Raw genomic sequence first — 144,179 nt, forward strand, 5'->3', positions numbered from 1 at the left:
CCATCGTCTTTCGGTTAGACTCGTGTCTGAGATAAAGTTTAACACAAAATTGCTCACTCATTAATTACCGGTGCTGAAGCGTACGAATCAATTTTTAGACGCAAGTGATTCATATTCTTTAATCTAATCTATTTACTGTTTGTTAATATTTGGTTTAAGATTCATAAAAGAAGGTTACCTGTGGAAGAGACCTGAAGAAAATAGAAGCTTCCAGATAGGTTATATTGCAAGTTATTACTTGCTATAATCATAAATACATGTCTGAACGAAGCTAAATGTTATTCTTTTTACATAGAGAAAAACATTATTTGGCAATAACCTTCAAATCATGTGTTACTCACATGAATCTTCTATATGATTTAGTGAACTTACTCATGGCACTTTTATTGCCTTATCCATATAATCACTTTGAGAAATCAAATTAATTAATTTAATAAGATTGAACCTTAAATTGCCGGTGTACCCACGTACCACCACAATAAAATGAAACAGTGAATAGTAGAGGGAGTATAAATGAGAATAGTGCCATATTTAAGTTCACAAAATTATGACAAACTTTATTAAACCCTTAGTAACTACTGCTTCCTGGAGAACGAACTAATAAATATTACACAAAAATGACAAACACGAATCTCTTAAGAAATGATGCTTGATAGGAAAAGCTTACATTGGGATTGAAGTTATAATAACTCTCCGCGGAATTAATTCCTTTTACAAGGCAATATGACTATGTTTACATGAATCCAATGTGAGGCCCAACTCTATTCACATGGTATCAACTATGACCAAGTATACCACAAACTATGGTTCACCTGAGAACAGGGAGCTGTAAACATCATTTAACAATTCTACGCCGGTCTAACAGTACTTTATCCTTTCAACTTGATTCAGAAAAAGATAAAGAAAACAAGTCTCACCCACTAGGAAAAAACGTGAAATTCTCCACCAAGGGAGGACCATAAGACGAAGTCCCCCGAAGAATCTCAACCGCTTTTCACCATGCCTTGGCACAGGAGACGAACTAGCAAAACGAAAACGCGCCCGCATTACACAAATCGATCAAACTTTGCTCTACTCATTGAATCTACCCTCTTGAGTTTCTGTTGACCTGGTAGCCAATCCATACACAGCACTGGGTTTCCCACGCTAGGGAGCAAGCCTCTCCTTTACGCATACTGAGAGGAGCCAATTACCTCCCCATTACCAAATAATTTCTGCATGGAGGGGAGTGTCACACTTCAATAATGAGGTTATAGCGACACAGAGCAGATGAAATTATGGCACTTTAACTAGATCTTCGAGAATGACATGCCGACCATGACAGATTTGCCAGCCAAGAACAAAAAAAATACCACGTTCTGTCTTGACCGCATTCAACCAGGAATCATAATACACACACTCACTGTTGCATGCCTGCAAGAGTCATGGGAATTGCTGGGCGGTTGAATTGTTTCTGTGGAGCCTCAGGTCTTTGACATAAACCCCAGACTCTAAATACAACGATTGAACACTTAAGAGGTCACGCAGACATTTAACTACCTATTCATACAGAAGCTGAGGTCAGAGATGAGTGGTTTTCCTAGTCACAATACAATATCGATCAACATCGAGCATTCTCTGCCTCAGACCAGTTCTTGCTCCACAGATACGACAGTACCTGTAAGCAGCTCCGTATGAATATCGACTGGTCAGTCACAGCTGGAACAGAATGACCGTGACCAATCTATTGTTGTCCAAACGAAATACAGTTACTGTGTAACGAGCCATCAGCATCATGGGTCAGCGTTAACAGAATACTCAGAAAATAAGTAATGCTAGATTGTCACATCCGTAGCTTGTGGTCTAACGGCTCTCGTCGCTGCTTCCAAATCGCTGGATTACAGATTCGATTCCTGGCTGGAACGGCGATTTCTTTCACTCGGTAACTGGGTGTTTGTGTCATCGTAATCATATCGTCTCATCTTCATTTGCGCACATGTTGCCAAAGTGGCGTCAGACACACTAAAAAAAATAAAAAAAATAAAGAAAAAGAAATGTAACACCAAGAAGAAGAAATTGATGCCCATGCTTTTACATCTGGATCATGACGTCTATTAATATTTCGCGCCTTTCGCATAGGGGTGGCGCTGAACGGTCGTGAGCGTTAGTTAACTTTGAGATTGGACGTGGTGAATTTTATATTAGTCAAAATGCCTTTAAGGCGACGAAGACACCATTATCAATCCCTCACTCAGTTTGAACGAGGTCATGTAACAGACAGCTGGGTGTTCCTTCAGAGATACTGCTGAAGGACTTGGGAGGAATGTAGCCACTGAACATTGCAGGCATAGTCTCGAGTACATACGGTCGCAAGAAGACTGTGCTCCGGACGGCCACGTTGCTCTACCGAGGCGGATTACCGTGGTGACGTCGTATGGCTGTGGAGCATCGTACTACATCTGCAGCAGCAATTTGAGCAGCAGCTTGCACCACGGTGACACTACGCACCACTATAAAAAGGTTACTTCAAGGACAGCTCCGAGTCAGACGCCCTGAAGCGTGCGTTCCACTGGTCCCAAACCATCGCGATCTGCGACTTCAGTGGTGTGAGGCGAGAGCCAGATTAGGGGCTGCAACAAATCTGTCTGCATATTAGATGGTTGAAATGGCTCTGAGCACTATGGGACTTAACATCTTAGGTCATCAGTCCCCTAGAACTTAGAACTACTTAAACCTAACTAACCTAAGGACATCACATACACCCATGCCCAAGGCAGGATTCGAACCTGCGACCGTAGCGGTCGCACGGTTCCGGACTGATGCGCCTAGAACCGCACGGCCACCGCGGCCGGCTTGCATACTAGACAGCTGGAGTTACACCTGGAGCTATGGTTTGGTATGTGTTTTAGTATGACAGCAGGAGCACTCTCTTGATTATCCCACACACCTTGACTGCAGATTTGTACCTCAGTCTGTCGATTCGACCTGCGTGTTGCCATTCGTGAACGACATTCCCGTGGGTGTTTTTCAACAGGATAACGTTCGCCCACATACAGCTATTGTAATCCAACATGCTCTACAGAGTGTCGACATGTTGGCTTGGTCTGCTCACCGAGCGAGGTGGCGCAGTGGTTGGCACACTGGACTCGCATTCGGGAGGACGACGGTTCAATCCCGGCCATCCTGATTTAGGTTTTCCGTGATTTCCCTAAATCGCTTCAGGCAAATGCCGGGATGGTTCCTTTGAAAGGGCACGGCCGATTTCCTTCTCCATCCTTCCCTCACCCGAGCTTGTGCTCCGTCTCTAATGACCTCGTTGTCGACGGGACGTTAAACAATTATCTCCTCCTCCTCGTTGGTCTGATCGATCACCAGTTCTGTCTCCAATAGAGCACGTATGGGATATCATCGGACGACAACTCCAGCGACATCCACATGCAGCATTAACCGACCCTGTATTGACAGACCAAGTGCAACAGGCACGGAACTCCAGCTGACATCTGGTCCCAGTATAACACAATGCACGAACGATTGTATGCTTGCATTCACCGTTCTGACATTTATGCCTGTTATTAATGTACCAGCATTTGACATTTTCAATGCGATGTCTCGCGCTTACATTAACCTGTGATCTTACAATGGCCGGCCGAAGTGGCCGTGCGGTTAAAGGCGCTGCAGTCTGGAACCGCAAGACCGCTACGGTCGCAGGTTCGAATCCTGCCTCGGGCATGGATGTTTGTGATGTCCTTAGGTTAGTTAGGTTTAACTAGTTCTAAGTTCTAGGGGACTAATGACCTCAGCAGTTGAGTCCCATAGTGCTCAGAGCCATTTGAACCATTTTTGATCTTACAATGTTAATCACGTAAATATGTTAGCTAGACAAATGGATTCGTGAAATTTCATTACTGTATATTAATTTTTTTTTCTTTTGTGTTGCGATTTTTTTCCATCAGTGTGTATTTGTACAGTTTGTTCCACCAATTACACCAACAACAGTGAAAAAAGTTGAACTATGCCATCACCGACAAAGTAATGCAACAACTGTTACACAAACACATCCACTTTTGTCATAGCGTGTAAGTCTGTTCTGCCAATGTACCGTACAGTACGTAAGAAACGCAGAACTCTTACCTTCTACCCTTGCAGGCGTTGTTTAAAATGTCAGCCACTATGACCATGGCCGACTGTACAATGATGTACCATCGAGTGTAGCACAAGTTAAAAATGCCAGGAATTTGCCATACTTTTTCTGTAAATGCGACAGTTCTTGTAAGCAGATAAGTATGATTATCGACTGGAGTGTCGCATTCTGCCATAAGAAGTCCGTCGCTTTCATGTCTTGCGACAGAGCTGAGGTTGGAAAGGGACAACTGTGACCAACCTATTGTTGACCAAAGGAAATAAGCTACTCTGTAATGAGCCGCCCTAGACCACGAGTCCCTTATATAAAAGTATTCAGAAAATATCCCTGACCAAACATCGAAATTTAGTCGTTGCACAAGTTCACCGTGTAGAGACTCGTTATTCGTCTTGAGGCCACAGGAAATACCAAATAACTGTTATATTGTCTAAAAATCGAACCCACGTCCGCAACTCGTAGTCTAACGGTTCTCGTCCCTGCCTCTGGATCGCAAGGTCCCAGGTTTGATTCCTGGCCGGATTGGGGACTTTCTTCCCTCGGGAACAGGGTGTTCGTGTCGTCATAATCATTTCGTCTCATATTCATTGACGAGCAAGTCGTCGAAGTGGTGTCAAAGATATCAAATAGATGGACTTGCACTATTCGGCCGAACAATCATAGGGTCTCGTGGCCAATAATGCAATACGATGATTTCATTTTAGTTCATTGAACCCACTTAAACAAAGAGCTGTTCTTCACGAATACCTAGCGGATGATCTCACTCCTCAGTTGTCAGTCGGGAAAGAAATGGTACCTCTGAGAAGATCCGAATCTACTGGTTGAGGGGAAGAGTTCAGTGTGTGGAGTGACAGGTTTCTGTGAAAGGTGATCGGGCCGTTTTCGCGGTACTTGTGTTTGTCCGGCAGTACTTGGGGAGGCTCTGCGAAGGGCGAGCGGCGAGCGCCGGAGGAGATGAGCCGGAGGGCGGCAATCAGGCGGCTGTTTGCGCAGCAGATGGGCCCCGAGTCAACAGCGCTCCAGTGTCGTGCCGTAAGTGAGCCGGCCCGGCTGGGCCGCGCTCAGCGCCGGGGTTCGCCGCCAGATAATGGCGATTGATTGCTTGCCGTCGCCGTCACCGACACGAGCCGCAGCCGCCGTGTATCGCCGGGCCGTCTCCCCGGTCTCCCAAAGAAGCGGCCGGCTTCGGTATCAGCCGAACCGAGATGCTACTGGCTGACGGAAGGACCGGAAAAGTTTTTTATCCTGGTCTGCATGGCCCAGCCCCTTACACGACTGCGATATACTGATCCTTAAAGGAAGTTGTTCCTTGGCAGAAGTGTCTCACTGCCCTAGTTAAGTTCCTAGTGAAACAAAATTATTGCTCTAATGGGTTGGAGGAATCTGCTTCTTCTACTCAGACCCGCTTTAATTTTTTATTCTTAGGGGATGGAAATTGTGGTATCAGATATCGACACCACTCCACGGGCGTAATAAATTTGGCAACAGAATTGGAAGTTTCCGTCGACGCCGATAGCGGTCGCGCAGGATCCGGTGGACTCAGTGCTGTCTGCCCTTCGACCACGCCTCCAGCGGCTCCGTACCACGGGTGCCCTCTAATGCCGCGATATACCACGGCCAGCGGCAGTCCCACAGCCCCACTCACTATGTGATGGTATTGATTAGATGGATTCTATTTCTTGCCGCATTATTTGTAGCAATTCTTAGTATACTTCTGTTGTGTATGAAGCCATAATACACAGCATAAACACAGTTTTATTGTTACTTATATGGTTGTTCCTATACCCCCCACCTCAATGACTGGTTTGATGGCCCTCTCCATGTTGCTCTATACTGTGCAAGCCTCTTCATCTCCCAACAACTGCTGAAACCGACAACCATCTGAATCTGTTTCCTGCATTCATCTTTTCGTCTCGCTCTACAATTTTTACCTCTCACATTTCCCTCCTAATATCAGTTGACAAAGCCTTAATGTCTCAGAATGTTTCCTAACAATTGTTCCCTTCTTCTAATCAAGTTTTACCACAGACTTTCTTTATTTCCCAGTTCTTTTCAGTGCCTTACTTATGTAATTCACCCATATAGTGTTCAACATTCTTCTGTAGCACCACATTTCAGAACTTTCTACTATCTTCTTGTTTGAACTCCTTATTGCCCACTCCCATTCAGGACTACACTACAGATAAAGATCTTCAAGAAAGACTTCCTTATACTTAAATATATTTTCGACGTTAATAAATTTTTCTTTCTCAGAAACGCTTTTCTTGCTACTGTCTGTCACTTCAGTCATCATCAGCTATTTTACTATCCAAATAGCAAAACTCACCAAATGCTTCGATTCTCTCATTTCCGAACCTAACTTTCAACATAAACCGATCGATAACATTCCATTACCCTTGTGATGCTTCTCTTGGAGTTCATCTTATATCCTTCTTTCAAGACACTATCCACTGAGTTCAAACTATTCTTCCAAGTCCTTTACTCTCTCTGTCAGAACTGAAATGTCATCGGCAGACCTCTTTATGTCTTCCCCCTGAACTTTGATCCCAACTCAAAAATTTCTTTACTTTCCTTTACTGCATGCTCACTGTACAGACTCAATAACATAGGGGACAACAACAACTTTGTCTTACTCACCCTTCTCAACCACAGCTTCCATTTCATGCCCCTAGACTCTTGTAACCACCGTCTGGTTTCTGCACAAGTTGTAAATAGCCATTCGCTCCCTGTATTTTACCCCTGCCAGCTCCATAATATCAAAGAGGGTATCTCAGTTTACATTCTCAAAAGCTCTCTCAAAGTCTACAAATGCTATAAACGTAACTACGTCTTCCATAAACCTATCTTCTAAGAGAAGTCGTAGCGTCAGTATTGCCTCTCGTGTTCCTACAAGCAGACCTTCCCCGTAGTCAGCTTCTGCCAGTTTTCCACTGTTCTGTAACGAATTCGTGTCACTGATTTGCTACTGCGGCTTTTTAAACTCAGAGTTCAGTAATGTTCACACTTGTCAAAACCTACTCTCTTTGCAGCTGAAATATAAGTAACCCCGGATTATGGCTACTTCTGATTGTAGAATTAATAAAAATATTAGTCCAATAATTAAAAATGAAATTAAATTTGTTGCTATAGATGGCTCTCTATTTCCTGTCTCGTACATCTTGAACACCAGGTGATACACACACATACATACATTGTAACACAGAGACAGTCCCTCTGATCGTTCAGAGATGTCACTAAACCCGCCCAAAAGATGTAAACAAACATGCATGAGCAGCACCTATTAGACGGAGGGAGTCCTACAGCCGATCAATTCCAGTCATTCCACCGGGAAGGAGGTACACGGCTCGTGTTGTTTATATTTCAACCGTGCCTAGACGGTCAATACCGCGGTTCGATCGCGACCGCATGTCACTTTGTGCCTGGAAGGGATCTCAACTAGGGAAGTGTCCAAGCGTCTCGGAGTGAACCAAAGCGATGTTGTTCAGACATGGAGGAAATACAGATTGACAGGAACTGTCAATGACATGCCCCGCTCAGGCCGCCCAAGGACTTCTACTGCAGTGGATGACCGCTACCTACGGATAATGGCTCGGAGGCACCCTGACAGCAACGCTACCATCTTGAATAATGCTTTTCGCGCAGCCACAGGACGTCGTGTTATGACTAAAACTGTGCGCAATAGGCTGCATGATGCGCAAATTCACTCCCGACGTCCATACCGAGGTCCATCTCTGCAACCACGACACCATGCAGTGCGGTACAAGTGGGCCTAAAACCATGCCGAATGGACCGCTCAGGATTGGAATCACGTTCTCCTCACCGATGAGTGTTGCATATGCCTTCAACCAGACAGTCGCCGGAGACGTGTTGGGAGGCAACCCGCTCAGGCTAAACACCTTAGACACGCTGTCCAGGGAGTGCAGCAAGGTGGAGGTTCCTTGCTGTTTTGGGGTGGCATTTGCGGGGCCGACGTACGCTACTGGTGGTCTTGGAATTTTTGAACGTGTGATACAGTTAAAAGCACATCACTATATGCTCTGCCTTGATTATAGTGGTCGACATTTTGAACAGTACCTTAAAAGTTTCTACGTATTAAAAATACTGGTAAGCTACGTCGTTTCCCTTACGCCGAGAATGTGCAATGCTCGTTGTTTTCTCAAAAAAAAAAAATCGTTTAGCCTTATTCTTGGCCACTATACAAAAAGACAGCAAAGTACAGCTTGATAGTATATCCCGGTTATGAACCACTTTTAAAATCGGTTACAGAACAATTTTAAAATCTTGAAATGGAAGCCAAGTCTATCTTTAAGATAGTGTAATTTACTTTTATGTTTCGCAAAAGTTAATCAGAAGTTCTCAGAGTAACTGGATTACAATTAGATTGATAAAAAAGTCACAAATACTGTGGAAGCTACCAACTGAAAGGAAGATTTCATGAATAATGTAGAACCAAGATATCCTTATTTGTGCGTCTTGCGGATACTAAATTATCGGCAAAATTAGAATGAAATCTGAAATAGAAGCTGCGTACCAGAAACATAAGAGGAATGAGCTGCTCGATTATGGATCGCACTACCACGGATAGAAACACTCAAGATCAGGAACGTGCGCCAAGCACCCTCAGGTGGCTATCAGCTTCCATCTTCTTTGACACTTCATCTCCCAATCTCTCCCAACTCTTCCACCATTCGTCCCTGAACGCTCAAAATATTTCTTCCTCTCATCCAACTTCCAACTTTTCAAAAATTCATTGTGGGCGAGACGACTTGAAGCTGTTGCCAATGTGACAGATAAGAAATGCAACAAAACTTACGAAAAATCGGGGAAAGGACAGCATATATCCCACTTTTCGTGCACAATGCCCACATTTTACTATCATGAGCTTGAAACTGGACTCAAGGAGTTATACTTTGACTTGTCAGCCTGCGTTCATCATGAGGCACGATGTGAAGAAGATGAAATTATCGTGTGGCATTGATGACCGGGAGGCCTCATCTAGGGAAATTCGGCAGCCGAGTTACAAATCTTATTTCATGTGGTGCCAGACTGGGCGACTTGTGTGTCGGTGGTGATGTAATGATGATGAGACAAGACAACACCCAGTCTACGAGCGGAGAAAATTTCTAACCCGGCCGAGAAACGAACCCGGGCCCGCTGCATGGTAGGCGAACACGTTAACCACTTTTTTTTAATCTTATTTTTTCGTTATAGTTCGTTGCAATTGTACATGGCGGACGACCCCGGCCGCCCGTTGAAGTTCATTATTGATCCATTCACTCAGTTGTTTTTATAATAGAGGGCAGCTAACCCTCTGACCGCTGAACTACCGTTCCGGCTTAAAAATGCAATTATTGTCAACTTTTGTAATCAGTATTAAGTGTAACGAATTAGTAAATGTGTGACTAGTGCCTCCCGTCGGGTGAACCGTTCACTGGGTGCAAGTCATTCGATTTGACTCCATTTCGGCGATTTGCGCGTCGATGGGGATGAAATGATGACGATTAGGAAAACGCAACACCCAGTCCATGAGTGGAGAAAATCTCCGACCAAGCCGGAAATCGAACCCGGGCCCTTAGGATTGACATTCTGTCTCGCTGACCACTCAGTTACCGGGGTCGGACCCACACAGCCAACCAGACGGACGTGACACGATGTAATCTAATCGGATAAACTAAATTTTTGGAGCGAAATGGAATCGATGCTACGACTCTCGCCGTAAACAGTAACGAGATGTCTGGACATTTGAAGTTGGCACAGAAAAACAAAAGTGCGTTGTGTTCATATTATCTCCAGCAGGTGGCAAGATAGGTGTCACTGTTCAGCATGCGGACCGCTGTCTGCCGTGTTCACACAATGCCGCCAGGGTGGTCCACAACTTTACTTTTGCGAAAATTGTTCAGCACACCAGGAGGCGTGCTTCGCGTAATTGGAATCACGGACTGCTGTCGACACAGGAAACTCGAAACCATACTAGGGCCCACCTGCACTGCTAGCAGGGTGTGAAGCTTTCTCTCTGAGTACACATTTCCATTGCCTACAAATGTGACTGAAAATAGTCGCCAAAGGAGAACTGATATGACATAGTGAAATGTGACAGTAGTGTCGCAACCTGGAGGGTAAGAGTTCTGCATTTGTTACGTGCAGTAATGCACACTGTGTAATTGAAGATAAACATTTCGGTGATTTCATTTTACAAGTATTTCCCGGTTGTGGAAATAATTGGGGTAACATATCTAATAAATCACAATTTCATTAGTACTGTGTAACGAGCTACTGGATATCATATTTCCCTAATATCAAATTACTCACAAGAAGTTCCTGAACGATTTCAGAAATTTTGTCAGTGGTCTTCGGCTTCATCCCGTCTACAGTCTAATGCTGAAGGAGGTAAGTAAGGAATATTAGGGTTTAATATATCGCCTTATTAATAAAGTAAATAGCCGGACGGTGTGGCCAAGCGGTTAAAGGCGCTTCAGTCTGGTACCGCGCCACCGCTACGGTCGCAGGTTCGAATCCTGCCTCGGGCATGGATGTGTGTGGCGTCCTTAGGTTAGTTAGGTTTAAGTAGTTCTAAGTCCTAGGGGACTGATGACCTCAGATGTTCAGTCCCATAGTGCTCAGAGCCATTTGAGCCCCAATAAAGTAAATAAATTGCTTGAATATAAATCCGCGATAATTCTGGATATTTTGAGAATAAAATCGTCTAGGTCGCTTAATGCATTACTTTTATGTAATGTCGTTTTTGTTACTTTCATCATCAGGCCAAAACTTGGAACTTGTAAAACCTGCAGTGTTGATGCCCATCATAGGTGACGGTTGTTTGTCAATGACACGGACCGTTGTTTCCCAAGCTTCAAGTTTTGATCTGATGATCACAGTAGCAAAACCGACCTTCAATAGAAGCGACCTAGATGATTTTATTCGCAAAATATTCAGAATGATCGTGTATTCGTTAAGGAAACTCAGTAGCCCAAACAATGTTAAAAAATAGAGACATATATCAAACCATCCAGACGACTTCATCCATAAAATACACTGGCCTACAACAAAATTGAAGCGCCCAGAAAGGGAGGACGAAACTAAATTAACTTCATCGGCTAAGAGGGTATGTGGTGTCATTTCAGAGGTTACAAACTGGAGTCCAGTGTAGGAAAACTAGGCAATATGAGCTCACTTATCAGCATGAAGTTGGAGCCCCCTCTGTGGTGGATGCATACATTGATTCAGTTGGGAATGCTGTCATAAAGCGTTGTGTCCTCTCCTGCAGCAGGCTGCCCCACAACTGTTGTACCTGGAGCCTGACGTTCTGGATACTGGCAGTGAGGTGAAAGTGACGTCTGACCTAGACCCAGACATGTAATACTGGAGAGAGAGAGATCACAGAGTCTAGCTGGTCACGCAGACAGTTCACACTGACACGAACCACGTCAGGACGAGCACTGTCCTGTTAACAAATTACACCACGATACAGTCGCATGAGAGGTAACATACGACGACACAAGATGTCGCTGACGTGCCACTGTGCCATGAAAGTTCAACACAAATGATAATGAAATCTGGCTTCGCAGGACAGAGCGGATCAGGTTGTGGAAAGGGACCCAAATCAGTTGCTGTTAGTTGTACAAACATACAAACTTTATTTTGCTATAACACTTAATCACACATTCCCTTAAAAGAATTTAGAAACAATACGACTGAAGGCCAGAACACAAGTTATTAAAATTGCCTTAAGGAATACATACGGCTGAAGGCCTTAATTACGAAATAGAAGAACTGAGGGCTTAAGGCCTGGATAACAAGATTTTAATTTAAGATGGCTGAAGGCCTTATCGTAAAATATTTCACATAAAGTTCGGCTGAAGGCCATATACTGAATATAGAACAACTCCAGTCTTAATGCCTGGATAACAAAATTAAGATAGAGAGGAAAATTTTCAAATTTTCAACTGATTTTTCAAATTTTAATTTAAGATGGCTCAAGGCCTTATCTTAAAATATTTCAAGTAGACGTTCGGCTGAAGGCCACACATTCAACATTAAAACAAACTAAATTAATACATAGCTGAAAGGCCTCGCACATTACCCGAGACTAAAAGAAAATCACAATCGAAAACAACAGAACAGTGGTGCTCAGAAGTGCACCAAGGGTCTGCCTGGGGAGGAAACTCTAACATAAGTTTAGGTGAGACAGGCAGCCAAGTGTAATACTAAGTAATTGGATGGCAGCACGACCTAGGGACGGCTGAAGAACCAACCAAAGTTTTGGCCAAGTTTCAAGTGGAGACAATCTTTCGACCTACCAAGAAAATTAGTGAAAGCTTAAGATCGGTGAAAGACGTACGACACCCCTTAGCTACCCCAGGAGTGTATAAAATTCCGTGTAGCTGTGGCATGGTTTATATTGGAACAACTGAAAGTAGTGTTAATACCAGCCTAACGGAACACAGAAAGGACTGTAGATTGGGTCAGATGGACAAATCAGCTGTAGCGGAACACGTTTTCAAAGACGGTGATCAGGAAATAAAATTTAGTGAGACAAACGTGATAGCTAGGACCTCACATTATTATACTCGCATGTATAGAGAAGCTATAGAGATCTACAAGCACGGAAATAATTTTAATAGAAAAGAAGAAGGATTAAAACTAGACAAGATATGGCGGTCGACTTTGCACCAAGGAAGTGACAATCGATTACCTGTAATCGAGAGAGATGGCACTAGCCAGAGATAGTTTTAAAGTCGAAAGCACGTGACGAGTGGTGGCGCCATCTAAGCGCTCCATATAAGCGGGACCACCAGCGCCTAGCAGTCAGTCGCCGACTCACCTCAGAAGATGTTGCCCGCAGTAGGCAACGAAACGTCAGGAAGGAGAAGAAGTTTTATATATGGACCACGGCAATTCAGCCCGGAAGTTTTAATTAATGAAGATGCCGGCCGTGAAAGCTTACATGTTATTAACCAACCAACACCTTATCAATTCCCTTCCAGCCAGTCAACAGCACGACAACCAAAAATATCAGAGAGGACGAAGATACCAGCAGCACTTCGTCTTGACAATTGGCATCTAAATACAGTCAAGGCACAATAACCATTAAAAAAAATGAACAACACCAAGGCTGTCAAACCACACGCTGTGCCGGACAGCATCAACACGGCAAGGAAAACACACTGCCGGATAACTCCTCTAACGACCAGGTCAGGTAACCGGAACATTAACGGCCACAGGGCAGAAGATACCGCTGGTGCACTTCACTAATAAGTTACAATCAATTCAATAGATAAACACCATACCGGAAGACGGCTGTAAAATTTTGCCGACTCCAGCACACCATATGTTGCTGATTGCGGGAACGGCCCGGGAAACAACAACCGCCAATGAACGAAGAGATGTCACAGCAGTTGAGCTTTCATCAGAGGTTAACTTATTACTCAACTCCAGTATGCAGGTTCGGCGGGTGACGAACTTTGCAGCTCTCGCAGCTAGTGCCTCACAAATCCAGCCGAGCGTGCACACTACCAGTGGTCCCGGCCTGACCGCGCGCCACGGAGACTTCCTCGCCGTTCTGTCGCAACCGACCGACTGCCTCACTCACACCACCACACGGAAGTATAACGGTCACACCGAAGATGGTACAGCAGTACTAGTATCCATAAGCGCTGCTGCTTCCACTGATGGAGGCAAGTCAGCAACTCATTATGGTAGTAACTCAGGGAGCAATATGACGCCACTCGATTGTGAGAAAATGCCAAAGAAGAAACGGCATCAACTCGAGCCAGCCACGGCTCAGATAAATGTCCATTCCTATTTCCCCTGTTCTCGTGTTGCAATGTATCTCATGATTTTTCGCGGATCCTCCACATTTACATCAACGAAACGTCGTAGGAGAGCTACAATCGATGTCAAGTTGGATAAATAACAATTCCAAATCGCCCTGCAACATGTAGCGCCGAAAGAAAACATATTTTTCAAACTTTCACCTACAATTATGAAACGAGAAACTACAGAATGCTTAGCTCTTCCATACATCGCCTAGAAGACGACTGATCACGTGGCAGTCCCATTGCTAGTGCAATCCCAAAAATTATTAGTGGAATATCATGAACTTATTGTAGAAGCATGAATCCGACAAAGATCAGTGATGCATGGGATAATGCTGACGAAAGGAAAAAAATGAGTTTATGAAATGACTAATTCATTTGTATATTTCACTCTACGTTGCTACAGTTAAGTTATTAAGTAAGTTACAGTTTGCTGCATGGAACTATTTGAACCATACACCTGATACGACCAAGACCAGATGAGAGCGCCAGTCTGGCTTCCAATTAACTGTGTGTGACACAACACAGTTGGTATTCAGAAAATCGAACTGGCTGTTGCATCGGTGACGTTTGTGGGATACACTGAGAGATTTATGACGACCAACTCTACGCAAGAGGGAACTCATTTTCCGGAATAATGTCATTGATCAGTCGGACCTCGACAATAACAAAATAAACTTTTGGTTACTTAGGATATTTTCTTCGTGCAACAGGACCATAAAGCAATACTTAAGTACTGTTACTGTGGAGCAAAAGGTGGTGGCTGGACAGGCAGTTATTAGAAAACTAGCAGAACTCCCACCGATGATGACAGTTCAGATGTAACTTGTCTCCCGGCGCACGTTGGCTTTTGCCACGTGACATCAAAACTATCATTGTAACGATCCCCGTAGAAGCTGTTAGCGACACCATTCATAAGCAGGCAGAATTGTGCCATTACATCATGTCATTAGAATGTAATAATAATTTCATAACACTTTGCACTACAAAACATTCAAAGGAAAGTACTTAGGGCACCAATCTGGACATAGTCGGCTGTAGAATTTGTCTGAAGGGTGTATCCTTATCAAACACAAGGAGCACACTAGATAAGAAACAGTTACAGAGACTGCAGATGTTGCTGTTACCAGCTGTTTCTTCTCCGTTATAGGATGACCCAATAAAGCGGAATAGAACATATCTTATCATGTTTGACTCCATGTGCAAACATATTTGCCCAGATGATGTATCTGCTTCAAGTCGTAAGGAGTACAGCAATCGTTTGCGATTGACCCGTTACCACTATAGCTGCCACGAAAAAAAAAAGCCGTCGCGCAGATAATTTGCAGTGTTTTCTCTGGATTACCAGCTTCAACCCTTTATATAGATCGTCCGCTTGACCATTGCTGTGACGCGGAACCTGTCAGCAGGGCGAGGGCTTACGAAACTTGCACTTCGTGGTAATAACTACGTGATTCATACAGACTATGTGGGTCTGTATGAAGCACCTAAACCGTTAATCCGAGTAATATATAGCAAGTGCGGCTTTGGGTACACTTTCTGTTTACGTCACATGAGATATTTCGCAGCAGCAGCTACAGTTTGTAACACAAGGGCATTTAGGCTATATACACTCCTGGAAATTGAAATAAGAACACCGTGAATTCATTGTCCCAGGAAGGGGAAACTTTATTGACACATTCCTGGGGTCAGATACATCACATGATCACACTGACAGAACCACAGGCACATAGACACAGGCAACAGAGCATGCACAATGTCGGCACTAGTACAGTGTATATCCACCTTTCGCAGCAATGCAGGCTGCTATTCTCCCATGGAGACGATCGTAGAGATGCTGGATGTAGTCCTGTGGAACGGCTTGCCATGCCATTTCCACCTGGTGCCTCAGTTGGACCAGCGTTCGTGCTGGACGTGCAGACTGCGTGAGACGACGCTTCATCCAGTCCCAAACATGCTCAATGGGGGACAGATCCGGAGATCTTGCTGGCCAGGGTAGTTGACTTACACCTTCTAGAGTACGTTGGGTGGCACGGGATACAAGCGGACGTGCATTGTCCTGTTGGAACAGCAAGTTCCCTTGCCGGTCTAGGAATGGTAGAACGATGGGTTCGATGACGGTTTGGATGTAACGTGCACTATTCAGTGTCCCCTCGACGATCACCAGTGGTGTACGGCCAGTGTAGGAGATCGCTCCCCACACCATGATGCCGGGTGTTGGCCCTGTGTGCCTCGGTCGTATGCAGTCCTGATTGGGGCGCTCACCTGCACGGCGCCAAACACGCATACGACCATCATTGGCACCAAGGCAGAAGCGACTCTCATCGCTGAAGACGACACGTCTCCATTCGTCCCTCCATTCACGCCTGTCGCGACACCACTGGAGGCGGGCTGCACGATGTTGGGGCGTGAGCGGAAGACGGCCTAACGGTGTGCGGGACCGTAGCCCAGCTTCATGGAGACGGTTGCGAATGGTCCTCGCCGATACCCCAGGAGCAACAGTGTCCCTAATTTGCTGGGAAGTGGCGGTGCGGTCCCCTACGGCACTGCGTAGGATCCTACGGTCTTGGCGTGCATCCGTGCGTCGCTGCGGTCCGGTCCCAGGTCGACGGGCACGTGCACCTTCCGCCGACCACTGGCGACAACATCGATGTACTGTGGAGACCTCACGCCCCACGTGTTGAGCAATTCGGCGGTACGTCCACCCGGCCTCCCGCATGCCCACTATACGCCCTCGCTCAAAGTCCGTCAACTGCACATACGGTTCACGTCCACGCTGTCGCGGCATGCTACCAGTGTTAAAGACTGCGATGGAGCTCCGTATGCCACGGCAAACTGGCTGACACTGACGGCGGCGGTGCACAAATGCTGCGCAGCTAGCGCCATTCGACGGCCAACACCGCGGTTCCTGGTGTGTCCGCTGTGCCGTGCGTGTGATCATTGCTTGTACAGCCCTCTCGCAGTGTCCGGAGCAAGTATGGTGGGTCTGACACACCGGTGTCAATGTGTTCTTTTTTCCATTTCCAGGAGTTCTCCCTTTTACCGAATGTGAGCACTTGTTGCTACGATGTCGCACAAAACCTCTTTACTACATTGTACCGTTTACACCATATGAAAGGACAACAGTCTGATGCTGCTAGAGCATGACTTGCATAGGATCATGGCAGCAGGAGATCTTGCCCTATCTCATAATATCATGACTTAACGTGTACGATTCGTATGGCAGTGTTACACGTAGCTGACGGCTATATTTGTACATAATTGATCATAAGTGAACGCACGTTGAGTGAATTAAAAAAAAGAACCAAGAAGGCAGATAAGCTGACATTAATTGTTCATATAGCATGGTCTATTAGGAAGTCTAGACACGATGCGTGCCTCAACTTCTCATACCGAATACTGTACATAGCTGGCCGCAACACAGGGACTTACTTCGCTAGCATGAGCTGAAACGCGCGTCGGTGAACTGGAAACATCCCGCGTCATTAGTGAAATATGTTTGGTAACAGAGTCACCATGGAAACTTGTCTACTGCATTGTAGCCTGAAGGATGAGCGGGAAATTCCGAATCATAACACTCTCAAGGGTGGCGGTCAGGATTCCTCCCTAGGGACTTGTTGCTCCTGCGGGACAAAAAGACGCATGAGACGTCGTGGTATTTTAAGTGAGAAGCTCTGGACCGTCGTCACCATAGGATCTTGCTCCAGATATCTTTCATTCGCAAGGTTGTATGAAATATTATCTTGTACGTAAATATTTTCCCGATTACTACTGATCTTTCAAAAGGAAAGTCGCAGGCTGATCCTGACAACAAACAAGGAATTGTACGCTTTTTGTTTAAGGGACTTATGAAATGACTCGGTGTTGAAAAATAAATGTAGTTTTCAAATCAGTCCTCTTATTCGTTAAAGTTATTTATGCTTGTTAATTTGTAGTTTGCATATGAACATGCTCTTGAATACTGATATAGGCCTCATTCAATACAAAAATTTTAGAAGACTAAAATCCTAATAACACTTTAACATAGGCAGCCTAAGATAATACGTCGCAATGGGAAAACATGTATTTCATTTACACATAGAATTTTAAAGACAGACAAGAAGAGTTCTAACTAAACAGTTCACGCAATATTTAAAGCGTAGGAGGTGCATTTACTGTATCAGATAACTGTATTATATCAGAGAATGATGTATGGGCTCCGAAACTGCCATTATTTATTACAACTGTTTTGTTCAGCTGACAAAGACTTGATTTGGTACATAGACTATCTCTCTCGCACCTACGCAGAAACATTTTACATCACCCTCAAATACAGGATGCAATATAATAAATAAAATATTCTAAAAAGAACAAACAAAATAAGTATTTACGCTAATAGCAATGAGAAACACAAATGACGTTAAAAGAAATATACAAGAACAAGAAGTATTTCGTCAGTTATAATAATGTTGAGATGACGAATACGAAGACATTCAGGCATTTGATTTGAAATACAAGGTCTATATTGTCATAACAAACTAAATAGCGCTGCCATAATTAAGAACAAAATAAAACACAGTCTTAATCGGATTAACGACACTTCCACTGATTTCAAAATCATAGATAACGTTGAGAAAACCAACAGCAGAAAATATAGTTGTAAATGAGAATATGAGACAGTTATTGAAAGATTATGAGTTTTCAAGTAGTTTAGATTAGATTAGATTAGATTAGATTAATACTTGTTCCATATATCATGAATACGACACTTCGTAATGATGTGGAACGTCTCAGGTTAATAAAAGGTTTCCATACAAGATATTACATTACACGAAATATTACATGACACTTAATATTTTTAATTTTCTTTTGTGGGGGTTGTGGAAATTACCCGCTTACTATATCCAAAAATTCATCTAATGAGTAGAAGGAGTTGCCATTAATTTCCTTGTAAATGCTTTATGGCTATCTGTCAGACTTTTGATGCTATGTTGTGATGTAAGTGACAAAAGACTTCTGTGGCAGCATAATTTACCCCCTTCTGAGCCAAAGCTAGATTTAACCGTGAGTAGTGAAGATCATCCTTTCTCCTAGTGTTGTAGCCATGTACACAGCTATTACTTTTGAATTCGTTCGGATTGTTAATAAAAAATTTCATAAGTGAATATAACTGGCCGCCCAGTGAAGATCTCTAGCTCTTTAAATAAGTGTCTGCAGGATGATCTTGGATGAGCTCCAGCAATTATTCTGATTACACGCCTTTGTGCAATGAACACTCTTTGATGAGTTATCCCAGCATATGATGCCATACGAAAGCAGAGAATGAAAATAGCCATGGTCAGCTAATTTATTGAGATGTATATCGCCAAAATTTGCAATGACCCTAATAGCATAAGTAGCTGAACTCAAACGTTTCAGAAGATCTTCAGTGTGGTTTTTTTTTTCCAGTTCAACCCCTCATCAATGTACACAGCTAGAAATTTTAAATATTCTACCTTAGCTACCGATTTCTGATCGAAGTCTATATTTATTAATGGTCTCATTCCATTTACTGTGTGCAACTGTATGTACTGTGTTTTGTCAAACTTTAATGAGAGCCCATTTGCAGGGAACCACTTAATGATTTTCTGAAAAACATCGTTTACAATTTCACCAGTTAATTCTTGTCTGTTGGGTGTGATCGGCAAAAAGTACCAACCTTGCATCTTGGTGAATATAGAATGGCAATTCATTAATATATATTAAGAACAGCAGAGGATCCAAGCCCGAACCTTGCGGCACCCCATTCTTGATTGTTACCCAGTTTGAGAAATCACCAGTTTTTTGCATATTATGTGAACTGCTTATTTCAACTTTCTGCACTCTTCCAGTTAAGTATGATTTAAACCATTCGAGCGCTGTCCCATTCATACCACAGTACTTGAGCTTATCTAGAAGTATTCCATGATTTACACAGTCAAAAGCCCTTGAGAGATCACAACAATCCCAATGGGTGACCTCCGGTTACTCAGAGCATTTAATATTTCGTTAGTAAAAGTCTATATAGGATTTTCCGTTGAAAAACTTTTCCGGGAACCAAACTGACATTTTGTTAAAACTTTATTTTTACAAAGGTGTGAAGCTACTCTTCAATACACTACTTTTCCAAGAAATTTGGATAAGGCAGTCAGAAGAGAGATTGATCGGTAGTTATTGACATCAGACGTATCCCCCTTTTTATGCAATGGTTTAACAATGGCATACTTCAGTCGATCTGGGAAAATTCCATATGAACTTTTATTCTTGAGAGAGTTTATTGTCTTCCTAATTTCAGAAGCAGAGGTGGGTGGCATTTCAATAGTATCAAATGGTGTGGGTAAGGCCTCTTCCATTAACTGCCTTGCTTCTTCTAATGAACATTTAGATCCTATTTTCTCTACAACATTTTAAAAAATGATTATTCAAAATGTTTTCGACTTCTGGCTTGTTGTTTGTCAAGTTTCCATTCGCTGTGATGGTAATGCCGTCATCCTGTACTCTTGGTTTCCCTGTCTCCCTTGTAATAATATTCGACATTGTTTTGATTTTGTTACCAGAGGTATTAATCTCAGACATGATGCACATGATTCTGGACTTTTTAATAACCTTTCTTAATGTAGCACAGTAGTTTTTATAATATTTGGCTGTTTCTGGGTCATTACTCTTTCTTGTTGTTAGATACAGCTCCCTTTTGTGGTTACAAGATATTTTTATTCCTTTAGTAAGCCAAGGTTTTTACATGGTTTCTTACAATTAGATATAACCACTTTCTTGGAGAAACAGTTTTCAAATTGTCTTAGAAGTCTATCAAGAAATAAGTTATATATTAAATTAGCATTGGGTTCCTTGTACACTTCATCCCAGTCTAACTGCTGAAGATTTTCTCTGAAATTTCTAATTGTTGAGTCATTAACTGAATGCACAACTTTGGAGGGTAGTTTTGAATTACTGAACGGAGCTATGTCACATACTGTAACTAGCAGAGCACCATGATCAGAAAGGCCATTCTCAACAGGACAAGAATTTATGTTTTTAAACTTGTCTTGCTCTATAAAAGTGTTATCTATCAATGTGCTGCTGTCCTTTAATACCCGAGTAGGAAAATTAATGACAGATGTCAAATTGAAAGAACTGAGCAAGATTTCCAGGTCGTTCTTCCTATTACCCTCTTTCAGTGAATCAACATTGAAGTCCCCACAAATGATAATTTGCTTTCCCCTATCTGACATATAGCACAACATGGCATCCAAGTTTTCAAGAAATAAATGAAAGTTTCCTGAAGGGGACTTATATACTGTTACAAAAATAAAAGAGCCCTCCTTCAGTTTAAGTTGACAGGCACATGATCCTATATGTTGCTCAAGCAAAATTTGTTTTGTATCTAAGCTTTTTACACAGTGATAACTTTTGACATATATGGCAACTCCTCCTCTCACCTTATTCTCTTTACTCATATGTGCAGCTAGTTTGCAACCACTAATATTTACCTTTTCCATATCAGACACAATGTGATGCTCAGACAGGCATAGTATATATATTACATTACCAGATTCAGTGTTATCTAAACAAACCAGGAGCTCATCTACTTTATTCTTCAATCCCGTAATATTTTGGTGAAAAATGGTAACATTTTTTACTTTACTTTTGTGAGAATCTACTTTTTTCTTTAATCCACCAATATTTTGATTAAATATGGTAACATTATTATTTAATTTCCTGTTGTGAGAATCTCGTGAGTTTTGGACTTCTTTAGCAGCTGCCTGCCTGAACTTCTTATTGGACACTAATACACTCCTGGAAATTGAAATAAGAACACCGTGAATTCATTGTCCCAGGAAGGGGAAACTTTATTGACACATTCCTGGGGTCAGATACATCACATGATCACACTGACAGAACCACACACACATAGACACAGGCAACAGAGCATGCACAATGTCGGCACTAGTACAGTGTATATCCACCTTTCGCAGCAATGCAGGCTGCTATTCTCCCATGGAGACGATCGTAGAGATGCTGGATGTCGTCCTGTGGAACGGCTTGCCATGCCATTTCCACCTGGCGCCTCAGTTGGACCAGCGTTCGTGCCGGACGTGCAGACCGCGTGAGACGACGCTTCATCCAGTCCCAAACATGCTCAATGGGGGACAGATCCGGAGATCTTGCTGGCCAGGGTAGTTGACTTACACCTTCTAGAGCACGTTGGGTGGCACGGGATACAAGCGGACGTGCATTGTCCTGTTGGAACAGCAAGTTCCCTTGCCGGTCTAGGAATGGTAGAACGATGGGTTCGATGACGGTTTGGATGTCCCCTCGACGATCACCAGTGGTGTACGGCCAGTGTAGGAGATCGCTCCCCACACCATGATGCCGGGTGTTGGCCCTGTGTGCCTCGGTCGTATGCAGTCCTGATTGTGGCGCTCACCTGCACGGCGCCAAACACGCATACGACCATCATTGGCACCAAGGCAGAAGCGACTCTCATCGCTGAAGACGACACGTCTCCATTCGTCCCTCCATTCACGCCTGTCGCGACACCACTGGAGGCGGGCTGCACGATGTTGGGGCGTGAGCGGAAGACGGCCTAACGGTGTGCGGGACCGTAGCCCAGCTTCATGGAGACGGTTGCGAATGGTCCTCGCCGATACCCCAGGAGCAACAGTGTCCCTAATTTGCTGGGAAGTGGCGGTGCGGTCCCCTACGGCACTGCGTAGGATCCTACGGTCTTGGCGTGCATCCGTGCGTCGCTGCGGTCCGGTCCCAGGTCGACGGGCACGTGCACCTTCCGCCGACCACTGGCGACAACATCGATGTACTGTGGAGACCTCACGCCCCACGTGTTGAGCAATTCGGCGGTACGTCCACCCGGCCTCCCGCATGCCCACTATACGCCCTCGCTCAAAGTCCGTCAACTGCACATACGGTTCACGTCCACGCTGTCGCGGCATGCTACCAGTGTTAAAGACTGCGATGGAGCTCCGTATGCCACGGCAAACTGGCTGACACTGACGGCGGCGGTGCACAAATGCTGCGCAGCTAGCGCCATTCGACGGCCAACACCGCGGTTCCTGGTGTGTCCGCTGTGCCGTGCGTGTGATCATTGCTTGTACAGCCCTCTCGCAGTGTCCGGAGCAAGTATGGTGGGTCTGACACACCGGTGTCAATGTGTTCTTTTTTCCATTTCCAGGAGTGTATTAGTCTAAAAAAGAGGTACTTCCATGAGTAATTATGTGTGATAATTATGTGTCTATTTAAATGAGTAGTCGCAATATTAAGAGGAACTGTGAAATCACGGCGTGACAACTGACATTCTGGAATAGATTAAATAACCGCGAATAGGGTTTTCTGTAATGGTACCATTGTTCTGTGGTGTGCTTTTGTCGTGCTTGAGTACTTCTACCGTTAATTCCTTTAGGATAGCGCGACCAATTACAATCTTTTATTGGGCATATAATGAAAATCGCTGTGTAATTGGAATGGAGTGAAATGTGTAATAAAAATTCTAATGTAAGTGACTAATTTATCAAGAAGAGGGTTCGTTCAGACAGGTATCATCGCACTTTAGAACGATTTCATCACCTAGTCGTGTGACGTGTTCAACAGAAGGCTATATCTGGATGTCTCCAAACGGTCGCGAACCTAAACATCAGCACACAGAGCTGAGGCATCCTCCAAGTGAGCTGTCACTTCAGGCAAATAATTCATCATATAAATTGCTCACAATTATAGTGAATTAATGTGTGTTGCCAGGAGTCCAGCATGAGCTGAAGGACAACGGCGCTCTCCAGAAGTGAAGAATATATTCTGTAAACTTCCCTCATCACCATTTGTGTTCATCATATCATTTTTTTTATCTTCAGTGAAACCCTTTTAAAGAGTCCTATCGCGTGAACTGTTCGTAATGCAATGCGTTCCCCCAAAAATGCTAACTGTTTTCATTGATGTAAAGTGTACCTCTCTACTTGATAAATTTGTCACTTACATCAGAATTTTTATCGCATATTTCATTCCATTCTGATCACATAGTAATTTTCATTATATGCCCAATGAAAGATATGCTTTTAACTGGTCGCGCGTTCCTATGGGAACTACCAAACTACTGAAGTATGTCAAAAAGCGTCACAGGCACACCACAGAATAATGCTACCATTACATTAAGCCCTATTTGCATTTATTTAATCTCTCTATTCCAGAGTGTCAGTTCTATCACAGTTCCTCATAATATTTCTATTGCGTACTTAAACCAGTTTCGAGTTAAATGCTAATTTTATTTTTTTTTATTTTCCGGTGTCGTAACAACGGGTTCAGTCCTGCTGAAAGCTTAGACCACACCTAGCAAAACAGTACTATCGTGCTGTAGCTTGTCTCACCTGTCATATGTTGTATGTTGCGGCTCTTAAAATAGTACTGTACTGGAGGGCAAGCTACTACGATAGATTAGTCTGTACGTCCAGTTCCAGTGATTAATCCTACCATAATCGCCGTTCAGTTGACGTTTACTGTTTTGTCAACAAGTACACACCTTTCGTTTAATCCCTGGATTGCCAGGCGGCGCACTGACAGTGACGGACCACCGGGTACCAGGCATCAGCAACAGGTCACTAGCCGCGCCGCAAAACCGCGCCTCCAACCGGTCACTAGAGACAAGGGAGCAGCATGCCTCTTCCTGAAGAGTGACTGAGCCAACACAGAGAACACTGTGGACAGTTCCCATCGGCGACAGCTGGCCGAGTCATGGGCCGATACCTCCAGTTCATCGTCAGTATGCCATCGGAGAAGAATGCGCCACCCCGGAAAGAATGCTAGTTTCTCCCGTTTTGGCTGAGGTTCCCGAGAGTTAGCTGGAGCCTATACCTTATAATTGTACTTAATTGGAACCGCTGAAGAAGCGGAGTTAATTTCTAGCTATATCTATTGTAACCATCAGCTTCTGTAAGCTAACAAAGAAGCCATCCGTAACATTTCCCGGGATCTAGTCAATTAGTAACAAAAAGTATCATTTTTAAGTGATGACGAGGATTTTTGAACTGTTCAAAAGTGTGTGTCATGTTCCAGGTAGAGCAGGAACAAGAGGCAGACGTTCCGCAAAACATGGACATTACGCATCTGGTACTGCTCTTACTTCAAAAGGGGCAGAAGGCAAATGAGATCCTAATCGAAAATATTCCCAACTTGAAACTGCCCAAACCAGTAACCACGGGGTTACGTCCCCAGCCCATCAGCGGTGTACACCTAGGTACATCAACCCTTTGACAGGAAATCATGGCTTGGACTTGCTACACACTCCGATTATAACAACACTTAGAAGTGTGCAATGTCTTCGACGATGAACAGCAGCGAGCATTCCAACAGGCGAATGCTGACCCGCAGTATACCAGCTTTATCAACAGTTAACAGTTACATCCCCAAGCGGGACAGCGTTTACTACTGTATGCTTCCTTAAATAATAGCTTACCTGACTACAGATACATACCGCAGGAGCGTTCTTTAACCTATAGGAAATGTTAACTGAATTTTCAGTCGGTGGCAAAATATGGTGATAGTTTTATTAAAAAGGAAAATACTTCCTAATGTTCTACAAAATTATATTTATTTGGTGACGAACTGACTTTCGGCTTCTCAAGCCATCTTCAAGTGACAACTGAATGTCGAAAACAGAAATAAACACTGTACAGAATATACAAAAATGATGAAATGTTTACACAGGAAAATATTAAATAATTTTCGTTGTGGTCTTCAGTCCGAACACTGGTTTGATGCAGCTCTCCATGCTACTTTGTCGTGCGCAAGCATCTTCATATCCGAATAACTACTGCATCCTACATCCCTCTAAATATGCTTACTGTATTCACCTCTTGATTTCCTTTTATGACTTTTACCCTCGCCGCCTCCCCACCCACCACGCTTCCCACCTGTACTAAACTGTTGATCCCTTGATGCCTCAAATCCCTTCTTCTAGCCATATTCTACCACAATTTTTTTTTCTCCTAATTCTATTCAGTACCTCCTCATTAACTACATAATTTACCCACCTACCTTCAGCATTCTTCTGTAGCAGCACATTTCAAAAGCTTCTATACTCTTCTTGTCTAAACTGTTTATCATCCATATTTCACTTCCATACATAGCTAAAGTCCATACAAATACTTCCAAAGACTTCCTCACACTTAAATCTATACTTGATGTTAACAAATTTCTCTTCTGCAGGAACCCTTTCCTTGCCAGTGCCAGTCTATAGCTTTTATTCTCTCTACTTCGACCATGATCAATTATTTTGTTGTCCAAATAACAAAACTCATCTACTACTTTATTTGTCTCATTTGCTAATCTAATTCTCTCAACATCGCCTGATTTAGTTCGACTACATCCCATTGTCTTCGTTTCGCTCTTGTTGATGTTCATCTTATGTCCTTCTTTCAAGATACTGTTTATTTCGATCAACTGCACTTACAAACTCTTTTCTGTCTCTGACGGAATTACAGTGTCATCTGCAAACCTCGAAACTTTTATTTCTTCTCCTTATACTTTAATTCCTACTCCAAACTTATCTTTTATTTCCTTTACTGCTTGCTTAACATACAAACTGAAGAACGTCGTGAATACACTACAACCCTGTTCACTCCCTTCTCAGCCACTGCTTCCCTTTTATGTCCCTCGACTCTTATAGTTGCTATCTGATTTCTGCACAAATCGTAAATAGCCTTTTCGCTCCCTGTTCTTTACCCTTGCTACCTTTAGAATTTGATAGAGAGTATTCCTGTCACCATTCTCTAGGTCTACAAATGCTATAAACGTAGGTTTGCCTTTCCTTAACCTATCTTCTAGAAATTATTAGTTCAGTATTGGCTCACTCGTTCCTATATTTCTCCGGAACCCAAACTGCTCTTTCTGAATTTCAGCTTCTACCAGTTTTTCCATTCTCCTGTAAGGAATTGATTTTAATATTTTGCAACGATGACTTATTAAACTGATAGTTCGGTAATTTTGATACCTGTCGGCAACTGCTTTCATTGGAATTGGAATTTTAATAGTCTTTTTGAAGTCTGAGGGTATTTCCCCTGTATCATACATCTCGCTCACGCTATTGAAGACTTTGACATGGCTGGCTCTCCAGAGGCTATCAGTAGTTCTAACGGAATGTTGTCTACTCCCAGGACATTGTTTCTGACTTAGGGCTTTCAGTGCTCAATCAAATTCTTCACGCAGTATCATATCTCCCATCTCATACTCATCTACGTCTTCTTCCATTTCCATTATACTGCTCTGAAGTACATCTCCCTTGTATAGACCCTCTACATACTCCTTCCACCTGTCTGCGTTCCCTTTTTTGCTTAGCACTGGTTTTACATCTGATCTCTTGACCTTCAGACAGGTGGTTTCCTTTTCTCTAAGGAACTATTTAATTTTCCTATAGGTGGCGTTTATCTTTCCGTTGACGACATATGCTTCTGAATCCTTACATTACAATTATATTAGCTAAAATGGGGTAAACAAAGGTTTCGGTGGAGATACATGTAACAAACGATGGGAAATGAAATGAATTAATAGTTTGAATCTAGTATTTGAAACTAAAACTTGATTTAACAAGAGGGAAAACGGAAACTAGGTTGGCATTCTCTGTCATGTGTTTGTTGACTTCAATTATTGTCAGTAGGGTCATCTTTCCGTTTTTTTTTTTTTGGTTTTTTTTTTTTTTTTTTTTTTTTTTTTGTCGGAATGTGAAACTTCACTTTCTGCATCATATGGATGGTTTTCTGGTAGAAGATGATCAGCAGAGACAGACTTTTTCTTCCTTAATGAAGTAATACACCACTGTACAAATACTTCACACCCGCTTTGCTGTTTGCATTGTGATCCAGGACACGAGGCACGTGCTGAAACAAAATGTCAAGCTGAGTGCAATTTAATCATCAACATACATACACATTACTGATTTCACGTTTATTTTTATATATTTATAGCGCCCACTCTAGTGAATAAATGCATATTTATTAATATTAAACATGAATTGAAATTTGGCAGGATGCAAATTTTTTAACATTATCATAAGTAATTAATGTAGCTCCATGTCATCATAATACATTTAAATATCTGTATCATTAAACAGTATGGATGAAACTGCTTATTCATAAATGACCGATGGGATGTAAAACTGTATGGATGCTGTACAGCTGTTACGTTGGATTGCCATTACCTGGCCGGTTCTAATAACCAACTACCTCCCACGAATGCACCCTTGAGCTCTTACAATCCTTGTTCAAATAAAGGAGTTTTTTTAAAGGTCATCCCATATTGGTGACCATCAGGAAGCACAATCTGAAAGACATTGCCTTAAGATGAACCAGTTTTTAAACTGTAAGGCATTTCTAGAGGCGGGTCTGGACTCCGATCACATATTATAGTTTATGAACTTCAAATTAAAACAGAAAAATTTCATAAAAGTTGGAAATGAATGAGATGGTACCTGGGTATATTGAAAGAATCAGAGGTTGTTGAGAGCTCAAGAGGAGTATTAGGCAATGTTGGACCAACAGGAGAAATGAATGCAATGGATCACGAATGGATAGCTTTGAGACATGAAGCAATGAAGGCAGCGGAGTGTCACATAGGTAAAAAGACATGGTCTAGTAGAAATCCCTGGATAACTGAGGAGATACTGAATTTCACTGACGAAAGTTAAACATATCAACTGCATACGAAGAAGCAGGGGAAAGGTAATACAGACATCTAAAAACTGAGATTGGCTGCAAGTGCAAAATGGCTAAGTAGAAGGAGCTAGAGGACAAATGCAAGCGTGCAGAAGCATATATGTCTATGGGAAAGATAGATACGGCTATAGCAAATGTAAAGAGATCTTTGGAGGAAAGAGACACAGTTGTATGACTATCAAGAGCTTAGATAGCAACCCGGCACTAAGAAAGAAAGGGAAGCTGAAAAGTGGAAGAAATATATAGAGGGTCTAACAAAGCGAAACAAGGTTAATGACAGTACTATAAAAACAGAATAGAAAGTAGGTGAGGGTGAGAAGTGAGATACGATGCTGCGGCAAGAAATTGACAGAGCACTGAAAGATCCAGGTGGAAATAGGGCCTTTGAAGTAGGTGGCATTCTTCAGAATTTTTGACCTCCTTGGGAAACTTGCAAACTTACTCCAGCTAATGTGAAAGAAATATGAGAGAGGCGAAACACCCTCAAGCTTCAGGAACAGAGTAATAATTCCAGTTTAAAAGAAGGCAGTTACTGACAGGGATGATCACTACCGAACCATCAGTTTAATAGATCATGACTGCAAAATATTGACAGTATTATTTACAGAAGAAAGGAAGCCGGTCTTGTGGACTAATAGTTTAGGTTTTGAAGAAATGTATGAACACTTGAGACAATACGGACCCTTACCACTTATCTTTTGTTAGCAGATAGATTGAAAAAAGGCACATCCACGTTTACTGCATTTGTAGACGCATATGAATTTTTGACAGTGTATAAAGGGCTACAATTTTAGATAATTTAAAGGTAGTGCGGATTGAATACAGGGAACAAAATGTTATTTAGAACTTATACAGAAATCAGACTGCAGTTATAAGAGTCTGAGGACATGAGAGGGAAGCTGTATTTCTGAAAGGAACGAGACGTTGTTGTAACCTATACACCAGATCTTGTTTACTCGTTACATTGAGCAAGCTGTCAAGGAAACCAAGAAGAAATCTGGAAAAGGAATTAAAGCAGAGGGCGACGAAATAAAACTCTGTGGTCTGCATATGACGTTGTAATTCTGTCAGAGACGCCAAAGAACGTGGAAGAACAGTTGAACAGAATTTATGGTGTGAATGTCAACAAAAGTAGAACAAGGATAATGGAATTAAGTCGAAAAATCCGACGATGCTGAGGAAATTAGTTTAGGAAACGAGACATTAGAAGTACCGGGCAGATACAATAAAAGTGCTGCTGCTCAAGAAGTTCGAAAGTGGGCAGTAATTATAGTGTGACATCAAAACTTGGTAGATATGTTAATCCGTTAATGCGGAATCACTTTACACGTGAAAAAAAAATTGGTTGCAAATTTAGCCAGCAGGTACTAATGTCGTACTGCGAATGTAAAAAATACGTACAGAAACGTTTCCATATGTAGTGTATAACGAACAGGACGGGAACAGGAAAGGCCAATCAGGTGAGAAAGGCATAATGTTTATTTTATTATTAACCATCTTGCATGAAAATACTGGTCTCCACACAGTTGCGCGCTTCCAAAGCGGGAATCACATGCCGTACGAGGAGGTCTCGATAACGTGCACATGTCACGGTACAGCTGACACGTTTTCTGGGTGTGTTCTCTTCGAAGAAGAACGGACCCAGATGTTTTGTGAATGCACAACGCACAGTCACATACGACGAGTGCAATGGCTCTTCGTACATAACACACGGTTTGACAGTAACCCAAATCCGGCAGTTATGTGTATTCGCTGCACCCTGCAGTGTAAAATGTGCTTCGTCACTCCATAGAATACTTCCCAGTCACATGTCGTCAACTTCGTTCCATGCCAGAAACTGATAAGCAAATTCAGAACTTTGCTGCGTATCATGAGGTTTCAGTTCGTGCACCGATCGTATCTTGTACGGATACCAGTGTAATACAGCTAGCAGAACTTACCCTACTGTTGACCATGGAATGGACAATTCACTCGTTACTGCACGAGCACTGCTAACACTACTGGGAGCACATGCTCCGTGGTCAGTTACAGCAGTGCCAACAACACCATCCGGTATACGCCGCTTTTGTCTTCCAAGTGCCACACCAAACAGAGCCGTGTTTTCGAACATCATTGTCATTTTCTTTAAACCATTTAGTGACATCGGGCCTCTTGTCAGACCTTTCAGTGCGCGATATATTTTCAATGCAGACTAGTCGTTCATGAAACAGTTTCAGTAACAGCTCACGGTCTCTCTTGTCGGTGGCCACTGTGATATCTCAGATTATGGCAAGTTGAATGATAGGGTGGATGTTACACGTCGTACAAACAGTGTACAGCGCCAGATTTGCATCTGGTTGTCAAAGTTGCAACTAACTTCTTCAAATGTAAATCGGTGCCACATTAAACTATTAGCATATCTACCAAGTTTCCACCCGAGCGAGGTGGCGCAGTGGATAGCAGCTGGACTCATTCGGGGGGGACGACGGGTCAAACCCGCGTCCGGCCATCCTATTTAGGTTCTCTGTGATTCCCCTAAATCACTCCAGGCAAATTCCGGGATGGTTCCTTTCAAAGGGTACGGCCGACTTCCTTCCTCATAGTTCCCTAATCCGATTGGACCGATGACGTGGCTGTTTAGTCCTCTCCCCTAAAACAAGTTTCACTGTCATACGATCATTATAGCCCACAACGGACCTTCGCGAGCAGCTGCACTTTAGTTATAACCACCCAGTAGCAAGTGAGGTGTGCTATTTGGGTAGCAAAATAACTGATGATGGCCGCAGCTTAAGGGTGCAAAACGCAGCATGACAATAACAAGAATATTTCCTGAAAATTGAATTTTTTAGCATCTTCTCCTTATTATTCTTCACCCTCTTTCTCTTCTACAGAAATCAGAATCACCCACTGTTGTTCTTGTCTGTACGTCTAGGCTAATCTTGAGAACTATAGTAGAGATTTTGATGCAGTGTTCTTTGATAGACACACTCATGAGGAACTTCTGTGAGCGCGGAAGATAGACGTATGGCTGCCTGACTGCTGTGCCAGGCCAGCACAAGCTGTCGGAACCGCGGAGGAAGCGAAGAAGATTTGGATTCATGTTCCTTCGACGTCGAGGGCATTAAAGACGGAGCACAAGCTCGTATTGTGTCTAGGATGGAGAAGGAAATCGGTCGAGCCCTTTCGAAGGAAACATCGCGTAGTTTGCCTGGAGCGATTTAGGGAAATCACGGAAAACGTAAGTCTGGATGACCAGACGGGGGATTGAACTGTCGTCCTCCCGAATGCGACTCCAGTGTGCTATACTCTGTGTCATCTCGCTCGCTCGCTACTAGGAGGCTGACTCAGTCTACTGCTAGTTTCCTAACAGACGTGCGATATAGGACGTGTCAGATATTACGCTGATGAACTGATTCCTTTCATATAGATTTAAGGTTTAAAGGGTGTGAAGATAAATGCGGGAAAACATCACACGGAAACTTTAGCTCGCACCGGTTTGTTATTGGAGTCTGGCGGTCGGGAAGTGGCTGTAGCTGGTGCTGCTGCAGTCGGGCAGGCCGAGCGCTGCGGTAGGTTCACCTGCCATCACTACCACTAAATGCCAGTTCAAACACCAGTTCCATATGAAACAGATAACATTCGTGCCTCTTGACAACATTCCTGGCGTGCGCTGCGTAGATCGTTTAAATTGTATCAAGTGAAGACATTCAATTACCTAAATATGTTCTCTGAATTCTAAACTCTACGCAGGGACCTATAAGCAGAAGTACTGCTCCCCCGGAAAAATCATTCATAGACACTTTGTGTTACCTGTGGAAACCGGGTTTGGTTACTAGTCTAATATCATTTTAAGTGTTAGGGAGTCTATTCTCAAGACATTTACATTGACGATGATTTACAGCCGTTCGAAATTAGATCGAAATAAATTCGATGAATGCGGATAATTTGGCGTCGGATGTATTAGTTACAGATGTTCTATCTGTTGGTCACATACGAAAACTTCTGCCGGACCGAGATTAGAACACCGATTTCCCGCTTATTGCGACCGGTCGCCTTACCGTCGGACTGACTCAGAATTCCGCACGTCACACTGTCTACATCCCTGCTCCGGAGTATCTTAATGTCCGCCCCCGGTAGCTGAGTGGTCAGCGCGACAGACTGTCAATCCAAAGGGCCCGGGTTCGATTCCCGGCTGGGTCGGAGATTTTCTCCGCTCAGGGACTGGGTGTTGTCCTAATCATCATCATTTCATCCCCATCGCCGCGCAAGTCGCCGAAGTGGCGTCAAATCGAAAGACTTGCACCAGGCGAACGGTCTACCCGACGGGAGGCCCTCGTCACACGACATTTCCATTTCCATTTCAACAGAGTCCGACGGCTTAGCTGGGTGCTCGCCTCCCATGCAAGAGGGCACGGGTTCGATTCCCAGCCGGATTGGAGACTTTCTCAGCTCGGCGACTGGGTGTTATTCTGTCCTCATCATCATTTCATCCTCGTCATCGACGCGCAAGTCGCCCAATGTGGCGTCGAGTGATATACGACTTCCACTTGGCGGCCGAACTTCCCCGAATGGGGGGGCCTCCCGGCCAACGATGCCATACGCTCATTTCCATTTCGACACTGAATTCTCGCAGCCAGCTTCCGTATTCTTGCATTAGTGAGAATAAGACTATGGGGAACCGAGACCTATGAATGATCATCTAGTGACCGCCTCGGTATGTAATATTCACATTGTTGATGATTGACAGCCGTTCGAAATTAGTACGAAACAAATGCACCAAATGTGAACAACTTTGCGGTACCTTCATTGGGTACATATAGACTAATGTTATGGTAACCGCTCGCGATAAACGGGAAACCTTGGTTCGAGTCCCTGTCCGGCAAAAATTTTCATGTGTCACCAATAGGTAGAACACTTGTGACTAATAAGCTACTTACATTCAGCGAATTTATTTCGATCCATTCGGAAGTATTTGCGTGGAGCGCAGCATTACATGAAATTGAAATTTGGATAAAGAGTTGAAACAAAAATTGAGCAGAAGCATTTGGAATGTGATGGTACAGAAGAATGCTGCAAATTCCGTGGGGTAGATCGATTAACGAATCAGGAAGCACTGTATCGAACTGGGGAAAAAATAAAAGAATTGGTTCATGGGACACATTCTGACATATCAACGACTTATGAGTTAGACACGGAATGAAGTGTTGGGGGTTAAACTCCTAAAGGCACACCAAGTTAAGAATACACCAAGCAGCCTCAAACGGTTGTAGGTCGTGGTTGTTATGCAGAGATGAAGAGGCTGGCACAGGATAGAGTAGTAAGGAGAGCTGCTTCAAAGAGCAAACCGCAACGACAACATTCCAGAATGAGATTTTCACTCTGCAGCGGAGTCTGACAACAACAATGTTATCACCGAAATATCTCAGACTTACTTTTATATACCTATTTAAATCTCTGACGGTTATCATAAAAGAATACAATGGAATGTATTTTATAGTCGTATTTACAAGTTTACTCTGTGTTGGTCACGAACAGCTGATATAAAACACGGGCGTATCCCACACCAGTTTTTCAGGTAGAATGCCTTACAAACAAACGTTCAGTGCCCTCGCAGCAGCGATCGCTAGACTCCCTTTTCCTAGCCTAAGCAGATAAGGGGGCGTTGAGAGAGTTTTTAACTGAATGCGTCATCACGGTCACTTTCGCTCGTCAATATGCTCATTCTTCAACACTTCAGTGGGAGTTCGTGTTAAGTCAGAGTGTCTATCAGTTGTCTTGCGATTTCTAATTTATGTTGTCTCAGTCAACGATTGTTGTTCTTCCTTTGCTCTCGTAACCTGCCACTAACTATTCGGCTTATTCTTTGGGTTAATAAATATCAAGCCATCTGTGGAACAGTTGGAAGAACTTTGGAAACAAAAACTAGAGAAGAAACACAAATGAAATTCTATAAAGTAATGGCTGTACCTACTGTTGTATATGATTTAGAAACATGGACAATAACAAAAGTAGAGAAATCGCGTATAGAAGCGACAGAGATGAAGTTCATGAGATATGTAAGCGGTTGCAATAAAATGGGTAAAATAAGGAAGGAAACAATAAGGTCAAATTTTAAAATATTTTCAGTTAATGATAAGAGAGCAGAGAATAGAATGAAATTGAAGGATCGTGATGGAATAACGTCAGAAAACAGATTGTCAAAAAATGATAATGACTTATCGGCAGGCTGGAGAGAGATAACTTTTTAGACCTCGTAAGAGATGGATAGATGGATGATAGAGACTAGAAAAGGCGATTACAACACCTAATCCTTGAAAGGAGATTATGATGTACAGGGTTATTACAAATGATTGAAGCGATTTCACAGCTCTACGATAACATTATTATTTGAGATATTTTCACAATGCTTTGCATACACATACAAAAACTCAAAAAGTTTTTTAGGCATTCACAAATGTTCGATATGTGCCTCTTTAGTGATTCGGCAGACATCAAGCCGATAATCAAGTTCCTTCCACACTCGGCGCAGCATGTCCCCATCAATGAGTTCGAAAGCATCGTTGATGCGAGCTCGCAGTTCTGGCAAGTTTCTTGGTAGAGGAGGTTTAAACACTGAATCTTTCACATAACCCCACAGAAAGAAATCGCATGGGGTTAAGTCGGGAGAGCGTGGAGGCCATGACATGAATTGCTGATCATGATCTCCACCGCGACCGATCCATCGGTTTTCCAATCTCCTGTTTAAGAAATGCCGAACATCATGATGGAAATGCGGTGGAGCACCATCCTGTTGAAAGATGAAGTCGGCGCTGTCGGTCTCCAGTTGTGGCATGAGCCAATTTTCCAGCATGTCCAGATCAGATACACGTGTCCTGTAACGTTTTTTTTCGCAGAAGAAAAAGGGGCCGTAAACTTTAAACTGTGAGATTGCACAAAACACGTTAACTTTTGGTGAATTGCGAATTTGCTGCACGAATGCGTGAGGATTCTCTACCGCCCAGATTTGCACATTGTGTCTGTTCACTTCACCATTAAGAAAAAATGTTGCTTCATCACTGAAAACAAGTTTCGCACTGAAAGCATCCTCTTCCATGAGCTGTTGCAACCGCGCCGAAAATTCAAAGCGTTTGACTTTGTCATCGGGTGTCAGGGCTTGTAGCAATTGTAAACGGTAAGGCTTCTGCTTTAGCCTTTTCCGTAAGGTTTTCCAAACCGTCGGCTGTGGTACGTTTAGCTCCCTGCTTGCTTTATTCGTCGACTTCCGCGGGCTACGTGTGAAACTTGCCCGCACGCGTTCAACCGTTTCTTCGCTCACTGAAGGCCGACCCGTTGATTTCCCCTTACAGAGGCATCCAGAAGCTTTAAACTGCGCATACCATCGCCGAATGGAGTTAGCAGTTGGTGGATCTTTGTTGAACTTCGTCCTGACGTGTCGTTGCACTGTTATGACTGACTGATGTGAGTGCATTTCAAGCACGACATACGCTTTCTCGGCTCCTGTCGCCATTTTGTCTCACTGCGCTCTCGAGAGCTCTGGTGGCAGAAACCTGAAGTGCGGCTTCAGCCGAACAAAACTTTATGAGTTTTTCTACGTATCTGTAGTGTGTCATGACCATATGTCAATGAATGGAGCTACAGTGAATTTATGAAATCACTTCAATCATTTGTAATAGCCCTGTATCTGCCACTCAGGAAATTGTTCTCGCACGAAAATTAGTACAATCTTACACGACAAAATATCACTATAGCGAGAGACGCACTATTTTGGGAGGTAAATAAGAGTTAGTGACGTGCCTTAAGTTGCTGAATGATTCTATTTCTGCAACCTAGTGTGTGACGAACCGCCTTCAAGACAGGACGGCATTGTTGTTGAGAACGCTACCTGAATCCAGTCTCCGCTTTCTCTAGACACCGCTCTACAATTTGAAATACTTAGCACGACTAAGGTTCGGTCAGCTCTTGAGCCTTCCCCTGCCTCTGGCAGAGTTTCACATACTCTGCTGCAGAATGAAAGCACAATTATGGAAGCATTCGTGGATAAGTTATAATCCAAGAAAGTTGACTATTAAAATATTTCAGTATTACTCGTAATATCATCTAGAGTTTTACAGATTGAAGATTTGAATCTTTATGACCACTGTCCACCGCCAAACTAAATTCGGCCTGGTGGCGTTGTGAGAACTTGACGCGGTAAGAAAAGTGTGCAAGCGGAGAAGTGACAAGTAGGGAACCACTCTAGTGTGGATACAGGTAGTAAATTCATAGTCATAAACGACTTTGAAAAAGGACAGATAGTAATGTTTCGGCACCTGATAACGAGAATTTCGGGAATGGCGAAACTGATCGGCTCTTCGCATGCTACTGGTTTAAGTACCGCGAGTAGACGCCAAGACGCTGGAGGTCCGTGACTCATCACTAAATGTGGACGCTGGAGGCCTACCCAATCTGTAAAGCTGGCTAGGAGGCAGACTGCGGCAAATCAGATGACATTACAGTACTGGCACAGGTGCAAGTGTTTTGCAGTGCGCAGTTCAGCGCACATTGTTTAACGTGGGGCTCTGCAGCACACCTGCCCCCACGTGACCCCATTTTGACTCAATGACATCGTCAATTACGATTGCACTGAGATGCGATATCTGAGATTGGATTGTGAGTCAATGGAAACGTGTTTCCTGATTGGATTAATACCGTTTCTTGTTACGGCATGTCGATGACAGAGTCCAAAAGCGACGTCATCTAAGCAGACGGTTGCTCTAAATATTAACGCAGGCCTGTGGGAGCAGTATTATGCTAACGGGCACATTCATCTAGGCTTCAATGGGATCTGTGGTGATAATTGGAGGTACCATGGCGCCTCTGGCTACGTTAAAATTATTGCGGACCACGTGCCCTCCATCGCCCCCTCCAGCACCATGGAAGTTAGTCCCAGACGTGTTACCACCCTGCCCTCCTGATTGACACTGTTTTCCCCATATGCTTTTCTCTCCGATTCTGCGGAGAACCTTCTCATTTCTTACGTAATCTGCCCTGCATTTCAACATCCTTCTATAGTACGCCATCTAAAATGCTTCGATTACTATCTTTCCTGTCTTACCCAGCCCATCATTCGCCACAATACAATGCTGTGCTCCAGAAGTACAATCTCATGCCATTTTTTTTCAATTTAAGGCCGATGTTTGATATTAGCAGAGGTCTCTGGGCCAGGAATGACCTTCTCGTCTGTTCTAGTATACTATTTATGTCTTCCTTTCTTCGCCCATCACATGATATTTCCAAGGTAGCAGAATCCTTATCTACTTCGTGGTCCCTGATATTAGTGTTAAGTTTATTAAATTATTTTCAACTTTCTTCCCCTTACTCCCAGTCGGTATTCCCAGCTCAGTAGACTTTTCATTTACGGAGTGAATGGGAGGGAGGTAAGACTACAGCCTTGTCTTACTTCCTTTTAAGTCTTGGTATTTCATTCTTATTTTTCTTGTTCTTGTTGTACTGTGTATTACATGTGTTGTTTTATAGCTTACACCTGAGTTTCTTAGAAATTTCGAACGTTTTGCCCCATTTCTGTCGAAAGTTTTTCTAGGTTGACAAATCTACATCTATACCTATACTCCGCGAGTCTGCTTACGGTGTCACTTCCCCCTTTCCAGTTCCAGTCATGTATAGTTTCTTCCTGTTCCAGTAGCGCACGGTTTGTGGGAAAAACGACCGCTGGTAAGCCTCCGTGTGGTCTCGAATATAACTTTATCTTCACAGTCTTTTCGCGAGATATACGTAGGAGGAATGAATATACTAGTTGACGCCTCTAGGAATGTACACTTTCAGGACTTTAAGATTAGATTGTAAAGGGATGCGGAACGCCTCTCTTGCAGCATCTGCCACTGGAGTTGGCTGAGCGCTTCTGCGCTTACTATGTGAACTGTAACGAAAGGTGCTGCTCTTCTTTGGACGTTCTCTGTTTAGACCATCAGTTCTACCTGATACGGATCCAGTACGTGACGAACAATCTTCTAGAATTGGTCGAATCTGTGTTGGCATCTGCCTCACTCGCGCTTAATTTTATGTGGTAGTTCCATACGCGAAGCAAGTGGTCCTGTAATTGCTCTGCAATTTTGAATTCATACAATGAACGGTCTTTCTGCCTACGTCTTAGCTGTTCGTTACATTCGTTTGTGTTGAGAGTAAATTGTCACTTCCTGCACGAAGCGTCGATCCTTTGCTGGTCTTTCAGGATTTCACTACAGTTTTATAGAGTCACGACATCTTGTTACTTCTTACTTCCTTTATCAAGTGTAAGGCCAGAATGGTGCTACAGTGGTTTGAGAAGCGTGATAATGAACTCGCTTTGACATCTTGGCCACCAAAATCACCTCATCTGTACCCAGTGGAACATATCTGGGACACTATCTGGTGCCAGCTCCGCCCACACAAATCATCGTCACGTAATTTACGGGAATTGCGTGGCCTTTGTGTAGATGGCCGGAGCCGAGACATCCAGAAATCTGCCTACGACTTTCCGAGTCCACGCCATGCAGAATCGCTCTGTTGTACTGCTTTGTAGAAATGGAGCAAAACACTGTTAAGCAGGTGGTCTCTCATGAGTCTAAATAACACTCTATTAAGGGAAAATCATAAAACCAAAAATTAATCGAAAAATATATCTGACGTAACGTAGTCGAAACACAGAAGACGTACTAAGGCTGAAGACTATATTCTTGAACCCTGAAATATTTCAATCGTAGGGCACGTCACTTCTGTGGAATACAAGTAACCTCAAATCGAAGCTAGACTACCTCGAACAATAGTGCTACAGCTTCAGTACCTTATGTGAATACAGTTCTGTTCGTGAAATCCAAGAGAAGAAGTTCTAGTAAAGTTGCTATCAGTGTCTGGGTAAGAAGACTACGAACAGCAGTTCCAGAGAATGTTCCTTAGGTATCGGGCTGGGAAATGAAATTAACTATGAAATGTGGTTAAAATATTTGTCCGCGAGTGTCTTAGGTGATTCGTCGATGACGCCCTTTGGGATGAAATATTCGCGTATTGGCCCAAATTAAGCGCGTACGTAAATTTAAGGGATTTAGGCGGTATAATGGAACGATATATGCATAAGTGTGTCCTGATTAACAGTTAATGCCCCAGGCAGTCATTCCTTCTCCCGAAGTTATTTCGTTCGCTAATGTTTGATAGATGATGCTGTGTTGGAGCTACTCAGAAATTATAAACCGGTTTTCTGTTATTTCACAAGCTAAGGAGTAACTCATCATTGGACAACATCCTCTCGTGCTGACGCTCGTCAATCAGCAGCAGTTAAGGAACACTGTAATTATTCTTCTGAAGACGTTGTACGCTTGACTGTCGTTGGGTGAACCTTCTGACTGTCGAATAGCAGTAATCCCGGTGTATGGACAGCAGAAAGACTATCTTTCAGCTATTCGATCCTCGTCGCTTAATACTGAACTGTCCCAGACCTGTCGTTGGTCTTCGTCGTATTTCTTGCAACAGGTAATGAACTAGTGTGCGTATACGACAGCAATAAATTTTGTTATTCCAGCGATGAAGTCACATCCTCACGGCATGACCTGCCGTCCTACTCGTTTGTTTTCTACTGACGAGGCTAAAAACTCTGCTAGTGTGCTGCAATACTACTGTAGTAACTCATACCCAACATTCATATAAATTATTTTATACATTTCCGAAATATTGCTTTTTCCTTTGCGATCTATCGAAAGGAGAGTAGTTTGATATTTTGCGGTGTTTATTCTCTTTGCTCCTATGTCTACTTCATTATCGAGAACATCTGAGTTTACGAGCGGTAGTTATGTGGTGTGCACGGAAATGAAGGAAGTGGGACAGATGCAAATAACGTCACGTACCTACGTTTGTGCATTGGGACCACATTATTTGACGTGTAACAGCTCCATTTACAGCCTGTCCTGTGGGTTACGCCGTACATTTCCATCTGCAGCTAATCCCTAATAAACTGGTCGTTCCGGAAAAGAGCTTTAATGTTTTATTTGCTTTAACGTCAAAAGCATGCCGTAGCTTTTGACCGAAGGTTGGTAGTAATGAACTTCATGATGGTGCGGTCTGCATCCCTGCTTCCCACCTCCCCTCCCCACCCACCTCCACCCCCTGTCTCTCTCTCTCTCTCGTCTAGTGTTATTACCCAGCCAGACGAACAGCATATGCGTGTTACACGACATGACTCTCTATGAATCCCCCGCACTGAAACTCTTCAACATAGCGTTTCGATGTACCATACCGCAGAGTTCAAACGTTTCACCACTTCCAACTCTCTCATGCAATCTCTTACTTCCTCGCGCTTTGACAGGAAAAAAAACTGACGTTCGGGTTAGCTTTATTTCTGTAAGAAAAGACTGGCAGAGCCACAAATATTTTGCAGTGTTGTACTCATATATATCCGCTCGGGACCCATTTATTCGCTGGGTATCAGTCATTTTAAAATAACATCGTTTTCAGCTACTGCAATGAAGTCGTCAGCATCTTGTCAAATAGGTTTCTCAAACACCCTTTCTTGAAAGCCATGAATTGTGTAACTGCAGAGAGTAACCGCTAGAAAGCAATCAGACCAGACAACTATATTTTTTCAGATCTCGTCACTGTGCCTTTATAACTAAGTTATCACTTATGTTAAGGGGACACTGTACGTGAAATTCGTTGAATATCTGACATTTTCTGTTTTCTACTCCATAATGTACTTTGGACTTTTCTGAACATTTTGGTATATAATACATCATAATAAGACAATTGTGAGACCGTCAAATAATATTTTGAATGTTGACGTGTGACTGTCAAATTTCATGAATTGCTTTTCTTTGTGCCTACTGCTACGTCTCAGAAGTCCTTTGTTTCTGATACTAGTTTTCGTTGAAAGTAGTGTTATTATCGGCTATTTTTGTAGTAAGCTAACTTCTATTGCTTTTTACACGTAAATGAAATGACTAAGTGTAAAAGTAACTTCAAGAAATGCAAATTTGCGGGTAACAGATATGTGAGACTTGCATTTTCTTCTGAAGTACTTGAAAAAAAAAATGGCTCTGAGCACTATGGGACTCAACTGCTGTGGTCATAAGTCCCCTAGAACTTAGAACTACTTAAACCTAACTAACCTAAGGACAGCACACAACACCCAGCCATCACGAGGCAGAGAAAATCCCTGGCCCCGCCGGGAATCGAACCCGGGAACCCGGGCGTGGGAAGCGAGAACGCTACCGCACGACCACGAGATGCGGGCGAAGTACTTGAAAACACGTGTGCTAGCAGTGAAGGAAGCCACGATAATGTTTCTGAAGTGATCACGCCCCCTAGTGCATCGAAAAGGAAAGTAACTATAGAAACGGGTGACAGTGGTAAAATGATGATATTATAGACAGCGTCATTATTAATCTGCAAATCCTGAGCTACTAAAGAAGTGTTTACATGGGAAGACCCACAATGTGAATGAGTCCTTCGATAATGTTGTGTGGTGGCTTGTGCCTAAAAATTGGCCTTATCACTCTAAAGTTAGCAGTGTCTAATGCTGTAGTAACTTTTAATGGTGGGAACTATGAAAGACTTAAGGTTCTGGAGAAGTGAGGAGTAAGATTTGGACAGATCACAGCTAAAGGACTGCGGGAACTGGATGAGCTTCGTGTACGTGAAGTAGAGTTAGCTGCTCAGCAAATGACAAAATAAGCAAAGAAGAAAAGGAGGAGGCAAGCACTGGGCTGTTGTGACACAGAAGAAGACACAGACTATTGGCCAGGGCAATTCTAGTGCATAAAAGACGCAGAAATGTAAGTTTGTATAAGAATTTGTAATAAAAAAGTTTAAAACTTCAATATCTCTGAACTACATTTTTTGCAATAAATGACTTGTTTTCTAAAAAATAGTCCTGATGGTAGAGAGGTGAAATTTTCACAGCATACGAAATGTGAGATTGAACACATATGGAACTAGAATAATTTAAATATCCTGCGTTGTTTTGCTTTTATGTTCATTTATTTACAAAATTCTGTAAAAAAATTGGGTGTGTAAAAAAAAGGAAAACATGCCACACAATACTATTTCAGTAATAATTGTAGTTTAGTGTATCTAGAAAGGTGCATTCAATATTTATGGAAAAATGTAAGTTGGTGTCTTAGAAAGTTTCCAAGATAATGGGTCACAAAATTCGACAATTTAACATTGGCGGCATAGGACATACCATGTCCCCTTAAGCAATTACTATTCTTATTTTACTCTTTTTTTACGAGATCAAGCCCAATGGCCGGCGCGCTGCAGTCGATTTCCTTCTCCATCGCTGCCACCTGCCATCCGTCGACATCTATAGCTGACTGCTGCAGTTCTTCATGGAGGTCACCCCTCCACCCCTCCCTTCGGTGGTCTGCTTCTTGTGGGGATGAATTACAGGTGCCTCTGTAGCCACCTGATGTCTTCCATTCGGGCCACATTGATTCTGATAATTCCTCTGCAAGAAAAGAATGATAAAATTCCGTAACAGTGGATGATCCACATTATCTCATTAATGTAGTCTATGAAATGAATAGAGAAGGACCATGAACATCCTAGAGTCATGCGTAAAATGTATGAAAACGAAGTAAATATGTGATGCACTCAATACTAGGTGAACGTATCAACACACTATACATAACAGAGGCGTGCAGTGATTAGAATAAAACATTGTCAAATAAATCAAAGTAGGCCGTGCTCTTAATTTATTAAGAGGAGCTTGAAATGTTGACAAAATTACTTTGTACCCAATGCCTACTTTGCTTTATTTGACAATGTTTTGCTCTAATCGCTGCACGCCTCTGTTATATATAGTGTGTTGATAAGTTCACCTAGTATTTACTTCGTTTTCATGCATTTTACGCATGATTCTAGTATGTTCATGTTCCTTCTCTATTCATTTCATAGACTACATTAATCAGATAATTTGGATCATCCACTGTTACGGAATTTTGTCATTCTTTTCGTGCAACGGAGTACCGCAGGGTATGAGGGGCCCTCTGCCGGTCACGTTCCTTCAACCACTTTCCGCCTATGCGGAATTCTAGCGTTAGCGCTAACAGAGGGCGCTGATTATGTGCAGCACTATGTTTTCTTTCATTTGTGATTTCTTTAGCGATTTGTTTTATGGTTTTTTATATTACCCAGTGTATTAATATTTATGCTGTTATCTAGAATACTGGCCCTAGAGCACATGTCAACCACTGGTTTTTTTAAGTCTTCCTCTTTTTAACAGTATTACTTTTGTCGTATTCTTATTTTTATTGCTTTTTTATTACTGTAATGCGTATTATACGTTATAAGCTTATTACAGACTTCAACTATTGTATCCCCCTTTATTTTCGCTGTTTCATTCAATTATTGAAAACTAGTGTATGCCGACATTAGCGACATCTGGTGAACTTACAACACAAACATCTTGTGGCTACTGTACGGCAGCTTGTTTTAAACAGTAGTACTACTGACAACATGACTCGTGCATGTGATGTTATTTATATTTATTGGACGATGCTGGTACTGATTCCGCATTTAACATTTGACGATGACACTATGGCTGCAGTACATTATGACTTTGTTTTTATGGAATAGGTATGCCTCTTCATATTTAAAGCGCACAAATGTAAATTTTGTCGGTACTACTTTTCATTATGGTCTATGTATTGTTCTTAAGCTGTATACAGTTTGCGAGTGTATTTATGTTTTTCCCCATTTTTGCTACAGATCTGATAATTGTCATTAAAGACCGAAACCGGTAATCTGTTAACTAAAAGTTTGTGACCATAGACGTAAATTAAAGGAAACCATGAAGTTTATGATAGCTTTGCTTTCTGATATTCCACATCTCATAACCATATAGTGCATCGGTTTCGGTCAGGGGTTTATACAACCGAATGTTGAACTAGCTCGGGGAACGTCTGGACCGAAACCGTTGATTTAGACAGTAGAAGTTTTCTGCCTTGATCCTGCCGTTGATCTCTACTTCGCATGACGAGTTGTCTCCCATACGTGGAAGTTTTTTAGGTCAACACGACTGGGTTTTGAATGCCAACTGGTTTCCCGGATAGTATTAGGAATCGTAATGTGTTGTGTTTTTGGCGTTACGACATTTTTGTCCACCCGCCGTAGTTTATCTTTTCCATGAGAACAAATACGTCTCGGAATATTCGACGCTTTTGTAAGAATTCTTTATAGAACAAAGTCTTAGCACTGTGGGGAGATAAATTTTCGATTTAACAAAGTCACTACCTTTGACAAGTTTGAAAGCAAGAAAAAGTTTAATGTCCCGTCAACGATAAATTCATAAGAGACAGAGCAGAAGTTCGGATTTGAAAAAAATGTGTAAAGAAATAGGCCATAGCCTTTCAAGGAAACCATCCAGGCGTCGTCTTAAGGGACGTCACACAAAACTTAAAACTACATAGCTGGATGGAGATTTCAACCGCAGTACTCCCGTTTGCGAGCTTATATTAGATTTAAGTTCTTTGTCGACGTCCTGTACAGTTAAGTGTTCCACGTACAGACAACTCCTAGACAAAAGAATACATTTGGTGTTCTAATAAGTACACATTTTATCTAATTTTAGGTGAATAACTCTCTAAAAAAGTTCGTGGTATGCGGAAATGAACGTGTTTCCCTCATTTTCGGAGACATTCCAGTGTCAGGGTCCACAGAACACAAGTAAGTATCTGACGCTCACTGGATGCTTTCCTTTCCCAGGGGATAAAATGTACAACTGGCTGTCGATCTTGGCTCTTCATAAGAGGTCAACGGGAATATGCGGATGTCCCAGTAAGCAAGTTTGTTGTTTACACATCACATACAAAAAACAATTTTACACCCGGTCGTCATGAATATGCAGAGTAACATCATTTACTTTTCAATTGTATGCTGGTGTCATTATAGTATTTTATTTTGGGTCTTAGTATATCTTCCTTAAGTCTATTTTTAATCATGGTCAGTTTGTTTATTCTGCGCATTGGCTGTAAACTGCTGGGCGTTCAGAAGGAGAACACTCTGAAATTAATGGACAAGTATTTTCTAGAGAAGATTTTGAACGTAGAAGCGTTTCAGTGGATAGTACTCGACAACTTGTAGATTTTTAGCGAAAACTGAATTGTGCCACCGTCAGCAGCTATGAAAACATATTATTGTTGCTACTTATTTCGATTAACTCAGAACATCATCAGTCACAGGAAGGTTTCCCATCACAGCACTTGCAAGGATAGGAAAATGACATTCAGCCACACTCTACGTAACAGCAAGAAGACAAACTGAATACAAGAACCTGATACATACAATCAAAAAGTTGTTTAAAAGATAGACTGCCAGTAATAAAACAGTGAAACATATCTAATTTCTGAAAACTAGTAAGGCTTAAAAGCACATCGCAGCTACACTTTGGCGTGCACGAAGGAACACAGACATTTTCCTTGCTTCATGTGTTACCGCATAAAAGTAAAACAAATTATTGTTCAAATGTGTGTGTGTGAATTCCTAAGGGACCAAACTGCTGAGGTCATCGGTCCCTAGACATAACACACTACTTAAACTAACTTAAACCAACTTACGCTAAGAACAACACACACACCCATGTCCGAGGGAGGACTCGAACCTCCAGCGGGAGGGTCCGCGCAATCCGTGACATGGCGCCCTAAACCGCTCGGCTACTCCACGCGGCCAAATTATTGTCTATACAGGATATGTCACTAAATGTGTTTGTCTCTACAAGCTACGAAGTAATAGGCGACGGAAATATTTATTGCGGTAGTTCACCATAAGAAACGTTACACTGTCTGAGGAGCTAAATGGTTCAAATGGCTGAAACCACTATGGGACTTAACATCTAAGGACATCAGTCCCCTAGACTTAGAACTACTTAAACCTAACTAACCTAAGGACATCACACACATCCATGTCCGAGGCAGGATTCGAACGTGTGACCGCAGGAGCAGCGTGGTTCCGGACTGCAGCGCCTAGAACCGCTCGACCACAGCGGCCGGCTCTGCGAAGCTATGAACATAGTTTATTGTGTTATTATCTAATGAGTTGCAGCAAAGAGATACAATTTTTAAATGGAACAATAGTTGTTTTTATATTGCACTGGAACCAGTAATACCAGCTGTGTATACATCAATTTAAATTACATTTCTGTCACTTTTAGTTTGGGAGGTACAACCCTACAAAGTTTCAGGGGCAGATACCACACACGCTGCGCATAACGCAAATGTGGTGCGGCCGAGTTGTAACATCGCCGGTGTCACGGAGCGAGAAGATTCCTAGATGCGCTGTTAGACTGCCGACTGTCGCCGCACACGGCCGTATACCCGACAGTTCGAGCCACACAAACAAACGGGGCTCAATATACCACAGTTACTGACATCGGATGAAGATGGCGTACACGAACAACGCGTACGTTGACATGTTGCTGATCCTCGGCGAGTGCGGACACGATGCCATTGAAGTAGCCATGGCGTACGCCGTGAGATATCCCAGGTGAAGAGCTCCAGCAACCATTACGTTCTTAAGTGCCGAACAACGACTTCGGGAGACAGGCAGCTTGGTAATGCGCCGCAGTAACAGACAAACAACTGCAAAAAGTGAGGAGACGGAGGTGATTGTTTTAGCTGCAGTACACCAGGATCCTCATGTCAAAAAAAAATGGCTCTGAGCACTATAGGACTTAACATCTGAGATCATCAGTCCCCTAGAACTTAGAACTACTTAAACCTAACTAACCTAAGGACATCACACACATCCATGCCCGAGGCAGGATTCGAACCTGCGACCGTAGCGGTCGCACGGTTCCAGACAGAAGCGCCTAGAACCGCTCGGCCACACTGGCCGGCGATCCTCATGTCAGCTTACGAGCCGTTGCTGTAGTCGCTGGTGTCAGTCTCACATCTGTGTGGCGTATAGTACACGGCCACAGGTTTCACCCGTACCGCCTGTCACTGACCCAGGAGCTGCATGGGAACGATTTCCGTGCGAGAGTTACATTCTGTGAAAAGGCCATGCGTAATTTCACCCTGGAGTCTTTACAAGGTGTTATGTTCTCTGATGAGTCCACGTTCACAAATTATGGTGCAGTGAATCGCCATAACGTGCACTACTAGGCTGCAGACAATCCTCGGTGGGTACGACCTGTCGACCGTCAATGTACGTTGTCTGTTAATGTATGGTGTGGAATCCTTGCCGATGAAATCATCGGTCCACACTACTTCCCAGGTACACTGACAGGTGAGTTATACCGCGCGTTTATAGTCGACAGTTTGGGTGGTCTCCTTGAACATGTGTGTCTACACACGAGAGTCCATATGTGGATGCAGCACGATGGTCACCCAGCCCATTCTGCGCTTGCTGTTGTGGAAGAACTAAACAACAAGTTTGCAGGAAGGTGTTTGGGGCGTCATGGTCCTCATTTATGGCCAGCAAGCTCGCCCGATTTAACACTATTAGTTTCCTTTTTGTTCGGATATCTAAAAGGTAGTGTTTATGTCACTGAGCCCACATCCCGAGATGATCTAAAACGGCGCGTCGAGGACGCATGTTGCTCGGCGAGACCGGCGATGTTACATCTCGTCCGCAGATCCCTTAGAAGGCGCACTGCATTGTGCATTCAGGAACATGGACACACATTTCAACATCTCATTTAAATCAACTTCCCACCACCAGAACATCATAAACACACCACACGGTCATGTATTATGTACAGCGTGTGGTATCTGCCCCTGAAACTTCGAAGGTTTGTAGCTCCCAAACTAAAAGTGATAGGAATTTAATTTAAATTGATGTATACACAATTGGTGTTACTGATTCCAGTGAATGATAGAAACAACTATTGTTATATTTAAAAAAATTGTATCTTTTCGCTGTAAATCATTGGATAATAGCACGATAAACTATGTTCATAGCTCCGCAGACAGTGTAACGTTTCTTATGGTGACCTACAGCAATAAATATTTCCGTCGTCTATTGCTTCGTAACTTCAAGAGGCAAAAACATTTAGTGAAACACCCTGTATATGTAGGTATATATAAGAAATACCCTTCTATAAATCTACTTTTTATCCTTGCAGCTTGTTTGGTAGCGCTTCAATCTTTAGCCGCATATTTGCAATTAAATGGTTAAGACCTTCTCGCCTGAAACAGAACTTGGTTTTGAATTAGCTGCCCGTTACTACTTAAGCACTCCAAGAACTGAAAGAAGGCAAAAGTACTACCAGCACAGAGCCGCACACTCACTACCAGCGAGAGAGGGCTGGCCGGCTGGGGTGGGCAGTTCAGTCGGTGTAAGAGCATCGCCTGAATAGCGAAGCGCGCCCGCTGGAGGCGGCTCTGTGCCGCGCCTTCCAGGACTCTGGAAAGCCCCTCCAGGTGCACGGCGACACTCAGCTTTCAGACACGTGAATGGAAATTCATAAAGAAAAGGCGCAGCCAGACCCGAGTAGCCGGGAGGAGTCTTCCTCATTAAAACGCCCTTAGCTCTCCCTTTGACATCTGCTTCGTGAGAGCGCCTTAGTGTTTAATGATATCGCAGCCATCTTCTGGCAAGATGTTTAACGTGGTCAGGGGGATATGCTCCGGAAGCAGAATTAATACCAGTAGCTGCCTGAGCTATCGGCAACGACAATACTGCCGTCGTTCGATTTCTCGCTTCCTGATGTCCTTGCAGTCGTGTGGACTCTTTGTCGTCATTCATGCAAATCTCATCACATGCATAGGGCAAACTATCGTAGATGAATTTATGCTACACGGAAGTACTATTCACGCCAGCCAGTGCAACAGAACACATAAGGCCCAGCTCTTCTCAGATACTGGGTGGCTCTAATTAAAATGCAGCTACTCGCAGAGATTCAATGTGGTTTGTAATTATCGTATGGCAGCGAAACTTGGTACTGCGTTAATGCAGAACCGATTTACACTAGAGAAAAGTAGTTCCAATTTTTGCCACCAGATGCAAATCTGGCGCTATGAATGCAAGTAAGTTGTAAATTAATATTTCCATATATAGTGGATTGGGGATGAGATGTGGGCAGAAAGGTCAAATAACTGAGAAGGGCATAATGTTGATTTTATTATTAGCCGCCACTTACAGAACTTGTTCAGTATGAACACCAGTGACGTAGACAAGATGCTGCATCCATGAAATGACGTGATCAACTGCTGTCGCAGAAGTTTCTCTGGAATCTGAGCAATTTGTCCCTGTGTACTGGCGTTCAGATCAGGTGGAGATCAAACGTCTCCCTGGTGTACTCGTTCTTTTACGTATTCCCAAAACTGAAAGTCACTTTGATACATATCGGCCGGCCGCGGTGGCCGTGCGGTTCTAGGCGCTGCAGTCCGGGACCGCGGGACTGCTACGGTCGCAGGTTCGAATCCTGCCTCGGGCATGGATGTGTGTGATGTCCTTAGGTTAGTTAGGTTTAAGTAGTTCTACGTTCTAGGGGACTGATGACCTAAGATGCTAACTAAGTCCCATAGATGTTAAGTCCCATAGTGCTCAGAGCCATTTGAACCATTTGATACATATCAAATGACGTTGCAGGCCCAACGTGTGGAAAACCTCCGGAGATAACTCGTTCGCGGAAGTTTCCATGCCGGCCACTGTGGCCGAGCGGTTCTAGGAGCTTCATTCCGAATCCGCGCTGCTGCTACGGTTGCAGATTCGAATCCTGCCTCGGGTATGGTTGTGTGTGATGTCGTTAGGTTAGTTCGGTATAAGTAGTTCTAAGTCTAGGGGACTTAGAGCCATTTTTGAAGGTTCCACTGAGCAGATGTTTGAATTGCCAAGCGACATGAGATGTTTCTCCGTCTTGCATGAAAATACGAGTAGTGGTTTCCACGCAACTGTGCTCTTCCAAGGCAGGAATCACGTGCTGTACAAGGGGATCTCGATAACGTGACGTCGCGGTACACATGGTAGGTGTATTCTCTTCAAAGAAGAACGAACCGAGAGTAAAGTTGCTTGTGATTCCACACTACGCAGTTACATACGGCGAGTGCAAAGACTTTTCGAGCACGACACACAGTACTGAAAATTCGGCACCTATGCATTAACTGCACCCTGTAGTGTCAAATGTGCCAAGTCTGTCCATACAGTATTGTCAGGTCACATATCAGCTTCGATCAGTGCCGGAAACCGAAGAGCAAATTGAGAACTTTGCAGCAGATTATGAGCTCAGAGAGTTGCTGTACCGCCTAGATCTTGTACGGGTAACAGTGTAATACAGACAGCAGAACTCTCCAAATTGTTGGCAATGGGATGGACAATTCTCGTGTCACTGCACGAGAGCTAGCACCACGTGGGGCACGTGCTGCATTGTCGGTTACAGCAACATCAATCTCGTGAATGACTTCTAACAGGATAGGAGCCACATGAACCTAAACTCTATTTACGACTTTCTTTATCATGTTCTTTAAACCACTTAATGAGATGAGACATCTCTTCAGCCCTTACAGACCCTCGATGCAGCACATTAATTATTACCGTTCACATAAAACACTTTAACTAACAGCGCACAAACTCTCTTCTTGGTAGCCATTCTGTCTACCACGTTACGGCTTGTCAAATGACAGCGTGGATGTCGTACCGTCATACAGCCGGCCGGTGTGACCGTGCGGTTCTAGGCGCTTCAGTCTGGAACCGCGTGACCGCTACGGTCGCAGGTTCGAATCCTGCCTCGGGCATAGATGTGTGTGATGTCCTTAGGTTAGTTAGCTTTAAGTAGTTCTAAGTTCTGGGTGACTGATGACCACAGGTGTTAAGTCTCATGGTGCTCAGAGCCATTTGAACCATTTTTTTTTGAACCGTCATACAAATAATGTACTGAGCCAGATTTCCACCTGGCAGCCAAAACTGGAATTAATTTTCTCCGGCGTAAACTGGTTCCACACTAGCACATTATCATATCTACCAAGTTTCGCTGCTGTACGACAGTTACAGTCCACAATGGGCTTCTGTGAGTAGCTGCGCTTTAATTATAACCACCGTTATTTCGTTATCCCCCCCACCCTCTCACTCTCTCTCTCTCTCTCTCTCTTTGATTGTGTGTGTGTATATGCGTATGTGCGCGTGTGTGTGTGTGTGTGTTGTACAAGGAGCTCTCGATAACGTACAGACGTCAAGGCGCACCTGACAAACACACACACACACACACACACACACACACACACACACACGCACGCACACACACTGTATAATTGATGATTCGTGACCATCTGGTTAATACAGTGTTGGTCCACCTTTGGCAGGAAATACAGCAGCGATATATATGGCATGGATTACAAAGATATGTGGCGCCGGATGTCTACGCGTAGGTCATGCAGTTCCCGTTAGTTTGGGGCCAGTGCTCTCTGGCTGCAGAGTTATCCTGCTGGAAGACGTAGGGAAGATGTCAAGCATAAAGCGACGCAAGTGGTGCACAACGTACTCTATGCACAAGGTACTCTATTTTACTTGTTTTATGTCTACCGTTAGATATCAGTTTAATTTTTTGTCAGAAGAAACCCAGAACGATGTTCTGAAATAGTGTCTTGTTTGTCCACTAGACAGTGCCACAAGTTCTTCCAAAAAAATCGTAAGACAACACACACACACAAATGTCATACTAACTAATGTAAATCCACCCGATGATAGAGGTTTAAACCTTTAAAACGCGTCGTGGAGGTAAATGAAACGTTGACTGGTAACAGTAGACTTGTTGTTTCATTTAATTAGAGCCTAACCTAAAATGGCGGTGAAGAGGCGATACTTATGCAATTAGATAAAACTGAAATTCAACCCAGCTCTCTTACTGAAATTAGAAAAATAATAAATTCACTCAAAATTAAAACCCACATGGAATTGATGGCATTTCCAACAGAGTAGTACAAGCTGGTCCCCAACAGATAAGTTGGATTCTCAGTCATATATGTAGTAGCTCACTGAAACAGGGAATTTTTCCAGACAGACTGAAATACACTATTATTAAACCATTGCATAAAAAAGAGGATAGGTCAGATGCTAACAACTACCGCCCAATCTCACTTCTGACAGTTTTATCCAAAATTCTTGAAAAAGAAATGTATTCAAGAGTAGCATCTCGCATTTGTAAAAACGAAGTACTAACAAAATGTCAGTTTGGTTTTCAGAAAGGCTTTTCAACAGAAAATGCTATATATGCTTTCACTGATCAAGTATTAAATGCACTGAATAACCGAACATCACTCATTGTAATATTTTGTGATCTCTCAAAGGCTTTTGACTGTGTGAATCATGAAATTCTTCTAGATAAACTTAAGTATTGTGGCATGAGTGGGACAGTGCACAGATGGTTTAATTCATATGTAACTGGAAGTACGCAGAGGGTTGAAATTAACAATATAGATAGTCTGCAAAAATCAGCAGAGTCCTCTAACTGGGGAGATATCAAGGTCCCACACGGTTCAGTCTTGGGTCTCTTATTGGTTGGTTGGTTGGTTTGGGGAAGGAGACCAGACAGCGTGGTCATCGGTCTCATCGGATTAGGGAAGGATGGGGAAGGAAGTCGGCCGTGCCCTTTCAGAGGAACCATCCCGGCATTTGCCTGGACTGATTTAGGGAAATCACGGAAAACCTAAATCAGGATGGCCGGACGCGGGATTGAACCGTCGTCCTCCCGAATGCGAGTCCAGTGTCTAACAGGTCTCTTATTGTTCTTAGTATATACGCATATCAAAAAAAGTTTTGCATCACCTCGGTTCCTAGATTTTCGGAAACTGTACAGAAAATTTGAATAGACGTCAACATAAACATCATTTCTGCCCTTTTTATTGCTCAACAATACCACACATTGCATGTTGTACCACCATACAGCGAGATCTTCAGAAGTGGTGGACCAGTTGCTGTGCACACCGGTTCCTCTAATACCCAGTAGCACGTCCTATTGCATTAGTACATGCCTATATTCGTCGTGGCATACCATCCACAAGTTCATCAAGACATTGTTGGTCCAGATTGTCCCACTGCTCAACGGCAATTCGGCGTAGATTCCTGAGAGTGGTTGGTGGGTTACGTCGTCCATAAACAGCCCGTTTAATCTCTCCCAGTCATGATCTATGGAATAAGGGTTGATGTATGTATGTATGTGTGTATGTATGTAAGTATGCATTGAATTTTCCCAGATACTTCCAATAAATCTACATCATTCATTTGTTTTGTATAATATTGTTTTTACGTGATCGTTTCTTAGTGTTACCCCTATTTAAAGTAAGATAACCAAAGTTACGGACCCACGATCTGAGTAATGGGATATAATCTTTCATTGCAAACAAGTATCCTTGTGACAGACTTCCATCCTGTTGGGATTTCGTCAGTTGGTAGTATGGAGAACAAGTACCATTTTGCTAGAAACGTTTACTTTTAGTTTGTATTGGTTTAAAACGACTAATGAAGTGATTACTATCCCATATTCACCAACGGGTGAAATATGTTCACGGATATGTTCATCCGCGCGCTTTCGTAAACGTGATAGCAAATCATACAAGAAGTACTGATACGTTTCCAGACACTACCAGGAAATGTGTAGGCAACACTGCGTCACAACGTAAGTTTCCACCTTATTCGACGTACAGCACACCTACTGTGAACAGTGAGTACCTCTACAACGCAAAATCGGCAATAGAAATTTACGTTGATAATCTTTTACCATATCTCTTCCATAAGCATTAAAACAGTGTAATGATCTCTGGTAATGATAAATAAGACTGGATGAACACGATCCAGATCAGAGATGGCGACAACAGCTCCATATATAATGCCCCAAAATAAATCAGTAAATAAATATAGTATATCGAAAGGAAAGTAGTAACTCTACCTTTCTTGAGCGAAGATAACAGTTAATCATAATCAAAAAGTTCAGGGAACACTTTGTAGAAGCACAGCTTTTCGGTGGAGTTCGTATCTGCTCTGTTTACAAGTGTATGAATAATACTTGGAGCAGCACTGGGTAGCCGCGCGTTCTGGGCATCTTGTCACAGTCCGCGCGGCTTCCCCCGTCGGAGGTTAGAGTCCTTCCTAGGGCATGTGTGTGTGTGTGTGTGTGTGTGTGTGTGTGTGTGTGTGTGTGTGTGTGTGTGTGTGTGTGTGCCGTCCTTAACGTAACTTAGTTTAAGTTAGATTAAGTATTGTATAGGCCTAGGGACCGATGACCTCAGCAGTTTGGCCCCATAAGACCTTACCACAAATTTCCAATACTTGAACTAACTTCAGTAGACGGCTTGTAGGGACCAAAGGGATTAAGAGATGTTTCCATGGTAACAAGTTAGACGAGTTTCTCTTTTAACCGGTAATCAGATCTAAGGATGGTTCATGCGGAACAAAAACCGGTTATTTAAAAAAAATTAAAGCAGTCTAAAACGACAATAAACGATTGCGAATTTCCTCAGAAGAATATAACATTGTTTCACGAGGTCACTGCTTGTGGAATACGTGGTAATTTTAATAGAGGTGGCTCTTCGTTCTTCAGAATCGTTTCTTTTTTCTTTTCTCTTTCTCCAATCGCATGATTCCCATAGTTGCTCCAACGACATACAATAAACTGCAATCAGATGACGAGGAAGCTCTTTCGCATAATCCCTGTAGAATTTCGCAATTATCTAATGCAGTCCGATGCCTTTCCACTTCTGGGCGATTTTAGTGAATTTTCTATTGTTCAATCACTTACTTTGAAGAAACTTTGACGTATTCTTCTTTTGCTGGTAAACCAAATACCAGGTTGGAATATGTGCAGAGCAAAGACACTAGTTGAACAAACACCTATTTATGGAAACTTTAATACATTTTTCAGCATATTTTGATTATAAGGGCATCGTAGGCTGCACAGAATAAATTTCCTGAAATAAGTGTATCCTGAAAGCAGGTATTTGTGACAACGAAGCTATGATTTATGGGAACTGGTTCCTAACAACAGGAACATATAGGCTGAGATACATTGTGAACTTCTTTTTTCAGAGTATAGTAGTGCATTGACAACGAGACGGGTGCGAACGAGCAAACATAACGGATTGCGCTGCTGACGATGTGGCGAAGTAAAGTGCTATGAGAAAAGCTTTGGAAACATCGTTTAGGCTAGTCATATGTGATTGTAAATCAAACATTCTCAGATGGAGTCCACAGTAGCTATATGAACTTCATATGACAGTTGTGCACTTATCATCTTTGATGAATCGGTACTACACGTTTTGAATTACTTTCTTCTCGGTCAAAGGGCCGAATTTGAGTTCGTGCTATCTCTTTCGGTCATTCGGAGGTAGGTTAAAACAAATGAACGTTGCATGTTTTCACTTAAAATCTAACTGGGTTGTATAAAAGCAATCATATATAGCGCGTTTATTACACTGTAGCATTCATTCGATGAATAAACATAGATTACTTTTGTCTGACACAGGAAAAGCGCCATGATTTCCCTAAAGCTGGGTCACATTTTTTCTTTCATTTGTATTGCAAATGCATGGGTAAATTCCAACGGCGTTACACAAGTAAATACCCGCAGTCTATTTACCAACGAAAAAAACTTTGGTTTACAGCACTGGCAAACAGGTAATTCAAAGCGTAAAGCAATATTTGTAAAGGTCAGTTTACAGTGTCACGTAACACACATCGGAAGGTCAGAGTGCAAATAAGCGTTACTTCCAATACCCTCTATATCTGACTTTGTTACAAAATCCAATCGTTAGAATTTTACACTAGGTTTAGTCGTGTATATTGGGTGCTATGTGCTTTGTTCACATTTGCGTTAAACGTAAAATTTTTTACAGCGTTTCTGTTCTTAGAATGTACTTTCTGCTCGTGATGTCTTTGAGATGATGACTGTGGTCCACAGTGAAAGCATCCTATAGCCTGGTAGTAATTCAGGAAATTCTGTTTGCGATAAATGTAAAATTTAAATATTACAGTAAGGCCAGTTGGATTTTTTCTTTGTTGTATTCTCCTGTGACAAACTGTGACATAGACTGTGGCTTGAATCAGTTCTGGAAGTTAGGAGAACAATTGTCTTGCCTTTAACCATAGAACAATAAAGGGGCAAAATGTTAAATTGATACTGAACCATAGTAAATTTTACTCCTTCAAATTTCATTCGAAGGAAGTCATAATTCATAGGTTACTTACAATTGTTAGATCTCTACTGGTACGTTACACAGTAAATTTGTATCAAATATATTATTTAATCTTTCTTTATTATTTGTGAAAAGAAAGATTAAATATAAAGAATATAATATAATACATTTATTGGTGCACAATAAACTCTCTGTTTTACACCCTACCGCAATCGCAAATTTTACGAGTGTTTATTAATCCAGGATTAATTATGTCAATTCTACGACGTTGTCTCTCATTAAGTTCAGATTATATTTTCTGACTTTTTTCCGTAATTCTCCTTCTATCGAATTATTCAATTTCTTTCGACGACAAAAGCTTCTTTGTAAATGTAGTAACACTGATTCACATTGCGAAAAATCAGCCGCATACCGGCACTGAAATAAATCAAGGCGGAAGTTATAAACTTGTGCCGGACCACCACTCTAACCCAGATGCCCCGCATTTCTGGGACCGTTGCCTTAACCGCCTTAGCCACCCGGACATGCTTCCCGTCCAGCCCAATTTCTCAATATCGATTCAGGCTCAGCCATCTTCAAAAGCGACTAACTTAAACATTTCCTTCTCTCTTACCTGGTCCCTTTAAATGAAGTCGACTGTCATATCCATTATAACTTTAAAACACATTAGTTTTTATTCTCTCGGGCTAATGGGTTTATTTCGTCTCTATTCTCTATCCCATGCTGACACAATCCATTATATCAGCATTAAACCTGCTAGGAAGATTACACGTTTATTACGTTATCCAAACATCGGTATTTAGTCCAATGCTACTCACACAGACTATAAAGAGACAAACGACAGTCATGTTAGTACAGACCATATGGACCGTACATAACAAATCTTAACCATATGCCTACAGTACTCATACATTGGAGTATGTACAGTTTGTGTTTTTTTGCATATCTTATTCACAAGTTTTATCTCTCAGTGACATTCCTGAGTCATTCCAGAATCGTCTCTATCGGTGTCACAGAGACTTGCTGGAATGCCATATGGCTGTGTTATCTCTCGCTAATGAGGAAGTCTCCGCACCGTCGGCCATTGTGGAGCCTAGGGACAAAGGAAGTGGACCCACTGTCGACTGAAGTGCTTTGGAGAGCGGCCAGTCCGTGTATTAACGTCACAGAGGTGCGACCACTGACTGACGAGGGGAGTTTGGAGCTACACGCAATGGGTCCAAGCTGCTTTCCTGCCACTTCTCGGTGTCGTGTACAGAGTGCAACGCCAGGATCGATGCTGCGAAACAGCAGGCAACGAGTGCAAGCTATCTGCGTGCTATTTCTCATTGCCATTTATGGAGTATGGTTCCCAGTTAGATCCCACAGAGTTACGGATAATGAATGCCTGCCACCTTCTCACTGCTGTGTACAGAGGACGCCACCCGTATGTATGATACGCCTTCTGATGACATTGGATGGAAAAGTTCCGGGATCATGATATTGTGGTGCTCAGCTACGGTTGCAAGAGGACAAATAACGGCCATATCACTCATTTCCGGTGTGAAGTTACTGTCTGTCTGTCGTGGTTCACCGTGTTCTGGTACAAGCTATTTAGCCGATTTTGCTCTTTACTGCTGGTTGTTGCTACAGTAGTGGGATGTGAACGTATAGTTTGATTCATCAGTGTTCGAGTGACGCTGTTTTTCAGTCATTGTCACTGATAAGTTTTGAGTGATGTAGTTTGGCAGTCGGTGTGGGGTGTCTTAAGTCGTCATTGTAGTTTATTTTGTTTCCTTTTAATTGAATTTTCTCCATCATTGTTAAGCCATGTTTTGTTTGGGCTCACGTCTTGTTAAACTGTGTATGTTACTGTATTTCTCTCTCTTGTATAAGTGAGGGCTTTGTTTTGGATGCCATGATGCTTCCTCATTCCTCCCTTGTGTAAAATTAGTATTGCATTTGGTTTTTACTGATTACATTTGTTGTAGCTGTGTGTCTTTTAATTAATGTAAAGCAATCTCACGTTCGGTTGGATGTTTAATTTATGAATTTTGGCACCATTTGCTTTCTTTGAAATATTTATTGCACTTGTATTGCAGAGATTGTGTTATAGGTAGAGGATTATGTTTGAGAACTTTTGATGGGCGATCGCCACCATTTAACTATGTTAATGTTTAGTGCGCTGCTGACACTAAGGCTACATGAAAGATTTAATATGTGTGAAGTCGACTGATATATTTTTGTTATGTGTGTTTTTAGAGTTGTGTGTCAAGGAGTGGTTTTAAAAAAGACGAGGTGTAAACGTTTGTAGTGATTTACAAGCTGAAAGATTTTTTATATGGCTAAGATGATTAAATGCAGGTGATTATTTAATTGTGATACGATCAACGATTGTGTAATTGCTCTTATCACAAGGTGTAACGGGCTGTTTGCCCGCTTACCAGTAAATGATGACTTCAAATTTATGTCTAGTAAAATCACCAGCACGCCCCCCCCCCCCCTCCCCTCCCCATGTCAACGCTCTTACCATACCATCCACATTCAAAAAACTGTTCTTACTATGCAAAAACAATGGTGTTTCTCAGCATTTCATTTTGCGTGTCAGTGACATACTATCATACAATTCCCCAGCTTCAACCACGTTTTTCAAGAGGTTTCCTTTGGTTACGAGGTGAATATTAGAACTGAAAGTTTCTTCCATTCACTCCCAATAATTGCTATTCTGAAATTGCAATGAAATGAATACCTCTAGTTGCATACAGGCATTGATATAAGTCAACGGGGACAGTTGAAAATGTTTGCCCCGACCGGAACTCGAGCCCGGGATCTCCTGCTTACTTGCCAGACGATCTAGCCATCTGAGCCACCGAGGACACAGAGGATAGTGCGAATGCAGGGATTTATCTCTGGAACGCCTCCCATGAGACCCACATTCCCAAATTATTGTCCCGCAATATACTCATAGTGCCCCTGCCCATTGTACTCATTACTCGCGGCATTTTGCCGATTCCTATAAGAGTTAGATCACTGTTTGTGCATCCGCACAGAAGAAGATGGTCAAATGGCCGGTGAGCCATTATATATAGTAACTGTTCTTTCGCACATGTTCGAAAGAACAAATACCAGGTTCATATATATAATTTTTATCCTGAGACTTGAGTTTCTCCTGGCGTATACAACTTTCAAATAACTTCCGGGAATTCAGCCAGGTAACACTTTCAGCAACCGCCGATATTTCGGCGGGAGAACACCCCGCCATTTTCAAGGCAAACTGCAACGGACAGGCGGCCTACATGCAAATTTAATACCTCGGTTCTCCGACAGAAGCAGGAAAGATAACACACACACACACACACACACACACACACACACTGAACACTAGTGCCACCAAAGATGACCAAAGTCAGAACTATCGATAGTGAGACTATGAATTCGCAGGTGAGGCTGCATTGACTCTGTTCCTCTGTTTTTTGACAAGGGAGAGAGCCGGATTCCAAACAGAGTTTAAACAGAAACCTCCATCCCTGTTAACGAGGTTACTCGCTAATTTAATCTCAACTGCCTCCCTAATGACACTGTCCCAATAGCTGGACGTGCATGCCAATATCTCGGTGTTATTATATAACATGGGGTGACCAGTATCCAAGCAATTTTCGGCAATAGCATATCTATTTGGCTGCTGTAATCGTGTGTGCCGTTTATGCTCAGTACACCTGTCCTCCACGGTCCTGATAGTTTGACCAATATATGCCATGCCGCAGCTACAAGGAATACGATATACACCCGCCTTACGCAGTCCAAGATCATCCTTAACGGAACTCAAAAGTGCTCTAATTTTAGATGGAGGTCGGAAAACACATTTCACATCGTATTTCCGTAAAATACGACCGATCTTATTGGACGTGTTTCCTACGTAAGGCAAAAAGGCAGTAGACTTAGGTGTTGACTCAGAATTATCATCAATCACCCGATGTACAGTTGGTCGATAGCGCAACGCACGTTCAATCTGTCTATCACTATAACCATTTTGACGAAATGTAACTTAAAGATGGGACAGCTCAGCTGGCAAAGTCTCAGCGTCAGAAACGACATGTGCCCTGTGTACCAAGGTACGAAGTACCCCTTCACGCTGAGCCGAATAGTGACAACTATTAGCTTGTAAGTACAAGTCGGTGTGAGTACGTTTCCTGTAGACTGCATGTCCCAATGACCCATCATCCTTCCTCCTAACCAACACGTCGAGAGAGGGAAGGCAACCATCCTCTTCCACCTCCATCGTAAAACGAATGTTCGGATGGATCGAGTTCAGATGTTGTAGAAAGACATTCAAATTCTCCCTACCTTGAGGCCAAACAACGAAGGTATCGTCAACGTATCTAAAGAAACAGGCGGGTTTTAAAGGCGCCGACTCCAATGCACGTTCCTCGAAGTCTTCCATAAATAAATTTGCGATTACAGGAGACAACGGACTACCCATCGCAACTCCATCTGTCTGCTCGCAATACTGGTCATTAAATAAAAAGTAAGTGGATGTCAACACATGCCTAAAGAGATTAGTTAAATCAGCAGCAAATCTGGTTTCAATTAACCGCAACGATTCAGACAGAGGAACACGAGTGAAGAGAGAGACCACATCGAAACTCACTAAAATATCAGAGTCATTCAGCCTCAGTCCCTCCAAACGACGTAAAAAATCAGCTGAGTTCCTGATATGATGTTCACACCGTCCTACTTGTGGACTCAACAGAGAAGCAAGATGCTTGGATACACGATATGTCGGAGCGCCGATTTTACTCACTATAGGACGGAAAGGAACCCCTTCCTTATGAACTTTTGGAAGGCCATATAACCTAGGGGGAACGGCACTATAGGTGTTAAGCCTCTTGATTGTGTCCTGCGACAAACCACTTTTCTTCAGGAGGCTGTTGGTCTTTCTCTCAACACTTTTCGTGGGGTCAGCTTTGCCCTCCTGAAGAAAAGTGGTTTGCCGCAGGACACAATCAAGAGGCTTAACACCTATAGTGCCGTTCCCCCTAGGTTATATGGTCTTCCAAAGGTTCATAAGGAAGGGGTTCCTTTCCGTCCTATAGTGAGTAAAATCGGCGCTCCGACATATCGTGTATCCAAGCATCTTGCTTCTCTGTTGAGTCCACAAGTAGGACGGTGTGAACATCATATCAGGAACTCAGCTGATTTTTTACGTCGTTTGGAGGGACTGAGGCTGAATGACTCTGATATTTTAGTGAGTTTCGATGTGGTCTCTCTCTTCACTCGTGTTCCTCTGACTGATTCGTTGTGGTTAATTGAAGCCAGGTTTGCTGCTGATTTAACTAATCTCTTTAGGCATGTGTTGACATCCACTTACTTTTTATTTAATGACCAGTATTACGAGCAGACAGATGGAGTTGCGATGGGTAGTCCGTTGTCTCCTGTGATCGCAAATTTATTTATGGAAGACTTCGAGGAACGTGCATTGGAGTCGGCGCCTTTATAACCCACCTGTTTCTTTAGATACGTTGACGATACCTTCGTTGTTTGGCCTCACGGTAGGGAGAATTTGAATGTCTTTCTACAACATCTGAACTCGATCCACCCGAACATTCGTTTTACGATGGAGGTGGAAGAGGATGGTTCCCTTCCCTTTCTCGGCGTGTTGGTTAGGAGGAAGGATGATGGATCATTGGGACATGCAGTCTACAGGAAACGTACTCACACCGACTTGTACTTACAAGCTAATAGTTGTCACTATTCGGCTCAGCGTGAAGGGGTACTTCGTACCTTGGTACACAGGGCACATGTCGTTTCTGACGCTGAGACTTTGCCAGCTGAGCTGTCCCATCTTGAAGTTACATTTCGTCAAAATGGTTATAGTGATAGACAGATTGAACGTGCGTTGCGCTATCGACCAACTGTACATCGGGTGATTGATGATAATTCTGAGTCAACACCTAAGTCTACTGCCTTTTTGCCTTACGTAGGAAACACGTCCAATAAGATCGGTCGTATTTTACGGAAATACGATGTGAAATGTGTTTTCCGACCTCCATCTAAAATTAGAGCACTTTTGAGTTCCGTTAAGGATGATCTTGGACTGCGTAAGGCGGGTGTATATCGTATTCCTTGTAGCTGCGGCATGGCATATATTGGTCAAACTATCAGGACCGTGGAGGACAGGTGTACTGAGCATAAACGGCACACACGATTACAGCAGCCAAATAGATATGCTATTGCCGAAAATTGCTTGGATACTGGTCACCCCATGTTATATAATAACACCGAGATATTGGCATGCACGTCCAGCTATTGGGACAGTGTCATTAGGGAGGCAGTGGAGATTAAATTAGCGAGCAACCTCGTTAACAGGGATGGAGGTTTCTGTTTAAACTCTGTTTGAAATCCGGCTCTCTCCCTTGTCAAAAAACAGAGGAACAGAGTCAATGCTGCCTCACCTGCGAATTCATAGTCTCACTATCGATAGTTCTGACTTTGGTCATCTTTGGTGGCACTAGTGTTCAGTGTGTGTGTGTGTGTGTGTGTGTGTGTGTGTGTGTGTGTGTGTGTTATCTTTCCTGCTTCTGTCGGAGAACCGAGGTATTAAATTTGCATGTACGCCGCCTGTCCGTTGCAGTTTGCCTTGAAAATGGCGGGGTGTTCTCCCGCCGAAATATCGACGGTTGCTGAAAGTGTTACCTGGCTGAATTCCCGGAAGTTATTTGAAAATTTTTATCCTGTCTCTCCCATTCCCAGTTTATTAGGACATCGGTTAAAAAGAACCATGACTATTTAAAGGGCAGGGTCTTAAACAGCCCGCTTTGCTCCTTGGAGTAGAGAATGAAATCGGGAACGAAAAATATTTGGCTGCGTGTGTTCATTTTAACTAAGACCTTGAAAAATCTCAAAAACTACACATCGGATCAAAAAAAGTTGTAATTCCACCCCGTGTGTGGATGGCGGGGGCTACTATGAGATCTTCAATGAAAAACACCGTTTACGTTTCAGATTGCGATTCTACGGCAAAATCTGCATGAAGCATTTTCTTCGTTTCGTCACAGGTGGTGCTGTAATCAGAGGACTAGAAATGGGTATACAATCGTAATTTATGACATGCTACTCAAAGGGCCTTGAATGTCCAATGGCATATGGTACCCAACCTTCATGCTGCGAAGGTAGGAAAGGCCAGTATTACATATTTTATTTACATATTTTATGATTGAAAACCCCATTCGCAACGTTGTACTTCTCCGATATATCGAACAGAGGACAACTCGACGCGCCACCGTGGCTGTGGCTCGTGAAGAACGCTACTCTTCCTTTGCTATTAGAGTGAGTGTTCAAACGTAGTACAGGCAACTTAAATACACTTACTTATCCGGTTTTCAAATGACCGTACACAGAACAGTAGTACATCTGCGGAAATAGCTGCACAGTCGTTTCTGATGCGGTCGATCATGTATTCACACACTGCTGGCATTTGCTGATACACCGTGTTTTTAAATGTCCTCAAGAAATTAATTCTGCCGACATCAAATTCGGCGACCTTTCGGGCCAACAGGGTCACCTCTGCCGATCCACCGACCAGTGTAAACACAGTCTAATACCCTCCCATGCTTCCAGCGCGTAACGCGCTGGGTCACCGCCATGCGACAACATATAAGTTGTCGAACGTCCAGGTCGACATCCTGCAATAGTACCGGTAGTTGCTGTTCCAAAAAAGTTCGATATTTGAGTCGATAAAATACGGAGCAATGAGTTTATTCCCCGTGATGCCACACGGCACATTAACCGACCAAGGACGATCATGATCGACTTGCTGAACCAGTGGGTATTGTCTCCAGTAACGCATATTATACCGGTTAACGCTATCAAGGTTTGTAAATGTAGACTCATCCGTAAATAGTACCTCGGCAAAGAAAGTGTGGGTCGTGTGGATTTGTTGATGTGCTCATTTGCAAAACACTACCCGGTTATGGACCGTGAAGTTCTTGATGCAGTGACACGTGTTATGGATGATGTGAAAACACTGCCTACGGACTTAAGGGAATAGCGGTGTAATTGCCGGGCCCTTATCCATGGGTTGTGATGCACACTAGATGCGGGTAAATTCAGCTGTTGCACCAGATTCTCCTGTAACAGGTTTGCTTCGTTTCCTTTTGCCGGTCTGTACAGAGTCGGCAGACATAAAGGCGTTCTTAAACTCTTAAAAGAACGAAGGAGAGGGAGCTTCCGCTGGGAAAACCTCGGCATACAAGGCAGCAGCAGCCTCAACATTTCTCCTACATTATTCGTAAATCAGGATCATTTCCGTTGTTTCTTCTGTGGTTGCAACATCCGTCGTCCATTTGCGCGACTGTTCTCCAAACGATAGGTGTGCAGACAATAAATACTGCGCAGATATTCTAATGTTTCGAGCCGCTATTTGCTGTTCGTCTGCACGATGCGTCGGCTCCGGTCGTAGTGTACTGCCTGTTACGAGTACGTCGTAGTTCGCTAGACAGCCACCGTGGCGCGTACTCCCCTGTTCGATATGTCGGAGAAATACAGCGTTGCGAATTGAGTTTCCAATTAGAAGTTACGAAATAATGGCCTGTCCTACCCTCGCAGCATGGCCCCACGTGCCACTGAATATTCAAGGGCCATTGAGCAGCATGTAGTAAATTACGATTGTGTACCCATTTCCATTCTTCCGATTACACTACCATCTGTGGCAAAATGCAGAAAATGCTTCAGACAAAATGTACGTAGATGTTGCCGTAAAATCGCAATCTGCAATAAAAACCGAGATTTGCTATTAAAGATTTCAAAGTGGCCCCCTCATCATCCACGCACGGGATGGGTGGTGGGCCCAATGTGGTATCGTTGGATGTGTCCCTCCGAGAGAAACAGATAGGAATTGTACCTTTTTCCGATCCTATGTACAGTTTTCGAGATATTTCAATGTCTTCAGTTAAAATGAACACCCTATACACATACAAGGTGAAGAAAAACTTGTGCACTCGGGCTTCGCAGAGCGATACCTCACATACTAGCAGTACAAAAACGTCTCTCACAAAACTTCGTCCTGCGCATATTTAGGGTTGGAAACGGACTTGAAAATAGGCAATCTGGCGACACTGTACTCAAGTGTACAGTAACTATTTCAGTTAGCAGACGTAGTGGTGCTGAGCAGTTGGTGCAAAGAATAGCGTTTTAAGTAGCATGCAGGAGGTCGAGGGTTCGAATCTGGGACGACGCTTATTTGTTTTTATTTGCTAAATGTAGCCTGTATGGTACCGTATCTGGCGTCTTAATCGTTTTACTGTGTGTCTTCTATAACACATTTGCAGTTACGTACTATGAACTCAGAAATGGAAATATGAGTTTTCATTGGTTTTTATGTGTGTATATGGACTGATTCATGTTTGGTATTTGCCGGTAAATTTCTTTTTCAATATTCTATTACTTTTACTAATTTTCGGCTGTGCAGTCATACCCCAACGACATTCTGCCACCGTATTTCGGTCCAGAGACGTCCGGCGATCTTCAGATGAGTAGACAACTATTGAAGAGCCCAGGTGCATTTTTGTTGAACCTCGCGCTTGCGAAATTTGCTGGCGTCTAAAAATGGCTCTGAGCACTATGGGACTCAACTGCTGAGGTTATTAGTCCCCTAGAACTTAGAACTAGTTAAACCTAACTAACCTAAGGACATCACAAACATCCATGCCCGAGGCAGGATTCGAACCTGCGACCGTAGCGGTCTCGCGGTTCCAGACTGCAGCGCCTTTAACCGCACGGCCACTTCGGCCGGCTTGCTGGCGTCTTTCGGCTCATGAGACAGGTGATGACATGAGCGGAACAGCCGAGTTGTGTGTGCTGCTCTCGGTGTTGGCAGTGAAAGATGGTCTGATCACTGAGTATCGCATGACCCCTCAATCCCGCTGTGACTGGATAGTTTTAATTATACAATTCTAATTTTTATTCAGTTGAAATCCCTTATCACGATATATAAGGTTAATGGCAAGGCGTATGTCCACAACTTCTTTGATTACTGAATCCCAAAATCTGCAAACTGGAGCTAAAATTTTTGTTTTACTGTATTCCATTGAGTCCCATGGAAATACAGTGTTGTGCGTGTACACAGATCGATATCTCCAAGCGTCTAGCTGGGATCGCCCCGCACAATCCGCCTGTGTTCTTAGTACCTTAACACATCGGGCTCACGTAATATCGGACGATGGTAATGTCCACGCAGAATTATAACACTTGGAGAAAGTTTTTACAGAGAATGGCTACACTTCACGCCAAATAAGGAACGCCATGCACAGCTGTAATAACAACGACTATAAATCAACTGTGATCCATCTATATGGGGGGAACGTGTCTTCTAAACTAGGCAGGTTGCTTAGGAAAAATAAAATCAACGTTATCTTCCGTCCACCAGAAAAGAACGTGGCCCTGATGGATTCGTTAAAAATGACTTACACTTGAAAAAAGCGGGTGTCTCAAAACTCTCAGTGAGTGCGGTGCTGCTTGTATAGGCCAGACGATACGAACTGTCCAGGAGCGTTGTACAGAATACGAAAAATACGCCAGTCTTCGACAAGCGTTAAAATCAGCAGTAGTAGAACACTGTATTTCCATGGGGCACTCAATGGAATACAATCTAACAAAAATTTTAGCTCCAGTTTCCAGTTTTTGGGAGTCAGTAATCAAAGAATCGGTGGAAATACCTCTTGTCGATAATCTTATAAATCGTAACAACGACTTCCAACTAGATAATAATTGGAATCTTATAATTAAAATTATCCAGTCACAGAAGAATCGATGGGGTCATTCGATACTGAATGATTACATCATCTCTCACTGCCACACCGAGAGCAGCACATACAACTCTGCTGTCCTGCGCATGTCACCACTTGAAGCATGCACCGAAAGACACCAGCACATTTCGCATCCGCGAGATTCGGCATAAATACTCTGAAGGCATCTGGGCTCTTCAATAGTTATCTACTCACTTTAAAATCGCCAGGCGTGGCAGAATGTCGACGGGATTCGTCTACACACCCGAAAACTATTAGAACAACAAACACGTCGGGAAACTTCAGAAATTACATCTTATTCATTGATGGTGAGCAGTTTCGAAAAAATCTTCTCTTCCTCTTAAATGAAATTACGAAACAAATCGAGATCTTGAAACATGTGTGATGAAGTACATTACTTCAGAGTGATGGTAGCCAACTCAACATTGAGAATATGGATATTATCCAAGCGTTAGCTGAATTTAGACGCTATATTTTAAATACATTCAATTTAAAACCGAAAATGAGTTGGAAATGCAATAGAATTAACGAACGGCTTCTCCTATTGTGTTCCTCAGACTGTTTTACAGCATTACGCAGTGTTACTCTACCAGCAAGTCGCTTTTCAAGCCATCGAGGACTCCAGAACCTTCTTAGCGATTTCTTCCGCTCTTCTTCGACGAGCATTAACAGAGTCAACGCTGCTATTTTACGAACGTTCATTAACGTAAACAGACTGTCTGACTAGTGCGCCAGATGCAGCCAATTTCCGCCGGAGACCGTTGCGGCTGGAAATCACGAGGAGGAGCACGTTCCGTGAGATATAGAAGATCGTTTCAGAGCGTGCTGCAACCTGGAGTGCTTCGCGATGGGGTACACGTCCCATGTGAGAACGGCTGAAACCACGCCGCACCAGGCATGTCTCTCACAGCTATGACTGAAACAGCACACAGGAAAGCGAGACGCTGACTCTTATGTATATTCTAATATCATCCAATTTTGTTTACCTTGGTACTTCCAACAATAATATGTAATATTCATATACTTTCAGAGGTGGTCATTTCCTATTACTGTCACAATAGTTTTCGTTAGCACCGTTTATGAAAATCTACGAACTAGCTTGGCATCGTAAATAAATTAATAAAGTTCCTCTGAAAATTTGACCCTTTCTTAGCAATTAACATATATTAATATATTTAATAGTTAATTTCACTGGTAACGTTCGTTCTCAAACCTTCGCCTTCGATTAGATCCCGCTCACCGTAGCCCACTCTGCCCCCATCTGCCACCCCCCCCCCCAGTTCATCTCTCAACCACCCCTCCTCCCCCGCTCCCGCCCCACATATGGATAACCAGTAGTTACTGTTCCGTATGCTGTTCTCTGGCATATGAAGACTAGCGGTGGTGTTGTGTTAACGAGTCATTTTAATCCTCTTTAATAAAGTTACATTCGCTATACATATGACGTCTCTTTCTAATTTTTAATCTAAAATTATGAATGCGATAAAGCGACTAGAAGACCGGAAGACAGCACTTTCTATGCTGTCGACATAGACATAGCTCTTGGGCTAGTTCCGACAAGCAGATTACAGAATCGCACTTTGAAATCACTAAATGAAATTTGTAATGGTTGGAAATTAACTCCAGTGATTGTCTTTGCTAAACGGTTAACTCTTTCGTTACGTGAGATTCCTTATTGGTTCAAAAAATGGTTCAAATGGCTCTGAGCACTATGGGACTTAACTTCTGAGGTCATCAGTCCCCTAGAACTTAGAACTACTTAAACCTAACTAACCTAAGGACATCACACACATCCATGCCCGAGGTAGGATTCGAACCTGCGCGGTCGCGCGGTTCCAGACTGTAGCGCCTAGAACCGCTCGGCCACACAGGCCGGCCCCTTATTGGTCTTTTATCCGTAACAGATAAGATTATACGTAAATTTTCTTATCTTCTATGATGACCTGCAATATTTTCTATACATAACTTTCAGGAGAGGATTTTTAAATTTCTTTAGTATTTGTGTGCACTAAAAAAGACTGTATTATGCAGTACATTGTCTTTTGATTTTCAGTAGCTACATTGTATAGAAAGAAATTCCTCAGTGGGGCGGATTATTTTGAATGCGCACAGATTGCCCGAACTCTTACGGGAATCGTCACCTTAGTCTGCGCGACTAACGAGTGGGTACATTACGTACGTAGATTGTGGACAGTTGGGAAAGTGGGTCTCACGGGAAGCGCGCAAGGGATAAGTCCCTATAGTCGCGCTATTCATCTATGTCCTTGGCGGCTCAGTTGGAGCCGGCACGGTATCTCAACGTATTCGGTCAGAGAGCTGCTTGGCCTCTGCAATAAAAAAACTAAGTGAAAGGATCAACAAACGAACTTGAAGGGATGTCATGTGACGTCCGCAACGACCAAACACAACGATCAACAACGAACAAAGGCAAAAAAAGATGGATGTTTTATCCATCTTTGCCATGTAAGCAGGAGATCCCGGGTTCGAGTCCCGGTCTGGGCACACATTTTCAGCTGTCGCCATCGAGGTATATAAACAACACCTTTCGGCAGCTGAGGGTTTCAGTTAATTATCATTTATTTTGAAAAGCATTATTTTATTCATAGTTTTTATTTTTAGGCACCTGCAGTACGTATTTCAGAACAAAATTCAGCCGTCACTTGCACAGATACTTTTGTTTTGCTTTTCGACTTTCATCAGATCAATTTGTCATCTTCGAAAGCAGAGTACTGGTTTAACAGATGTCAATATCTTCTTCACAAAAGCGTAATGGCATAATATATACGAAAATGTCAGACATGTGTGAGACTGGTTCTGCCCTCACTTCCCACCACAGTTGCGCACCCCCGTCGGAGGTTCGAGTCCTCCCTCGGGCATGAGTGTGTGTGTGTTATCCTTAGTGTAAGTTAGTTTAAGTTAGATTAAGCAGTGTGTAGGCTCAGGGACTGGTGACCTCAAATGTTTGGTCCCATAAGACCTTACCAAAAATTTCCAAATTTACTGTTGCACAAGGACCCTCTGTGACTGTTTAAGGAATCTCTGTTGAACCTATGGCCTGCAAGATAGGAAGGTAGCATCTCACGCATGCGGAGCTGAGGAGAGTGCAGCATAATGGATAGTGATATAAGCAGACAATGATATCAATGTCAGCTCCACTACACTACCTGTAAAGGAAATGTCATCGCTAACAGAAATCAGAGTACAGTTTCAGACGTAACTATATATCAGCAAAAATAAAAATCTTTGATTTTCGTTATTAATATTTATTTTTACTTTAAGTATTACTTCGGAATCATAATTACAATACATGCAGGATGGTAAAATATTGATATTGGGTTATTCACAACTGTGAAGAGAAGTTCGTACCTGTTGTAAGGCTCTTTAACTGTAAGACGGTTGATGACCATGTCTGGATGTCGATAAAATACAAACAAATTAAATACAATTGGGGCCAGAGATATCAATTAAGCTAAAATGCACAATTAAAATAACCAATTAATGGAATGGGGGTCGGTAAAGAGCAATCAGAAAGTAGTACACAATGACAACAATTCAGTAACTTAAGGGTATAAAGCACTCTACAATGGCTCATCAGTTCTTTTCATTAAATTGGTTATCTCACGTTTCTGCTGCAGTTAAGCCTAACAATCTCGAGTGTGTTTAACTACAGGTCATGGTTGAATGTACAAAACAAAATAGGAGAGACAGAGACGTGTCAATTGAATATCACTTGATGACGTAGTGCGAAGGCCCGTATTTATCTTTCATCGGTGGTGGCAGTGGCTGCTGTCAGCGCGAGGTGTGAACTTGAGAATCTATTGTAAATCTCTCTGTTAAACACGAGTCTGGTACATTTCCTACATCTTCGGTGGACCCAAGACTCATAGTTGTTCCCGAGCTAATTGGCATGGTACACGCTATTTGGGTGGAATAGTGTGTATGCCGTTGCTCTCAAATCGTTCGCAAGCACTGTCAGTGCTCGGTGCGATTCTCCATACTAGGAGACTTTGCCGTTTAACGACGTAAGAGTGTTCACATAATGACTCTCGCAATCATCTCAGCGCGGCGCGAGTTGCCTTGCTCAAACACTCGACGATATGCTGCAAGAGAAAGAGCGAATTTTTCTGTCAATAATTTACCTATATCAATGCTAGTGGTCACGCTTTTTTCTTTCTGGCCAATCAGAGGATTCGTACTTGTTATATCTCCACCAACTAGAGTTTCTGTAGCCTATCACAGGTATCGTTTCTTTCGTAGGGCAGAGTTTAACTTCTGCTATGTAATACTGAGATAAACAGCTTATTTACACGTGGGTTTTTACGCAGGTGGCCACAGTAAGTGACCAACGTTTTGAGTTGGATTTCTCTCGACATTTATCTGCTCTCTCCCACTGTGTTCCTGTAGAAAGGTTTTCCAAAGGATCGTCGTTAAAACCTGGGACAAGGGCGGCTATTTCCAGCGGCCTATGCAGTGGCTCCAGCGTCTCATTGTGTCCGCTAGATGTCCCGCTGTGAAGGTTTTGGCCTAACATAGGGACACGCGTTGCCATTGTAAAATTCTCTTTCCCTCAGAACTGCGTCTCGTAGCTCGGGTCTGGGAAATTACTTACGTGCAGTTAGTGTGAGTGCTGGTGGTTTATATTCATGAGATGCAGGTTTGTTTATTTACTTTGCCTATCAATAAAATTCGTACATTTTCATGTAACTATGTCGTGTGACATATCGAGTTAACTGCAGTTGTTTCAGGAATTTAGTGTAAGGTGTGTTATTTGTTTGAGACATTACAAATGTACATATTGTGAGTGATTATTGTAAACACAAATTGACAAACATATGTTCCTTGCTACTAACACAGCAGCTTGATATGAACATGGATGTGATTCACTTACTGTAAATTATCAGTCTGTAATCTCTATTTGCAATAATCACATACAATATGTACATTTTTGGACGATTATGCCGTTATGCTTCGGTGAAAAAGATACTGACATCTGCTAAGCCAATACTAAGCTTCTGAAACAAACTAATGTGGCGAAAAATAAAAATATCTGTGCGACTGTCAACCATATTTCATTATGAAATATTTTGAAAATTTCATTAGTATTGTTCTATTGTATCACTGTGTGTTATGATTACGTGTGTCATGATTATGTGGCACAGTCCAACCAATTCGGCAATTTGTGCCATGGATACTTGTCTCTTGTCACTGCGGCAGAAGCTGTGAAGGGAATCTGAGTGGCCGAGCACAGCGTGGCAGGGTGTCAACGAGCGGGCTAGCATCACAGCAGGAAGGAGTCGCGTGTGTGACAGCAGACCAGCCTGACCGTAAGCTAGCACTGCGACCGCGGCCATGAACGTAGTGTCGACACATTGTGTGCAGTGCTGGAAGCACAGAGGGTGCGTCTTTGGGTGTGTTTGTTCCAGAGTGGTTTCTTCTTGAGTTATTGACGCGCAGCAGAGCTGCCGAGTCTAGGAGAGATGCTTGGGGAGAAGATTTACGTTTGGAAGCTCAGAACGAAAGTGGGTGGTCCCGCGTGCGAGGAGCGTGCTCGGGCCAACAGGTGTTCTCTTATTGGTGTCTGGCAGTACACGAGGGAGCATCAGAACCGGGCAGTCTCGGAAGCTGCGGCTGGGAGACGAGTGGTGTTCGTCTGCTTGTAACTGTGATATTATTTTATAGGTCTTATTTTACGTTTTCAGCGTTAACCTGTTGACTATTCTCGGATTGAGTGTTTCGAATATTATTTGGTTAGGACTTCTTACGAATTGTGATACTTGTGCAGAGTGATTTAGTTTCTACTGTAAGTGAAATACTGGTGATGCTGTTTCTCTCGCTGAACGTTCTGTATTATTGTTTTGTGAATTATTATTATAATTATTATTATTATAATTATTATTATTTATTCAGTACCATCAAGGTTTCGCTTACATTACTGTGCTCTTTTCACATAGTAGTTTAGTGACTGTGTTCGATAGCACTGTCGTTAAAATGGTATGACTGCTACATTATCATTATGCCACAGTCTATGTTGCTGGTAATATCGGCCCCATCGCACCAGCTTCTTCTGTCTCAGAGACCTCTCTATTCAAAGTGTAATGGGTATAAGTGCAGATATTTTCGTATGTGCTACCTTCATATGTACTCACATTAGTGAATTGGTTGGTTTTTTTTTCTTGTCTGCATCGAACAGTCGTCGCACAAACACGCCACAAATTATACGACCTGATGTTTTCTGCCTGGTCGTACTGCACCACTAAGTGGACTACACCCATCAGTGTAGATTAAACATTTCGCATCCAGACATCCACGGCCGAACATCTGATCCGCTGCCTAGGAGAAAGTAAACATTATTAGGCTTGCTCTAGCCACGTGTACTTGAAGGTACTAATTGGTTCAAATGGTTCAAATGGCTCTGAGCACTATGGGACTCAACTGCTGAGGTCATTAGTCCCCTAGAACTTAGAACTAGTTAAACCTAACTAACCTAAGGACATCACAAACATCCATGCCCGAGGCAGGATTCGAACCTGCGACCGTAGCGGTCTTGCGGTTCCAGACTGCAGCGCCTTTAACCGCACGGCCACTTCGGCCGGCTACTAATTATTCTAAACATATATAACTGGTAATGGCTATAACTATTAGTCAGTACACCATCTTCAGTCACCAATAGAAATATCTGCACTTATATTCGTTGAACGCCATATATGGACTTGCTTGAGGCCGCATTTCCTTCTTATGTTGTTTGAGTGTACCTGAGAGAAGCTCCATCGACGGAGGCTTAATACATATACCTAAATGATCTTAACAGCATCAATAGCAATATTAATGGTATGAACATCACAGTCATATCAATGTATCAATTTATCCATCGGCATTCGTCGACTGCATGGGAGCAGGGAAAGCTGAGGAGGGGAAGTGGTAGAACGAGACTTAACATCTGTGTTTTATTGTTATCAAAATTAGAGCAACACTATGGACGTGTTACGGTATTTTTCTGAAACGGTATCGGCCGCATTCCTTGAGTGTCGCGCTTGCAGCTTTTGAAGTCCGTGTCTCCCAACTTGAGGATGTCTTTATAGACATACTGACCGCGAAGGCTGAAGTGGAACACGCCGTTTGAGCAACGTGGGGCGCGTGCGGCGTGGCAGGAGAGATACGTTAGTTTCCGAAATTAACCCGCAGCGGGCGGCGGTGTCACCAGCGGCGACAGCTCAATTAAACTCCGGCGCGTCTGGTTGCCTTCGGCGGCCGCTTCGCCCGCAGCTGTCTGCTCAGGTCCAGCCACCGAGCTACCCAAGCCACCAAGTGAACGGAGCTCCTCATCCGTAGTACTAGGGCCACTTCCGCTAGTACAAACAAGACAATCAGCTTATGTTGATAGCATTCGACAGTGAAGAAAAACTGACCACTCCACTGATGATGTGTACAACACTATACGCTATTACGACCAATGTTATTTCCAACGTCCTATCGATATGGTTCCCGTGGACGATCCATCACGGTTTTAATCCGCAGTCTCTCCAGGTAACATGCTTTCCAATAATTTCTTCCTAACCTCCATTTCCTCCTAATCTAAGAGATTTCTTAAAATTTATATTTTTGTTTGAAAAATCTTTTAACTGCCTAGATCGCTTACGTACGAGGTGATTATAACTAAACTTAAACTTTCAAACCGCTGTAGAAATAACTCCACTGGTCAGAATGACATCAAATTGCAACGCAGTATTATCAGAGAAGGGGGAAAACGTATGACAGAAGAAAAATAAATAGTTACAAAATGTAGCAATAGATGACTGTGTAAGCACCATAATTTAATAGTGGTCGACTACAAATGACAAATGAATCACACAACAATGCCTAAGGTGTACGTTTGACGCTAAACAAACTTGGTGTTGTGGTCTGCTGTCCGAAGATCTCCACGCTGGTAATTCCTGTGCAAATCTCATTATCTCCAATTAACTACTGCAGCCTACATCCATTTTAATCTACTTGCTGTACTCAAACATTTGTCTCCCTCTACAACTTCCCACCACCCTCCCCCTTCACTCCCCTCCACAACGAAAATGATAATTTCTTGGTGATTCAGGATGTGTCCTATCAACCGATCCCTTATTTTAGTCAGATTGTGCCACAGATACCTTTGCTCCCTAATTTGATTCACTACCTCCTCATCCACACATTTATTTTCCAGCATTCATCTGTAGCACCACATTTCAAAAGCTTCTATTCTCTTCTTGTTAAAACCGTCGATCGTCCATGTTTCCCATCAGTGCAAGTCTACGCTCGAAACAGCCTTCAGACTTCCCTACAGTTAAATTTATAAAATTTTTGACGCTTTTGTGGCCACCTGCTGAGGTATTTCGTGCGGTGTCTGTCTCGGGTTCTTTGGCCGATGTTTAACGGTTTTACTGACGTTTCGCCAGCACGTAAGGCAGGAGCCATCTTAAATTTACATTCGATGTTAAAAAATTCAGCTTTTTCAGAGATGTTTTTCTTGCTACTACTATTCTGCATTTTATATCGTTTCTAGTTCGGCCTTTATTATTTTGCTGCACAAATAGCAACACCCATCCATAATCATTCGTGTTTTATCTCCTAATCTACTTTCCTCAGTCCACCCGCTTTAATTCGACTACAGTGCATTATTCTTGTTTTACTTTTGTTGTTGGCTCAAATGGCTCTGAGCACTATGGGACTCAACTGCTGAGGTCATTAGTCCCCTAGAACTTAGAACTAGTTAAACCTAACTAACCTAAGGACATCACAAACATCCATGCCCGAGGCAGGATTCGAACCTGTGACCGTAGCGGTCTTGCGGTTCCAGACTGCAGCGCCTTTAACCGCATGGCCACTTCGGCCGGCACTTTTGTTTTTGTTCCCTAAGACGAAATCCATTCCGTCCATCTGCTCTTCCCCCTTGTTTGACAACTCTGAGAGGATTACAATGTCATCGGGGAACTTCGAAGTTATTTTCTTATCTCTGAACCTTAATTCCTTTTGCAATTTTCTCTTTTTGTTTTCCTTCACGTTTGGAGCACATCATTGTATGGTAGGGAATCAAGGATAGTGGCAACAACAGAACGGAAGCGAATCAAAGCGTTTCAGATTGGGTGGCGCAGAAGAATGTTGAAAATTTGGTAGACTAACAAGGCAAGGAATGAGGAGGCACTCCACAGAATCGGTGAAGAAAGGAACGTATTGAAAATACAGATAAGAAGAAGGAACGAGACGACCTGACATGAAATGACAGGACATAGAAAAATAAAAGACAGAATATAATTGAAGACCTAGGGTGCAAGAGCTACACTGAGATGAAGAAGTTATAGCGTGATAGGAATTGGTGGTGGCCGCATCAAGCAAGTCAAGAAGACTGACGACTCAGCATAAATAAATAAATAATAATTTAGGCAGTCTATGTCGGCACGCCTCTTGGCTGACCCCCATTCCCAACTAGCGCCACCTATCCGTCCATGTATTGAAATATTATGGGCAATATATTCGAAATTCAGTTGTTCACAATTGCGATTCTGATTACTCTTAACGTTCTTACGAGGGCTATTCAGAAACTAAGGTCCGATCGATCGCGGAATGGAAACCGCAGTGAAAATCCGATGAAGCTTTGCGTCGATCTTTTGGGCAGTATCTCTAGTACGACCATCGATCGGGTCACGTCACTCTTTTCAAACCGGAGCGCACAGTGAGCACTTAAAGAAGCCCGTGAAACGGTGTGTCCCGCCAAGTATGAGTGCCTGCGATAGATTTAGCCTGAATTCATCCAGCCCACACAACGTAAGTGTCATGCATTTCCTACTTCATGACAATCCTGGACCGCCAAGTGCAGGGGCATTGAGGATGCTCCTGCAGCGTTTTCGATGGAAAGCGTTTCGTCACCTACCATACATCCTGGACTTGGCTACCACAGAGTTCCCTCTCTGGTCACATGAACCTCTGGATATGAAGGCAGCGATTTCGCACAGACAACAAGCTGCAGATCGACGTAGAGAATTGGTAACAAGCGCAGGCGGCTGCCTTCTGTGACGAAGTTATTGGTAAGTGGGTTCAATGTGACGAAAAATGTGTAAGTCAGAGGGGCGAATGTGTAGAGAAGTAGTTGGAAGGTGTAGACAGCTGTTGCAAAAAAAACCATTTTTGATTTTCTCTGTGATTTCCTTTTCGTGACCAATCGGACCTTACTTTCCGAACAGCCCTCGTAAATTATTTTTAGGAGCCCATCAGTTTTCATTTACGTCTTGATAATGATGTAAAAACTTAATCTACTCCTCGAAAATGACAGTAAAAAATTATCAGAATATGCAATTATATTCTTTGCAGCAAAAACATCTTAATCACAATGCTATTTCACGTACTTTTGCCACACTCAAGTGCACATTTCGAATATCATTATCTTAATCATGTGTATAACATAGGCATCATAAATTACTACTTTGTTTACTATTATCCATCGTTCATGTCATTAATGACTAGCAGCTATTAGGTTATGTTATGCTTTACGTGAGAGATGTCTCTGAGCTTACCATGCGGCGCCGGGCGAAGTGGCCGAGCGGTTCTAGGCGCTTCAGTCAGGAACTGCGCGACCGCTACGGTCGCAGGTTCGAATCCTGCCTCGGGCATGGCTGTGTGTGATGTCCTTAGGTTAGTTAGGTTTAAGTAGTTCTATGTTCTAGGGGACTGATGACCTCAGCTGTTGAGTCCCTTAGTGCTCAGAGCCTTACCATGCGGCATATGGGTGAGGTGGAGAAAAGGCATCTGAGGATGACAGTAATTGGCTTGGTAGTGTCAATAAAAAGCCAGTTTTGATCTATAAAGGGCAGTATTTCTGAACATTTTATCATATACACTCCTGGAAATTGAAATAAGAACACCGTGAATTCATTGTCCCAGGAAGGGGAAACTTTATTGACACATTCCTGGGGTCAGATACATCACATGATCACACTGACAGAACCACAGGCACATAGACACAGGCAACAGAGCATGCACAATGTCGGCACTAGTACAGTGTATATCCACCTTTCGCAGCAATGCAGGCTGCTATTCTCCCATGGAGACGATCGTAGAGATGCTGGATGTAGTCCTGTGGAACGGCTTGCCATGCCATTTCCACCTGGCGCCTCAGTTGGACCAGCGTTCGTGCTGGACGTGCAGACCGCGTGAGACGACGCTTCATCCAGTCCCAAACATGCTCAATGGGGGACAGATCCGGAGATCTTGCTGGCCAGGGTAGTTGACTTACACCTTCTAGAGCACGTTGGGTGGCACGGGATACATGCGGACGTGCATTGTCCTGTTGGAACAGCAAGTTCCCTTGCCGGTCTAGGAATGGTAGAACGATGGGTTCGATGACGGTTTGGATGTACCGTGCACTATTCAGTGTCCCCTCGACGATCACCAGTGGTGTACGGCCAGTGTAGGAGATCGCTCCCCACACCATGATGCCGGGTGTTGGCCCTGTGTGCCTCGGTCGTATACAGTCCTGATTGTGGCGCTCACCTGCACGGCGCCAAACACGCATACGACCATCATTGGCACCAAGGCAGAAGCGACTCTCATCGCTGAAGACGACACGTCTCCATTCGTCCCTCCATTCACGCCTGTCGCGACACCACTGGAGGCGAGCTGCACGATGTTGGGGCGTGAGCGGAAGACGGCCTAACGGTGTGCGGGACCGTAGCCCAGCTTTAAGGAGACGGTTGCGAATGGTCCTCGCCAATACCCCAGGAGCAACAGTGTCCCTAATTTGCTGGGAAGTGGCGGTGCGGTCCCCTACGGCACTGCGTAGGATCCTACGGTCTTGGCGTGCATCCGTGCGTCGCTGCGGTCCGGTCCCAGGTCGACGGGCACGTGCACCTTCCGCCGACCACTGGCGACAACATCGATGTACTGTGGAGACCTCACGCCCCACGTGTTGAGCAATTCGGCGGTACGTCCACCCGGCCTCCCGCATGCCCACTATACGCCCTCGCTCAAAGTCCGTCAACTGCACATACGGTTCACTTCCACGCTGTCGCGGCATGCTACCAGTGTTAAAGACTGCGATGGAGCTCCGTATGCTACGGCAAACTGGCTGACACTGACGGCGGCGGTGCACAAATGCTGCGCAGCTAGCGCCATTTGACGGCCAACACTGCGGTTCCTGGTGTGTCCGCTGTGCCGTGCGCGTGATCATTGCTTGTACAGCCCTCTCGCAGTGTCCGGAGCAAGTATGGTGGGTCTGACACACCGGTGTCAATGTGTTCTTTTTTCCATTTCCAGGAGTGTATATTGCTTTTTCACGTCTCTGCTATTACTCAAACTAGACTTTTTTATTATCCTCTGGGACTTGTATGATAGCACGTACAGAATAGAAAATGCGTTGTATGTCAGCCCCTTAAATTGTTTCAAAATGCGGATAAGTCGCCTCAATGCGGGCGTTTGATATGAGCAACGAGCAGAAACAAACCGTGATGGTGTACAATAGCGGAGTCGACAGTGAGCAATGACCAATGTTCGTATGAACAATATCGGAAGTCCGTACGTGGTTATTAAGAGACAATCGCTTAATAAACAAGCAATATCCATATTACCGCTTTCGGCACCAAGTTGCCATCTTCAGATGTGATTAATCCTCTAAGGCGTCGTCAAGGCATATATCAGTTACAATGAGGCACTTTGACTATCATGAAGTCTAAAATACGTTATGAATTTACGTCATATCGTCGTACGGTAAAAGAAGGAAGCTCGCCCACTGTAACAAGAATTAAGTCATCAGATCTCAAGAGAGCTTCGTTGTCTCATAAAGCAACTGTATTTTTGTGTCTCCACTCGTTCAAGATGACCCTAATTGAACTGTGTGCATACCAGTGCAAAAGATACTTCCTTTGGTTTCATATCTAAGGTGTCGATGCTGAACAAGTAGCTAGAAAGCAGGATGCAGTACTTAAAAGTGAAATAAAAAAGAAGTGGAAGAAGAAGAACAACAGCAACAACACATGGACGAAAACTGACCTCATTGGTATCACCACTAGATACGTGGCTGAGTCAGCCACTGGTTTCATATTTCTTCACACTCCTATATTCATCGTGAATGCAGATGTTTCTGTAGTCGACAGCAGCGATGATCTTAAAGCAGCTCGTTCAGGTCACATTGCAGGTGCTCTCTTGTCCATTTGTTGTGTTGAGATCTTAATACACGTGTTCGTGTCGCACGTTAGACTGAATTGCCGCCGTGGGAGCAGTTTCCACGGTCGGTTTCGACAAACCACTCCCTGCTGCCTCCAAGAACGCATCGGCAATTTCCGTAGATGTCTCCCCGGGGTTTGTGTAAGCAATTATTCGCACCATAATGACGTCGATATGGAGTATGTCGATTATTCTGGCACTTACAACCAGTAGTACTGCTAGAACTACATCTTTTATACACCGCAACATAGAATATTAGAGAAAATTCGTACCAGTATTAACGATTTTCGAGCCTTTAACTGCAGGGTTATACATACTTCCGTGCGCGCCTTAACCTCTCTTTCCTTCCTGAGCGATGCACACGACAAAGGCAGCTACTGTTCCACGTTCTTCTTAGAATGCCTGTACTCAAAATTCCAGCGAACAGGGTTTACTGGGAATAATGACTCCTTCCAGACAATTCCACTACAGTTACCCGAGCACGTTCATTATACTATTTTATGGATATACAGACACATTAAGCTCCTAGCCGAGCGGCGAGTTAAGTAATTCGTTTAATATCTGCTATCACTCCAATTTGATAACCACTCCGGATGTTTAAAAATTACTGTAGAATAGTTAGCAATACCCGTATTGTCAGTGATTGCCTTAACAGAAGCACCACACATTCCTAGAAGTCTACAAACAAATATGAGTCTTCCATCAAGATCCACACTACTGTTTCCATTTGTTCATCCTATTTTTATCCCGTTTCTTAGTGTTACCTGTATGTACGTATGTAAACAGTGTGAAAAATTCCACCGATTTTGTAATCGCATAGTTTTTAAAGAAGTCCGATATGCGATGCACCAATTAGAAACACTGCTAAGTCCACCGTTAATGAGCAAACAGATAATTCTCCTGCGGGTAATCCTGACTGCGCGCAAACCCTATATTGTACCTGCTCTGGAAGCGGATCACCAGCGGGCGCGGTCGCCTTTCAAAGTAGGTAAATTGCACAGGGTGGTCAACATTTTAGTTGTGCTCCATTCACGATCCGACGATAACCCAACCGACCGACAGTCAGCGGACCTACCGATAAGATAACTTCCACTTCACCCGACCAGGACACAACAGGGAGTTCAACGGAACAACGTAGAAGATATTGGCGCCCACATGGAGCTGTCAAACTACACACCGTGCTGGACAGCAACAACACGACGAGGAAACTACACTGCCTGAAATTTACGTCAACGCTCAGGGCAGGTAACCGGATCGTTAACAGCCATAAGGCAGAAGTTCCCGCTAGCACACTTCAATTCAAATAACCAAATATAGTGAAACTCCACCGGAGGGTGGCTAGAAATTCCCAACTTGAAAACCTCGTTGTTACTCTCAGGAATATCCCAACAGCCGACAACGAACTCCAAACGACACAAAGTGAACCGTCTTGACTTGCTGGTAGGTTAAATCAAAACCCAACTTTCGTGTCCAGGGTCGGTGAGGCACGGACCTCGTAGCAATGGGAACAGCGCCACTCTCTCCGACACCGCGTAGAGACCACCAGCGGGCCCCGGCCAAAGTACGCCCCGCCGAGAATTCCTTACTGCTCCACGCCAACCAACCGACTCCTCAGAGCTAGTACGCCGACAACATTTAAAATAACTTGTCAATCAAGCCACACAAACTACACACAGTTTCACGTACACTTGCACGAAGAACCAGACAATGCTAACGACAGTGAGGGACTAATCACGAGTCTGCCCACACAACCAAACCATAAGCGATCGCCGGCCAAATACTCGTCGTCCGGCAAGACGACCGACCGACGACCAACGAAAATCATCCCCACTCCAGTCATGTGTGTCGGCAACCGTTGGGTGAGTCATGGCGCTCCGGACCTCACTGCTGCCGCTCCCCGACTGAACTTGGGCCGCGTGCCAACTCAAACACTGCCAGGTCCGAACTAACTGACAACGCACGACGACCAGGAAGTAATAGCAGTCCACAAAGATAACACGGCAGGGACGATATCGATAAGCGCTGCTGCTGTAGCTCACGGGCAGGCAAGGCAGCAACTCAGTGACACCAGTAATTGAAATTTAAGATAACAAGGTGGCATTACAGTAATAAAAACAAGATGTAAAATAAGAAATGGCACGAACACGAGCCACGTACGCCCGCATCTCGTGGTCGTGCGGTAGCGTTCTCGCTTCCCATGCCCGGGTTCCCGGGTTCGATTCCCGGTGGGGTCAGGGATTTTCTCTGCCTCGTGATGGCTGGGTGTTGTGTGCTGTCCTTAGGTTAGTTAGGTTTAAGTAGTTCTGAGTTCTAGGGGACTTATGACCACAGTAGTTGAGTCCCATAGTGCTCAGAGCCATTTGAACCATTTTTTTCGAGCCACGTACGGCTCAGCTACATTAAAGGTAAAATCGTTAATTAGAGGGGTTTTTTTTTACACTTAAAATCGATATTTCCTACAAAACGTTATGAACATCATTTAACGATTTCGATAATGGCAGTAAAATAGATCTACTGGCCACATAAATACCTTCTTTATGTTAGTAACATCTCCTGGAAATATCGAGTCCAGTGGAGACAACGTCTTTACGAAATAATTTAATAGTATCTTCTGGAAATATCAAGTTCATTGGAGGCAACTTCTTTACGGATCAGTTGTAAACGGTCTCTAGCTTAATTCAGTAAATTACAGTCTTCCGTTTTATACTTTTGGAAGTTGTTTGTCCGTTTAACTTGTCAATGGCGTCATGGTTAGAACTGACTTCATTAGTAAAATGAATATGAATTGAAAAATTGTTGCCGGCCGGTGTGGCCGAGCGGTTCTAGGCGCTTCAGTCTGGAACCGTGCGACCGCTACGGTCGCAGGTTCGAATCCTGATTCGGGAATGGATGTGTGTGATGTCCTTGGGTTAGTTAGGTTTAAGTAGTTCTAAGTTCTAGGGGACTTATGACCTCAGATGTTAAGTCCCATAGTTCTCAGAGCCATTTGAAACATTTTGAAAAACTGTTCAATAAATACGTGACTTACATGTTTCTACTGTGCACAGCCAAGCTACTCCACATTGTGTTGATCTATGTTTCCGAAATTTATACCTCCCAACAACGATCAACGTATGGCCTCCTTCATTTGCCATATGCTCTACGGGAAAGTTGGTATCCACTTCTAACTGACAAGAAACATACGAGGAGTAAGAACTGGAACACACAGGACAGCATTCGGAAAAAGTGACTGATGATAACAATGCTACCAACGGTTCAATGCAAATAAAACACTCTCGCTCATTCGACCTGTTTGCTGAGGTAATGCTGCAGCATCCGCTCTCGCGCAGCTGGGCAAATAGTAAACCATTCCGCATACAATCGGTACCCGTCCTTTAGCTGACGCTATTCTACAAACCGTAAATGACAATGAAAACTGCTCCTAAAAAAATGGAAGATTTTGCTCGAAGCATTTCGGGCATTTTTGTTAAGAGCTACCCCGATGTAACCGTTGGTCACATTTCCTCTATCCACACTCTACGCTCCACCCCTGCCTGTTGAACATTGCTTTCCAGTAGAGCACACAGTTTTATACTGATGAAATATTTCGCGAGCTACTCACATATTTGTAAACGTACTTCGCATGATTATATCGCATGAATCATTCGGTAGCGGATTACAATGTGCAACGCCTTATAACTAGTGCTCGCAAAGATAACCTGCGTCAAAAAACGCGAATCGCTTTTGACACGATTGGTTTTTCCTGCACCCTGACTGATTCTCTTCGAGGAGGTTCTATTCCCGCAGAAATGTAAAAACGTATGAACTTAGTCATTCGCCTATTATTCTGCTCATCCTTTCTTTTGCGGTCCTCTTAAACTGGTGTCGCCGCATACTTTTACAAACAGCTATTCACTGTGTGAAAAATTCTAACGTATATTCTAAATCGGTCATTTTACTGTTCAAATTGGAATACCGTCGGGGGCGTCGTCTTTGAAGAGTATTAACTGTCTTTAACACTATAATTGCTTGTGTCAACATAACTCATTAACGTGTTTTAGTACGGTAGTCTGATCCTCATGAACAAATATATTTTTAAATGCGTCATTCAGTATTTTGGTTTTTCTGTTTGCTGTCTTCAGTTTAATCACCGAAGAGATCAGCGAGAGACTGAATGGGAAGTTTGTTAGACTCATCTGCTTCATGTACGGTGTAAACCTCATAGAATATTCCGGAAGGTACTTTACCTGGAAATTGTTGCACGGTTCACATTGGATGCACGAGTTGCCACAACATTTCCTCTGTCTGTTACTAAATTCTCTTTGTATCGGATTTGATCATAATGCTCTGATTTCTTCTTTTAAGACGTACATACACAGATACTCTCTTAGATTACTTGAGGAAATTTTTGTCTTTGGTGAGCAGGCCGCTGTAGTATGTGAACATGGAATCGACCGTTCTAGGCACAATAGTTCGTTGATCAGAACATACACACTCACTTACAAGCACACGCACACCTTAATGATACTCATGAAACTCTGAACTTCACGTTGAGTGAACAGCTAATATATGAAATAAAAAATGGAAAACGCCCTAAATGTTAAGGGGTTACAGTGCTGTTGTATTCTCGGTACTCTCTTGCATGTTAGGAGATTCGACCCAGCTGCCAAACTATGCAGAAAGCTCTTCACACATGAGTTAGCAGATGGCACATGGTCTTTGTGCCAAGCTGTATTTCCGTCTAGTGTCCGAAAATTAAAAGCATTTGAGAAGTGTATTGTGTTGATTACATTTGTATCAGTTAAAAAATTAATGATGTATTTCTTTACTTGTATTACCACAGATAAAGCACAGTGCTTCAGTATTAGCCGCGCTTGGAACAAAAACTTTCTTTCTGCCATTTTATCGTAAATTATTTTTGAGACCGTCGCTGGCTACAAAATACAAGCTGATTCGTCCTAAGAAGAAAACAGCAACTAGGCACTGTTAATAATCTTTTTATCAACACAAATAACGTAGTTGTCGGTTGCGAACCGACAGGTTGAGCTTCAGACAACTCTCCACATCTGTATTACACTAGCGGAGAAACCAGTCGTTGTCCAGGTATTTATTTATTTATAGCTGTGCATCCAAGCCCATACCACGCAGCATCTTGTCTTGCGTTTAATGTCTATGACCTCATATATACTGAACTACGTGTCGTTCAGTGATATACAGAACCGGCCAATAAAATTGCTACACCACGAAGATGACGTCCTACAGACGCGAAATTTAACCGACAGGAAGGAGATGCTGTGATATGCAAATGATTAGCTTTTTAGAGCATTCACACAAGGCTGGCGCCGGTGGCGACACCCACAACGTGCTGACATGATTAAAGTTTCCAACCGATTTCTCATACACAAACAGCAGTTGACCGGCGTTGCCTGGTTAAACGTTGTGTAAGGAGGAGAAATGCGTACCATCACGTTTCCGACTTTGATGTCGGATTGTAGCCTATCGCGATTGCGGTTTATCTTATCCCGACTTTGCTGCTCGCGTTGTCGAGATGCAATGACTGTTACCAGAATATGGAATCGGTGCGTTCAGGAGGGTAATACGGAACGCCGTGCTGGAACCTAACGGCCTCGTATCACTAGCAATCGAGATGACAGGCATCTTATGCCTATGGCTGTAAGCGATCGTGCAGCCACGTGTCGATCTCTGAGTCAACAGATGGGTACGTTTGCAAGACAACAACCATCTGCATGAACAGTTCGACGGCGTTTGCAGCAGCATGGACTATCAGCTCGGAGGCCCTTGACGCTGCATCACAGACAGGAGCGCCTGCGATGATGTACTCAACGACGAATCTGGGTGCACGAATAGCAAAACGTCATTGTTTCAGATGAATCCAGGTTCTGTTTACAGCATCATGATGGTCGCATCCGTGTTTGGCGACATCGCGGTGAACGCACATTGGAATCATTGTATCTACACAAATAACGTAGTTGTTGGTTTCGAACCGACAGGTTCAGCTTCAGAGAACCCTCCACATCTGTATTACACATTTCAGATGTGTTACGACCAGTGGCTCTACTCTTCATTCGATCCCTGCGAAACCCTACATTTCAGCAGGCTAATGCACGACCGCATGTTGCAGATCGTGTACGGGCCTTTCTGGATACCGAAAATGTTCGACTGCTGCCCTGGCCAGCTCATTCTCCAGATCTCTCACCAATTGAAAACGTCTCGTGAATGGTCGCCGAGCAACTGGCTCGTCACAATACGCCAGTCACTACTATTGATGAACTGTGGTATCGTGTTGAAGTTGAATGGGCAGCTCTACCTGTACACACCATCCAAGATCTATTTGACTCAATGCCCAGGCGTATCAAGGCCGTTATTACTCCCAGAGGTGGTTGTTCTGGGTACTGATGTCTCAGTATCTATGCACCCAAATTGCGTGAAAATGTAATCAAATGTCAGTTCCAGTATAATATATTTGTCCAATGAATACCCGTTTATCATCTGCTTTTCTTCTTGGTGTAGCAATTTTAATGGCCAGTAGTGTAATTTTGTAGGTACATTCAGAGGAATATGTGGATACCATCTGCAAAACGTATTGCGAAAGGGATTTGTAGCAACGAAGTAATAAATGTAAACGTCATGTAAATGCGGTAATTTTTCGCGTATCTCATTGCTTATAACGTCTTATCTCCTGAACTAAGTATCGTACAGTGATAAAATTTTGCATACTGCCGGCAAATTTTCTCTCAGGTGCAGTTAGTAGTAAAGAAGTAATAAATTGTGACGTCATGCGTCATGCGGTACTCTTTCCTTTCATTTCTTATAGGGGTTGTCAACGAGCAACATTTTTTATAAAGGCTTGAAAATTGCGTAACATTTGTTGCAAGTCACTAAGTGCTCTCGTTCTCAAATACTGGATGAATAAAATCTGGTAAAGCGTGTGTCGCGGGATATGTTTCTTTTTAACCCTCACTCCTTTGACAGGTAGGTAGTTCTTACCCCAGAGCCGTTGTCGCCTGACAGTAAGGTATATGTGTACCAAGTTTGTTGAAGTCCAGTGGTTTAACAGGATATGCTCGACGTACACTTGCACACACACACACACACACACAAACACACACACACACACACACACACACACACACACACACACATACACACTGATGAGCTGAAGAGCCAAAGAAACTGGTATAGGCATGCATATTCAAGAACTGAGATAAGTGAAGAGGCAGAGTACGGCGCTGTGATAGGCAAAGCCTATATAAGACAACAAATGTCTGGCGCAGTTGTTAGATGGGTTATCGATGCTATAATAGCAGAGTATCAAGATTTAAGTGAGTTTGAATACGGCGTTATAGGCGACGCACGAGCGATTGCACACAGCATCTCCGGCGTAGCGATGAAGTGGGGATTTTCCCCTACGACCATTTCACGAGTGTACCCTCAATGTCAGGGATCCGGCAAAGCATCAAATCTCCGACATCGGTGCGGCCGGAAAAAGATGCTGCAAGAACGGGACCAATGATGACTGAAGAGAATCGTTTCACGTGACAGGAATGCAACCCTTCCGCAAATTAATGCAGATGTCAGTGCTGGGCCATCAAAAAATGTCAGCGTGCAAACCATTCAACGAAACGTCATCGATATGGGCTTTCGGAGCCGATGGCTCACTCGTGTACCCTTGATTACTGCTCGATACATAGCTTTACGCAACGCATGGGCCCGACAACACTGACATTGCACTGTTGATTCCTGGTCGGACGAGTCTTGTTTCAAATTGTATCGAGCGGATGGACGTGTACGCGTATGGAGACAACCTCATGAATCCATCGACCCTGCATGTCAGCAGCGGACTGTTCAAGCTAGTGGAGGCTCTCTTATGGTGTGGGGCGTGCGCAGTTGGAGTGATACGAGGCCTCTGATGCGTCTAGATACGGCTCTGACAGGTGACAAGTACGTTAAGCATTCTGTCCGACCACCTACACCCATTAATGTCCATTGTGCATTCCGACGGACGTGGGTAATCCAGGAGGACAATGCGACACCCCACATGTCCAGAATTGCTACAAAATGGCTCCAGGAACACTCTTCTGAGTTTAAGCACTTCCGCTGACCACCAAACTCCGCAGATGTGAACATTATTGAGCGTATCTGGGATGCCTTGCAACGTGCTGTTTAGAAGAGGTCTCCACCCCCTCGTAATCTTAAGGATTTACGGACAGTCCTGCAGGATTCATAATTAGTTGAACCATGGTATCTACATTCCTTGATAACAGGAACACCCCAGTGTGATAACGATCTCGTAGAAGGTAGATAATAATCACGTTGCAGTGTTATATATATACGTGCTCTACACGATATTATACAGGTGTGCGTAATGTTTGGAACGTTGTTCCTGGAAAACAGCGATCTATTAATATTACAATTTTTTTAGTAAACACAGTCATGACCGCATTTACGTTGTTAATATTTAGTTTTTAGGTGGCCCGTTTCTATCTTCTACGAGATCACCATGGTATCTAAATTCCTTGATAACAGGAACACCCCAGTGTGATAACGATCTCGTAGAAGGTAGATCATTATCACATTGCAGTGTTATATATATATATATATATATATATATATATATATATATATATATATATATATATATATATATATATATATATATATATACGTGTGTGTAAACAACAACAACAAATAACAAATCCATCTATATGTTTGGATTTCTTGTTGTTTACAATAGATGTTGAGACAGAAACAGCTAACGAGTAATTGAAACAAATGGAATTTATCGTATAACAATTTTTATTCACTTCTCTGTAATAGCCCACAAGTTTACTTTCACCACTAGGCTTAGAAATTAACAACGTAGGCTCCGCATATGGCGATTTAGCTGGGCGAATTACTCCTTTACATATCATCAGTCAGCTGTTTTAATATCTTCATTCTCGGTGGAGATAGTCCATTTGGAGTTTGCACTCTGAAATATCTTCAGTGACATCAATGGAATACTCTATTAGTGACGTAGATCTTAGTACGGTAGTTAACACATCCGGATGTTCTGGCAGATGGCTTTACTGTTTTACTTTACCTTAGCCTGTAGGTGATTAAGGGGCCACAGAATACAATTCGTCAATTCGTAAGTTCCATACGGGCTATTCAGTTACACGTTATATAAGAGAACGACTCAAGTCACCCGAGAACAAACAATATCAGCGTTGGCCCAAACAGGTTATAGTTCATATTCAGTTAACTTGCAACTGTAGCTATTAACTTCCTTCCAGGCTGTCCCAGATATGCGTGTTATAACCCAGTCCCATCTCGAGGTTACGAATGTACTAACAAATTCATGAACCATACTCCGTAAAACATTAATTACATACAAGAGAATATGCCTTAAAACAAAACTGATTCATATCAAGGCTCAATATGTAACAAGCGTATAAATTAAGTAACTTAAAATAGCACATTCTTATATTGCTATCATGCGGAGCCCCACTTCCATTTTAAACCGCTAGGGAACCAGCCAGATATAAAATAACTTACAAGATCAAGATGCTAACCACTAAAAGATACTTCTTAAAATATAGTACATAAAATATTTACATCACACTCCCTGGCCACCATTGCGGTCCAGAATATAGATGCAGCGTAATGCAGCAAGCACCAAGATAAAACTTACGTCAAGAAACCACTTACTAAAAGTGGGCCGCCCAACATTAACGCCCAACGTCCACTGTGATACACAATCTCACAAACACAAATCCCAAAGTCTGCGTCAAAATCAGCCACTACCAAGTCTGAGGCGTCACCTACGAGCTCCGAACAAATTTCCATATTTAAGCCGAACACGAGTTCGTGAAATCCGCAGTTTCGTAGAGGGAATACATTCGAACACAACCTCAATTTTGTTTGTTTGTTGCATGTCAGTTACGCACAAACAGAGGTACATAGTTTTTCCATGATCCTGACTAATATCAGATATGGCATTTAGAACGTTTTCCATTTTCGTTCTTCAAATGTTGTGCCTTTGGAACAATCGTAACTAATGCAGAGTACGTTGCGAAAGCAAAACAGTTAAGAAGAGGTAGTCAAGACAGTCGTACGCCTCCGCTTATGGGCTGGAAATTGTCTGCTAAAATATAGCGCTGAGTTATTTATGAAGCTAATGTCCACAGACTGTTTTGTGCGTTAAGGCAAACGTCTAACCCCATAGTTCGTATACTCATAAATGTGGAACGAAAACAGCCCGAAACCGGTTCTGGTCATAAAGCATCAGTGTCAACAGAAATAGTGAATTGAGAATACATTCCAAACTCAACAGTTAATCGAGTGTGCCAGAAGCAAAGGCCTACAAGTATCACTTCCCAGAGAAATGTGGTATATGCATTTAGAACACTGTAAAGCATGTAAAATTGTTGTGGCAGAGGATACAGATGATATCCCACCCTCCTTGGTGAAGATAATGTGAGTCAGCTGTTACCGTTTTTACTGCACTATATCATGTTTCAATAATTTACTATAAAGCTGTTGTGCACACAAAGTTTTCCAAGTATCAAGGTGATTGTTATTAACTCCAGTAATTCGAAAATTTTGGAGTGAACGATGAAAGAAGTAATTTTCGCTCCCTTCTTGTGTGATTATATCGATATCCTGCACATTATAGCTTATATAATATCAATAGTTATTAAATCATATAATTCTATGTTTTCTGTACTGGTTTGATTTATGTGTTGTTGTACGAAACTAATTCATCCAGGACTGCTGCAACATATTTAACTGGTTTCAAAATCGAACTGCTTGGATAACGCACGTTATGTTTAATAACTTGATTGTGCTCTCAGGTCCATCTGATGTTTTTGGGGAAGACAGTAATGAGGAACGCTGCCTCTGAAACATCCAATACTTCCACAGATGAAGACTCTTGAGTAAAGTGGAAGAGCAGAAAACGTCTAGGAAAAACAGAAACATGGAAAAAAACCTATAAAAACGTGTTGCAAGGAGACTGAAGGATGAAGGTAAGAAGTGTATTGGATATATTGGAGTGGGACATCGAGAGCGCTCATTTCAGCAATATAATCATCGATGTCGATACAATCCTAACGAACATTTCCCATATTCAACGATTATTGGAAGTTGAGTTCAAGGGATCTGCACACTGGTTTCTTAAATACATGTATTACAAGCCACATTCCAAAGAGAAAGACAATACATCCTACAACAAACTAATCTATACGTATCATCATTGCTATGTGGTAAAAGGATTTTTAAAACTTTTTTCTCGAAAACTCTTGATGTCAGTAACAAGAGATTCATGAATGTGGTACATAAAAAGACTGCAAATGGTGTATCACTGAGAGACATGTGAGGAAGATATGAGCCATAAAAAAATTCCCATCTAACAAACCAAATTTTTTAAACAATGTGTTTCCACGTTTTTGAAGTCAGTGTACCAGAACTCTCAATTCCAATGCACGTTACCTAACTTTAGAACTTACCTTGAAAAACTGTATAAATTATACACAGAGTGCTGCGAAAAGCATGGTAAATTACTTGTTAAATAACCTTATTACAAGCATGTTTTCAGCACTGTTGTAACCTTCGGCTTCATAAACCTTATGCCGATATTCGTATAAAATGCGATACCTTTGAGATTGCTGTGAGGGTAGGCGAACACGGAAACATAAAAAGCACTAGTGCAGAGAAAGACATACACATGAGCCAAGCAGAAGAGTCGAGAGCCAAACAAAAAGCAAAAGAACTGGCTCAGAATTCAGGGACTCGACATGCCATTTACTTTGATTTACAAAAGGCTTTACCAATTCCGGTTATAACTTGTACCAAAATATTTTATAGTCGTCAGTTACGTACTTAACAATCTCTCTGCACACAACCTTGCAACAAGAAACAGCTGTTTGTATGTTTGGCCTGTAAATGAAAGATCGAGAGGGTCCCAGATAACTGGGTCCTGTTTTATGAACTACGTAAAAGGATTGCCTCCCATTCTTAAACACATTGATGTGGGTGACAAAAAAAAAAAAAAAAAAAAAAAACAGAGTAAAGTTTTGGAGTAATGCTGTCAACCACACAAATATGAATACAATGGATCATTGATTTCTTGTTTACGATAACTTTTACGAGGTATCCGACCAAAATTTTGGGATAATTGAGAAAAGGAGAAAGAATACATCCTACAGCTTTGTTGCTATAAAGTGTATCAATCCAGTCACTAAAGCAAGATGCAAGTTTACCATAACTCCAATGAGAAAGTATGATTTTCTTGAGTATTCAATGAATGAGTTGAGTTGAAGATATACGAAAAGATGGTAAGGTTCCATTTTTAAAAGGATTCGCTATATATCCTCTTCTACAAACCATTGTTCAATGACGAGCGTGAGTACCTCAAAAGTGAACTAACGAAACTTGACAGAAAAGACAAAACTATCACGAATGTCATCTTACGACCCGCATACAATCGATAAACGAAGATTTATCTTCATAAATACAAACATCTTCTGGATTTGCTTCCATTTATTCCTCCCGTCCATCATGGTTTCTTCCACTCGCTTCCATATAAGGAAGGATATCCAAGAAGGACAATTAGGGATGGCCCACTTGACGGACTTCTGGAAAAGACTTTCTCGAATCTGATTATGAATAGACTCTTTCTTACCTAGCAGCATTATTTTAAGCCAGCATCAACAAAGAGGTTTATACAATTACGTGGGGCTATACTTATTTTTGTATGTTGTATGTTATTTAAATAACCTTGTTGTGAACACGAGAGGGGGGAAGTGATCCAGGTGGTGCGAAACATTTTCAATAATGAGCTAGTGCGTTAAACAGTACTTTTTCTTATTTTGTTTCACCGCTATAAGCCACAAAAGGCACAGTGTTCCTGTAGCATTACATAAATGTTTTGTTGTAGCTCTAAATATTAATTTTATGATAACTGAACTGATAACAGTCAATAATAAAGCTTTATAAATGACGTTCTTCTTAATTCACAATATTCTGGAAGCAGAGTGATGCAAATGCAAGACAGACGTTTAGGAATTGTAATATAAAACTCATCATTTACATTGACCTGTTATTCCAACAGTCAAACGGAAAATTCTACAAAGAATTTTCAAGTCTAGATATACAAAAAAAACTGAAGTTCCATTTTGCTATCTCAAAACAATTCTGAAACTTTGAGAATTAAATTATAAGAGATGTATTTCTATCCTTTACTTCTGAACCCCCCCCCCCCCCTCAATTATTGTTTCTCTTGCCGAGATAAGGTCCCACTACGAACCAAACGAATAATGTGGATTTTTTAAGTTCTACATAGTGCTCTTTTTGTACTTAACCAGTACCTACCTGCATAGGGGAAATGTTACAGCCTTCATCTCTACTAACGTACTCTCTTGGTAGAGTTATACATGAAAATATACATGCAAACGTCAAATACACACATAGTAGAGTGTATGGCTTCTGGGCACTGGAAATTCAATATAATTCTCCTGTTCCTTTGAGGTTTCTTTTTTATAGCTCGTCTATATTTAATTTCTTTTCGGTGCGTCCAATTTAAATATAAAAATTATTTTTAATGCAATAGAGCCGTGTAAATAATCCCCAGATCCCGAGGCGAGAAGCGGCGTGTGTCACTGTGTACCGAAATGCCACTGGATTCTGAACAACTCGTTGATCTAATTATGCTGTTGGAGAAGAATATTTCAATAAAACGCGAGTGGGAGTTCGCGCCATCTCTATTCCAGTTACAAAATTAAATTAAAATCGATCTCTGACATGTTTTGGTAACAGAGCTTCAATATTGACGACTTCGAGTAGATGGGTAATACAAAAAAAAAAAATTCAGTGCCGAATAAATATGTAGTTTCCGATGCTTTAAGCATTATGAGACGAATCGAACGTTACAGTCCCGGTTTAACAATACGTTGGTGGCCAAATACCATTGTTATCGAGAATTCTTCTTTGTACTATGTTTTAGGGATTGTTTAACTTTGTAGCAAGGCTCGCTCCTTGATCCGCTGGTCAAAGCCAGGTGTTCGCATAATATATTTCACATATTTTCCACTAAACAAGGACAAGTTGTACAGATATACTATAACATCATGTAACTTTGCAAGCAGGTGACAGCTACGACCTTCGAAAGTATTTTTAATGCTCCGACGTAGTTGAGATCCCAAGTGTTTTTCATTAACATTTATCGTACAGTGCAAGATAATATTCTAATGGATGACCTAGCGAGGTGATGCAGTGGTTAGCACACTGGACGACGGTTCAAACCCGCGTCCAGCCATCCTGATTTAGGTTTTCCGTGATTTCACTAAATCTCTTCAGGAAAATGCCGGAATGGTTCCTTTGAAAGGGCACGGCCGATTTCCATCCCCATGCTTCCCTATTCGAAGCATGTGTTCCGTTTCTAATGATCTCGTTGTCGACGGGACGTTAAACACTAGTGTCCTTCGCTAATGGATGATAATCGGTAGCCTACAGCATCTACGAGAACGCATTTTGCAACTGCCAGCGACACTTTTTTACTTAACAAACAGTAGTTCCCACCACACAGAAATTCTGAAAATCTTCATAGTATCTGGAATAATTAGACACTGGCTTATTTTCTACGACACACAGTTAAGTACTCGTACTGCAGCCGACAATTTTCTGTCTATAATTCGAGTCCTGAGCTGCCCTATGGAATTCTGATGTTTCAAGGTTTTCAGAGACCAAGATACTAAGAGTCCCTTTTGTTAATGGATAAAGCACTGAAAGGATCATGTGGTGCGGTATGTGCAGGGAATCAGCATGAGACTCATACCAGACAAGCAGCCACAGCATTTGCTGCAGTTGATACAAATTATCAATATACAACTCAGATTTACCGATAAGGAGGCATATAATAGGGTTGAGTAATATGGCGAAGTATCTGAGGGCAAACTATCAAGATCTCGGGCACCGGAACGCTTATTATGAAGGAGTTGATAACCACTTAAAACTTCCTTCTCCGATCCCGCACCTCTCACAGCAGTTGACGTTCATATAGTCATAACAGCCGATCCATTCACCGCCACCGCCTACCATCATGGTAAGAGGTCGGAAGATGGTCAAAAACTGACCGAAATGTTTTTTTTTTTTTTTGCAGTCGAGACTGTTTGTGTTCTTTTTAAATTACGTTTTGCAAACCGCTGTTCAAAAATTACTATTTCTGTTTAATTTTAGCACGCCCTCTAATAGGACATTTCGTCTAGAGACTATCTTAAAGCTAAATCAAAGCGACAATGGATCACAGGAAAACTGGCAGTTTTTGCACTGTCCTTGTACAGCACAGTCTTTGTATCTCGACATTTTTGTTCAGTCTTTGGACACAAACATTTCATTCTATGGTGTGTAGGAATCGGAATAGAATTTTATCTAGAGAACTGCAGAGAAGGGCAGAGTCCCTAAAGTACAAGCAGTAAAGCACACCAGTTTGTGACTTTCCGGCCTCGGCGTGCCACATTTTAACAGAGTGTGTTTTATTTTGCGACAAGAGCGGAGCCGCGAATTTAAGTGGAGGGGACCGGCACCCAGTTTTAGCTGATGACGTGGCGGGTGTGCTGCGCGCTTTAATATTCCGCGCGCTGCTTCTCCCGCCCGGGCTTTTAGTGCGGAGCCTTTAAAACGCTTACAGGGAGACTGTTCTTTCATTTTTAGTGTACTGATCACCTGGCTAGAATCAGTTACTATATACTAGTTGCTTCACTTACTTTTTATTCTGTATTTTAGTACCCTTCTAGCTTATTTTTAGACTATGTGTGTATATATGAACCGCTTATTGCCACAGAGATAAAAAAACGGAATAAAACCGGTTTAATGTAGTTTATCTCCTGACATGTACTTTTTTGTTTCGTGAGGTAGGTATACTTGCTTATTATGTACATGTAAAAGTCAGTTATGACACGGACGTGTTCCCTATCTGCAGTACACAGGTTTCTCATATTTATTTTAGGGTTGAGTTACTTGTTTTAAAATAGAACTCTATATATATACACGTCTCTTATTGCAATAAACACGGTTTCTTACATATTTCTGAATAATGTTTGCCTTCAGCTGTCATGCTCTTTGTCTCATGTATGATTGTACAATTTCAGCGTTAGTCCATTTTAAGATACCTAAAACGGAGGCGTTATACACTGAAGAGGCAAAGAAACTGATACACCTGCCTAATATCGTATACGGCCCCGGCACGCACGCGAAGTGGAGCATCACGACGTGGCCTGGACTCGAATAATGTCTGAAGTAATGCTGGAGGGAAGTGACACCATGAATCCTGCAGGGCTGTCCACAAATCCGTAAGAGCACGAGGGGGCGGAGGTCTCTTCTGGACAGCATGTTACAAGGCATCCCAGACATGCTAAATCTCTGCCTCGTGATGACTGGGGGTTGTGTGCTGGCCTTAGGTTAGTTAGGTTTAAATAGTTCTAAGTTTTAGGGGCTGATGACCATAGATGTTAAGTCCCATAGTGCTCAGAGCCATTTTGAACATGGTAAATCATGTTGACGTCTGGGGAGTTTGGTGGCCAGAGGAAGTGTTTAAACTCAGAGGAGTGTTCCTGGAGGTACTCTGTAGCAATTCTAGAAGTGCTGGAATTGCCCAAGTCCATTGGAATGCACAATTCACATGAATGGCTGCCGGTGATCAGACAGGGTGCTTACGTACGTTTCATCTATCAGAGTCGTATCTGGAAGTACCAGGGGTCCCATATCACCAGCTGCATACGTCCCACACCATTAGAGAGCCTCCACTAGCTTGAAAAGTCCCCTGTTGACATGCAGAGGCCATGGATTCCATACCAGTACACGTCCACCCACTCGATACATTTGAAACGAGACTCGTCCGACCAGGCAACAGTCCACTGTCGGTGTCCAAGGGCAAAGCGAGGCGTAAAGCTTTGTATCGTGCAGTCATCAAGGGTACACGAGTGGGCCTTCGGCTCCGAAAACTCATATCATGATGTTTCGTTGAATGGTTCGTACGCTGACAGTTCTTGATGGCACAGTATTGAAATCTGCAGCAATTTGCGGAAGGGTTGCGTTTCTGTAACGTCTCTTTAGTCGTCATTGGTCCCATTCTTGCAGGGTCTTTTTCCGGCTGCAGCGATGTCAGATTTGATGTTTTACCGGATTTCTGATATTCAAGGTACATTCGTGAAATGGCCGTACGGAAAATCCCCACTTAATCGCTACCTTGGAGATCCCGTGTCCCACTGCTGGTGCGCCGACTTTAACACCACCTTCAAACTCACTTGACACTTGATAATCTGCCATTGTAGCAGCAGTAACCTATCTAAACCCGCCCGGTTGGTTGGCCGTGCGGTCTAACGCACGGCTTTCCGGGCGGGAAGGAGCGCCGGTCCCCGGCACGAATCCGCCCGGCGGATTTGTGTCGAGGTCCGGTGAGCTGGTCACTCTGTGAATGGTTTTGAGGCAGTTTTCCATCTGCCTCGGCAAATGCGGGCTGGTTCCCCTCATTCCGCCTCAGCTACACTATGTCGGCGATTGCTGCGCAAACAAGTTCTCCACGTACGCGTACACCACCATTACTCTACCACGCAAACATAGGGGTTACAGTAGCCTGGTGTGAGACGTTCCCTGGGGGGTCCACCGGGGGCCGAACCGCACAATAACCATGGGTTCGGTGTGGGGCGGCGGAGGGGTGAAGTGGACTGCGGTAGTCGTCGTGGGGTTGTGGACCACTGCGGCTGCGGCGGGGACGGAGCCACTGCGTCGTTTCTAGGTCCCCGGTTAACATACCATAACATAACCTATCTAACAAATGCGCCAGACACTTGTCTTATGTAGTTGTTGCCGACCGCAGCACCGTATTCTTCCTGTTTACACATCTCTGTATTTGAATACGTATGCCTATACCAATTTCTTTGCCGCTTCAGCGTACATTAGATGCATTTGCACCACTAATAATTTTAACAAAGGATTAATTCAAAACTGAAGATATACTAGACAGATTGTAACTTACTTTATGGAGGACTCTTTAATGGTATGTTATGCAATGTGGATCCTTGTTCCTATGAATACATGTAATTGTCGCAAATTAAATTAAAAATAGTTTTTGGATATTTTAGGAGCGTGTTACTTATGAGGAGTTGTTGCAAAGCTCTTATACTTATATGGTCTACCTTTTTAACGTACTTACACTAGGAAGGTTACTTTACAGAAATTTGTTAATTAAGCTCTATTTGTCTTTGTTCTCACTTATATTTAATTATAGTTACTCACTGGTGTAAATATAACTGCATGTATTTTCTTTAAAATAATTTATATGTTCTCCTACTGGGGAAAACGTCATTTTTTAATAGATCTTACATAAAATCGATCCAGTTACTCTAATGAAAACTGTAAGAATCGAGTAAAACCTGCTTTATTGGTGCGTGATGTTTCGAATTACAGCCATATTTATTGATGAGTCAAACGATAATTATTTGTTCTATAATGGTTCTATAATGGTTCTATAATGCTTCGCAGTAGAACTCGTAAAATGTTGTTCGGGAAGTTTCCATTTTGCACTTTTCGTTCTATTAAAATTCTATCTGATTTATCTTTTAGATGGATGTAAATTTCAATATTTTCCATCACATCTGTGATTTTACCTTTCTGCAACTTAATCGTATGTAATATTTGCAGTGACTCATCTATATTACATATTTTGTGGTCGGTGTTTTATGTGTACAGCAAAGGTGGGTGGGCTAGTGTCCCTTTTTCTCATGTGTTCTTTAAATCGTGTTATAACTTTCCTTCCTGTTCGTCCAATATAGTATTCGACATGTTGCATGGTTGCAGTACTCAGTTGTCTTCACCTACATTACGAGACGCCCTTGTTGACGGGCCTTGATGTAACTGAATTCCAAAACAGTATCTTACCTTGAAGGATATAGACCAACGATTTCTTGATGTTATCCCCTTTTTTTGTTAGTTATTGGCTTTCATTGAAGGGAGTTAGAAAGGTAGTTTGGCTTTGAGCTGAAAAGATCACCTATAATATTCTGGAATAGTGAGAACTCGTTTCAAGTGTCTGGGAACATACAAATCATCGATCAGGCTTGTTCTTTTGGGTAATGTACATCACCAGGAATTGCAGTCCACAGTTCTTTCGTTTTCTTGTTTTTTTTTTCTTTTTTGAGGAAAGTTTTACAAGTTCAACAACGTCATCCACTGTATAGTATATTTCCTCCTTCCACCAAAATTTCCCCGTCCATTTCCCTATTGTAAGGTTACGCGTATTTATGGGAGCTAATCGGCCACCCAGTATTGGTACAAGGTAAGATGAATTAGTGGTATGGGTGAACGGTAGCGGGCCCTGGTCTTAGGGCGCGCCGTGGCAGTCCTGGCTTCCGGCTAGGTGACCGGTACGAGCGAGTACGGGTAGAAAGGCTAGCAGTAGAGTACCGGATGTGGTTAAATCCCAGTACAGGGGATTTTGGCAACGGACAATCGCTTAGGAGGACAGACAATGCGCCAAGAAATGGCAGAGTGTCATATAATCTTAAAGTTTGATACAGCTCTCTCAGCTTCGACAGTAAATCACAGTGACATATTAAAGTGCATCTGAATACATCTGCGATCTCAAAAAAATGGAGCACATCCAATGGCATGACAATACCTTTAAAACTATAGAAGTTATAAACTTTGGATTTCAATAAACATTTGCACAATGGATCTCGAACTAACAACATTTAATCAAAAAAAAAATGGTTCAAATGGCTCTGAGCACTATGGGACTTAACTGCAGTGGTCATCAGTCCCTTAGAACTTAGAACTTAGAACTACTTAAACCTAACTAACCTAAGGACATCACACACATCCATGCCCGAGGAAGGATTCGAACCTGCGACCTTATCGGTGGCGCGGTTCCAGACTGTAGCGTCTAGAACCCCTCGGCCACTTCGGCCGGCAACATTTAATCGCTTCATGCAATTTCAATAAAAGATGTCTCAAATGATAGCATTGCACTGTGGCTATCACCCCTGAAAGCTACCTATCTGTTTTATTTAGTGATTTACGAAGTCTTTTAAACCTTTTCCTTTATACAAATGTTTCTCAGAATCTCATAGTGTAGTGGCGTAGCAAGACAGCCAAGCCACTCGGAGGTAGCCGAAAGGCACGCGTTAAGCTCACGCAGATTGGCGTGAGGTCTGGAACAAGGTAAAGTAATTATCCTATAAAGAAAAGAACGTAGTTCTTGGAATACGTAACTTTAATCCACAATTGGAGAACATCGCTCTTGTTTAGACATTATTACCCTGAATATAAACTGGTAATGGCGCCTTGCTAGGTCGTAGCAAATGACGTAGCTGAAGGCTAAGCTAACTATCGTCTCGGCAAATGAGAGCGTATTGGTCAGTGCAGCTTCGCTAGCAAAGTCGGCTGTACAACTGGGGCGAGTGTTAGTAAGTCTCTCTAGACCTTCCGTGTGGCGGCGCTCGGTCTGCGATCACTGACAGTGGCGACACGCGGGTCCGACGTACACTAATGGACCGCGGCCGATTTAAAGGCTACCACCTAGCAAGTGTGGTGTCTGGCGGTGACACCACACATAGTCTCCACATTTACACAGCTAATGAATACAGCAAGAATGTCTCACACAAAGTCATACTTGTGTAGTTATTTAATGAACAGTTTACTATCTTGCCAGTAACTTCATTTAAACGTTGATTCCTACTACTATTAAGTAGTCAGTCGCACGTGTTAGCGGACTCAACAATTAAAAACAGAACCAAAAGACGCCTCTATCAAGAAAACATAAATAATTGTTTAAATAATATACAGCTACAATTTTTTGTCATTTATCATGGGCACACCACCACAAGAATGCTGTCTTATTTATTTATAGACAAACCACGAAAATATGTTGTCATTTATCGTGAGCGACCCTGCGCAAGAATACTGGCTTACTTATCTATGGGCAAACCTTTATTTATAATTGTTGCAAATTATCTGAGTGTGTCAGAATGGTTATAGGATTCCTTTATTTAAATATTGTTGAAGTATATTAATTTACTGCGGGAAAGTGGTCAAGATGAATCAAATCGGAACTGAGAAAAGACAGAGCACGAGTTACTATGCTTTACATCGCATATATTAAATTGTGAATCGTCATATTAAACTCTGAACTATTTCGAGCTGGTGAATATTTCGTGTATTGTGACTGCGAATTGGACTCAGTTTTCACTTGTCTTTTATGATTGTTTAGTTTGGGGATTTTGCTGCCATTTTCGTAACGGTCTCAAAGTAACTTTACTACATCTGATAACGGTAATTTCTGCCTGCATTTTAATTGAACATCGCAGGACCACTCCCGTTTATTTGACATGTCCTTTCTCGAAGAAACGTGATTCTCTACATCAATTATAGACGTTAGAATAGAACCCTTATTATGAAATTGTTCATTCCTCTTTTATATTACATTTCTGTGTATTTTATTAATTCGCAATTCTAGCCAGCGTATGGACTATTTGATTGCAGGATCACAGCTACAGATTATTATCTGCAGCGAGTTAGCTGCGGGGATGGAATTCATATGTACGTGGTTCGACCCTATGACTCCATTGAACAATTCTTTTTAAACAGAGCCATACATAGCGCAAGCTCGTAAAGTACGAGTAACCACAGGTAAAGATGCAACTGGTTTGCTCGTATGGGATGCTGTATGGAGGATCAATTACTTTGCAGTAACCACCATCTAACGTCGCACTATATACAGTAACAGAAAATTGACGTCATTGTGCTACCCGTCATACAGTACAAAACGTTTTCCTTTCTGCGGTAAACAATGCAGAACCATAATCGTCTATAAAAGGAAATTTGTTAATTTTGGGCTAGATGCCTTTCTGCATTAAGCGGTTCACATGTTCTATCAGTAAAGTAGTTAGGTTTCGCTAGACGTCTCCATTTCACTTCGTAAAAGCAACGAATACTTCTTGGAGGAGACAGTGGAGGCGATACGAGGTATGACACAAAACGCTGAAATAAAGATCGCGCGCCGAGACGGTTGTCCGTGCGACACTCCAGTTCCCACAGGAGCGATACGAGCAGCAATATTCAGCAGGAGTAGCCTCGCGTGTGGCACGTCGCTGCCCGCCTCATCACGGACAACTTGCAAATATTTTACGTATTTACTCAACATCGGAAAGAGTTATGTCTGTCCCTCCAGCCTTAAAAGTAATTTCGATGTGTTAGCTGCATTCGACAATGTAGAATGATGCAACATGTTCGAAATTCTGAGAGGAATAGGAGTTAGCTATAAGGAGAAACGGGTAATTTAGAAGAGACGAATTGCGATAATAAGAGTGGGCGACTGAGAACGAAGCGCTCGGATTATTAAGAGCGTAAAACAGGAGTATAGTGTTTCGTCCCCTACTGTTCAGTCTGTACATTAAATGAGCAATGGTGGAAGTACAAGACAGGTTCAGGAGCGGAATTAAAATTCAAGGTGAAAGGATGTACGATTCGCTGATAATATTGCTATCTTGGGTGAAAGTGAAGAGGAATTGCAGGATATGTAATTGTTGAATGGATGACCATTCTATGGGTATAGAATATGGCTTTGAGTGCATATCGAAGAAAGACGAAAGTAATGAGAAATGGCAGAAATGAGACCAACAAGAAACTTAACATCAGGATTGATGATCACGAAGTAGATGAAGAAATTTTGTTACCTAGACAGCAAAACAACCAAAGACGGACGGAGCAAGGAGGACATCAAAAGCAGAGGGGCACTTGCGAAAAGCGCATTCCTGGCCAAGAGAAGTCTACTAGTATCAAACACAGGCCTTGAACTGAGGAAGTAATTTCTTAGAATGTACGTTTAGAGCAGAGAATTGTATGGTGGTGAAAAATGGAATGTGGGAAAATCGGAACAAAAGAGAATCGAAGCATTTCAGGTGTGATGCTACAAGCGAATGTTGAAAATTTGGTGGACTGATAAAGTGAGGAATGAGGAGGTTCTGCGAAGAATCGGAGAGCAAAGGAATATGCGGAAAACACTGACAAGGAGAAGGATAATGGGATATCTGCTATCAGGGAATAACTTCCACGGTACTAGAGGGAGCTGTAGAGGGCAAAAACTGTAGAGGAAGACCGAGATTGGAATACACCCAGCAAATAATTGAGGACTTAGGTTGCAAGTGCTGCTCTGATTTGAAGAGGTTGGCATAGGAGAGGAATTCGTGGCGGGCTGCATCAAACCAGCCATAAGACTGACGACTCAAAAAAAATTGCATTTGGCACAGAGCAATGTATGACCTGAAATGCATCAAACGTAAATTGATGAGCGACTATATATTGTTAAGTGCAATCTTTTCAATATGTGTGCTATGCTTTATTTAATTTGGAAGTGCCACAATAAGTATGGGCAATAGCGACAAAGAAAACCAGTTCACTACTATGCTGTGAAATCAGACTATAAGATGCAAAATATCTTTTTTTAATTCTTTTTTTTTTCGGAATACCATCCTCAAAATCGAAAGAGAAGGATTTAATAATGGAGGAGACGCACAAATTGCAAAACAGAGATTTTCGATTTCTACTCGAAAAGTAAAAGCATAACTGAGAAACTAGTTACAGAAGTGGATGTCGCACTGCTTTATGTTCACAGAACAGTCATTACAGGCACATAGGTTGAGGTGAAATTTCTAACCTCGGGCATCATACTGCCTGAGGTAACCAGCACTCCGTGTTGAGCCGGGAGAGATGACAGACGATCATATCTTTCTTGTGTCACTGTTACCAGTGTGAACCATGTAAGTCGGTCCAGCTATGTTTCTAAGTGCTCCACCAATTCGGGTTGCTTCTATGTTTTGTCGCAAGTCGCAATGTCCATCATCGAACATCATACCGCCAAAGAGAGAATCACGCCTACGAAATTTTTACTGTCACAGGCATATCTGTCTTCTAGCATTTCTTCTGCAATATGAGATCCGTGTTTTCGTGATTTGGCAAAAGTTATTTTGGTTATCTTTGTAGCCGAATGTTCAGTCTGTCCCCACTGTCGTCAATTAATGTAAGGCAATGAGGTGGGTGCGCTACCTGTGAGTCGTTTGACTTTTGTTCTGTGTATTATCATATCCCATCTACGCTCGTCGGCGTCGTTCGGGCCTAGTGTCTACTGTGATGGCATGGGATGCACTCACGACGGTGTGGTTCGCTGGACTCCATCTGCAAGGTCTCTGTAAAGTTATCTTTCAACAGGATAACGCAAGACTGCATGTTACAAGTGCTGTAACGATATACCTTGGCACAGAGGGTGTTCGACTGCTAATCTGGCAGCTAGTTCTCCGTGTTTCTCAGCAATGGAAAGTACCCAGTCACAGATTGCCGGAGTGCTGGCACGCCACCTCCTACAAGCCACTACAATTGCTGAACTCGGCTGTATATAAGGGGGAGTCAAATGGAAATTGGACACCTGCCACAAGTGGATGATGGAATGGTTCCATTCAAAAGTAACCACCACGTACACTAGGACATTTACCCCACTGGCAGACGATACGACCAATTCCTGTTTCGTAGAATTCGGTCGGCTGCTGACGGATCCACAACCGCGCCCATTCTTGCACTTCTTCATCCATCTGATACAGACGTTCTGTATGTCTTTCTTCAGGTTGCGAAAGGTGTGAAAATAACATGGTGAAAGATCCGGGCAGTACGGAGGATACGGCAGTGTTTCTCAACCAAATCATTGAAGCGTTGCCTTCGTCCAATTGGCAGTGTCGGGGCGTGAATTATCCTTCGACAGGATCATTCCGTTAGACATCACTCCGACAGCCCAAGGGAAAACGTAAAGCCAACAGTGGAAACATCCCATATTTATCCCGTCAAAGCTGTTCACATAAGTTCCGGTAAGGTCATAATGACCTTACTTATTCTTCGATTGCAGGAGCCCTCTGTGTGGAATCGTAATCAACGGGCAGCGCTGTGAAGACACTTTGCAGAAACTACGACAAGCCACAAAGTCACAACGCCCAGGAATGTTGTAGGAAGGAATTATCCTGATGCTGGGTAGCGCCCTGCCCCACACTGCCAATCAGACGAAAGCTACGCTTCCTGGCAGATTAAAACTGTGCACCAGCACTCGAACCCGGGACCTATGGCTTTTGCTCACTACTGCTGTACTAACTGAACTACAAGAGCGTAACCCACGATCCGTTTCCACAGCTTTACTTTCGCCAGTGGCTCATTTCTTCCCAGACATCAGGGAACGTCTGAGACAGCCATATCAATCGTAGCTGGGGTATGGTTTACTTTCTGACAGGTCACGACGCTTATCCTGCACACTTACGTAGGACGCAGACAGAGTGGTACTTGAATACGTGTGGAATAAGAGACAAAGACGAATTGGAGGTAATAAATTAAATCACTGACGGTAACTCAAGGACATTACATGACGAATACAGAAAGACACGGACGTATAACAGAAAATTGGAACACACACGAAGCACGTAATAAAGAAGTTCCAGCTCACACACCCACACAGACAGCAGTACTGATACACACACTCAGTCAAACAGCGAACACTTTCACCAACACATACCGCAGACAACCTTACACAACATCTAGACTAACGTAGTAGAATAAACAGCGTAGTGCAACCAACCCCGTAAACCTGTTCTAAAGTATAAACAACAGGCGTATCCGTCCCGCGGTCATTATAGCACTGTTGGGATATAACACTTGTAACTGAACACTTAATATACAGGGTGGAGAAAAAGTGTGTCACCAAATTTTAATCCTGGATAGCTGATGGCAGAAGGAACCAAAATTACTAATGTTGTGCTGGTCGACAGCGCACAATTCTTAAACTAAGGAAACGTGGCGCCACGCGCACCGGTTGGCCGTGCGATTGCCCTGTTGCCGTTCGCCGGTTGACTGGCAGCGATATGGCTGTCGGTTTTCACATACAAACGTCCCTTGCCCTGTCACTGCCCAAACGTGATGCGCACACATGTCGAATAGGTCTTGCTGTTTGTCTCCACCGCACGTCAGAGGCATTCACACGTAAGCTTCCCTTCGGGCACACACATACACACACACACACACACAAGTCAAATGCGATTTATTCATACCGTAAGCCTGGCGACACAGTATTCGTTTGAAGAACAACGAGATACAGGTTTTGTTTATGGACTTGCAGACGGTAACGCGCATGAAGCTCGACGGTTGTATGAGGAACGCCACCCACACCCGAAAACGTTTACAGCAATTCACAGGCGACTTGGCGAAACAAGTTCGTTAGCGGGTTATCATGGTGATGCTAAAAGACGTGGAACACGACGGGATGCTGCAGTTGATAAGACTGTTCTCGAGCGCTTCGAGGAAGCACCTACGACAAGAACTCTAGCGGTTGCACACGACATGGAGGTGACTCATCGGTTAGTCTAGGAGGTTTTGAGGGATGACTTAAATCCTGTGGCTGACTATGAACACAGGCTTGCGTTTAGCCGGCAGTTTCTGCGACGTGTTGTACGAGATACCGACTTCCCCGCCATTGTGTTGTTTACCGACGAGTGCAAAAAATGGTTCAAATGGCTCTGAGCACTATGGGACTCAACTGCTGAGTTCATCAGTCCCCTAGAACTTAGAACTACTTAAACCTAACTAACCTAAGGACATCACACACATCCATGCCCGAGACAGGATTCTAATCTGCGACCGTAGCGGTGGCGCGGTTCCAGACTGTAGCGCCTAGAACCGCTCGGCCACTCCGGCCGGCCCGAAGAGTGCACCTTCCATCGGTATGGCCTTTACATCACTCGAAACGTTTATTACTGGCCAAGGGTACATCTTCACGTCACGGACATCATGAACCGTTTTGGCTCAACATTTGGGCAGGCATTGTGAGTGACCACCTGACTGGGCCGGTCCGTCTACCTCCTCGACTTACCGGGGCAAATTTTTGCAAGAAACTCTACCTGGTCTACTGGAAGATGTTCCTCTGGACCGACAGCTGCGCACGTGGTTGCAGCATGATGGGGCGCCCGCACATAACAGTCGTTCTGTGCTCGGACAGCCGGCCGGGGTGGCCGAGCGGTTCTAGGCACTACAGCCTGGAACCGCGCGACTGCTAAGGTCGCAGGTTCGAATCCTGCCTCGGGCATGGGTGTGTGTGATGTCCTTAGGTTAGTTAGGTTTAAGTAGTTCTAAGTTCTAGGGGACTGATTACCTTAAAAGTTAAGTCCCATAGTGCTCGGAGCCATTTGAATAATTTTACATTCCTGTAAGGAAAAATATTGTTGAGACGTGGTTTAGCCGTAGGCGGGGGAGATTGCTTACAGAAAGAATTTTCACTTTGCAGTGGAGTTTGTGCTGATATGAAACTTCCTGCCTGATTAAAAACGTGTGCCGGACCGAGACTCTAATCCAGGAGCACTTATGTGAAGTTTGGAAGGTAGGAAATGAGGTACTAGCGGGGGTAAAGCTGTGAAGACTGGTAGCTCGGTTGGAGAGCACTTGACTGCGAAAGGCAAACTCCGGGTTTGGAGTCCCGGTCCAGAACACAGTTTTAATCTGAACACAAAGTTTCAACTTTAACTATGTTTCCTTCCTATTACGCTGTATACGCACAATAAGTAAAGTTTCGTTATATGTTTTCCTTCTCGGTGTTGCAGTTCTGACATCCAGCAGTGTACATTGCGAGTGGATGCCACGGGCATCCTGCGCAGTATTTTAAATTTACCAGACTCTACGCATAGAGAATGTGCGTGCACTGCTAGTGGACACAGGCAGCACAGCGGTCGTTAGTCAAGGCCGGGCCATATTAATGCCGTGGCGTCATGTCCACCGTCGCAGTAATAAATAACATTTTTGCTCCCGTGTCGGCCGGCCACGCGTATATCTGGGGTCCGATACCGTCGCTACTCGTATATTTACATTTTTCGAAAGCCATTAATGAAATAATAAACGCCATTAGTAGTATAGTCCCTCTAAATTATCGTCCCGCCTGCTGTGATTCATGAAAATTATCCCTTACCGACTATAATTTTGCGATTATGTGATAGCTGCCGCTACATAATTCACCAGGTGGCCACGCCTGGTCTCAGCTGTCTAAGAGGACACATTTCTCTTTCCTGTTGACCACCGTCCGCACATGTGGCGCGGGTCGCCCTTCACTGTTTCTGGCGAATATGTGCACTACATCCCCAACTGGAAATCCGCCAAACCACTGCACGCCCGTTAAGACTACTTTGATTTATATTGCGAATGCCTGAGGATGAATCATAGCACTCCCCGTCGTAGAACGACTCATTTCCGAGCACGATTCGATCTGTAATTCCGAAACATCTAAATGGAAGTACGAGAAAAGACAGGAAGAGTAGGATTTAACGTGCCGTCTGCGACGGATCATGGGACACGCGTGTGGAATAATAGGAAATAAAGTCACCAAACAGAATCGGTCTTCAATATAGACACCATGAGGCTAGGCATACAATAGCCAAAAGGGCTCAGGAGTTTATCAAATTGTAATGATTGCCAATGCCTCTACATCGGCCAGACGGGGCGTAATTTCAACATCCTTCAACATTCGATTCAATGAACATCAGTACCTTATTAAATCTAAGTTTACGTTACCTAGAGTGACTAGGGCCTCCCGTCGGGTAGACCGTTCGCCGTTTGCAAGTCTTTCGATTTGACGCCACTTCGGCAACTTGCGCGTCGATGGGGATGAAATGTTAATTAGGACAACACAACGCCCAGTCCCCGAGCGGAGAAAATCTCCGACCCAGCCGGGCATTGAACCCCGGCCCTTAGGACTGACATTCTGTCGCGCTGACCACTCAGCCACCGGAGGCGGACACTTCACCTAGTTATCTGAAAGCTAAGGAGCACTGTCAGTGACATAAACATCAATCTGAGTACCCTTCATGGCCACCGTAAAGGCCTCGTTCTTAATTTTTTGAAGGAAACCCTTGAACTACCCTTAAGGAGCAAACCACGTTGAAATACGTGTACGATACTTTCCTTTCTGAAATAGCGCTGAGACCTCAGCAGTATTCCCCTCAGAATTGCGTCTCAAAGAAATTGCATTTTTCTTTTCATTCTTTAATTTTAGTGGCCTTTGGAATGCTTTGTTACGTTTATTTTACGTTAGTCCAACTTCCCAATGTTGGCTCCTCTATGGATTTTATATCAATTCTCTCGCCGCGTTCTCGCGGGCAGTTTCAAGTGCACTGCTGAAACTGGCGAGATAATATTGCTGCGAGCTCGTTACGATAAACTACTGGCGTGCATCGAGCCTAAAAGTACCGCGCTCATAGCACTTGAAGGTAAGGAAGGCAATAGATTTCGCAATTGAGATTTTCTCTCTCCATCCTTCTCCAAACTTGTTATCCGTCACTAGTGATCAAGGAACATGCTGGGCTCCCATTCGGGAGGACAGCGATTCGATTTTCGTTGTTCACGTCTAGATTTGGTCTCATCAACGTGTAAATTTATATAAATGGCTCTGAGCACTATGGGACTCAACTGCTGTGGTCATAAGTCCCCTAGAACTTAGAACTACTTAAACCTAACTAACCTAAGGACAGCACACAACACCCAGCCATCACGAGGCAGAGAAAATCCCTGACCCCGCTGGGAATCGAACCCGGGAACCCGGGCGTGGGAAGCGAGAACGCTACCGCACGACCACGAGATGCGACCACGAGAGCGCGGTACTTTTAGGCTCGATGCACGCCAGTAGTTTATCGTAACGAGCTCGCAGCAATATTATCTCGCCAGTTTCAGCAGTGCACTTGAAACTGCCCGCGAGAACGCGGCGAGAGAGTCTTGCTCACCAGCCGATGCTGAGTGGCACCGACCTCGCAGACAGCCGCGCAGCAGTAGTCGCTGAGGTGAATGAGGCGGTGCGCGCGCATTCGCAACGCATTCGCATTCCCAGCAACAGCTGCAGTCAGCTTACTACGGATGCAGCCGTTTTCGACGCGTATTTGTTGATAGGAGGGGAGGAAAAAAATACCCTGAAATATGAGACACATCCCTCTAAGACCTGTCATGATAGGTAATCTATGAGAGTATTTCTCGTGGAGAACAAAGGTCTGTCAAAACGTACTTTAAAAATGGACACACATAGTCTCGACGGTAAAAAATATTTATTTTTCCAAACCCACACAAAACTTTACGCACATCTGAAACCAGGCGGTTCTATTCTTAACCCCATCATGATATTTTGAAAACGTACACAAATAGTCTCGACGGTAAAAACAATTACTTTGATAGTAACCCAGTTAGATCAGGTTCTGACTATCCTCGGACCCTCTTGGTATGAGACTCTGAGGACAGTCAGAAATTGACCGAAACGAGTTACTGTAAGAAGTAATCATGGTATGAGACTCTGAGGACAGAAACTGACTGAAACGGGTTAGTATCAAAGCAAATGCTTTTATGGTCGAGGCTATTCGTGTACATTTTTAAAAGATCATGATGGGGTTAAGAACAAAGCTGCGTGGTTTCAGATGTGCGCAAAGTTTTGTGTGGGTTTGGCTGCGAAGCTGAATCAGAAGAGAGATGATATATCGAAAAATTACGGTTAAATTGTTTTGTGTTCGTGTTCTACAGGTGGATTTTTGCTCGAATTTGGCCATTTAAAGCCCGAAATAGCTTTAGCATCAAATGCTTTGCTCGCTGTGGAGAGCCCTTTCATCCTCAGTTAACAACAACAGTTTAAAATAAATTGTTACCTCAGACGGTTGAATGTAATCAACGCTTTATTGTACTGCAGCCAGAAAATACGTAACTGTACTGATTTAAATAGTGATATACACTGTGTTAAGCCAAACCATATACGAAGTAATTAAGCTGGACCGTCGTAAGACTGCACTACACTGGCACTGATGTTGACGTAGCAACAGGTCGTGTATTATTTGATTTATTTTGACAAGTTTTACTCGTCAGATACTACGATCCCTAGATATCCACTGCCCTAGCGTCAGTAGGTCAAGGGTAGTTATTTATGGACATTCCTGAACTAGCATAATTTATACAACTATAGACCATCTCCAACATCTGTTACAGATTCGATTTGTCTCATAAAGTGTACGTGCAATTCGCGAGTATTATCACGAGTGATGGAGGATGTAATTTATGCTAACTAAGCAACTGTTAAGAGATATCTGGTCTAAACACCAACTCGAACGCTAATAATCAGCTGGAGCAGTTTATGGCATAATAGAAACGTCTTGGTCAGATGGTACAAGTTGAATAAACTTTGTTATTTCAACGGAAACCAGATTGCCTTGTCTCTCATAGCCCCTTGCAATGACCCAAGTAATTTTCTTCTTCACAAAATATCAAATCAAAATTCTTTTGAGTAAAAGTTTTATTTAGTTTTTACGTCACAGTTATGGAGGGCAGCAAAAATTAATCATTCAACCATAACCACATTTAGCAATTCTGTGGGTCCCCAGCATGTCTGAAATACCGTTCTTTTCAAAAAGTATTTTCAACCTTATATTACTTACTTAACTCGACAGTACGTCAGAGAGAGGATTTTTCATTTAATTACAGTAAAAATTCTACGTATTTCTTAATTAAAAATATTGTTTACTTCCTCACAGAATATAATACTATTTCTTATACTGCGCTCACTCTGCGAAACCGCCATTGCGTCGTTGTTAACGATACCCAGGGACTCAGTCGCAGCCTGTGGTCAAACTCATTATGAAAGGGAGTTTGCAACCCCCATTAATGAAAATTTTTCGCCTTCCGAGAACTGCGAAATGCTGCGGAATTCTAAAGTTAGGCAGAAGGCTGACTGGAGACAATACGGGCACAACATTCAACACACTGTCTTGCGAAAACATGCATACTATGGAAACCAAACTGACTTCCTGCTCGTACCTTCTTGCTATAGTCCCACTAATTTTCTTCTCGTAAGGGAAGTGTTTATGTGACCTTGAATACTCAGAGCCACATGAAAATGTGGTTAGAATATAAATCGCTCATCTCAAAAACGTAGGTATGGACCATTCGCATCCAAAACTGCGCATCTTACCATGAGAGACGTTTACTTCACAAGGTCTTGGTAGTGTGAAGAAACAAGATATCGATGTAATAGGATAAAAAAAACGGAATACAAAGTACTGCCGACCTCTCGGCGGGTTTTTCTTACGGTAATATAATCTCTACACGAAATTTATATTGATTTTGTGAGATTATATTGTGAAAAAGCACAAGTGATTTCATACTATCCTCATTTCATCATCAGAATTCACTCTGTGCTATACAGTCACAATTTTCTACACTGAAGTACAAGCCTATGCCACAATACACTTGGCAAAAGGCAGGTTATTACACTGACATAACAATATCACCGTTTAAAAATGAAATTAGAGCGGTACTTGATATTGGATTACTCGACTGCAGAAGTGAGATTGAATTTGAAAAAGTGGCTTTAATCAGACATGCATACTGTTTCTTTTTTTCCTCTTCATGAAATACTCTCGTGCACTGTGTAGATTGAATGGTTGTGCAAAATATCAGGTAATTAGGAAACCTTTGTTGGTCGGATAGTGTAATTACAAGAGGGAAAAATAGCAAAAAGTCACGACAATGAAATATGTTACATGCATGCATGGTGCCTGTTCTTTCGGACATGTCCTCGATGGACAATGAATCCACGACCTTCAGTGAGGATGTAAATTTACGTTCGACCTCCAGCGGTTGCCGGCCGTTGCGGCCGAGCCGTTCTGGGGTCTTCAGTCCGGAACCGCGCTGCTGCTACGGCCGCAGGTTCGAATCCTGCCTCGGGCATGGATGTGTGTGATGTCCTTATGTTAGTTAGAATTTAGTAGTTCTAAGTCTAGGGGACTAATGACCTCGGATGTTAAGTCTCTTAGTGCTCAGAGCCATCTGAACCAATCGACCTCCACCGGGAAACTGAAATTAGCGAGCTTGAAGGACATGGAGACAGACTGCGGCTATTTGCTCCTAGTTCGGAGTATGAGTCGGCCGGGAGCGTGTCCAGATAGTCCACACATTTGCAATAAACACTGTGTCCGAGTGGTGCAGAGGTTACAGCAACTGCCTAGGAAGCAAGAGATCCTAGATTCGAGTCCCAGACAGGTGCACTTTTTCACTAGTCGCCGCTGATTTCGCAAGAAGTTCTGATGCAGCTTATACCGCTAGTTCCTTCCCTTTCATTTCCTGTCTCCCTCCAATTTACATGAAATATGTGTTCGTTTGTTCCTATATCGATGTTTTGTTTCTTCGCTTTGGCAAAGTTCCTCTCCTAGGCAATGAGCAGATGATCATTCGAATGTCTCTGTTGTGGTAATAGCGCAGTTTTGTATGCGAATGGCTCGCCATACTGTTTTTGGGACGAGCGATTTATATTCTAAACATATTTTCATGAGGTTCTGAGCATTCCAGGTCACACACCACCCTTGGCAGAACAAGATAATTTAGTGAGACACAAGCAGGTATTTTATTTTCCGGTCTAGTGACGGCACCTGCATGATTTTGTAGCAGTAGCAACCATAGTACGTATTTCAGGAGTCGTGTTAATAGAACAGGGGATGGAACTATTTACCCTCGTCCCACTGGTCAAAGCGAAGCTGGCGGTCTTTCTACAGACATGCTCACAGGCAGCAAGTTGATCCGGCTTCCTCGACTAATTAATGTTTCCTTCACCAAAAGCGGCGTAATTACACCGCTTAGCTAGCTTCAGGGATTCGGCCAGAGCCTAGAGCGGTATCAGACGGCTGTAGCAGACGGTCCCTTTCTCAAGTGAAAAAAAGGAACACTTCAGCTTCGGACTGAGAGAGGAAAAAGAGGTTATTCGACATGTTGGCAGAGTTCTGAAGCATTTTATTACATCTACATTCCTCTGTGACAGTCCTCGTCCGTTCACTGAGGACTGCTTTATACCCACACTATTGTTCTGTAACTATCTAGTAAAAAAACATATAGCAAGAAAAAATGCTAGATAAGGCAAATGATAAACTACCGTCTGTTTGCGAAACATATGCTTCCATCACACGCATACTTGTACGAGATGTACCATAATATGGTTCAAATGCGTGGTATACAACTCAGATTCCAGTAAAAAGGGACATAGAATGAATGCAAACGAGAGAAACAACTTTTTATAACTGTTTGATGGTAGTCATAAATATTGTTAAATTTGAAGTGCGCAGTCTTTCATGAAAATCCACTTCGAGCATGCGTTTTCAGGCGGAGACTAAGTCCCTATTTATCGCTTGCGTGTGGACCGTGCAGAAAAAATGACTCATAAAGATTCCACTCTCTCTGCACTCATTTGGTTCGTACTCCATTGCACTCTGTTTCTTGCAGGGATCTGAAGACGTGTTGCGTGTTTATGTATTCTAAGTTTATCAGTTTGCTTGATAGGAGTGAATCTGAACAGCATCTCCAACTCTTGTAGTCCTCCGTTCCCAGTTACGTATAGTATTGTGATATGTTAGTAAGTTTTGCTTTGTGGCCGGATAATCACAACTGAATGAAACATAATTCTTGTGCCATAAGCGTTACGTCTTTATTCTTTGCTGTACATCTTCAGTGGCCTGAAATATGTACATATTTTTCTTTATACTATTTCGTTTACATTAAACGCGTTTTATATATAAATTGTAAAGAGTTACGGCTCTTTTTGCTTACCTACGATGTAGTTATAATTGAAAGTTCTACATCCACGAAATCTGTAAGTAGAAGTTTAAATTAATAGCCTACCACATAACAGAGAGCCGGCCGCTGTGGTCGAGCGGTTCTAGGCGCTTCAGTCCGGAACCACGCTGCTCCTGCGGTCGCAGGTTCGAATCCTGCCTCGGACATGGATGTGTGTGTTGTCCTTAGGTTAGTTATGTATAAGTAGTTCTAAGTCTAGGGGACTGATGTCCTTAGATGTTAAGTCCCATAGTGCTCAGAGCCATTTCAACCATTTGAACATCACAGAGAACCAAAAAGTGGCAGAATTGCTTATAACCTACATACACAACGTCCTAAATGTAAACTAAATAGTATAAAAATATATACATATTTCAGGCCACTGAAAATGCCTTACAAAGAATAAAGGTGAAACGCGTGTGGCATAAGAATGTTACTTCATCCAGCTGTCAAATGGCTGTATTTGCATTGGCTATCCTGCTCCGAAGAGAAACATTAACTGCCTCATAGAACGGATGCTTATACGAATGCACATTGATATACGAATTCAAAACTCTACGATGATGGGGAGATTGACAGGCGCATCATCAAATTTATGCCATTTCACGTTATTTAATCTTTACTCACGCAGTCAGTAACTGTGCAAAACAATACTATGAAATGCATTACATAACCTTTAAGTACTTGTAATTCTGAAATCAAGTGTCCTAAATCGTGCAGATGCCTCTTGAACAAAACTGATATCGTCACACTTTTCACTGCTAATAAAAATCGTTACGAATGAATCAAGCAAATACTCGTTAAGTATAAACTGATGCTAAAATGTACAAATGCGCATACGTTTCAGTCTGCAGGGACATACGTTTTTATATATTTTTTATCTGATGTGATGCATTGCCTAGCGGCGATTATATGGCCACTCAGTTTACTGTGACATTTGCGGACAATTTATTTCTCTCAGAAGGGCATTAAATACCGACTTTCCACAAAGATTATCTGCACTGTTGAGTACAAAATGTGGTTTATTTTGACAACAGAGATTTATGCGCAAGATTAGAGAGAATGGATTTTGAAAACAATATTGGAAATGTTCATCAACTTTCTGGGGTATACACAATGAAGATATAAATCATACGAAATATGTGTGAAGCTCTAATTTCTATATTAAGGTTTACCAGAACAAAAGAGCATGAGATATTGTATAATTTGTTTCTTGTTAAGTAATGGAAAGAATTATTCTGGCTGTGTGAAGGTCTTCTAATGACATATAATAATATTGTTCTGCTCTTATAATTCACTGCTTCAGACAACGTGACAGTAATAATCCTTAATCATGTACAGATCGATAGAAATATTTATTGTCTTTAACTGCAACATCGCGGGCATAATAGACGAGAGAAGTCTGCAAGTGCGCTGAACTTATATGCTCAGAGACCTGCGTTCTAGACCCAGGTAGTACAGAGACTACTGATAAAGGTATACAAGGTGTTTCAGTTGCCCCTAACGATAGGTTTTATGCAGCCCACAATGTCTGCAACAACCATGTGTGAGATTTTCAAATTCTTTCGTTCTCTGCATGCAAGCAATAGGCCTACAGAAAAAAAATGATCAGGACACTTTTGTAGGAAATTTCATGTAATTAGATTTTGTACTGGGATACGTTTTCGCTGGAGGCCAACGTTTTCGGTTCTTTTTTTCTGTAGGACAAATAGTTTGCATATAGCGAGCGAGAGAAAACGAAAACTTCGCGTATGGTATTTGAAGGTGTTGCAGACTGCATAACACCAATGGGCAGGTTCAGCTAAATCACTCTATGTATTAAGTACAGTAGGTATCTTTGGGTGCACAATTTCTTCCAATATATTTTAATGGCAACAGGTCTGTGAAATGTTGCCAACTCTCTGCATTCAACTTGTGCTAACACACTTCCGTTGGCGCTCAGAAATAAAAGAAGTTGGAATAGGTAACTTTTGAATAAACCGAAAAACTTCGATACCACGAAATTCGATGGGTGCAGCGGGAAATCCATCGAGGCAGCGACTAACCATTGAAATGAGGCCCATCACAACGCCAGGGACAACTGCAAAGCACCAAATTAACGGAAACTTAAATCGACGATGTCCCATTAATGAGATACATTGAGTTCTACCGTATGACTTGAATGTCGACAAGGGATTTCATGCTGAAAAATTCTCTTTCCAGCCATGTAACAGTATTTCTGCAGGTAATGCAAGTATGCGTCAGAGGTTGATGCTATGGGATTCAATCGAGAGCTTTGCTCGAAGCTGCCCGAAGATAGTTCTTGCACACACGTATTGTATGAACTCATTTCTTGGAGCAATGAGATTCTCAGTCTCAAGTCTTGACACGTTCCGGGCGCAACGATCCGTCGTAAACGTCCTCCTTTCGCAATACTGGCGTAAATTCATTGTTCACCGTTGCTGCTTCTAATGTTACACATCCACACCCACATCTACATGGCTACTCTGCAGTCGGCCGCGGTGGCCGTGCGGTTCTAGGCGCTCCAGTCCGGAGCCGCGCTGCTGCTACGGTCGCAGGTTCGAATCCTGCCTCGGGTATGGGTGTGTGTGATGTCCTTAGGTTAGTTAGGTTTAAGTAGTTCTAAGTTCTAGGGGACTGATGACCACACATCCATGCCCGAGGCAGGATTCGAACCTGCGACCGTAGGGGTGGCGCGGCCCCAGACTGTAGCGCGTAGAACCGCCCGGCCACTCTGGCCGGCTTCGCACCACCTTCGCAATAATTCTCTATTATTCAATCTCGAACAGCGCGTGGGAAAATCGAACACCTGTGTCTTTCCGTTCGAGATCTGATTTCCCTTATTTTATTATGACGATCGTTTCTCCCCATGTAGGTCAGCGTCAACAAAATATTTTCGCACTGGAGGAAGAAATTTTGTGAGAAGATTTCGCCGCAACCAAAAACGCCTCTATTTTAATGATGTTAATTCCAAATCCTCTATCATGTCAGTGACACTCTCTCCCCTACTTCTCAGTAACACAAAACATGCTGCTCTTCTTTGAATTTTCTCGATGTACTCCGTTAATCCTGTCTAGTAACGATCCCATGCCACGCAGGACTGACAAGCGTAGCGTAAGCAGTCTCGTTAGTAGATCTGTTGTATCTTCTAAGAGTTCTGCCAATAAATCACAGTCCTTATATCACCTTCCCCACAATATTTCCTATGTGTTCTTTCCAATTTATGTTGTTCGTAATTGTAATTCCTCTGTAAGTGCGCCACCGGTAGCTGAATGGTAGTTGGCCTTTGGCTGTGCTGCGGTGAGGACGCGCTGTTTGTGTTCCTGCCGCGGAGCGAGCGCTCGTGTTGTTTACGTCGTACTCGGCCGTTTCGCGCGTGCCGTACTCAGCATATAGATCACTATTGCGCACCAATACAGAAAATCGACGCTCAAATTTACGTCCCGCAACGAATTTGCATGGCCTAAAGCACTCGAAGTCGAACGATTTCTACGAGAAGAAGTTAAAATCCCGGCGACCGACATTCTCGGCATTCACTTGTCCATTGTGAGTAGTATCGTATATGTCAAGATCATCAACGACGAAACATGTGAACGGATCCTTCGGGACACGAAACAGGGCCTCCATTTCTGCCATGCTGATGGCAATGTGGGGACTGTGCACGTCGATTATTCTTGCATGGGACTTCGCACGATCAGAATTTTCGAACATCCTTTCGAACTACCGGCGGAGGACGTCGTGACAGCGCTGCGCGCCTACGGCACGGTCCATGATCATATTGCGGAAAAATGGACGCAATTCCACACATATCCTGTGCTGAACGGAGTCCGCCAGGTCCGAATAGAACTTAAAAGACATGTACCTTCATATCTGAATATCGGTGGCTGCCGTGCCATCGTCATCTACGATGGGCAATCGAAGACCTACTCTGGTTGTGGGAAGGAGGGGCACCTCAGATCAGAATGTATACAACGTCGAATCACTCAACTGCCGCCGGCTGACGCGGACCCGCCATCGCAGCCGACGCTGCTTCCCGTGACTTATGCAGCAGCCCTCACGACAGCTACCACTTCACCACGACAGCCGACATCCACTGTTGGGTCGCGGCTCCATCCTCCAATACAGGGCGATGACGACACACCCGTTCCACAAGCTACGGATTCAACTCCGATGCCGCCGTCCCCGTCGACGGATAACAACATACATGACGACAGCATGGCCGTAGACTCGCTTATTGTGCCTACGTCTGCCTTTGTGCCGGAACGTCGTGAATCTTTGCCATCGTCTGACAAAGAAGGACACACCAGGAAGCAACGCTCTCCGAAGCGACGGAAGCGGAGGCGTAGAGCAACAGCCTCCAGAGGACGACGACTCCACCTTCAATGACGACGCTACCACAGAGACAGCCGCCATTTGCTGCAGTGTGGCACCACCGAACGGAACTGAGGACAAACCATATATATCTACAGTGGCAAAATCGGATGCCGATATGCAGGACAGATGCTGTCCACCACCTTCTGGAGTGCAAGCACCCATGCCGTGTCCTAAGGAAGCTAGGGAAGCCGATCTTGCTTTGAGTTCCCCGACGTGGGCGGATGACCACGACGACGACGGACCCATGCAAGTTACGCCAACAGAGCCCACGCCATTGGCGCCGGCTCTCTAGAAAGGACTGAAGGTGAGGTTTGGGGGGATGCGGAGGTGTCAATACAGTCAGAATCGTCATAGGTAATTCCAGTCTTAATGGATAACTTAACACCTGCGGTTCGGCAACAAGCTTATCGTATCGCCACGCTTAACCTCAACACGATACGAACGGCAGTGAAGATCCAGTTGCTGCGTGAAATGCTTCGTTCTTCGGGTGTTGACATTTCCCTGTTGCAAGGAGTGTATATAGCGGCCCTCCCCGTTTTCTGCGGTTACGTGACGTATGTGTCACCGGCGGACCGGAATGGCAGCGGTACGGCAATACTAGTGCGCGAAGGAATTGCCATCGAAGAAGTGACTTACCTTCCGTCAGGAAGGGGGCTGGCGATCACAGCACTGGGCACGCGCATCATTAACATTTACGCTCCATCAGGAACTGACCAACGCCGCGAACGATCGCTGTTCTACTCGGAGGATATCGCCCCCCTCTTTATCAGTCGCTTCGGTCAATATATCTTCGGCGGAGACTTTAACTGTGTGCTCCACCCCAAATACCAAGTCCCACATTTCTCGACTTGTCAAGAACTTCGGCTCCTGGTTCGAGAGCTGCTTCTCACCGACACGTGGGAGACAGTGCACGGTGACCGTCCCGGGCCGACATACCTTACTAGTCACTCAGCCAGTCGCCTAGACCGCATTTATGTCTCACGAGCTTTAGCGCCTGGAGTGTTGGATGCCGAACGTTGGCCACTTGCCTTCTCCGATCATAGCGCTTTCATATGCACACTCACTCTACAACAGCAGCGGATATGGCGCAGCCGAGGACCCCGGAATGCCGTCCGATTATCGCCAACACCTAGCCCGATTGCGAACGTCGTCTTCCCCGATACCCTTCGACTCTAGCATGGTGGGTGGACTGTGCCAAACCAGCGTTTCGGCGTGTGCTAACACAATTCGGAAAAGATATCGCAGCTTGGCATCTTCACACATTGGACTTTTGTTACACGATGCTTCGCGAACTCGACAGCCAACCACCATCTCCAAACCGACAAATTGAAAGCCGCCGAATTAAAGGTAAAATATTGTCTCTTACGAGGAAACGTTCGGAGGGGGTCGTAGTGCGATCGTGACGTCAAGACCGAGCGGAAGGAAAAAACCCGTCTATGCATCACATCGTGCTCGACAGCCGCCGACGCCGACAGCAGCTGATCACGGACCTCGTATTGCCAGGTGGTAGGGTCGTAATGACTCAGGCGGCGGTTACAGAAGCCTTTGCAGATCACTATCGCCGGTTTTACAACGAGGTGAATACAGAGGACGAGGAAGCGGACGATCACGACATACTGCAGCACGTGTCGCACACACTCGACAATGCAGCAGCGCCGACGCTGTTAGGTGTAATTACACGGGACGACATCGAGGACGCGCTTAACAAAGGAGCACTCAACAAATCTCCCGGGCCAGACGGACTGCCGCTCGAGTTTTATCGGACTTTCCGCGATCTAATGATGCCCCGATGGATCATCATGTACCAAGAACTGATGACCCCCGGCTCCCACGTGCCACCTGCATTTGTGGAACGTCTCCTTATACCGATACACAAGCCTTCCAGAGGTCGGACGGTCGAGGACTAGAGGCCAATTACAATGCTCAACTCGGACTATAAAACCTTCACCCGACTATTCGCCAGTCGCATAAAAAAGGTTCTGCCCCTACTCCTCTCAATGGAGCAAACGACACAGTGCGGAGTGACCAACATGCAAACGGCAACCAGGGAATGCAGGGATTTAATAGCCATCGCCACATCCTCTCCCCTTCGAGCTGTTCTGATCTCCAATGATTTCGACCACGCCTTCGACCACCACAAGTTCCTTCTGTCCGTTATGGCCCGCATGGGCTTCCCGCCTGACTTTCTCGACATCTTTCAGCACCTTTTCCGTGGAGCTGCATCCCGTGTACTGGTGAATGGACGGATTGCGGGTCCCTTTCCGATTCGACGGTCAGTTCGTCAAGGATGCCCACTCTCCATGATCCTTTACGCGATCGCACTCGAACCACTTGTCGGAGGTTTGAAAAACAGGCTCTCGAGCATGTCATTGAGGGATCACACCTTTCACTGCAGGATATATGGTGATGACCTTCTGTTACTTGTTCGATCTGGTGACGAGATACGCTCGGTGATACAATGGATCAATCGCTATGGATTGGCAGCGGGCAGCCTCATGAATGTGGCCAAGTCGGCAGCGATGCCCATTGGGAGAGGTCTACAGGAGGACGCTTTAGCCCCACTCCCACTAGTTAACAAGATCCGGTTCTTGGGCATAACATTTACACAGGATGTGCGCCCGCCGCACGGCTGCCATGAACTATGCACGATTACTACAGGCAATACGCACAGAAGTTCGCCTGAACTTCCTTCGACGGATGGACCTCCTACAGCGTGTGGAATACCTCAACCTTCACGTGGCGACTAAGATGATCCACATGGCCCAGGTCCTACCGATATCGACAGCGATGGCACACAGACTGCAAGCAGCGTTTGGATATTACCTTACCGCCGGACACCTATTCAAAGTCCGCTACGATACACTCACCCTCCCTCCGCGTGATGGCGGACTGGGACTTATAAATGTACGAGCGAGAGCCACAGCGTTATACTTGTGCACAATGATGAAATTGTGGACCCACAAAGATGCTTCCCTTACGGGACGTCTGTTAGAGGAATTGCCGCCGGCGTCTCTTCTGCCACCGGTCACGGTTGCGCACATTACACCCTCACTCTCGCACCTCTCGGCATTTATTCTTGAGTATAGTTACGTGCACCCAGATCTTCCCAACACTCGCACTCCTAAGGCGAGAGACGTTTACAGACTGCTGCTAAGGTGCATCCCTCGCAATGTGATTGAGAGGAAGAGCCCTACGACCCTATGGCCTGCAGTGTGGAGAGCGGTCCAGCAGCCGTTCCTCCCCACGCGGGTACGAGCCGCGTGGTACCAGGTGGTGAACGGGAAGGTTGTAACACGACAAAGGCTGCACGCTATTGGGATGACGGATTCTCCCCTTTGCCCACGTTGCCACCTCGTGGATACTGACGAACACCGTTTAATATGTGGATCGTCGTTCGAGGTATGGCAGCTAGTGCAGAAGATCCTCGCCTGCCACCTACGTATCGCGCCTCGCACAATTGAGCCACGGCTCCTCCTTTGTCCAGAGGATACTTATTTCCCACCTGCGAAGACTCACGCTCTCACATGGTTTAAAGGCATGTCCGTATACTACCTCTTTCGAGATAATGAGAAGATGGTGCTCGATTACTGGCAATTTCTCCAGGACAGTCATAGCACACTTGAGTGTACACCTCGATACCGACAACTATTTGCGAATTATTTGCGCAGTGTCTTTGATAACCCCCCTCAGAGTTGGGGAGTACCGGGCAGAGGATGACCGCCTTCATTGGGCTCCACACGCTGCGAAATGTTGTACCCATTTGGAACATGGAATCTGTAAGCAGATGGGCCATGCACATGGAATGGCGTGCGGGATTTGGTTACATTTTTCTTTCTTTATTATCTATCATCACACTATTAGTTTCAAATTCTATTTCATAGTTTAGAAGGAACTCTTGTTCTGTTGTTGCTACGGATGTACGTTCTAATTTTGTTTGTCGTAACTGAAAGACGCCTTTTTCCACACACACACACACACACACACACACACATACATATATATATATATATATATATATATATATATATATATATATATATATATATATATATAAAGAGGTTGGCAGAGATAATAATTTACAATTAAAAAATTAAGAAACAAAAAAATAAAAAAAATAAAAAACACAAAAAACACAAAAAAGTTGGTAGAGCACTTGCCCGCAAAGAAAAGAAAATAAATTTTAAAAAATGGTCAGCGTGACGGATTGTCAATCTTCTGGGCCCGTGTTCGATTCCTGGCTGGGTCGGGAATTTTCACCGTCCAGGGACTGGGTGTTGTGCTGTCCTCATCATCATTCTATCATCCTCATCGACTGCAGGTCGCCGAAGTGGCGTCAAATTGAAAGATCAGTAACCGGTGAATGGTCTGCCGGATGGGGAGCCCTAGCGATACGCTTAAATAAATAAAATTCCTATGTATGTAGTTGAATTTACGGCCTTTGGATTTGACTAATTTATCGTGTAACCGAAGTTTAACGGATTCCTTTTAGCACTCCTGTGGATGACGTCACAATTTTCATTATTTAGCGTCAACTAAAAATTTTCGCACCATATCAGATATCTTCTCTAAATCGTTTCGCAAATTTTTTTTATCGTATGATGACTTTACTAGACGATAAACGAGACCATCATCTGCGTACAACCTGTAAGACAGGTCGCTGCGACAGATGTGCGAAACCCGACACGCGTTCCACATGATGACCTTTGGGCAATCATACATTCAATATTACTAAGTGACTATACCGAAACCCGGGATGAGCTGCAGGTTGCCTATCTAACGCCTCCCAGGGGGAAAAGATTTATTTTTCGATATTTCGCGTGACTATTGATTTAATTTAAAAATTTTAAATGCTTTAATAATCTAATTATTAAGAAGCATAATCTTAGTAAACGTATCTCCATCTTGCAGTTAATCTTATTTGCGAATTTAACACAATAAGACAAGTATTACAGTTAAAAACTGGGTGTTCATCTTGAGGCGGCGCAACAGATGGTCTGCCAATACCTAGACTTCATTCACCAGGATCTGAAGAAAAGTGAGAGCACTTAGCGACTTCCGACTAACTTTACGCTTAATTTCAAACTTTAAGAAACTTTTTCTCGCTGTTATCCCTCCCCTTCCTCCTCCTCCCCCCCCTCTCTCCCATACACACACACAAACACACTGCCTTCTCGTGGTGTTCCCTGGAAACGACACAAAATCAGCAAAATTTACAAAATGATAAAGACTGACAACACTGTCTCAAAGTACAAGCATTTTCTAGGAAATAACCGCAGCATTCGCCTTCAGAGATTCATAGAGCCACCGATTAAGAAATCTTTCCAGCGAAAAATCAGGCAAATGACATGTAATTAGATCCATAATTTCTCCTTCCGTTAGAAGATGAGCAAACATGAAACTGATAAATACAAAATAAATTATCATAAAAAAATTACTGGTCGCACTTTTGCAACCTTTCAACACATGATAAAACTAATTTGTAGTAACACACGTCGAAGACTACAGCAGGACTGTTACGTTACGTAGCTCAGCACTGCCGACTGGTGAGGCAGAAGTGGGAACAACATGCAGCCTACATACGGAAGACAATAATTAGGTTCGGCGTAGCCCTAGATATACACAGACAGTATATATGGCGTAATGCTTAAGGGGGGACCCCATCAAAAAGCTAACTTTTCATCTACTTTAGAGATAGCAACTAAATTTACAGCAGTACCCAAGTTCTGAGGTACATAAATTCATTGGTTTTAAGGTTTTGAATTTGTAATATTGTTTGGAAACCAACTTTTGACACTCCCACCACAATTTTCACTTGCGACATTTTGTAGGTACATTCACAAGACATACCTGTATTCAACTGTTCTGTGCATTCACTTCGTTATAAATATTAATAATGTCTTTTCAGCCATAAATTTTCTTTCATTATCGGTATGTAAATGTGATGATAAAATAAACAAGCTACATTTTCGATCCGGCCGCAGTGGCCGTGCGGTTCTAGGCGCTTCAGTTTGGAACCGCGTGACCGCTACGGTCGGAGATTCGAATCCTGCCTCGGGCATGGATGTGTGTGATGTCCTTAGGTTAGTTAGGTTTAAGTAGTTCTAAGTTCTAGGGGACTGATGACCTCAAATGTTAAGTCCCATGGTGCTCAGAGCCATTTGAGCCATACATTTTCGATAAATGTAGTACATAGAATATGCAAACATTTGCACCATCACATAGAATAAACATCGTGCCCTGAAACGTTGATGTTGATCTGTCTGACCGTTTCGAAGCTCCTAACAAAAATTTCGTTCAGGTTGGTTAACATTTATGATAAAAAGTTGGCACTGAACTTATAAAAACAAATTTACAAAAAATGGCTCTGAGCACTATGGGACTTAACTTCTGAGGTCATCAGTCTCCTAGAACTTAGAACTACTTAAGCCTAACTAACCTAAGGACATCACACACATCCATGCCCGAGGCAGGATTCGAACCTGAACCAATTTACAGCAAAATGGATTTTAAAATTTTATCGAGAAATGAATGTTATTACGAGATACTTATTAAAATTCAGCGGCATCATAACGTTTTCGCTTCCTGTTTGTATGGGGTTTCTTCCTTGGATTTTCGAAATAAAAATCTACTCCTAGACTTCTTGAGGAGGTGCAATGATTAGGGATATCTGATTCTAAGCCACTGCTTACTTCCTTGGAGCTTGTTGATTGTACTGAATTTATATCTACACAGTCAACAGGCAAAGGAATTCATTTCCAACGACTGGCTGCCAACTGTTTCACCTCAGTTTTTCTGGGAATTTTCCATCTTGTTTTTCCAAATTTGAGTTTATTCCAAGTTCGGAGTGGAAACGGTTGGTTCTGTGTAATGGTGATAAAAATCAAAAATTATCTTTGCAGTCGTTCAGTGTGCCACAGTTCCTCAAGCAGTACGTATTTCAAATATTTCTTTGACGTATATGCAATTCGAATACAGCCCAATCGGTTTGGAATCTAAGAGCAAACACTCCAAAGATGTAAAACAGGAATTAGATTTTTTCTGAAAAAATAATATCCACTTAAAATGGAGAGTAGCTGATTTTAAAGGGATGGAAAGTAGCGTGATTGTCGGGTTACACATTTCAAAGCGGTCAGACACATCAGCGGCAAAGTATCAGTGCAGGCCGCCTAGTCTCAATGTATATTGCATACGATGGGGTTTGATACCGTTAGTCTCCCATTAATGTGCTTCAGAACTTTGAACACAACGAAAAAATTCAGTTTACGACAACATTACAGTGGTTTCATTGCATACGATTATGGACATTGGGAAGGCGAACAGTGAGAAGCCGGTGAGCAAATATTAAAAGAAAACCGCATGGAACTTTGCAGTAAACTTTGCAACGTTTGGTCCGAATAATGGAGTCGCATGTCAAGCAGATATTTTTTTTTCTTGAATTTAATTTTGTTATCTTCCTGGAAGAAAATTTGAATGGTCTGAGAAATGGCTCCAGTTGAGTACAGTTCTACTTCTTACAATATTATTGCTTTTTTCCTGTACTTTTACTATCACAAATAAAACGCATACCCTCAGTATTAATGGCACTATAAACAAACACTTTTTTATGGAAATATGTTACAGATTAGATTATAAAAGTCAACATCTTGGTCACATAATATTTTATTATAAGTTTCGAATTTGGAGCCATCATTTGATCCAAAAAGATTTAGCAGTATCATGTAGACGTCGTATTTAGTGAACACTGACTAGGCATCTAACTGATGCTACTGAATTTTATTAGATCTGATAATGGCTGCAAAGTCGAAATCAACCAAGACGTTGACTTTCATGATTTAATATCATAAAAATGTCAAGTGTCTCAGCAGCTACTAACTGCCTCGTTTCGCAAATAATGTTGTTGTTGTTGTGGTCTTCATTGCTGAGACTGGTTTGATGCAGCTCTCCATGCTTCTCTATCCTGTGCAAGCTTCTTCATCTCCCAGTACCTACTTCAAGCTACATCCCTCTGAATCTGCTCTTCACCTCTTGGTCTCCCTCTACGATTTGTATCTTCCACGCTGCCCTCTAATACTAAATTTGTGAACCCTTGGTGCCTCAGAATATGTCCTACCAACCGGTCCCTTTTTCTTGTCAAGTTGTGCCACAAACTCCTGTTCTCCCCAATTCTTTTCAATACCTCCTCATTAGTTATATGATCTACCCATCTAATCTTCAGCATTCTTCTGTAGCACCACATTTCGAAAGCTTCTATGGCTACACTCCATACAAATACTTTCAGAAACGGGTTCCTGACACTTAAATCTATACTTGATGTTAACAAATTTCTCTTCTTTATAAACGCTTTCCTTGCCATTGCCAGTCTACATTTTATATCCTCTCTACTTCGACCATCATCAGTTATTTCGCTCCCAAAATAGCAAAACTCCTTTACTATTTTAAGTGTCTCATCTCCTAATCTAACTCCCTCAGCATCACCCGACTTAATTCGACTACATTCCATTATCCTCGTTTTGCTTTTGTTGATGTTCATCTTATATCCTCCTTTCAAGACACTGTCGATTCCGTTCAACTGCTCTTCCAAGTCCTTTGCTGTCTCTGACAGAATTACAATGTCATCGGCGAACCTCAAAGTTTTTACTTCTTCTCCATGAATTTTAATACCTACTCCGAATTTTTCTTTTGTTTCCTTTACTGCTTGCTCAATATACAGATTGAATAACATCGGGGAGAGGCTACAACCCTTTCTCACTCCTTTCCCAACCACTGCTTCCCTTTCATGCCCCTCAACTCTTATAAGTGCCATTTGGTTTCTATACAAATTGTAAATAGCCTTTTGGTCCCTATATTTTACCCCTGCCACCTTCAGAATTTGAAAGAGAGTATTTCAGCCAACATTGTCAAAAGCTTTCTCTAAGTCTACAAATGCTAGAAACGTAGGTTTGCCTTTCCTTAATCTAGCTTCTAAGATAACTCGTAGGGTCAGTATTGTCTCACGTGTTCAAATATTTCTACGGAATCCAAACTGATCTTCCCCGAGGTCGGCTTCTACTAGTTTTTAGAAAAAATATTTTCTTAGTGTCCTGATAAAAGTGAGGCTAGGCACTTAGAACATTTGTCGTTTCCGCTCTGCAATTGGTCCGCTGCTTTTCCTGTGAATAGTAGTCGACTACGAGCTGTCACTATCAGCTTTTACCATTGGCGGTTCCAGTGAAATAGCACTTCTACAGTCTCCGAAACAGACGGGCTTTGCGCTGTACGAATAGGTATCCAGGTCGCACCCTTTGTTCACTACGCAGCTGCACCCTGCTTCACACGGTCCGCCACCTCAAAGCGAGTTAATTTGCTCCTATTTCCGACAGCCCATTTAGTCTGTACGCAATGTCTGTCGCACAGTAGCGCGGCGGTGGAGCCGGCTGCGCTTCTACTCGTCTCGCGTTGTGGAGGGCCGGCCGACGTGCTCCGGAATGACGCTGGAGGCGGCAACAGGTGCGGGATCGATGCAGCCGCCGCGCCGGGTCTGCCGTGCTCTGGGGCTGCGACCTGCGTCAGCCGCCGGCGCGTCGCCCACGCAGCCACGCTGCGGACGGCAGCGTCTGCTCGCTACTCCCTACGCCTACACGGCAGCCAGGCGCGGCCCACACAAGACACTGTTAAAAATCCCGAGAGACCTTTCGTTCCCCAAGTCATTCCCGATGTTGTTCAATCTGTACATTGAGCAAGCAGTTAACGATTTAAAAAAATAGTAGGAACTAAAGGTCAGGCAGAAGAAAACAAAAACTTTGAGGTTCGACGATGATATTGTAATTCTGTCACAGACAGCAAAAGACTGGAAGAGCAGTTCAACGGAATGGACAGTGTCAACAAAAAACGACAAGGAAAATCGAATGTAGCCGACTTAAATCAGGTGATGTTGAGGCAATTAGATTAGGTTGGTTGGTTGATTTGGGGGGAAGAGACCAGACAGCAAGGTCATCGGTCCCAACGGATTAGGGAAGGATGGGGAAGGAAGTCGGACGTGCCTTTCAAACGAACCGTCCCGGCATTTGCCTGAGGTGATTTAGGGAAATCACGTAAAATCTAAATCAGGATGACCGGACGAGGGTTTATACGCGAGTCAAGCGTACTAACCACTGCGCTTCCTCGCTCGGTAATTAGATTAGGAAACGAGATATTTAAACTAGTACATGAACTTCTCTGTTTGAGCAGCAAAATAACTGATGATGGCCAAAATAGAGAGGATATAAAACGTAGATTGTCAATGGCAAGTAACGATATTCTGAAGAACAGAAATTTGTTATCATCTAGTATAGATTCGTCAGATTGTCTTTTCCAAAAGTTCAAAAATGGTTCAAATGGCCCTGAGCACTGTGGGACTTAACATCTAAGGTCATCGGTTCCCTATAACTTAGAACTACTTAAACCTAACTAACCTAAGAACATCACACACATCCATGCCCGAGGCAGGATTCGAACCTACGACCGTATCAGTCGCGCATTCCTGACTGAATCGCCTAGATCCGCTCGGCCACCGCGGCCGTCTTTCCGAAAGTATTTGCAACGAGTGTAGCCATGTATCGAAGTTAAACATGAACGATAAACAATTTAGAAGCTTTTGAAATGTGGGTGCTACAGAAGAATGGAAAATTGGATGTGCAGATCAAGTACCTAATGAGGAGGAAGTGAATAGAATTGAGGAGACAAAACAAAACAAAGGGATAAGTTGGTAGGACACATCCTCAGCCATCAAGGGATCATCATTTTAGTATTGGAGGCAAACGTGGGGAATAAAAATTCTAGAGGGAGACAAAGGCATGAATACAGTAAGCAGATTCAGAAAGATGTAGGTTGCAGTAGTTATTCGGTGATGGAAAGACTTGCACAGTATAGAGTAGCATGGAGAGCTGCATCAAACCAGTCTTTGGACTGAATACCACAACAACAAACAGATCTAGACTACCAAAGAGGGGGAATGTTACATTGCTACCAAACCTTCGTAAAGATTCCTACTCCACATTTTATTCAAAGTAAGTGTTAAGTCACGGATCTCCATTGATATATACAAAGCTAAGTACATAGCATCTTGTTTAATTAATGCAGTCGTAAATTTTTACTAGGGTTTCCCAATCTAGGGGTAAAGCTAAATATTCAAACTATTTATTATATGTGGATCGCCTTACTTGCATATTAAAAATTTAGGTACGAAACATATCTTACCGAGTTAACGGTGTAGGCAAAATTAACACAGACTGTTACGCCACATAATTCAACACTTGTCAGCAGGGTTATTTTTTTCTGACAGCCACTAGCTCATTTCTAGAGTTCCACAAGACTCAACATTGGGTCAACTTTTGCCTCTCTTAAATGTGAAGGAACTTCCTTTTAAATTGCACCAAGTAGAATACGTTATTTTTATAGACGATACGAATATTATAAGAAAGCCCAGCAGGACATATAGCAGCTGAAAAGTACTTTCAGGCAGTTGTGTATAACAAATTGAAAATAATTATATACTGTGTTTCCGAAAATGGTCTCCTACTTTCTTCTAAAAAAATTGCACCGTATTTTAGTCCGCACATCAAATGGTACAGGAGCGACGATAAATTTATTTACTGGGCAAAAGCTTATAAGAAAGAAAGAATAAAAAAAAAACAGCTAGAGATATTAACCAACACTCAAACATTCATTCATTCATCCCTTACGTAGTTATTATTTTGTGTGATACTCACTTAACTCTAAATTAGTAACCTCTCCCAAAATTTATGATTGCTGTTGGCACCAATTAGCACTTGTATTGTCAGTACAGGGTGTAAAACAGGACATTTTGTATTTATTTTGTATGTGACATGTCATTGTGGATCTGATAATTGTAATTAATTAGTTCATAACTATGAATTATGAGTTCCTTTGTATAAAATATGGAGTACTGAAATTTAGGATTGTTTCGTAAAAATGTAACCTTCCCCCCACCCCCCACCAGGCCCCACCCACCCTCTTATGGTTACAGCGTTAAAAGGAAAAATGAAAGTTATCATTGTGCAGAAGTGTACATCAAGAATAAAATATTATATTCATGTACGAAAACTTATGGACATAACTAAGGAGTGAGCTATTTTGGTTCAAATGGCTCTGAGCACTATGGGACTTAACATCTATGGTCATCAGTCCCCTAGAACTTAGAACTACTTAAACCTAACTAACCTAAGGACAGCACACAACACCCAGCCATCACGAGGCAGAGAAAATCCCTGACCCCGCCGGGAATCGAACCCGGGATGAGCTATTTTAACACTGTCCATAATGAAATACTCGAAGAAAAAGTGACTTCCTTTAATCTACATCAAAATTAACTGTAGCAGATGGTTGTTAACAGAGTCGTCACCAAAATCTTTGTTCAGTCATATAATAATAAATAATAAGATTTTCGTGTGGCTGAGGGACTTGGTGCAAGCCTTTATCCTGGACGCCACTTCGGCGATTTGCGTGGCTCTGAAGTACCTCAGTTATCCCACCTGGGAAAGAACAGCCACAGTTTAACGAGGATTCGAAAGTACTTGTTGTTTCTGGCGACCCCTCACCTCGTTGAGAGGTGAAAGCTAGGTTAAAACAAAGACCGAAAAATCAGTGGTCGGCGCGAGATTCGATCCCGCGACCTCTTGTTATACAGACACGCGCTTTAGGGACTAGAGTATGAGAGCTCCTGTAACCACAGAATGGCTATGAAATAGTCGGCACGCGATGTTATTGGGTGTCATCTGACATTTTGCTGGTCGTCGAGATGTCAGTAGAGTGCTAGATGTGTATAAAAATCGCTTTGTTAGCGTATGAGGTCGTTAAAAGATGACCAAAGCGATGCATAGGACACTCAGTCTCGCACATCATCCAGCTATGTATGATACTGTGTCAAAGACGTACGCTGAATGCGACCTGCCACCAGGTCAATATCCGTGGGCAACGGCGTGTAATGGCGTGGATTACTGTCCACGTCACAGATTGTGAAGGGGATAGATGGACGTTAGTGCACAAAGGGGCACACTTATTCAGTGGTGGACAACAACAACCAGTAAACGTCCGTATCATTATACATTGTTCCTCGCCTCAGAAATACATCCCGGCTCACAGAAATTAGCATGGGAGGGCAAAAACCGTTTTTTGGACGAATCAAGCAAAGAAAGGTTATTCCTGGAGTCGTTAGTGGAAACTAATCCATCGAAAGTTGTATGAGACAGTACACGCTTCTGGCAAGAGGCAAGCAGTGGGGCCATTTTCGCGTGGATAGGGTTTATAAGGGTTTAAATGGAACCCTGGTGGATCACCATCTTTAACGTTAAATCATATGCTTTGCTTTATTCACCCACAGCTCCCCACTGGCCATCTCTACCCTCAGCCACCGAATCACTTCTGAATTACGTGAGAATCGAATTACAGTCGGATGGTTTCCATCTCGGCATCTTCCACTGACATTTGTTTAATACATTTTTGAGAAGCATAGGGAAAAGTGTGCATTTAAGTACTAGTATAATGTTTCAGTAAGAATTCTCAGTAAAGGCAATACGTAGCCTCTGCCAGAGACAGCTGATTTTCGACTTCTAGAGCATAATGATAACAAGATAATATGTAAAATGTGCATGTCCCACATTCCCCGGGCTCATGACATGGGTTAAATATGAACCCAATTCAATGGGAACTTTAAATTCCAAAGACATTCGTAAAAACTAGGGCAATATTTCGTCCTACAGTCAGCGGCTACTTGTAACCACATACTCGTATTTATCCCGAAAACGGCCCACTAGCGTCCCAGCGTTCACGGGAATGTTTTTACTTCCGTTTTCGTATTCTTCATACCGTATATTACATGTAATGCAGGTACAAAAGTGAAGAACCTTCAACCAAATCGAAATAATGTTCCCATTCGCATTCTAAAATAAAGAAAAATGCGATCTGACCTTAGAGGGCTCAATTTTTCGATTTAGATTCTCATCGTAAGGAAGAGTGCTTGGTGGACACGATCTAATACATAACTCCTGAGTGCCCAGTGTCTCAGATCCGACGGCCAAAGCGGAATGTATGCCAAGCAAGCGAGAGAAAATCGTTCAAATTCACAGAATATTAAACGTTTTAAAAGTAGAAGGCTTCTTTTATGGCATGGCCCTCCCCTTAACAAAAATAGTGTAAAAAAAGGACAAAAAAATTCGTTTAATCAATACAGTAATTAACAGGGACAGTAAAACATGAAGCATAGCAAGTGCCTCAGAACCGTGTTGACTGTTACGCCAAGCATGCATCACTACGGAGTGAATTTTATTGTCCCTGTTAACAACATATCGACAAGTCGAACATCGGACTCGACTGATTCGGGAGCGTTCTATCGAATGTACAGGCAAAATTCCTATCTAAAAATCATTTTGTTTAAAATGGCAAACAAACCAACGCTTTCCGTCGACAATGGGCGTCACATGTAAGACGTAATAAGCAGTGATTGTTTGGGTCGACTCCGCCACCCAATGCAGAAACGGAATTGCAAATACCTGTCGAAAGACCAGAGAAAATGCGTCAGTGCGTGGGAGATATGTGGGAAGAGGTAATATGTGGCTGGAACCTTGGGACGTTCGTTTTTGGAATTTTAACCCTCCTCAATGCCTCTCTCACACTTGTGAAAAAAAAATCTTCAGTTGGTACATTTTTCTTTTGGTAGTTTGTTTCCTGGTTGTTTCAAACTAACGACGCCTCAAGGTTATCAGAATGTTGATATGACAATTATGAAAGTAACTGCTACGTTAAATTCTATGGAACTCGCGACCGAATCCGACTCATTTATTGTAACTCCAACCCCTCTTGGAGACTATTCGCCTACTAACGCTCTCAACAGAGCAGCTGCGCTCAACAACATGTCTCGTGACAATTACTGTTCTTCGGCATTTCCTTGACTAAAGATTTGTGTGTCAAATAAATAGGTCCAAACTATAACGACAAAGGTGGAGACCAGGCAACTCATTCATGATGTCATAGTGGAATAACTTGAAAAAGGCGAATATTGGTAAGACAACGGTTTTAGGTGACATTAGCCTGATGGTTATCACACCTAATTCATTGCTTCCGTTAAGTATCGCGGTGTTGAAATAGCTACTACGCGACGAAAGAATGACAAGTGTCATTTAAAATATCTTATAGTCACTTTCAACATTTTGGTAACCCGAGGTCGCGGAGGTTATTTTTTGCACGCACTACTATCGTCACTGCACAGCCCGTGTGATGCATATGTTATTTCACTATGCGACGCAACTACGCCATTATAGAAAAAAATTTTCGGTGCACCCGGATCATGTCAAGTAAAGCTGTAGCGTGCGCACACTGAGTTACAGCTGAAAAATAATTACGATTTTGTAACATCTTTTTGTGCGTTGTGATCAGTGCTGATAGGTGCATGTTTCGTCCCCAGTCCCCAGTCAGCCATATAAAGTTTCATTACATAATTTATGTTCAACCACGACACTACTGATGAAAAAGAATTCAATAGTAACATTTCTACTAGTGTAGTCAATAGCGGCAATATGTGTCGGGCTCGATTCCCAGTCAGCACAGAACCTTCTGGGATATTATTGCCAGTTCAGACATGCGCACATCTCGCTATTGGTGAAATGAACCACTATTTAAGGTCCAGAAAACGGCTAGAAAATGACGGTGACAGGTGCCAGACTTATTCGTCACGCACAGAACCTTCTGGGATATTATTGCCAGTTCATACATGCGCACATCTCGCTATTGGTGAAATTAACCACTATTTAAGGTCCAGAAAATGGCTAGAAAATGACGGTGACAGGTGTCAGACTTATTCGTCACACCATTTCAGTTCAGGGTAATCTCGCAACAGGTAAAAGAATTCGATATCTAAGATTTGTTGAATACATATTTAAGACATTTAGTCTTTAGGTAACAAGAACAACGACTGCCGGATAAGAATTTCGGATATCAGTCCACGAAAAAAATTTTGTCACCTAATTTCAAGTGAAATTTTCTCTTGAAATGTCATGCATTGTAATAATTTTGAGTTTACAAGAGTTAATAGCTGTGTCATCTCTATGCTTTTCTTGATATCTGCATAATCGTGGTATTAATTTGAGACTGGACTGATAGCCATAAATAACAATGTTCTCAAGTAGTCTCTTGTATAGTCAAACGACTGCACCGGAAAGGACATGCAACAAAATTGTATTAATTATATCGCATGCAAATCAGGCGGAAAGCTGGTCAGATCGGTCGGAAACTTCGGAGCATGATAGTACAGGGTGACCCAAAAGTCCGTTAACATTTCAAAATTCAATCCTTCTCCTACTACTGTACGTAGAGAGGTAAAAATTGACATACATGCTTGAAATGACATGGGGATTTATTGAAATAAAAAAAGTATACAAAATGGCCAGAAGATGGGACTTCATTTCGTCCAAAAGCAATAATTACCATAACAACTGATTTTCAGCAAAGACAGTTGGTCAACATGTCACCTGTCATTTATGAACAATACCTGTCTAGTCGTGGGGCAATGTCGTGTTCAGCACTGTACAGCATATCAGTAGCTTTGGTGAGAAATTGCCGTCGGATGTTGTTGTCTTTTGAGTATACTTAATAAGGTAGGACGATCGCGGTAGACTTGTGACATCAGATAACTCCACAACTTATGATCACACGGATTGAGGTCTACAGAGGGGTGGGGCAAGCACGACGAATTTGGCAGACCAGCACGCCATCCTCACGAAGCTCTGTGTGCAAGAGATATTTACCACGTGTAGCAATGTGGGTTGGAGCGCCATTCTGCTCAAAAGTAGTACTTCCAGCGGGTGTATATCAGCCAGGCTAAGGACGATCTGACACCGTCTCTCACTAAAGCTCATTTTATGCAGAATTTTCACCCGATGTCACTGACGTTTTGCTGTCCAGCGCCATCTGTTGGCCGGTTTTCGCACTGGCTTTTGGTTTCAATAAAACACCATCCCATTTCAAACACTTGTGGCTATTTTTACCTTTCTATCTACATTATTCCACGAATTAGTGCATTTTTAATTTTTAACGGACTTTTGGGTCACCCAGGAGATCTACGTCCACGTACAGTGTACAGTGCACAATGGAAGGTAGCTCGATAAACATTATCGATGCACTGTCCTGTTTCATCGTGTTTCTAACTGACACTTATGCACCCTAAACTCCGTTATTATGATCTCTATAGTAAATGTACACAAAAGAGTTTTGCAAGAACTATTCTGCTTTTTTCCAAAGATACCCCTTTAAGTTCGACGAGTAATTCTGTCATTCTTTCTCATGGTCTATACAGTCCCGTTACGATCCTAGCACGGCGTCTGCGAATTCTTGCGATGTCCGTTGTTATGCCTACGTCATGAGGACTCTAAATACTAGCGGCACTCCGGAACTTGTCGCACTAGTATACTGTACCCCGTTTCCTTCACAGATGCACTGTTGGTCTCCATCCCCGTCCTTCCTGAGTTTTCCCTCCGTCTCTAACGACCTCAGCATCGACATGACGTGAATGACCTTCCCTTCAGCTTAGTGATATATTGCTATATTTCAGCATTTCCTGTACTTTGTTTCATCTTTTCATGTAGCAGCAAAAATTTACTTTTATTCGACGTTGCGAACGTCACTTCTCGCGTGGCCTCGCAGCTAATCTGTCTGGAGACGTCGCTGTGGTGGGAATCGGTGCTCTCTGCGACATTCCCTCCGGCGTCCCCGAGCCGCTGGATTGGCCGTCATCTGGCCTACGGGTCGAGCCGCCGGATTGCGGCTGTGGCGCTGGCAGCTCTTCCCCCTCCCCGCCTTCCGCAGCCTTCGTTACAGCCCATTCAGGGCGTGTTTTGCTGCGGCGCGCCGGAAGAACACCCCGCGCTCCCGGAACCCCGCTTCCTCCGCGGCGGCCAGACCGTAACCAGAGGCGCAGTCGGGGGCAGCGAGGGCCCAGCGGGGTGCGTCCGCCACGTGGCGCTCCTGCGGGTATGAAGCACCGGCAGTACAGAGACGCACCATATAGCATTAGAAGTACACGTAGAGCTTCACGACTCTAACGTTTCCGCTTTTATCCAAAATAGTTCGATGCAACTGTAGTATCATCGGCAAGAAGTACAGATGCTGTTCGTTGAATGTTAAGTGGAACCTCATTCCCACGTGTAAGAAATAGAAGTGGACCCAAAATTGAACCCTGTGGGACCCCCTTTGTGATTTCTTCTCAGTCACTAAAAGTTTATACCTTTCCAACATTGTCAGACGTATTCAGCGTAACTTTTTGCATTCTGTTTCTTAAGTATAAATCAAACCAAATGTGTTTCCGCTCTTTTCGTAAAATATCTTTTTTAACTTACATGGAGATCACAGGACAATCAGATTTTTGTAATTTTTTATATTTATGGTGCCCGAAGTTTAGAATTCAAATATCAGTCCACCAAAGTACCTCAATGCATCTCTCAAACATTCTCGATAAAATCTAAATTGAAGTTTTCTGAGCATGTTTCATTACCTAAATCTAGTTTGGTTTATGGATTGGCCACATGTCTTTGTGGTAGACTTCTCGCCTGCCCTGTTTCCATGTGGGTGGCCAGGTACGATTCGGGCTGACGCAGATTTTTAAAGAAGGTGAATGTTCCACGAGAACTTGTTAAGTGTAAAATACATAAACATAAAAAATACTAATGTTTAAAGCTTTTTGTTCGAAAGTATCATTATTAACAGTCCTTTAGTAAAAGATTATAACGTAATTAAGAATTTATATATGCAGTGAAAACCGGAATTTTGTACACTATTTGTAGTTAGAAATAAGAAGATATGCATTTTTCCTAATAAATTATAGTTACATATGTGTTACTTAACATACATTTAATACTGTTTACGTTTAAGTGACTTAGTTATTGGATATGAACGGAAGAATCAGACAAAAGTAATCACTAAAATTGCCCAGATATGAGCAAGACTTGAATATTGACGGTTCCGGACAAACTTAATTATGTACATACACAGTTCTTCCATTCCGGGAATCGAGAATCTTGACCTTTTTGTCTGTTATCGAATTGACACTGGTAAGATGTTGTCTCTGGGACTCCAAGATTTTCAGAATGTTTTAATTTCAGTAATATAAATGCGACATAAAGTCATGCAGGAGGGAGGTGAGCCCTCTTATAATAATCAGTAGTTAACTGTCCAAGCTGACTGGCTCCCATTGGTGGTCAAACATTAGACAAGGAATGACTTCACTGCTCATATTTCGCGTTTCCGAATTTTTCCATCGTCAGATATCCAGGAGCGATTGCTGCACGCAGATATAACATTTCAAGTTTAGAGTGAACCAAATGACGACCCAGTCAACCTAAATGCAGAACTACTGATTGTTTTAATTTCAACTTTCCAGCCTGACGACAAGTGACAAAGGAAATATGTCTTTGTGTGATATGATTACAAATTAAGAATCTTCGGATTTTTTCCCTTTATTTGTTCTGTGAAACCTTACTTCTTGCCAAATTCCACCACTGCAAGGCCTTACTTTCTCCCAGTGTAAACAATGTTCAGATAACTTACGGGAATGCAGCCTGGTGACGTCGTCACCAACCGTCGATATTTCGGCAGGAGTGCCCCCTGCCATTTACAAGGCAAAACTGCAGCAAGTAAGCCGGCCGAAGGGGCCGTGCGGTTAAAGGCGCTGCAGTCTGGAACCGCAAGACCGCTACGGTCGCAGGTTCGTATCCTGCCTCGGGCATGGATGTTTGTGATGTCCTTAGGTTAGTTAGGTTTAACTAGTTCTAAGTTCTAGGGGACTAATGACCTCAGCAGTTGAGTCCCATAGTGCTCAGAGCCATTTTTTTTGCAGCAAGTAAGCGCTGTGCAATATGAATATTAGTCCTCGGTTTACAGAGAAACTCCATAAAGAAATCTCTCTCTCTCTCTCTCTCTCTCTCTCTCTCTCTCACACACACACAGACACACACACACAACACACACACACACACACACACCGCTCTCTCTCTCTCTCTCTCTCTCTCTCTCTCTCTCTCTCTCTCTCTCACACACACACACACACACACACTCACTCACTCATACACATTTACATTGTAAACACAAGCGCCATCAAAAACCAAAGGTGACCGACGTCAGGAGTTACCGATGGTGAAATTAATAATGAACAGGAAGCATAAACTCTGTCCCTCCGTTTTTTGACAAGTGGGGGAGCAGGATTCCATGCAGAATTTAAACAAAGAACACGATCTCTATTTAAGATTTACTTGCTAATTTAATTTCAACATCTTCTATAATAACACCATCACAATAGCTTGAAATACGTGCCAGAATCTTAGTCCTGTTCTGTTCTGTAAGTTTAGCGGTGCCAAGACAACGTAATGCAATAGCTGATTTGTTCGGCTGTTATAAGCGTATGTGCCGCTTACGCTCTGTACACTGTTCCTCCACAGTGCTTACGGTCTGACCAATATATGACATGCCACAACAGCAAGTGATACAGTAGACACCCACCTTATGCAAACCAAGATTATCCTTTACGGAACCTAAACGTACGTTGGGAAATGCCGTTCATAGGAATCGTACTCTCACTGATCTTGGCTGCAGGCTTATATTTGTCAGCATCTCGCTCAACATGAAGGGATACTTCGTACCTTGGTCCACGGGGCCAATGAGATCTCAGACCCAGAGAATTTATCAGCTGATTTAGCCAATCACGAAGTCACTTTTCGTCAAAAAGGTTATAGCGAAAGACAGATTAGACGTGCGTTGCACCGGGTGAGTGATGATAATATCGAGGTGACACCAAAGATTACGGCCTTTTAGCCTTATGCAGTGAGCATTTCGAAAAGGATTGGTCGTATTTTGCGGAAATATGATGTGAAGTGTTTTTTTCAATTACCATCAAAGATCAGAGTCCTTTTAAGTTCCGTAAAGGATGCTGCTGATTTGTGGAGGGCGGGTGTCTGCCGTATTCCCTACAGATGTGGCATGTCATATAATAGTCAGACTATCAGGACTGTGGAGGACCGGTGTACTGAGCACAAGCGGCACACTCACTAACATCCGCCGAGCAAATCCGCCATTTCAGTGTGTTGTCTTGGCACCGGTCATCTTATGGAAGAGAACAAGACTAAGATTCTCGCATGAAATTCAAGCTATAGGGATAGTGTTATTAAGGAAGATGTCGAGATTAAATTAGCAAGTTTAAATTCCGCCTGTAATCCTGCCCTCTTATTGTATGAAAATGGAGGGGCAGAGTTGATGCTACCCGTTCATTATTAACTTCAGCATCGATAACTTCTGACGTCGTTCATATTTGGTTTGTGATGGAGCTAGTGTTTACAATGTGCGTACGTGTGTGTGTGTGTGTGTGTGTGTGTGTGTGTGTGTGTGTGTGTGTGTGTGTGCGTGCATGCACAGTGCTTGCTTACTGCAGTTTTTCCTTGAAAATAGCAGGGTATGCTCCTTTAGAAATATCGGCGATTGTCGACGACTTCACCCGTCTGCATTCCCGTAAGCTGTTTATCATTGTATATCAACGGTAAGTACCCTATAGGTTTTGATGACTGAGTAACCGAGAATCAACAAATGTGACACAAATGGTTGTATCTTTTAACTGCATTGACTCAGAAGCTAATGTTTATTATTCCGCCAAGGTACTGTATACTCCAGTATGTGATACAAATTTCGTATCCTTTTGTATACCTGTTCCTGAGAGAAACGAATTCAAAAGTCGGACAGGCAGACAGATAGCCAGATGGCCAACAACGTGATCCTATAGCGGTTCCGTTTTTACCGATTGAGTTACGGATCACAGAAAATACTCGAACCAGCGATTACCATCCTTGAGCGCTACCGATCTTTTTTCATCTTTATTTATTTTGCACTTCAAGTGACTTTCGCAGAACCTGCACCCACACAATGTGATCAAAAGTATCTGGACACCTGGCTGAAAATTACTTACAACTTTGTGGCGCCCTCCATCGGTATTGCTGGAATTCAGTATGTGTTGGCCCACTCTTAGCCTTGATGACAGCTTCCGCTCTCGCAGGCATACGTGCAGTCATGTGCTGGAAGGTTTCTTGGGGAATGGCAGCCCGTTCTTCACGGAGTGCTGCACTGAGGAGAGATATCGATGTCGGTCGGTGAGGCCTGGCACGAAGTCGCCGTTCCAAAACATCCGAAAGGCGTTCTACAGGATTCAGGTCAGGATTCTGTGCAGGCCAGTCCATTACAGGGATGTTATTGTCGTTTAACCACTCCGACATAGGTCGTGCATTATGAACAAGTGCTCGGTCGTGTTGAAAGATGCAACCGCTATCCCCGAATTGCTCTTCAACAGTGGGAAGCAAGAAGATGCTTAAAACATTAATGTAGGCCTCTGTTGTGATAGAGTCACGCAAAACAACAAGGATTGCAAGCCCCCTCAATGAAAAACACTACCACAGCATAACATAACCGCCTCCGAAATTTACTGTTGGCACTACACACGATGGCAGATGACGTTCACCGGGCATTCGCCATATCCACACCCTGCCTTGGGAATGCCACATTGTGTAACGTCATTCGTCACTCCACGCAACGTTTTTCCACTGTTCAATCGTCCAATGTTTACGTTTCTTACACCAAGCGAGGCGTCGTTTGGCGTTTACCGGCGTGATGTGTGGCTTATGATGAGCCGCTCGACCATGGGATCCAAGGTTTCTCACCTCCCACCTAACTGTCATAGTACTTGCAGTGGATCCTGATGCTGTTTGGAACTTCTGTGTGATGGTCTGGATAGTTGTCTGCCTATCACACATAACGACCGTCTTCAACTGTCGGAGGTCTCTGTCAGTCAGCAGATGAGAGCGGCCTGTACGCTTTTGTGCTGTACATGTCCCTTCACGTTTCCACTTCACTGCCACGTTGGAAACAGTGGACCTAGGGATGTTTAGAAGTGTGGAACTCTCACGTACAGGCGTGTAACACAAGTGACACCCAATCACCTGACCTCGTTCGAAGTCCGTGATTTCCGCGGAGCGTCCCATTCTGCTCTCTCACGATATCTAATTACAACTGAGGTCGCTGATATGGAATACCTGGCAGTAGGTGGCAGCAGAATGCACCCAATATTAAAAACGTATGTTTTGGGGGTGTCCGGATACTTTTGGTCACATAGTGTATGTTTAAAATTTGCATCTGCCAGGAATTGCACCTGGGGTGTCCACATGGTAAGCGAGCATTCTACCGCGGAACCACACGACCCATAAAAAAAATCCTCCTGGCTTTAAGGAATTGAAGATGTTTGGAATATTTCAAAATCTTTTTTTTTCGAGAATTTTTGAAAGTTGCATCGTCTTGCTTTGGGGATTCATATTTGAGTTGTGAGCTTCACGTACCATAAATATAAAAACTGTAAAAAATGCGACTGCCATGAGATCTGCTTGTTGAATTAGAATACGTATATGATGCAATTCGACTACTTCATCGTCAGATCTTTCATGAAATGGAGACAAAAGTACATTAGGAGAAAAACGTCTCCGTCTTGTTAGACACCATTTTTCCCTACCAACGGAACATTACATAGAGACATAAAAAGGTGCTCAAAAATATTGTTTCCAGAAACAGGCAACGGAAATTGAAACACACCATGAAATACCAGTCCGATATTTATGAAATTTCGTAGATGTGTTAGCCACATAACGGATATTAAATTATTAAATTACCATTCCATCATCATAATATGTATGGGGTTCGACTCCACGGGCACAAATACAATTTTGAGTTCAGTGTGCAATAGAAGCGAACTGCCTCCGAATGGCATCTTGAGGAATCTATTGTCATGCATGAAACACCTTCGGTAGCAGTTCATAATAATTTCTGGCTAGAGGCAAGAAGGAAAGTGTAGGTCTATCGCATCCCAGATATGCCCTGTAGATGACAAATTAAGAGAGGAGACATGCCAGCAAGGGGACTGTACATCCTGAAGACGATTGTAAAGTGAACTGCAGTGTGGGGTTTAGAATTATCCTGTTGGAATATACTATTTGGCTCCATAGTAATGAAGGGTATGACGACAGGGTTTACCATTCTTGCGAAATAATGGCGAGAATTCAGTCTCCTTTCAACAGTTATCAAATGAATCCTATTATCAGATCCAATAGATACCCTCCATGATTCTAAACGATGGAGAAGCTTGGCTCTAGGGAATTTCTGCTTCCTAATGCCTTACACCAGATTGTCTGCTCATCCGATTGCGTCGATTGAGAGCCACAAACAGAAGTGACCTCTACGCTGAACACGAAAGGGTACCACACATTGTCCCAGTTGGTTCTACACCAACCAGGTCTTTGTCGTCTGTGGAATGCTACCACAGATGAACGCCATGTGGCAACTAGAAATGGCTAACCAGGTTCGAGTGATCTGTATTCGACAGCTCACATTGACACGTTTCCTGATAATTCTATACTGATTTCGGTGATTGTCTT

This window comes from Schistocerca nitens, chromosome 1, assembly GCF_023898315.1.
Source record: "Schistocerca nitens isolate TAMUIC-IGC-003100 chromosome 1, iqSchNite1.1, whole genome shotgun sequence".
NCBI classification, from domain to species: Eukaryota; Metazoa; Arthropoda; class Insecta; order Orthoptera; family Acrididae; genus Schistocerca; species Schistocerca nitens.